Genomic DNA, 144,179 nt, shown 5'->3' with positions numbered 1-144,179 from the left:
GGTCTTGTTTATCACTGTTTCCCCGGTACCTGGCACTATTCTGGCACATAGTTTGTTTTTTTAATATCTTTGGATGAATACATTTTGAAAATGAGAGAAAACAGCAGTCACATCGGGCTGTGAGTCACTGATATCGAAACTTCCCTTTAAGAAAGAAGAGACCTAAGGAGAAGGTTAAAGGTCCACTCACTCCTCATGATTCCACCAGTGATTAAAAGCCAGTAGTTTCATTATTTTGTTCTGTTCTGAGGTTTCCAGAACTTAATTCTGCCTTGTAAATTGAGGTCAGAAAACAGGTAGAGAATTGACATCCTCTGGGCTGTTTCCCCATTCCGGAGACTACGGTCGCCATCAGCACCGTCTTAATGAATCTCCACTCTATTAAATTGTTATTTGGTCCGGAAGCAGGTCATTTGCAGCCCCTCTGTCGCAGAACAGAAGACAGGCTGCAGAAAAGAACAGGAAAGCACAGATGAGGCGGAATGAGATGAAGACGTACTGTCTAACTAACTGTGGACCCTCATTTAATTAACTCCTCCTTTCTCAGATGACAGGCTCACATTGTCAGGGAGGCTGTAGATGGCGGAAACTTTCTGCGTGGGACCGGCCAGAGCTGGACGTTGATAGGAAACCCCAGGGATGGTGCATTTGTTTGGAGAACTGGATGTCTTGCGGCTGGGACCTTGGAGAATGTAAGTTGCTTCAGTCAACTCAGTCCAGGTGGGAGCTAATTTACCTCCTCTCCGTCACCCAATCATTGTGTTAGCTCCCCATCATGTTTCAATACCTCCTCTAAACTGATCTCCCTGCCTTTAGCTTCCGACCTCCATGGCGCCTGGCAATCTAAGAAGAATAATTATTTAATGAGTTTCAACTATACCCAGACATTTTAAGCGCATTACATGAATTAATTTGTTTAATCCTCGCAACAACCCTATGGGGTAGATAGGATTATCATCTTCATTTTGCAGAGGAGGAAACAGGTTTAGGGAAAGGAAGTGGTTTGCCCAGGAGCCCACATACTACTCACAGCAAGATCCCAGCCCAGGGCAGCCTGATTCCAAAGACAATGCCATTCACCTTGATGTCCTGCCTCTAGCCAACCCACACAGGCTCTCTCTAAAGTCCACATCTGGCCATATCCCTTTTATTAGCCTTCTGTGATTCTCTGCTGCCTAGTTAGTGAAGTCCAGGTCCATATCCTAGTAAGTTTCTGAACTGGACTTAAATCTAAGAACCCATCCTATCCCTGAATCCCTGACTCTCTCCCCAGGGTACCCATCACTCCATTCCCTCTAACTGCTTACTCTGTTCCAGGTATGCTATTTTCCTTCATATCTCAGCACCTTTGCATATGCTATTCCTCTGCTTGGAATGTCCCTGCCTTCTTTCCCACCTAGAGAATACTGAATTACCCTCTGAAGCCCCAAAGGTGGGCCCTCTGTAAAGCTCTGTTTGACTGGGAAGAAATTCATTCCCCTTTCTTTGGCTCCCACAGCACGTTTGCCAAGCTCTTAACAGAGCACTTAAGAGTTTTGTAACGTCGTCGCTCATATGACTTGCTCAAGAATAGAAAGAGTAGTTTGTCTTGATGTTCAGAGTGACTATTCCAGTATTTCTCAACAGGCGGCAATTTTGTCTCACCTCCGGGGGCCATTTGGCAATGTCTGGAGAAATTTTTGTTGTCACCATTGGGGGAGAGGGAGTGCTACCAGCATCTGGTCGGTAGTCAGGGATGCTGTTAAACATCCAACAATGCACAGATAGTCCCACGCATCACAAAGAATTATGCAGACCAAAATGGTAATATTCTGAGACTGAGAAATCTGGTTTCTCCCAAAGCCTGGCTACAAACAAGTAAATTGACTGGTACGTCCATCAGAGCGAATCTAGCTAAGAACCTCCATTGCAGTGGGTGTTTGTGTTAGAGGACCCAGGCTCTGCCCAACTGGAAAATTCAGACAGAATCCAAGATTTTAAACTCTGCAGTAGAAAAGTCTGAGATATATATGTTCTGCAGTCTTTTGCTGATCTGGGCTTTTGGAGATCATCACTATGTGATTTAGACAGGGTAACACGTTAGGCAGAAAATATAAAGGAGCTCCACTCAGAAGAGAGACTACATTTTTTTCAGGAGTTATTTTGGGGAGGAAAAAGGGGAGAATTATTAGAGATATAGGAATGGCTGAGGAGTGTGACCTGGTGGCTGTATTCCAGAGTGTATCAGAGAGTGCTTTAGATGGGAAGTGTGAACTCATGCTTGTATCTAAAGGAAATAAAGGCTGTGTTGTGTTGAGATGTTCTGAGCAGAATATTGAGACAACCCTGGCCCAAAACAGGAAGACTGTGGTTAATAATGAGTGGTCAGGGCCCAACAGAAGAGATTTAGGAATATTTCCTGAGTAAACAAGTAAACTAACAATAATTATGCAAGAATCTTTCCTAAGTGGCTATAGATAACTCATTACCCAGACTAGGACACTCTTGAAAATAAAGAGAGATCCTGTGCATAACTAACAAGGATTAACTGATTTACAACAGACATAAATTGAGACTGTCCTAGTCAAACTGGAATTTATGACAATCCTATGTAAATATTCAGTTTTATTTATTCTATTTAGGCCACAGGTAGCATATGCATACGTACTGACATTTCTTCTTCCTGAACCTGTAGCAGACATTACTAATCGATTACAGCACTCCATCCCTCTAAAGTAGTGTGTGATCTTGAAATCATCCTCAGTAGAGCATCCTCACCCTTCTCTACACATTGACAGGTATTGGCACAAAAGATCAGATCCCTGCTGTGGGAAAGCACCCTACATTTTTCACTCTACTCACTTCCACCCTGTCTTTACTCTCCCACCACTCCTTTCCTTACTGGAGTTCTCATTCTTAGGCACCTACAATTCTATCTTTTCAGATTCTCATAGGAAGGCCAGGTCCTAGATACAGTGGTCCTTTCAGACATTACTTGCAGAGTTATTTGAATATCTTGCTGCTTAAAAAAAATGCTATATAATGCCTTATCAATTTGGTATCTAGGGTCAATTAGGCATGAATATTAAATATGTCTTTCAGTGAATGGTTAATAAAATGAAACCCTCAGATGGACTTCTGCTTGTGGGAAGTTGTAAGGTTTGATTAATGTGGTCATTTGTCCAAGGTGAAATTCTGGTTTCTATCTTGGCAAATACGTAAGAGACTTTTAACATGCTTGACTTGTAGTTACTAAACTGAGTGGGATGAACCAAGAACAGTAACTGATGGGCTGAAGGCTATAAGCAGTTAAGAGACCCATCTCTCTCTATGAATATTCATGTCTAACCATTGAGAACATGATGGGGCCAGGCCAGGGGGTGGGATAGGGAGCTTTTCAAGGGTGACATAACTTCGATTATTTCAACCATAATGGAGATCAGTTACCTGGAAACAACTGACTCAAGGTATCTATTTTGTTTAGTAAAATACTAGTGCCAGTTGCAAAAGATTGATTTTTAATTCCATAATCTTTCCTGTAAGTTGCTATCTTGAAAACCCTCTGTGATGTGTGTCCACTAAAATCTAACCTCAGGCTTCAAACTCAAGCCTTAATTGAATCTCTATCAATTTCATCGGGTTTATATCATTCAACAATAAACATAGTATTTGATACTATCCAGGGTTATTCATTGTAAATTAAATATTCATTGCAAACTAAAATACCATTACAAGTGTAAAACATTTAACTCCATTTCTCAGATTGATGGCCTATGAATTGGATCTGGGCTGCAGATATGTTTTATATTTTATTTGGCCTATACAATATTTTAGAAATTATATTTCAGTATTTCCGAATTCTAAAAAATTTATAGATCGGGAGTTTTACATTTCTTAAAAGCACATTTTAAAACTAAAATCCTACTCTGAAAAAAACAGAAAATCTAGCAACACTGGGTGTCTATTCCTAGGAAGATACTGGATATTTTTCAGCTGTATCTAACCACACTTGTTTATTACATTTCCTTTCTGGCCCCTCGAGGTATTTTAGTTTTCAACTCCTGGTTTAGCTTAATAAGTCAATCACAAAGGAATCAACCATGAAATTGAAGATGTAGTCACCCAAGAGTATATTTTAATTTAAATTTAACATTAGCCAAGGCTTCAGGCTAACGATTAACATTATCCAGCTGTTTCAACACAGACACAGAACTTCAGAACAAGTTCTATTCATTCAACCAAAGAAGTTTGTAAGTTTATAGCTGCCTTGGTCTTCTGGACTTTAAGAGATCTTTACAAATCCTGTCCAAGTTACGGTAGCAGGGTCAGAGGAAAGCTACAAGTGACTCGCTCAAGGTCCATGGTTTTACATCATGGTCAGGACTAGAACTCAAGAGCTGGGCAATTTTATTTTTTCAAGAGAGAAACAAATTCCAATCCACTGCCTTGAAAAGTGGGTCACTCCATTGCTGATAGATTTGGAAAATTCTATCTGGGAAGATTTTGCTTCAGGCCGCTGCTACATCGTATCTCCTGATTTCAGCTCTTCTGAGATCATTATGGTGGCAAGAAAAAAAGGTCTGAAAGATACTTCTGTCCTGTGGACATTTATCCTGACTACCTGGCCTAAATAATGATCATCTGTGTGGTTTGGGTTCAATCTGGAGGTCAGTCTTCAGTGTAACACCACGAGATCATTACAGTGAAATTCAAGGGCTTGGAGGAGGCTCTCATGGCCACACTGATCCAATTTGTGTTTGACAAAATGCTGAATGGGACAGTTAAGCCCCAGAATGAGCGAATCAAATTGAGAAAGATCTCACTAGGCTGGAACATTAGGCACAAGCCAAAAGATAAGCATTAACATGCATAAATACTGTTTTAAAAAAATCAATTGCTCAAGTAAAGAATGGAGAGGGTCAGACTTGGCTGTGGTTTCCATGAGAAAGATCCAGGGTATCATAAATGCTCATGTGAGCCAAAAATGATGCAACACCATAAAAAGACACTAATGGGGAAAATTCTTCTGATTAATAAAAAACAGAACTCCAAGTCAAGCTGATCAAAGCAATTTGGAGAATCTATTGGATCACACAGCTAAAAGTCCAGGAGTGAACTATGAATATTAGTCATTTTTCAATGTGTAACAAACAACTTCCAAATCTCAGTGGCTTTCAACAACAAATCTTTATTTTTCTTCCCCATGAGTCCATGGGGCAGCTTTTTAGCAGATACAAGTTGGACTAGACTTAGGACCTCTGGTTGGTTCTGACTACTCCGTGGGTCTCCACCCTGGGGCAGTGGCAGGATCATCTCAGGGCTGACCACAGGAGCTTAAAAGGGGGTGTGGAAATTCCAGTGCTTCAGGGTCTCTGCTTCAAACTGACAACCATCACTCCTGCCCACATTCTCTTGGCCAAAACCAGTCATGTGACTAGCTCAACATCTGTAGAGTTGTGAAATTGAATCCATATTGCTTATTATGAGGTGTTCTAGTTGGATGCATGATAAAAGGCATGGAATGTGTAATTCTAATGCAGAGAAAGTGATTCAATCTCCCACATTCTGACTTCAGTGTGTTTCGGATTCAGAAATTCAAATGATGCTAACAGGAATTACAGCTTTTATCCCTCTGCCTTCCACTGAATACTGAAACCACTTCCATCCATCCATGTCTGCATTAACATGACTTTACTATTTCTCTGTCTTCATCAACATAACTTTTCTGTTCTGGAAAACTCTTACCCAGCAAGATAAAAGTTGCAAATAACATTATTATTCATTCAAGGACCATCATGAGAGACCCATGCATTCTTCAACAGAAAGCACTAAACAATAGTTTATCCCCAAGGCCCTTTGAATCCCTCATCTCAAATTTCTCATCCTGCTGTGCCTTTCAGTCCTAAACTATGATATCACAGTCCTTACTGATTCTAACAAAGTCCCCACCCTTACAGACTCAGCTTAAATCAACTTCAGAATCTCAATAAATATCTCAACTTGGTCCTCACTTCTCTGTGATGCTACTAAGAGTCTATTAAGGTAGTGCTCTTCCTTGGAGTGATAAAAATCAACTCAGCTCCGTCTTATCAGCAAATTGTTTTGGTGGTATTTATTCAATAACCTGATTCTCAAGATACCACCATAAACCTGCAAAAATGGCCATCAGTCTCCTTTAGGTTTGTTATAAAAGCTGAGCAACCCTAAATGAAAAGACAAAGACTGTTTCTTGGTAGCTACAGAAAAAGTCCTAGGTAAGACTTTGTCCCAGGTCAAATCACAAGCCCAACCATAAAGGAGTCAGGCCCAGGGGGTTTGTTGTGCTCTGATTGGTTATGCCTGAATCCCTTGGCTACTGCTGGAAGTGAGAACAGAGGAGTAAACCCTTTCTGAATCACATGGATTGAGAGCAGGGGACATGTGGTCCCCCAGACAATAATCGAGCATTTGATAACAGAAGGAAGGAGAATGGATGTTGAGTGGACAAAAATGACAGGTATTCACTTCACTATCTGTCAATGGATATTACGGGGTTCCACACAAAAGGAGAAAAGCTTTATTGCACTGCTTCATACTGATCTTTACAAACTTTTGTGAATCCAGAAGAAAGAGTGATAATGATGCAGGAAAAATGGATGTGGGGCGTGAGGAGGGCCTTGTCCCAGGCTTCAGTTGAGCCCCTGGGACGTGCCCCGCCAAGTGTTGGTTCCTTGGCTTTGCACAAGAAAGAACTCAAGAGTGAGCCATAGTTGAGTAAAGGTAGATTTATTCAGAGACATACACTGAAAGGCAAGAGAAAGGCCACAAGGGGCTGGGTGCTCAGATTAAAAGTAGATACACACTCCACAGACAGAGTGTGGGCCCTCTCTGAAGAGGGAGAGAGCGAGGGCAGTGCCTGTGTTGTCAGTTTTTATGGGTTTGGTAGCTTCATATGCTAATATGTGGAAGGACCAGTCTAACTAGCCTGGAGAAGGGGCTTGGGTTCCCCGGAAGTTGGCCATCTCCCACCCTTTGACCTTTTGTGGCTAGTCTTGGGGCTGCCATGGTGCCTGTGGGCGTGTTATTCACCATGCTAATATATTACAATAGGTGTATAATGAAGCTCAAGATCTGCTAGAAGTCAAATCTCCCACCGACTTGAGCCTCAAGGCCTCCTGGGGGTTGAATCTTCCACTATTTTGATGTTAATTACTGTAGCATTCCTTGAATGGCTGTGCCCTGCCCCCTTCCTGTCTCAATAAAAGTCACGGGATGGGCACTCATTTAATGGTGAAGCCTGCATAGTTTATCCAGAACAAGGAGAAGCCCAGAGGGTCTGTCATGCATAAAAGTGAATACACCTGATTCATACCTGATTCCATTCAAAATTGGGCTTTCTTATGGACTGAATGTATGTATCCTCCCCAAACTCCTATGTTGAAGCTGTGACTCCCAGCGTGGCTGTACGTGGCATAAGGAAGTAATCAAGGTTAAATGAGGTCATCAAGGTGGAGCTCTGATACAATAGGACTAGTGCCTTTATAGGAAGAGACACCAGAGCTCGCTTGCTCGCTCGCTCTTTCTCTCTCTCTCTTTCTCCCCCCCCACCTCCACCCCCCCCCCCCCCCCGCTCTCTTTCTCTCTGTATATACACCAAGGAAAGGCCACGTGAGGACACAGCAAGAAGGCAGGTCTCCGCAAGCCAGGAAGAGAGTTCTCACCAGAATTGAAAATCACTGGAACTTTGATCTTGGGCTTCTTGCCTCCAGAAATGCGAGAAAGTAAATTTCTGTTGTTCAGGCCACCCAGCCTAGCGGCCTGAGCTGACTGATGCAGGCCTCGGGTTCATTTGCTACACAGTGTTCTTTTATTTCAGTGAGTAGCTGACAAGTCTCCACCAGACCCTGACCACAGCAAAAGCCCCACGCCAAGTCCTGGGTTGGGTGCTATGGCGACATCACTAAACGGGCCCTGACCTTAAGGGCTGTTAAGAAAAATTATCCAACGGGTAGACCTAGGGTCAAAAAACATAGCATGTGCTCTCCATACCATGTCAGCGCCCTGTTTAACAGTTCTGCTCACTCAAGATTTATTTAATTCCCTTAGAGGATGTATCTGTATTGGTTCTGCTATTTATTCTTTGATTGGAGACCAACTATGAAGCTACATGGTCCGCTTGTAGGCTCCTGTGCAACTGAAAAGACAGCCCTAGAGGTTACAGTTTTCTTGTCCTGTAGGGGACAGGTTCCTCGGTTTTGTCTCTAACCTGGCAGTCTTATTCTAACATTCTCCTTTTCAAAATGCCCGTAGAGACCCAGTTCTTCAAAGTGCTCTTTGAGTAAGTTCTACCTTTTGACTGATTCCTTTGTTGAAGAGAGAGATACGCTCCAGACATGCGTTCAGTTTACATTCGCATGAAAAGTCAGGTTGGTGACTTTTCAAAAATCATTCTTGGATTGAGCCTTGTAGGTGAGGAGAGAGACACCAAACACGTGGGGGCTGGGAAGGGTATGAAGCGGAGAAAACCGCAGTGTGCTGTGGGGCCAGGCAACAGGAGGGTTTAACCTCGTCGACAGGATCGGGAATGGTGTCCCTGGAAAAGGGGCATTTCCTGATGCACAAGTGGGAATTAGTCACGTGAAGGGAAGCAAGTTGGGGCCTGCTGCAAAGGCCCAAGGTTCTGGGTGAAGAAGAGGAGGTGGGAAGTATCCGTGGGTTGAAGACGTAAGGAGCACGTTTTTCTCCAGAGAGGTCTGATAGAATTCCTGGCCTCCTGGGGGCATCAGAATCCCCAAACAGAGCATGGAAGGGGTGCTCAGGCCCCTGTTGTCTCTGATAAGACTTGCACATGCCTTTGGCCTCTACGTAAGCTGTCAAATTCTTAATGGAAAACACAGGTCCCGCTGCTTGCAGAGCGAAAGCCAATACAGACAGAAAGCACATGTTGGTAGAAAGGGAAGTTTGCTCCTGTCCAAAGGCCAACTCCCTCCAGCCCACCCCACGCTGATCAGTGGGTCAGAGCTTCTAAAGGGGAGTTTCACAGCCTAAATGTCCATCAACAGATGACTGGATAAAGAAATGTGGTATGTTTATACAATGGAATACTACTCAGCCATAAAAACCGACAACATAACGCCACTTGCAGCAGCATGGATGTCCCCGGAGAATGTCATTCTAAGTGAAGTAAGCCAGAAAGAGAAAGAAAAATACCATATGAGATTGCTCATATGTGGAATCTAAAAAACAAACAAACAAACAAACAAAACATAAATACAAAACAGAAACAGACTCATAGACATAGAATACAAACTTGTGGTTGCCAAGGGGGCGGGGAGTGGAAAAAGACAGACTGGGATTTCAAAATGTAGAAAAGATAAGCAAGATTATACTGTATAGCACAGGGAAATATATACAAGACCTTGTGGTAGCTCACAGCGAAAAAAAATGTGACAATGAATATATGCATGTTCATGTATAACTGAAAAATTGTGCTCTACACTGGAATTTGACACAACATTATAAAATGACTATTACTATTTCTCAATAAAAAATGTTAAAAAAAATAAGATAGAGGGGAGTTTCAGGGGTGTACAGGTGGAGGTAGGGGGCTACACACGGAACGGCACAGTCAGCTTTGACAGTCCTCCTGAAATCAGTCCTGCGGTGGTTCTGATCAGTGTCATATTGATTGTTTTAAGTATAGTTAATCTCGAGTTCCAGGGTCGGTTTGCTCCCATTTCTTTGAGGCCAGTTCTTGGAACTGTGGCAGCTTCTGTCATGGCTACAGGCTGGTCATCACGCAGTTACCGTCTTCCACCTGGTGGGGGTTTAGCATCTACAGGACAGCTCAAAGGAGATGGCTCAGAATATTACCTAGAGCCCTTGAGGAGGAACTAAAGGTCCTGGACTAAATGAGCATTCTTTTGTTTTGCTTGACTATTTCCCTTTGTTTCTGTATTTTCTTATTTCTCTGATTAAACGTATTCTTTGACTAAAGTTTTTCTACAGACAAGAGGTGGGCGGAGGACATGGTTGGAGGGGAGGTCCTGTCTTGGGAAGGCCCCATGGGATCCTGCTCCATTTCAAAATGACTCCCACCGAAGAAAAAGCACAAAGGCTCATCCTTGGGACTCACAGCTCAGCTCCAGAGAAAAGGGTCTCCTTCTCCCCACCCACAGTGGGAACCAGGAGGGCAGGTGGCAAGCAACCTGCCACAAGCCCAGCAGAAAGACAGCTCTCCCCAGCCTGTGTCACACAGAAGCCTGATTAAATCCAGTCCACGTAAGGGAGCAGCTGCCACGTGGGCTGGCGCTGATCCCATCTCTGCTTTGCAGATGAGGGGGTTAAGATAATGAGCCCAAACCACTTCTCATTTGGTTGCGAATTTCAGAAAACAGGGAGGAAATAAAATGCCAGGGCTGGTGTTGCCAGGATATTAAGCCACTCGGAAGAAAACAAAGTAATCAGAATACAGTAGGAGGAGGTGGCTTTCCATAGAGGCTCCTGCAACTTCTGGGGCACAGGGAGGCCTTTGGCGGGGAGTTTTGACCTGGAAGATTGTAGGGGGAAGTGCTTTGTTTAGCTTGCAACCAATCTAGGCAAAGCCAGCCACCTAAAGAAGTATGTGGGGTTTTTTTTAATTTTAATTCTTATTTTTTATTGAAGTATAGTCGATTTACAGTGTTAGTTTCAGGTGTACAGCAAAGCGATTCAGATTGATTGACTGATTTATATACTCATTACATCTCATTATGAGAAACAGAATGTAGTTCCCTGTGCTATACAGCAGGTCCTCGTTGTCTATTTTACATGCAGTAACGTGTATCTGTTTGGATTTTTGACGCTGATCAAGAGTGCTGACTTCAGACACACACAGGCCTGGGTGTGTATCCTGGCTCTGTCACTGGTATCTCTGTGACGTTACACACACAGATGTAATTTCTCCATCTGTATTAGGGGATACCAGTCCTTACCTCACGGGGCTACTCCCAGCATGCAGTGCGTGAATGCATACAAAATGCTCAGTCCAAGGTCTGGCACACGGTCAGCGTCATCTGTTATTATTACAACTCTAGTAATTATTGTCATGAGCATCATCGACAAGGCCTGTCTGTAATTTCTCACTATTATAAAGATTTGGTTTCAAAGACTAGTCTTTTTTCTAACACAAGTTTTATCTTCAACGAGTTTTTCAGAGAAGGGGAACTTTTTGCTTTGTCTTTTTTTTTTCAGTGGGGGGGTGGGAGTTACATTTATTTACATTTATTTATTATTTATTTATTTATTTATATTTGAAGGAGGTACTGGGGATTGAACCCAGGACCTTGTACATGCTGAGCATACGCTCTACCACTCAGCTATACCCTCCCCCCTTCTTTAACCAGTTTTAAAGAGCATGTCTGTGTCTTAGGAAAAAACGCAAGGCATTTCAATGCCTGCCATTCAACCTGGAGGACCAGGTGGGTTTAAAATAAAGAGATGGGAGTTTGCCTGGGTCCTTCCTGGTTTTAGCACAGGAAGTCCCATATCACGGGAAACCCTGTCACATCTGGGACAACCAGGGCAGTCGGTAACCTTAATTGTCAGACTGATTCAGATCACACAGTAAGTCACAGAACCAGGAGGACATAACCCCCAGCCTCCCGACACACCCAGCCTAGACGTACCCCCAACAGGAGCCACCACACCTGATCCTAGGGTGGAGTGTGGAGGAACCCAGGCTGAGAGAAGGTCGCGTTTAGAAGCTTTAGTGCATAGCTTTTTTGCCCTTGGGACTACAAATCGAAGCCAAGAGTGGGCTAAATGAGGTCTACCAGTTGTCAGTTTACAATCCTGATCTAGACCATGTTTTCCTCCCCTTTGGCCTGTGCACATGCTGGTCCCTCTGCTCGGTACATAGTTTCCTACCTTTGCCTCTTCAGACAGTGAACTTTTACTCACCTTAAGTAGCAGAGGCAGTTGGCCCATGACACCACATACTCCTAGTTTTCTTGCCACTTTTTGGAAGGTCCCAGGACTCTGTCCTTGGACTTCTATTTTCTATCTATTTTTATTTCCTTGTGCATTCATCATCACGTCTTTAAACAGTATCCTTAAGCTAATGTCCTCCCCAAATTTTACTACCAGCCTAGAACTCTCTCTTGTACTTCTGGCCCATGTATTCAACTATTTATTCAATATTAGTTCTAGATGGCTAACAGGCATTTCAGATTTAACACATCCAAAACTGGACTTTTGAGTGTGCACCCTTAAATCTGTCCCTTCCCAGTCTCAGCAAAGGCTGACCAGAACTGAAGCCCTCCTTTGGTCCCTCCTTTCTGTCATACCCCATGTAAATCCTTCAGTACAGCCCCTTTTGAGACAGAAGGGAAGGGGGCAGGGCACAGCCATTAAAAGAATGACACAGCAATTAGCACCAATTCAACTCCCAGTAGAGCTTGAGCTTCAGTATACTCTCACTGAAATACAATAGCTGCTGAATGGCGCTCCCACAGGTGCCAGGACAGTTTCAAGGCTGACCATAAAAGGTCAAAGGGTGAGTGGTGGCCCAGTTCCTGGTAATCCCAGCCCCTTCCCCAAAGTTGGAATAATCTTCCTACTTGTTGGCATATGAAGTTACTGTTACGGAAATGACAGGCCAGCCAAGAAACAAGCACCACTCGGAGGGTTGGAGTACTCAGATGTATGACGCCGGCGGGCTCAGAGGGGCTTTTGCTCCGAAGCTCTGAGCACCTCCAAGACGTGCACATGAGGTTTTATGGGGTTAATTACAAGTATGGGGCTATTAGCCAATAAGGTTCAAACAACAAAAAGCAAGGAATCAGTACATTGGAGCTTATCAATTTGGAACAGATCACGTTACTGACACTTGTTGAGCTTGGGTTTACGAGTTAGCTTGTTAGCCCAGTAAACTGACACTAAACTTTAGGTTTACGAGTTAGCCCGGCAGAACTTATATCAGTAAACCGACACTTATCACACTTAGATTTGTGACTGAGCTCGTTAGCCCAGCTGGGCTTTTCCTTCACATTACCAAGCCCATAAAAACCAACAACCTCCACACCTCGTGGCCACTGTCCCTTCTGAGTGAGAAAGACCACACTCCGTCTATGGAGTGTGTACCTACTTTTATTTTGAACTAAGCACCCTACCCCCACACCTTGTGGCCTTTCTCTCGCCTTCTGAAACAGCCTGAGCTCTGTCTATGGAGTATGTATCTCTCTGAATAAATCTACCTTTACTCAACTGTGGTTCGCTCTGAATTCTTTCCTGCAAGAAGCCAAGGACCCTCACTTGGCGGGGCACATCCCAGGGACTCAACCGAGACCTGGGACACAGCCATCCTCTCGCCCCACATTTTCCTGTATCACTTTGGCTCCTCCTTTATGCTACTATCCCCAGAATCCCACCTCTTCTGTACTCTCCCCTGCTACCACCTTGGTCCAAAGCCATCATTTATTACCCGTATTAGAACCATAGCATCTGCGCTGGTCCCCCAGCTTCTACTCCTCACGATGACAACGTCAGTGAGTCTGCCCTCCTCGGCAGTCCACGTCTGGCCTCAGCTCCAACTGGCTACTTCGCTCTCCCTTTCACGTTCCCTTTGCATAAGCTGTTTTCCTAGCCGAATGGTTTTCTCTCAGATAGTCATATGGCTCATTCCCATTCCCCACTCACACCTTTAATTCAATGTAACCTTCACAATAAGGCTTTGAAAATTCAAATTTTGCGACTGCCACCCTACCCACCCCCCCGACCCCCATAACATTTCTATCCTTTTCACTTGCTTTATTTCCTCCTTAGCGTTTATAATCATCTAACCTTTAACATACTTTAGTTTTCTTGCTTTGGGACTATCTCACTTTCCTCACGAGCCCTTAGAGGATGAAGCTTTGTGGGGTTGTTTTTTTTAATTTCTGTATTTCCAGAATCTAAAACAATGCCTGACACACAGTAAGAGCACAGTAAGTATTTGTTGACTGAATCAATCAGACAACTAAGAAGACATTAGGTAAAAGAGCCGAAGGACTGGCTGTCCTTTAGGAACAACTATGGAAATCTGAATAAATTGGAATAAATACATTTCTGCCTAACCATAATAAGACAAAAGAAAAATGACAAGCTAAGGGAAGAATACTTTTACACCATCTATAACAGAGGAAGGATCCATTTCTTTCACTGAATAAGTGCTCTTTCAAAGAAATAAAAACTGACCTATATCCTAGTGAAAAAATCAACAAGGGACAACAAACAGTTCACAGGAGGGGGAAGAAAAAAAGTCAAATGGCCCATTAACATATGAAAAGATGCCTAATCTCTCTCATAATTAAAGAAATGCAAATGAAAACTACAAGGAGGCCTTAATATTTGCCTGACAGCCTAGAAAATATTAAGAGATGTGTAATATACAGTGTTAGTGAGAGCTTGACCACATGGTGAATGTGAACGAAAATACTGCAACCATATCAGTAAACAAAGAATGCTGAAACCAAGTCATCAGCGGCTGCCGCCACCCGCCAGCGAGGACAGGCCTGCAGCCCGGCCTCTGCAGTCACTCACAATGGTGCCCTCAGGGACTCAGAATAAGAAAGGACAGGATACTGGCCATAGGTAGCGAGGTGCTTGTCAAAGGAATGAATTCAGTGAGCCCAAATGTTTGCTTCCTCCCACACAAAGAAAAGCACTAAATTCTTGAACTTGAGATGCCTGGTTTTCTTTAGCTAACAAGCAATCTTTTATTGTTCCAACTACGTGGTCTTTGTTTTAAAGCTCCCATATATCCTAGCTCCTCCCCTACCTCTTCAGAGCCGTCCCTCACAGCCATCTGAGGGGTTGTCAGCCCCGCTCGAGTCCTCCTGCCAAATAAAACGTTAACTCTCAACTTTTAGGCTGCACATTTATTTCAGTCGACACGAGTGTGTTAACCAAGGCACACTCTGGGAATGCAAGTTAGCCCCAACAGTACAGTATGTAAGACACCAATGCTATGATCTACTAGGAAGTTACTCCACACTTCTCCTAGCAGAAAAGCACAAGAAAGTTCATAGTGACACTGTTCATAAAAGAGAAAGATTGGAAACAACCTAAATATTCATCAACAGAAGTGCTGTTAAATTTTTAAAGCGGGTCAAGACTGGCTCGTTTTATAGATGACAGTATATACCGATTTAGGGGGGAAAAAGATACTAAGGCAGATCTGCATTATTTATTTGGAAATAGTAAGTGAAAGATGCAATATACAGAATAGCGTGCTTGGTCTTATCCCTTTTATGTTTAAAAAAAAGATAGATTGACATACATATGCTTGTACGTGCATAAAAAATTTGTAAAAAATACATAAAAAACTAAAAACACTGGTTGTCTGTGGGAAGAGTAATGGGAGATCTGAGGTGGGGGGTCGATTTCATTATTATATTTTCAAAATATTTTAATTTTTTTGTATTCATATTTTTAATACAAGTTTGTTTAAAACTAAACAAAAAACACCATTTCCCCAAAATATACACTGAGTATTTTAAGTTCTACATCCTAGGACCAGGAGGAAGTCGTTAGATCACAGGCTCCCCACTCCCTCACCCCAAATGGGAATTTTGCTGCTTCTTAATATCTAACCATAATGTATGGATCAGAATGAGAGTGGTCCTCTTACATCATTCAATGTGGGCGGTGGTGCCTCCCGGCCCACCAACTACACAGAGAATTGCATTATGATGGCGTTCTCCCCCTCCCCAGGCTCTGTCCTCTGCATAGGCTTTTGGAGATAGAAAAATGGAGAGCTTTTAGCCTTGACTTTGAAATAAAGCTTAAAAACCCTGTAACCACCTGGAAAAGTGGGCAGGCAGAAACTTCAGGTCCAAGAGCATCCTGCTCTTTAGACTTGGGGATGAGATGCTTTACACAATCACAGCTTCTAATTAGAATGTGTTTCAAATAAGGGCAAGACCATGTGAAACAAAACAAAAAAAGTCATCCTTCTCACTTCAGTATGGAAAAATCCAAGATTACATGTTAAGATAATGTCTTTTCTTTTGCTTCCTTATGTTTATGATAATGCTTATCCATTTGAGAACATTTTATGCCTCATCTAGAGCTTAAAGCTTTCTTGCAAAAATCAGGTTTCTATCTATGGGTCATTGGCTAAAATTTCAACTTTCAGAAGCACTGGGGGAAAAAAATGATAATGGCAAACAGACACAGAAATAGAAGTGGTAGAAATAGTAGAAGTGAAAGTAGAGAAATAATAGTAGTAGATGTAGTAGAAATAATAAAAGTAGCAGATTCAAAAGAGGTTAACGAAGCCGTGACAAAGATTCTCTCACTGACCCAACCTGACGGAGGCTCTGCTCGATTCCTTTTCACCTAGGACTGACTTTGGGACTCCCACGTTTGTCTCTGCATTGTCAGATTTGAGTGAGACTCCTGCTAAGTTGGTCTACTGAGAATCCTCCATCTTTCATATCTGATCCCCCTCAGTATCTAATCAGGTACCTCATCCCCTACCACCGCCCAGGTGATGTCTGATCACCCCACCTTCCGCAAGAATCTCGTCAGGCCGGTTTAGCCAGAATCCTGCTTACCCTTCATGTTTCCTCTTAGTAATTTTCCATCCATTGACCTTGGTAGTAGCATCCCTGATCCTTTGGTAGTAAAATCCTGCTTTCCCTGCTGTATTCAGAGTTGAGTCCAATCTCTCTCCCCCACTGCAAGACCCCATTACAGGAGTCCCTACACCTAATCTGATGGCCCTCCTTGAATACAGTCTGCCTTACTGTCTTCAACAAGTATCCTGAATAATGATTTCTTTAACAGTGCATATAGTAAAAGTAATAGTAGAAGTAAAAGTGATAGTGAAATTGGTAATACTAGTAACAATAGTAGTAGTTAGAGGAGGTGGAGGAGGAAGAAGAGATATAATAGAAATAGTAATAGTAATGGCAGTGACTCCTCCTGACATGGGAGGCAGTATAAAATATAGTTGTCCCTTGTTGCCTACAGGGGATTGGTTCCAGGAGCACCCACAGTTATCAAATCCCTTATATAAAATGGCATGATACGTTCATTTGTGTCCTATTTTAGATTCCACATATAAGTGATATCATTTGATATTTGTCTTTATCTGACTTACTTCACTTAGTATAATAATCTCTAGGTCCATCCATGTTGCTGCAAATGGCATTGTTTCATTCTTTTTATGGCTGAGTAGTATTCCATTGTGTACTGTAAATCAACTATACTTCAGTAAAAATGAATAAATAAAATAAAATACATACAACGGCGCAATACAACGACTCCAGTTGGCCCTCTATCTGCTGTTGGTTGAATCGACAGATGCAAAACCCGAGGATACGGAGGGCTGACTATAGTGGTAAAAAGCTTAAAATTTGAAGTCACACAGACCTGAGTTCATGTGCACTGACCCAAACGTGCACTGACCAGTAGTGTGATCTGAATTTGCAAAGCCAAATATTCCTCATCTATACAATTAGCATAATAGAAGTGCCCATGGCACTAGCTATCTTGAAGATAAATACATAAGATTACATGTGTAAAGCTCTTAGAACAGCACCTATTACCTAGTTCATGGTTGGTAAAAGTTAGCCACTGCTGTCATTCTCCTTGATATCACTGCTGTTGCAATCTGGCTAAAACCAATACCCCAAAGCCAGGCTCAGGTTCTGTATCAATCTGTCCTTATCTGCTGCTGGAGCACTGTTCTGTGCCACGACCCTTGCCTGTCCCCTCTCCCACCCAGCCTCACTGGTCCAGCCACATTGGCCATCTGTGGCTTCTCAACCACAACAAGCTCCTCCTGGACATTCAAGGCTGGTGCTTCTTCTGTATGGGAGGCACTTCATGAACCTTGTCACTTGGCCAACTCGTCCTCATCCTCTGGATCCCAGGATAAAGGTCACCTCTTCAAATGCCATGACTATGTGCTCTCACAGTTCACCATACTTCTCCCCTGTTGCATTTATCATCAGTGTAGTTAACTATTTGTAGGATTATTTGACTAATATCTGACTTTCCCTTTAGACCACTGCTCTGTGTGGGTAGGGACAATGTGTGTCATGCTCCCTGCTCTACTGCCACCATCTAATGCAGTGCCAGCCACATACTCAGCACTCACTATTTAAAAATAATTGTTCAACAGGTGGATATGTATCAAGATACATACCATTATCTTCATTCCATAGATAGGAAAATTTAGAAGGTTCAGTAACTTGCCTTTGGTTGCCAGGTAGTGAGTAAATGGTAGAGCTGGAATTTGAACCTAGTTCTATTTGGCTCCAAAGCCATTCTCCTCATCGTGCCTTCTATCTCTTCCTAACAGTAGAAGACTATTATCGGGGGAGAGTATTTTAAGATAAAGAGAACCAACAGGGCTTTGTGAAGCTGCGGGTTATTTTCCTTCATCATTGCAAAAGAGACTATGTATGAATCACTCCTGCCCTATCCCTGGCTTGAGGCATTTGTGATCGAAACTGAGGGAGTATGAAGGAATAAAGTAGAAGATAATGAATAATGAAGGAGATAAATCATCAAATACTTTGAGAGGCCAAGAGACAGGGATTCAAGACTTTGATTGTGAATATTTTATTTAACATGCCTGAGCTGGTTGGGAAGATTAAATTAGAAAATAAGTATAAAGACGTAGCTCAAGCTGGGAGGTCAGAAACAGTAGCTGTCATTATTGATGTCAATTTTAAGTTAGCAATAACACGTGTTGAAGACAGAGAATGACATGATCTTCTAGTAGCGTTTCAAATTCATGATGTGGTTTAAGGAAATCGTAATTACTAGATAGATGGATGTCTGAATAGATGGATGGATGGATGGGTAAATAGAAGGATGGATAGATGGGAGAATGGATCAGAGGATGGATGGATGGAGAGAGAATGTATTAGTCTGCTCAGGCTGCCATAACAGTACCACAGACTGGGTGGCTTAACCAAGAGAAATTTATTTTCTCACAATTCTATAGACTAGAAATCTGCGCTACGGGTATCAGCAGGGCTGGTTTCTCCTGAGGCCTCTCTCCTTGACTTGTTGATGGCTGTCTTCACCCTATATAATCACATGATCTCCCTCCCCTCTGTGTACATCTGTGTACTAATCTCCTCTTTTAAGAACATCAGTCGAATTGGATTAGGGCCCACCCTCATAACCTCATTGTAAGTTAAGTATCTCTTTAAAGACCCTATCTCCTAAGTAAGGTCACGTTCTGAAGAATGAAGAGTTAGGACTTAAACATACGAATTTTAGGCGTACAAAATCCAGCCCATCACAGAGAGAAAGAAGGATAAATAGATAAATAGAAATGATAGATGGATGGAGAGAGAGATATGTAATAGACTAGACCTGTATCTTACATAAGGGCAGCTACCATCCTTCTTAGATTAGGTGAAGTGGTCCTATGATTTGCTCTCACAGCATGCCAAACTTTTCCTTGTTGCATTTATAATGATTGTTAACTCTTTGTATGGTTATTTGATTACTGTCTTTTTCCTTAGACCATGAGCTTCATGAGGGCAGGAACGTGAATGTCTGCTCCTTGTTATCTCCTTACCTTTAAGCACTATTATTTTATGTTTAACCTTCTACTTACTCTCTAGGTATTCTTTTCCATGCCTTTGTTTTTCTTGAAACAACTGCACACATGGCTATTTAAATTAATTAAAATTAAGTAAAATTTAAAATTCAGTTCTTTGTTTGCTCTATTCACATTTCAAGGGCTCAGTAGCCACATGTAGCTACTGGTAAATGGATCAGACAGCATACATACACAACATCTCCATCATTGCAGAAGGTTCTATCGGACTCTCCAGAACAGACCATTTCAGGACACTGTAGGTTTTCTAATAGTTAAATCCTCATCTGAGATATTCCCAACACTGATGTACATGGAAGTATTGCTTCTCTCAATGTTCAGAATCACCCAGCAAGTTCCATTTGAACCAAAGGAAGGCATTATGTATTCCCAGGGGAGCCACCAAGCCTCATTTCCCTACACACATGGCTTTGGATGGTTTTGGATGGTCACACAGTGTAACCTCATTGGGGCTCCTGGAATCCCCAAAGCCCAGCCTCTGCCTCCACAGTCATCCTCCTCTTCTCCATTGATCCTCTCCATGGCTGGATGTTGCATCCATATGGGGGTAGAGAGGCTGAGAGAGGAAAGGGAGAGAAAAGGAGGCTGGGTAGTGGTGCTGCTGATAAAGCCTCCTGATTCCCCAAATGTAGCAGTGCTGAGTGAGCAGGGACAAACAGCTCCTTTGAAGCTGGACATCCCCAGTTTAATTAGTTGCCAGCGGAGTGCAGTGACTTGACTGGCTTAAGTTCAGGATATTTCTGGGCAGCCAAAACTCAATTAGTGGATGTTAACTGCTCCGAAGTTACAAGACAGGCTTGGAAATTCCACTGAAGCTCAAATTGCACTTGGGTGGAATCTCCAGTTGTCAGGCTTGAGGATTCAAAAGGCAAAACAATAGGAAGAGCCAGAATCAGGAGGAAAAGTCAAAGCGAAGAGAAATGAAGACAATACAAGGCAGAATCCATTCAGTCAGAAGAAATGGCTCCCAAAAGTAGTCCTTGGGGATTAAAAACTAGGATTTACTTCTTCAACAAGCAGTTATTAAGCAGCAGAAGATGTGCTGTGTTAAGCACTCTGGAGAATATAGAGGACAGAGCTCCTGTGTTTTGATCAGACAGATCTGACTTAAAATCCTAGCCCTTCCACTCTCCAGCTGCTGGGCAGCACGTGTGAAGTCATGCAGCCTCACGGAACTCCCAAGTTTGATGTGCGCACCTCAGAGCACCATCTCGAAGAATCAGTGAGAGAAGGTCAGAGATGTGGAGCACCTCGCATGCGCCGGAAGATGCCAGGGTCCTCACTGAAGATAAGGATGTGAATGGGCTTGCCCAGGAAGTGTGAAGAGAAAGGAGGGGCAGGGGCTCAACTCAAGCCCCCAAGAAACATTAGCATTCCTTGGAGAGGACGGTGGCAGATGAGAAGGCAAAGGATACTGGAGGAGCCAGAATGATCACAGAAGGACCAGGAAAGGGTAGAATTCCCGGGGCTAGTGAAGGAGAATGTTTCAAGATGCTCCCCAGAGATAATAAAAAAAACAAAGACTGAAAATGTCCAGTTATAACCATGCACAGCCATGAAAAGCGAGGTGATGCTAAAGCAGGTGTCACAGATGTTGGTGATATGTTGCTTCAAGGGAAGAATCATCTTACAAAGCGTTTGTATATTTATAGATAAAAGCTGCCGATCGAGTAAGTATTTATTTAGCTTGTTCATTTAACAAATATTCACTGAGTTTCTACTTCATTCCACTGTTCAAAATGCTAGGGATATGGAGGGTGGGGGATGAGACCAGCCTCTCACGGTGTTTATATCCTACTGTGCATGTGTGTATGTGAGACACACACACACACACACACACACCCCTGTACCTCTGATTGGAAATGAGATATATTTGATGGATGGTAAAATTGGATAAAATCACATTTATGCATGTGCATATTGCCTATATTCTAACATATGGCAGGCTATGTACCAAACACCAATGATAATTCATGCAAGTGTGGGACAATGGCTGAGGGGTTAAGCGCTCAAGTTTTAGGGTCAGGCAAACTGAGTTCACTTTATTTTTGCCGTCTACTAGCTGCCTAGCTAAGCAAGCCACTTGACTCCACTCAAATTGTTTTCTCTTCTCTAAAATGGAGATAATAACAGTCCTGCCTCCCAGAGTTATGGCGAGAATACGGATGATATAGTGCAAAAATATGCCAAACTCAGTGTCTGGCATACATAGTAAGTATGCAATACCTCTCAGCCGTTACTTTTTAGTAATTGTTTAGCTGGCCTGGATTTTATGATTTTTTCTATAATACGGTTGTATTCCTTCTCTAATTAGAAAACGTAATAGAAGATGTTTAAAATCAACATTTTTAGTGGAGAGAGCAAGGAGGGGCCAAGTTGCCTGGAGACTAAATATCTGAAGGGGAGAAAAGGAAAGTCATACTGTATCACAACCAGATTGGGTCAAATATCGTCACTCTGCAAGTTTCTAGATTTAAAAGTCAATGAAATGCTTTGCTGGACACCTGAAACTAATATTGTAAATCAACTACACGTCAATAAAAAAAAAATAAAAGTTTTTAAAGTCAGTGAAAGAAGGAAAAATGTCAACAAAAGAATCTGCCAATGAAAAAATCTGGTAACAATCTTAAACCTTTTCAGTTTTTCCAATAAATGAAACCCAGTAATAACAAAATGTCTTAGCCACTGAGCCGTGTGGCCACAAGTGTAGTAGCATAATAGGTCATTGAATTAGTTCATTTCAAATAGCCCTTGGATGGTGGTCATGCCAATTTCCCTCCTCACGCAGGAATCTTCTCTAAGACAGCTCTGAAGGATGGGAATTGAGTTGCTGGTGGAGCTACTTTTTATTCAGCAATGATTATTTCCAGGCACTGAGCCCTCACCTATTCATCGGACGGCAGGCATCCTAAGTGATCTTTCTGAAGCCTGAATCAGGTCTCCCCACCCGCACCCCCATGTCTTCCCATCACATTTGGACTACAACCCAGCTCCTTTCCCTAGCTTGCAAAGAAAGGCACCGTGACTGCTTCTCTGGACGAATCTCCTTCCAGGCTCCCCTGATCTAGTACACTCCACCCTCTGGCTGTCTTCCAGGCTTCAGCTCATTTCCTACTGAAGCTCATATACCAGCTCTTCCCTGGAACGCTTCCCTCCTAGGTCAGCACACAGGCACTCTTCATTACCATCCAGGTCTCAAATATTCAAAACGCCCCATCTTTCTCCTTCCTTGACACTTGATCTAAAATAAGACCCTTCCCCTGATCACCCTCTGCCACATTTCTCCTGCTCTATGTCTTCATGGCCCTAATTATGACCAGGGGTTATCTTACATTTCAAGTCAGTTTCCCTAGAAGCAGAGCCTGGGGATTCTTGTGTAACTGACTGGCTTCCTAAGGGGAGGCACTTGGGAGAAACTTGTAAGAGAGTCCGGAAGGCAGGAGACGACGTGGGAAAAGCTGAGCAAAAAAGTGTAGTTGCCTCAGCCCTCAGGGAGCTCTGGAGCAGGAAATGAACCGCTGAATTTGTCCTGCCTTGAGGCAAAAGGAGCTGTCTTTTTGTAGCCCCGTATCAGTCAGTCAGAGACTGAGAGCTGCCCGGGGGTCTGGGGGAGCCTATGAACTTTGAGGCAATCCCAGTTCCACAATGGGAAGCCTTTGCTCAGGATTGTAGGTGTGAGCTGGAGGGCTGGCAGCAAGGCTGGGAACAGCACACCGGCTGCACTGGCGACTTGATGTTCATTCATTATTTTAATTGACTCGTATCTGTCTACCCTCCTGGACTTTAAGCTCCAAGAGGGCAAGGACAGTATCCACTTTGTTCACTGTGTGTGACTCCGTGAAGACATTATAGGCACTCAGTAAAAACTGGTTACATGTCCAAAGAATTCATTAATAAGTTAAGACACTCACTCACTCTTACCTAGCTGATCGTTACAATCACCCTGGGAGGCTGGACGTTTAAGTTTGAGCTCTTTCCAGGCTCAGCTCCAAGCTTGTCCTCCCACTTGAAAGCCAGTTAACCAAACAGCCTGGATAGAAAGAAATCATGAGGGCGAACTTCACTCTAGCTTCGACCTTGAGCCTTTCCCCCTATTCCCTATTACTTCCCATGCCCCTCACACATGGGTTTCCTTTTGTTTTTCAAAGTATTTATTCACAGCATCTCTAAACATGAGACCAAAGAATCACGAAGAATCAGTGTGCCACCCCTGCACTGTTTTCCTCAATGCTTCATTTTGCTTCCACGCACGTTACGAATATTTTAAAAGGAAACTCTGGTCATCATGAGTACACCTGATGAGGGCTTCTGGGTAGATGCTAACCGTATGACTTAGCATGCATCAAGGTTACACAGCGTTTTCATACTCAAAGCTAAGTGGAATAAACTGTCTAGCCCACAGGAATATTTGAGAATGCAGTCTCCATTCATTGCTTAGGGACTTGTCAGATGAGTGAAGAAGAATTCTCTAAGACCTCACCTCTTCTACGAGTGACTTGTGCACCTGTAGAGTGTCACCACCTGGGAGCTTGTTAGAAATGCAGACTCTCCAGCCTCAGCCCAGACCTGCTAAATCAGAACCTGTACCTTAAGCAGGTCTCCAGGTGATGTGCCTGCACATCGGAGTTAGAGAAGCATCACCTTAAGACAACGGCAGGTGCCCCTTCTTACTGTCCTTCCTTTGGTGAAGCTGATTCTTTTAGAACATCCCTGTTAATTCCCTCGATTCCACCTGCTGAGACATGGAAGACCATAATAGGGACCCAGCTCTCTTCTCTGGTCTGTAAAATTTAAAAAAAAAAAAAAAAGGTTGGAATCTTTAAATTGAGATACTTATCTTGGATCCAGATTTTTAGAAAGGGGTAGCAGAAAGAATGTCTTCTTCTGGAATGGTGACCATCGTCAGAGTCACCACCTCGACCTGATCTCCTTTCAGAGAGAGAAACTTCTCGGGCATGCAGACTGACTCTGACTTGGTCTTTGCCAGATAATCCAGAGGCCCTCCAGTGGCCAGCTGGCCAGGGGCAAACTGTAGATCAGAAAGAAAGGGGTGGCTGGCTGCCACTGAGGGACTAAAGGGTTATCAGTGTCGGTACTTCGAAATCCAGGAAGAGCGTCTAAACGGCAGGGACTACAGATTTTAAAGTTTCCCTACCACAGGGATGCTGCTTCAGCATCCTGGACCAAAGCCCTGGAATCTGAATTTTTAAACATTTCCACAGTCAGATTAGGAAGCAATGAATTTGGTAATTACTGTAAAATGGAACTTTCCAAACTTGATGATTTTTTTCCAATCACACAGAACACTTATTTTAAAATGCTAACCCCCAGGCTCCTCTCCTGGGGAATCTAGTTTAGGGGGACCCAAGAATCTGAAAACCCCGAACCAAGTCTTACTCCCTGCAGCAGAAAAGGCTCTAAATTTCACCATCAGCTCCTCTGTGCTCCTTGATTTTGTTGCCCCGAAGTCCTGCAAGAGTTAATTTCTTCCTCTGAACAACGGGTATATAAAACTATCCACTTCAGATTTATTTACAAAACAGAAGCAGACTCATGGACATAGAAAACAAGTTTACGGTTCCCAGGGGGAGGGAAGGATAAATTGGGGCTTTGGGATTTGTAGATACTGACTATATATGTAAATAGATATACATTATATGTAAATTATATACAGTATCTACATTATATGTAGTTACTGACTATATATGTAAAATAGATAAACAGCAAGGTCCTACTGTATAGCACAGAGGACTATATTCAATATCTTGTAGAAACCTACAATGAAAAAGAATATGAAAAGGAATATATGTATGTATGTGTATGACTGAAACATTAAGCTGTATACCAGATATTGACACAACACTGTAAACTGACTATACTTCAATAAAAAATGTTTAAATTTAAAAAAAACTATGCATTTCAAAAGGCTGGTGTTAATCTACGTGGATGTGGTTGGTAATTCTATCAAGTGCTGTGCACAGGTATAAGGAATTCCAATTTTCAACTGGCTTCACTGCAATGTCTCCTTACTTATATCTGGGAACAACTGCATAATCTGCAGGGTCCAGTGTAGAAGGGAAACACGGGGCTCCTCGTTAAAAATGTAATAAGAATGTGAAGATGGTGACAGCAGAGCACTAAATCAAGCATGGGGCCCTTCTGAGGGTGCACAGGTCACATACTCATGAGCTGGCCCTGCTTGTTGTATGAACTGACTGGAAATCAGTCCTGCCAAGGAAACTGGGTTAGTGACAGGAAGAGACAATGACAAGAGTCATGTGAGCCTCGCATGTGAGAAGCACTTAACAGGTTTACAAAGCTCCTGCATATACAATGGCTTGTGAATTTCAAACTGGCTTGGTTATCAGTTCACCTGGGAGATTGTTCAAAACCCACATTCCCGGGCTTCTCTCCTAAAGATGTCTAACTAGCAGTCCTGGGAGGAGCACCAGCAATCTGTATTTTTAACAAACTACTTTAACAGGTCTTTACGGTCAAGAAAGTGCTGGAGTACTTTTAGGAAACTATCCGATTCTCACACAAACCTGTGGAGTGATGTACGCAGGCATCTTTAGTGATTCACAATTTTTAAAGGTTACCCTCCTTTCATAGTTATTATTAAATATGGGCTATATTCCCCGTGTTGTACAATATATCCTTGTAGCTTATTATTTTTTTTGAAGCAGAGCTGATTTACAGTGTTGCTGACCATCTATTTTGTTTTATTTTTTTAGCAGCTGTGAAATGATTTATATTTCTTTTATTAACGCATGGTTTACAATGTTGTGTTAATTTCTGGTGTACAGCATAGTGATTTAGTTATATATATATGTGTATATATATGTGTGTGTGTGTGTGTGTGTGTATATATTCCTTTTCATGTTCTTTTTCATTATAGGTTACTGTAAGATATTGCATATAGTTCCCTGTGCTCTACAGTAGGACCTTGTTGTTCATCTATTTTATATACAGTAGTTTGTATCTGCTAATCTCAAACTCCCAATTTATCCCTTGCCCCCTCCGTTTCCCCCTTGGTTACCATGTTTGTCTTGTATGTCTGTGAGTCTATTTCTGTTTTGTAAATAAGTTCATTTGTGTCAATTTTTAAAACTTCCACGTATGAGTGATATCATATGGTATTTTTCTTTTTCTTTCTGGCTTAATTCACTTAGTAGGACAATCTCCATGACCACCTATTTTTAAATTGCAGCCCATACCCTGGCTCTCTCAATCCCCCTGACTCACAACCATTAATTTTCCTATGTCACTGACTCTTCAAAGGTACTAAATAATTTAACCCATTTATTATGTTTGTCCATGACCCGGCCACTAGAATGCAAGCTCTATGAGGACAAGAATTTTCGTCTCGTATCCGTCACAACGTCTGGAACGCCTAGCACAGTGCCCAGCCCAGAACAGATGCCCAATAAATGTTTGCTGAATAAATGAGCATGTTCATCCACTCAACAAACTGGTATGTCCCGGACCCTGGACCCGACACTAACAATGCAAAAACGAACGAGCCTCCCTCTCTGCCCCTCGGGAAGCCCACAGTCCACTGTAAGCAAGGGACCAAGGCACAAATAAGTAAAGCTGGGAAGGGAGGGGTCAGCCTAGGAGAGGTGGGTGCAAGACGTGTGCAGGGTGTGCACAAGGCACGCACGTGCAGCGGCACACATGAGGGAAGGGCAGACTCAGCCCAGGGGCCAGGGAAAGCTTCAGAGGGCAGCTGGCGCTGGAGCTGGGCTGGAGGATGACTGGAATTTTGACAAAGGGAATCTGTAGAGGAGGTGAGCCCTCTCCAGACAGAGGGATCAGCAAGTCTAAAGCACATCAAATTCAAATTGTGTTCAGGAGGACAGCAAGCAGCGGGACAAAGGATGTGAGGCTGTGTGTGTGTGTGTGTGTGTGTGTGTGTGTGTGTGCATGCGCGCACGCACACATGTGTAAGGAATAAGAAAGGCAAGGCTGTACTGGAAAAAAAAAGATGCCCTGGGGTTGGATGGACTGGGGTTAAAATTCCAGCTCAGCTCTCCCCACATGGGCTGGGTCCCATATTGCCCTGTCCAACAGCTCTCTACCCCCACAAGACTATCTCCTCCATTCTCTGCCTTCTCAGGTTTCTTTACCCTCAGATCCTCCCCCTATTTTGTAAGGCAATTTAGCCTTGGACCATTCTTCATATTCATAAACATAAAAAAATACCTCTGTTGAAATCAACTGTCGACTATTCCAAGACTGGGTCTCTACGCAGCACCAAATACCAGACAGAAGCGTTAACACTTCAGACACCCCCTTTTCTCTTCCACACCAGTCTTTCTTGCACCTTTCCTATGACATACACAGCCACCCATCCTCATCCCCCAGAAGGCTCATGGGTGACAGTCCCTTTGGGTTTGTAGGGTTCCAAATACTGTTATTATCGGTTACACCTAGTTATTTCACTCAGTCTTCATGCAGCCCCACAAGGTAGAGATTATTACCCCATTTTTTCAGAAGAGGAAACTGAAGCCCAAGGTCACCTGGTACACAATGGCAAGAGCTGGAACCAAAGCTCAGGTCTTGAGTCCAAGGATAAAACAGTTCTTACCCCACATCAATGAGAAACAGAACAGGACAAGGCCTGTCTTATAATCAAGAGATTAAAGGCTGATATTTCAAGGAGATTGAAGATTCCAAAACACAGCAGAGGGAGGTTCTGCCCCCTCTCCTTTCCCTGCGCCCATATTAAATATTAATTCCCTCTGTCTTTGCAAATAGAAAAGTTGACTAAGACACACATCATAAAAAATGCAAGGGAAAGTTTCATTCTAATTTCAGCTTTTGTATCGGAAATGCATTCGGGTGACATTCCTTCCTGTCGCTGGGGTTGAACATTTGATCCCCTTTGCCCTTGGTCAGTGTTTTCTGGAAGAACATGGGTGTCCTTGGAGCAGCAAGAGATCCAGGACACAGTGCCATCAGGCGTCTGACAACCCCAGCTCCAGGCATCAACAAACACTGTCCTTTAAATATTTTTAGGAGGCAAGAGGACCTAAGAAGGAGTCCTTCCTGTCTGACAGTTATCTAAATCTCAGGAGAAAGGCCAGGAGGAGCGGCTGGGGCAGGAGGGTTCAAGGGACCCAGCAGGACGAAGGAAGGCCATTGACTGCAGCTTCCTGAAGGGACTTTTTTTTCAGGCCTGAATTCCATCATCTCTGTTGGGTTTCACAAAATAAGTTTTCCTGTTTTTTTTTTTTCCCTTGAAAGGATATGTATTCACGGCAGGAAATTTCAAAGATGTGAGCGTGCAAAAAGGAGATAAAAGTTAACTCTAATCCAAGAAACGCCTGAGAATGATAAACACCCAAGTTACAGTAGTGTTTACCCCTAAAGGGAAGGAATGGAGTGTAATAGGAAAGTCATGCTATACAGGAATCTTCAATTGTTTTGGTAACGTTTTATTTTGGGGGCTAAGTATTGGATACGTGGATATCAGTTACACTTTTTGTTTAATATTTTTTTCAGTATGTCTGAAATAATGCAGAATACATTTTTAAGGCATCTGTTACATTCATCAATTGAAAATTCAGTGCCCAGCACAGCCCCTGCTACATGGTAAATACCTACCAAATATTTCCTGAATGAATGAGTGAGTGAGAACAGTGTGTTGCCTCTGACCTTGAGTGTCCCCTCATCTAGAAATTAGGGCTGGCAGTGTCTATTCTTGAAGTTACGAGAGGGGGTTAAATCCTACCACTTAGAAGCACCATCTTGATAAATATTCATCCAAGATTTTAACTTTTTGAAAACATGGATTTTTTTAACTGTTTTTAAAAACAGGATCATGCAGTATATACTGCTCTGTAATCAGACACAATCTTTGCTCATCCTTTAAATTCTTTTCCTCATTACTTTAGTGGGTGCATATTATCCCATCATCTGAGTGAATCTCCTTTGACTTTTATAAGAGTCAACATCCTTAGCTGTTGAGAAGGACTGGATGGTGTTAGAATGACTCCAAGAGTCAGAAAGGAGGATTAGTTATACTCCTCCAAGATTGATTCCAATGTAAATTCGTCTGAGTTAGGGAACACTGACAAGGCTGGGGACCCCTCCTTTTTTAGCTTTCTAGGGAAGTTCAGTCTCAGACATCCCCTGTCTTGGCTTCCACTTAACTGCAGAATAAATTGCAAATTTCTAGGACCTCTCACAGTCTGGCCACCCAACAGCCACTGCTTCTTTTCCCCCCGGACACACCATCAACCAGCCACATGGTCACGTCCAACACTGGTTCACACCCAGCTCCTTCCTGGCCCAGGTTGATTGCACACACCACCGCCTCCACCCAGAGCACTTTGTCCCCAGCTTCTTCTCATTCTTTGGTCTCAGCTGAAGGTCACTTCCTCAGAGGGGCTTTCCTGAACCCTGAATTCGAAGCAGGTTCCCTCTCATCCCCTCTGACATTATTCTGTCCTTTCCCTTCACAGCCTTTGCTCTACTGCAGTAATCAAATAATTGATCTGCACATTTATTTGTCCAATGCTTGCCCTCCTTACTGAGGACTCTAAGCTCCATGAGGACAGGAAAGAACTGCCTCTATTCTTTGTCTTTTGGTTTTTTTTTTTTAATTGAAGTATAGTTTACAATGTTGTGTCGTGATTTATAATGCTGTGTTAGTTTATGGTGTACAACATAGTGATTTGGTTATACAAATTATATATACATTCCTTTTCATTCTAGGTAATTACATGATACTGAATGTAGGTCCCCGTGCTCTACAATAGGACCTCGTGCATCTGTCTTGGTCATTGTTGAGTACACGTTTCTGGCACGGCCCCTGCTGCCCGCGGGTACCTAATAAATCTTGAATGAAAAAAACACATCACTTGACTGTGTATTACTGACCTCTAGGCTTCAATCTCCCCTCATCTACAAAATAGGGCTGGCAATATCTGCCCTGCAAATTATTCTGAGAGTAAATGCACCCATTAACATAGCGTGTCTCATTGGGCAGAGTTAACGATGAGAAATGGTTCTCCCCAGCCTGGTCGTTTTGCACCTCAAACACTCCTGGTCTTAGTCCTTAAAGAGGGGTACCAGCTACTCTACTAAAAATCTGGTTTCTTCGCTCTTTTGAAGGCAGGTACATATGAGAACACTGGAATATTCATTTTAATATAATCCCTTTGAACCTTCAAATGCATAGGATAGAAAGCAGGATGACACACACAATTTTACCTTTTCCTCTAGCTAAACTGCTATTTACAAAGGTCGGATGCTCTCGGTTAGTTCGGAAAACCTTTCGAAGGCTTAGGCGGCTAATTACAGCTGCTCTGGGCCTGTGGAACCTGCACCACACTCAGAGACCAATAGCTGTGACCACTCAGGGAGGGAGTAAGTGTCGCTCAGGCATGCCAGGCTGAATGCCAGTGACCCCAGCCACCGATGTTTCTATCAGTCGGTGCCCCCACTCTCACGGCCCATGTGCAACAGTTTATACCAGTGGAGGGGACGGTATATACTTCATCCATTCAGTCCTCAAATAGCTAATAGCTGTGGATCACCCGCTATATGCCAAGCTGTGTACCAGATGCTAAGAAAGGATACAGCTGTGAACAAGGCAGGTAAGATCTCTGCTCTCAAAGAGCTTACATCTTCATGACAGGAAACCAAAGACGGACAAATGAAAGAAGAAAATGAAGAAAAAGCTCATACAGAGATGAGTGCTCTCTCAGATAAGTAAAAACGGAGTGAGGTAAGAGAATGAGAGGCTGGCTATTTGATATTGGTTGAGAAGGTAAAATTTAATCTGAGATCTGAACAGCAAGAAGAAATCAGCTACACAAAAGTCTTAAGGAAGAGCATTGGAGGAAGAAGGAATGGGTAGTGCAAAGGCCCTGGGGTAGGAACTTCAGATTTTTGGAACCTTAGCAAGTGAATGGAGGAGGAAATAGAAACAGTCAGGATGTAGAGATTGACCTTGTAAGCGGTGGTAACATTTTCATTTTATACTAAGGGGCATGAGAAGCCACTGGATAGTTTAGCAAGGGAGTAATATGATTTGAGTTATGTTTTTGAAAAAAAAAAAACTTTGGCCACTGTGTGAAGGTTATATTACAGGGGCAGGTGTACAAGTAATGAGACCACTCAGGAGACTGTTGCAATAATCTAAATGAAAAGTATATGGCTTAGGGAAAGACGTCACAGACAATTCCTGTCCACAATGGGCTTACAGTCAGTTAAGGTAAACTTTTAAACCCACAGAGGAAGGACATTAATCCTAAAGTTTAACAACAAAATTAAATTATCAGTTAATTTGGACAGGGAAGTTCAAACCTCCTGTCTTTCCTGTTGGAAGCAGTGGTATACAAATAATCTTCCTTTTCTTCCCACCCTAAATCATCAGTTCTATTACCCTGTGGCCACAGCAACTGATGGGATGGGGGATCTTAGCAGCCTTAATCCAATAACTCAAAATGTTAGGTAAAGAATCTAAAACACATCAAAGATCAGTTATCAACATTTGGATGAAAGAAACTGAGACTCACCCCTAAAAGTATCAGAAAAGGAACATTTAAAATATATGTGTATATATACATATATGTGTATGTGTATATATATGCATATATATGTATGAGAGAGAGAGAAATAGGGGCTCCCTTTTCACCACATCCTCACCAACACTTGTTATTTCTTCTCTTTTTGATAACAGACATTCTGACAAGTGTGAGGTGATGTCTAATCGTGATTTTAATTGGCTGATGATTAGTGATACTGAGGTTTTCGTGTGTGTGTGCCTCTTGGCCATTTGTATGTCTTCTTTGGAAAAATGTCTGTTTGGTTCCTCTGCCCATTTTTTAATCAAATTGTCTGGTTTTTCTGATATTGGGTTGTATGCATTTTTTATATATTCTGGATTTAACCCATTATCAGATATATGGTTTTCAAACATCTTCTCCCTCGTCCACTGTTGGTGGGAATGTAATATGGAAATGGTATGAAAGTTCCTCAAAAAATTAAAAATAGAACTACCATATAATCCAGCAATTCCATTTCTGGGTATTTATCTGAAGAAAAGAAAGACACTTATTCAAAAAGACATATGCACCCCTATGATCACTGTGGCATTGTTTTCAATAGCTAAGATATGCAAGCAACTGAAGTGTCCATCAATAGATAAATGGAAAAATAAGATGTGAGATACACACACACACACACACACACACACACACACACACACACTGGAATATTACTCAGGCATAAAAAGAACGAATCTTGCCATTTGTGACAATATGAATGGACCTAGAGGGTATCATGCCAAGGGAAGTTAAGTCAGACAGAGAAAGACAAACACGATATGATTTCACATATATGTGGAAGCTAGAAAATAAAGCAAATAAACATAAAAGAGAAACAGACTCGTTGATGCAGGGAACAAACGGGTGGTCTCCACAGGGGAAGGAGGCGGGGAGATGGGCAAAACAGATCAAGGAGGACTAAGAGGCAAACATTTCCAGCTATAAAATAAATACGTCACGGGGATGTAACGTACAGCATTAGGAATACAATGAATAGTGCTGTCATAACTTTCAGTGACGAGAGATGGTCACTAGCTTTATGGTGATGACATCTTGTAATGTAAATGAATGTTTAATCACAACGCCATACACCTGAAACTAATATCATATTCAATGTCCACTATAGTTCAATTAAATATATACATATTCGAGTGAGTGGAGCCATGCTCTAAAATGAATGCGGTGTCTCTCAAATGCCTGGGTTCGGTAAACCCTTTTACCAATTTCTCAGATGTCTGAATTGAGACACTGTTCTGCTTGCCTCTAGGAGAAAAATTCTGAGACATTAGAATCAGAGAGGGAGGGAGAAGGAGGGGGGGAAGCTAAACAGACTCCTCTGCTCTTGTCCCTATTCTGACCATATGAAAAGGCCATTATCATTTATCACAAAACCAGGGATCTCATGTCTCAGTCACAGCAAGAAGCAACTCACGAATCTGCCCCACAGGAAATTTATTATAAATCAATATTAAGCTAAGACTTGGAATCGATTCAAGGTAAGCCCTTCAAATAGTCTCATGTGCTTCCCAACCTCAGAGCAAAGTCCCCGTACGGGAGCTAGTCTAAAATTTAAACACACACACACACACACACACACACCACACACATACTCCTTCAGCTCCAAGATAGGATCTCTCAGATAAGGTTCTCAAATTTAATACAAGTTTTCAAGTTTGAGGAACCTTTTTATCTTAAATGAAACATCTTGACAAGCAAAGAAAGCAATCACGTCTGGATGCCCGTCAACTGTGATTTCTCCCCGTATATGTGTGGTGTGCCTGCAGGAGCACGACCTTCTGAAGAGGAAGATGTCAGACTTAGCTGCCTCATCTCCCCACCTTATCCTCTGCCACTGTTGCTTCTCTCTCTCCACATAATAGTCCTCTCCCACCAACCAAGGACAGATCAAAGGGAAATTCAAGTTCCCCGCACTCTGGGAAGGCCTTTCTTCTTTGCAACCCTACAGAAAAAAAAAAAATTACTCTTACTCTGTTCCCCGAGGAGAATGTTTAAGTTGAAAGCCTGACTGAGTCTCAGGGACATGGAGGAGCCGCTAAACCACTGACCTTTGGCGGGGACCAACTTTAATTTCATATACCTGCTTACAGAATGTTGCAGGAGCAGGAGAGAGAGGCACCAGAGAGGAGAGAGTAGGATGCCAATTCAAAAACCGACTCTATACTGACGCATTTGAGCTTGGGCTGTTACTCAAGGACGCATGACTTAAAACCAACTTGACTAACTCACACCAGCTCTACACACAGAAAATATTCATTGAGAAAAACACATACGCTCTTTATTGACTGAGCTCTTCCTATTCATTTATGTGTCTATTTTTTCTCCCCTCCCACCCACTTAGAATGTCAGCTCCCAAAGGGTGGGGGCTTTGTCTGTTTTCTTCACTGCTACAGTCATGGTACCTGGCATACACTAAGCACTTAGTAAATTCTTTTTGAATGAAGAGAGGCAGAGAAAAATCTAGAAAGAAATCAACCAAGAATTACTAGTGATTACTCAGGGGAGAGAGATTATGGGATGGTTACAATGTATTCTTTATCCTTTCTATCTTTTCTGACTTTTCTGAGTAAATAATATTTTTCTAATTAGAATGGAATGGAATGGAGATAACTCAAGATATCACCAAACCTGACATTACCTAGCCAGCAGTGGGCAAGTTCACACTCGTTAATAATGCATCCGCTTGAACTAATGTTATGTGAATAGCAATGAGGTCAGACATTCCTGTTTTTTCATTTAGTCATTCATTTGACAAACATTTATCGTGGGGACCATGCATCATTCCTTGACCAAGGCAATAAAGAAATTGTTTAAGGATTATTTTTGAAATTTCAGAAAAAGTAAAATCATGACTCTGCCACAGAAGTGAAAATGTGTTAGAGAACTTAGTTAAATCAAAACTACAATGAGGTATCACTTCACACCTGTCAGAAGGGCCATCATTAGAAAGTCTGCAAATAATAAATGCTAAAGAACATGTGGAAAAAGGGAACTCCTCCTACACTGTTGGTGGGAATGCAGTTTGGTGCAGCCACTATGGAGAACAGTATGGAGGTTCCTTAAAAAACTAAAAATGTTGTTACCATACGATCCAGCAATCCCACCCCTGGGCATTTATCTGGAGGAAACTCTAATTCAAAAAGATACATGCACCCCAATGTTCATAGCAGCACTATTTGTAATAGTTGAGACATGGAAGCAGCCTAAATGTCCATCAGCAGATGACTGGATAAAAAAAATATGGTATATACATATAGTGGAATACTACTCAGCCATAAAAAGAATGAAATAATCCCATTTTCAGCATCATGGATGGACCTAGAGACTATCACATTAAGTGAAGTAAGTCAGACAGAGAAAAACAAGTATCATATAATATGTGGAATGATACAAATGAACTTATTTACAAGCCAGAAATAGACTCACGATATGGAAAACAATTTTATGGTTACCAAAGGGGAAAAGAGAGGAGGAGGATAAATTAGGAATTTGGGATTAACATATACACACTACTATATATAAAACAGATAAACAACAAAGACCTACTGTATAGCACAGGGAACTATATTCAATACCTTGTAATAACCTGTAATGGGAAAGAATCTGAAAAAGAATATATATATACACATATATACTGTACACCTGAAGTTAAGACAACACTGTAAATCAACTATACTTCAATAACAAAAGAAAGAACTTAGTTGTCATTAATGAGGGAACCGGTAGTATATAACTATCCGTTCAAAGGAGAATGCAAAGGCTTAGCACATGCATAGGTCAGAAACTGGAAATGAATATGCAAATGGAGACAAAACCAGCCCCTTCCACAGTTTGGGAACCTCCACTGTACAGATTTGAACCTTCCTGATACAGAATTTTGCATGTCTGCTGGCAGGAATGATTTTGCATTGCTACCCATTAGCCACAACTTACAGAGTCATCAGAGAACTCAAGGACAGTGAAAGCCTAGAATTCGATAACCAGGAAGAATGCCCTCCAGGCAAAGGGAAACTTTCCACTTTTCCTTACGCTACAAAGATGATTAAGATATTGTCCCTGACTTCTTATGCGGCATCTGGGGAAACTGACATCAACAAAGGACAGAAGGAGAATAAATCTTGACGCTGCTTCTCTTCTGTTTACAAGTCCCCTGCGAAAGAAACTCCTGTACAAGAACTGAACACCATCCCAAGAACTGGGAAAAGGCTGAACTTTGTTTTCAAAGTGCATTTTAAACTTTTTCTGCATTAACAATTTCATTACAAATACACCAATAAACCAATATACAGTTGCTGTAAAAATAAAATGCAAACCCTTAGGAGATACACATTAAAAAAAAGAAAACAGAGTCCTTGACTGCTTTCCTTCTATTGATTCCATTTTCTCACCCATTGGAAATGCTACTAAAAAATAATGTCCACAAGTGATGTGCATTGTGTGCTAAAGGGAAATACCAGGAGTAAAAGCCCTTTATTCAGTGGGGTCATCTTAATGAAAATTTTGGATATGTAAAGTAGGCCAGAGATTAGCTTATTGTAGGGGAAGGAAGAGCACCAAAATGCTCTGCCTTTAAGTCACAAGAAGGTTAAGAGTTCAAGGCTGACAAAAGCGTGTGTGTGTGTGTGTGTGTGTGTGTGTGTGTGTGTGTGTGTGTGTGTGTGGCGGGGGGCATCTAGGGAGGCAGGGCAAGAAAAGTGTAGAAAGTGAAATCCTCAGCTAAGACATGGCCAGTGAGAAACTCTGGGTGCCAGGAAACATTTGATGAGTTCCTGGGATCATGACACCTAACATTTCATTCTCAATTTATTGTCTATTCTGTTCCATGATGTAATCTTCCCCTATGAGCAAAAAATCTTCTGTTAAATAAATATCTGCTCGACAGGACAGACTGTGTCAGCGGTAGTTTGAAGACCATGTCAGTACAGGTCAGGGGGAATGCAGAGAAGAGAGAAATTGCAGAAGGTGGTAAGAAGCAAAAGGTCAGAAACTCAACAAAGGCAGAGACTCAGGGCAAGTGACGATCAGGAAAGAGTACATCCCCCCCTACTCCAGGTTCTGCCACGAATTCCTGGAGATACAGGGCACAGATAGTAGGTTTCTTGCCTTCGCTTAGCTTGGAGCTCTATACACTTGATAGGAATATTAAAAGAGAGTATTAAAGTCGTCTCAAAAAGCTGGAGCAAAAATGAGAGCTTGGAGGGCTTCCTGGAGGAAGTGACATTTAAACTGACCCTGAAAGTGGAGGCTCTCACCAGACAAAAGTGGATAAGCAGGAAGAGGAGAGAGAACCGCGTATGCAAAAGCAGGAAGACATAAAAGGCCAAAGGCTGTCTGGGAGAACAAAGAGCTGGCTGGCGTTATTAGAGCTCAGCCTGTGTAGGACTGGTGGTATATGATATTGAACAGTACCCAGACCTCTTGGGCTAATGTTGATGTTAATCTTAAAAGACAAATTCAGTACAGAAAACAAAAGAATTGTGGTGGAAAACGGGTGGTTGGACAAGGATTTGAAATCCCCAAAATCTAACACTCACTCCACCACTAACTTAAGCCATCAGCCTTCCTTCATCTGTGGTAGAGACAGTGAAAACTTACAAGGGTGTGTTTATCCCCTCAAAACACTGTCTGGATACAAAGGATTGCGATCAGGGAAGACGTCCTCTTTCTCTGAGCAAGGATGTAGGACAAGCCTGTGAATGGAAGAGCATTTCTCTAAAAAGGCCCAGAACAAGTAAAATGACTGAGTTTAATTCCTCAGTGTTGGAACTGAATCAAGGCAAAATGAACAAAACTATACGTTCTAAAAAAGCTCCAAAAGTATTGCCTGATGTAAACAAGCAAGGCCTAATTTTTAACAAATTTGGCCCAGTAGGGTTTTTCCCTTGTCCTTTGCTGGCATAGTGATGTGGAACATACAATTCTGAACCACTAGCTCAGTTGTCTCCACTTCCTAATTGTTGTTGATTCTACCTGTTTCTCTCCGATTCTCTTCTCAACCTCTGTTCCCATGTAAGGTAACAGAGGATAAAAGCGCTCACCTGGTGTTTCTCACCTGGTACGTTACACAGTAGGGTAATTCTCTTCTAAGCCATGCCTCCTAAAGATACTTCCAAGTGTTTTTACTGCCACTAGGTCATGTGAGGGTATAAAACATTAAGTGTGGGCACCAGAGGCGTGAGTTTAACAGAAACAGTCTTATAGAAGGTGAAATGGACAGACATGTGGCCACGCTGATGAACAGACACGCTTTTAACCATTCTCTCCCATAGTGTGAGATGCTTGGGGCCTAAGAGCCAGGTTTGGCTCCACACACTTGTCTAAACCCACATGCTCCCTGAAGCCGTAACAGTCCAACCCCCAGAATTCATTCACCTGCTTTGAAAGAACCCGGGGCCTCAGATGAGGTCCTTCAGACGATCTTTAGATACTTAAGTCCTGCTTCCACGATGGGGACATCAAAGTCCTCAACAAGTGGGTTTTGGATGTATGTCAAGAGGTTTTCTAGACCTAGAGATGGGAGTTGGACTTACTAGCAAGTCTTATGATACATCTGGTACAGCATCTCAAATGCTTTTGTAGGTAAGACCTAAACAATCTTTACAGGGCAGTGTCTATCATAGCATCACCACCATCAAATGCTAATTAAGCAATTCTGATCAGCTGAGTGTTAAGAGAGATAACCAACAGCAAAAATACAACTAATTCCCTAGAGGAGATACAGGATGCAAAATACATAAAAAAGATAAACAATATCGTGCATCAAGGACCTCCAAGTGGTGTGGACAGCAATGCCTCTGAAGGTCAGGTTTATTAGCTAAAAGTTCAGAACAAGGACTGCACCATTTTGTTCAGCGGTATCTCCCCAGAAGCTATGTATGGGTAAATGGTGACGTGATGGTGAGGATGATGATGATAAGGATGATGATGATGGTGGTGGCAATGATCTTGAACATGATTAAAAAAAAATCGAGGCTCATGCTAATTTTTTCTTTCAGCCAGAGCACAAGAGTGTTTAGGGAATGTAAGCACCAGCCTGGTGGTCAGCATGTGGTAGGGGAGCAGTAAGTACATTTTATACTTTTTTATAAAATATAAAAAAAGGATGAGGACCAGACTAGAGACCTCCCCAGATGCCATTTGGACTTGATCGTATAGGCACCTGAAAGCTTTATGATGGAGAATTTTAAAAGATACAGGTGTGTTTTAGAAAATGCAGAAATAAATTACATTATTTTTAACAATGAAATGTGAAAATATCAAGGGGAAAATGGCCTAACAGGGGCTGATACATGTATACTTTGGAATCCTATGCAGTAGTTAAACAAAATGAAGTCAATCTCTATGTAAGAATTTGTAAAGATCTCCAAGTCATATTGTTGAGAGCAAAAGAGTATGTTGCCAAATAATATTAAGCTGGGATGCTAATACACACACATATTTCTACATATGTTGGCAATGACAAGGAATGACGTCTGGAAGTTCCCATACCAAACTGTGCATATGAGGAGTCTGGAGAGAGGAACACAGCTTGGGAGATAAGAAGGTTGTCAGAGGGAATTCACACGCACCCTCCATGTCTTTTGATAAGGAGAATGTATTCACGTATCATTTGTGTAAATAAAAAGTAATCTTTTTTTAAAGAAACTTGTTTGCACAGAGGAGAGAATAGAAGCTGGAAACACAACGGGAGGACACTGCAGTTGTCTGGGTTTGAGGCAATAGGTAGCAATATCAGTGAAGAAACCAACAAGGAAAATTACACAGTACGAATCAACAGAAATTAGTGGAGAGCCAGAAAAACGGTGAAGTCGGTCTCCAAGAGAGAAGCCACAGACGTGGAGCAGAAAGAGAATGAGAGAGTTAGTTCAGTTTTACGCTCACGCGTAGTGACACCAAAGCTCTGAGAACAGCTGGCATCCAAAACTCTGCTTCTTGCTTGTGGATTGCTTTCTCTAGCATAATAATGACCAAATTAAATCACTTAATTTTGTCAATTAATTAATTACTTGGCCTACTATTTTAACAGCTTTATAGAACAACCACAAAGAACCCTCCCCAACAAACAGTTGATTTGATATTGAGTAGCTACAGCTCCAGTCTTGTTTGATAAGGAACAGCCGCATTGAGACCAGAGGGTATTATTATTTTATCAGTGGATTGAATGTGAGGCACTAAATGGTTTGCTACTGATCTGGGGAAGTTATTTTTATGCCACAAAAGAGGGTGGTTGTTCAAGCCCCTGGCAACTTGGATTTAAGCGTTTTTGATTAGTACAGAGACAAAATGCATAGTTCATTTACGTCCAAGCGAATAGCATTTATAATGTCCTGACCTTATCAAGGCCTATATATAGTCCCTTTTCTTTTCCTTCTGACAGTAGATCCATAAAAACACAGTTACTGAATAAAGTTTAATATTAATACTGTTGGAAGCTGCCTATTGGCAATACCTAATATATATATATTAAATATACATATATATTTCAGCTAATATACGACACAAGAGAATTAACCTATTGAAGCATAAGTTCTTAATCTTGGAGGCAAGTGAGGGTATGGTGGTCCATAGATTGGCTTCAAGGGGTCTGAGTACATTCTGAAATGTTATGCAAACTTCTCTGAAATTTTGCCTTGTTAACTTGTTAGGGAGCAAGAGCCCATGGTTTAAATAGGTTCTTAAAAAATGCTTTAAAATGCTACAGTATTTCCTTTACAAAATATGTCATCCTAGCTAATTGAATCATTCTAAGTGGATAGGGGATTTCTGATTTGGATAATATTAAATTGAAGTTCTTCATAGTAAGTCAATCCTTTAAGGGAATTATGATGTGAACTAATAGCTTTAAAAAAAATCATAGTCGGTAATGAGCCAACATTTCTCAGAAACAGTATCTAAGGAGAGGAGTTTACAGAAACACTGTCTAAGAAGAAAAGTTTCCAGGAGAAAAAGGTTTCATCTGGTTGAGAAAATGCTGGGACACTTTTGGAAGCAGAAAGCACTTGAACTGTCCATTTTAGAATAGATGGGGATTTGTAGGAAAAGGATGGGAGAGCAAGTTCTAAGTTAGAATAAGTGTCGACCAAAGTCATGGATGCAGGAAAAGGCAAGATGTCTTCAATGGCTGAAACTTAGGGAAATACGGAAAAAGTAGGAGATACGACAAGAAATGTAGCCTTGGACATAACCAAGAAGGCTGGACTGTATTCAAAAGGAAACACAAAAAATGCAGAGCTACTTGGTGTTTCTAATCAATGGAATAACATAAAAAAAGTAGATCTATCTAGGGTGAAGGCGGAAGACATTTGGAGGAAGGAGGACCATTATCTGTAGATAGTTAGGATGGAGAGGATTAGCCCCAAAGGCCAGCTGGAACAAATGAACAACCACCTAGGCTTACAAAGTAGCTTGTAGTTTGCCAAGGGCAATTACTCTACGGTGAAAATTTCTGTCCAAAATTATAGCTTTTTTCAAAGCTTAGTTGGCATTTACACACATACAAAGACACAAACTGTTAGCAATTGCTATACGAAGTCCTAGGGTGATGCTTCTGAAATGATCCTTTCCCCAGTAAAATGTCCTTTGTGTGTGTCTGGGGGTGGGGACAGTATCAGTCCATAAAGCTACTGTCTCAGCAAATGCCAGAGGACAGGAATGAATCCCCTCCTGAACCCGCTGGCCCTGGGTTATAATCTTAACTCCCTACCGCCCTCACCAACATGGGACACCAATGAATGTTGCCATTGGAGGTGTCAACCCCACTAGCCCTGTCTAACTTTACCACCCACCCCTTCTGGGTATCAACTGAATAATTAATTACATCACACACTCAGGCTGATCAATGAATAAATGGCCAGAAGACCAGAGGCCATTTTGAATAGAAAAATTTACTTTCTCTAGAAACCACAGCAATAAAGCACTGGAAGAAGCTCAGGTCCCTCCATCACCCAACCAACAGAACCCAGGCTTCTGAGATCAGTATCTTGCATACAACTGTTAATAACAACTTTAACAGGAAGAGAAGGAATCACAACATGGGAAGCTGATGGTGTGCAGAGATTCATCCAAACTGCAGTGGACATGCATAGTCCTCCGTTATTACAAGTGTTCTTTGGTAGAAAACAATAAATCTCCTTTTGTTTAAGTCATTGCTGGTTGGAACTGTTACTTTTTGCTTTTGGCAAACCCAAGAGAGAAAAATGCTCATTCACAAAGACGAGAAGAGAAGAAATGGGCCAAATATCAAGATCTCAACCTAACTGTATCGGTTAACAGCTGGGCAGGAGTTATCTTATCATTGAGTAGAAATCTCATTTTGGAACCAGTTTGGTAGACAGTGATTTTGTGAAGCCATGATACAACATGAGACTTCCACATAATAATATTTCTTCCTGGATAGAATATTACTTTTGAACAAGGTGCTTCAGAGTCCAAGTGTCATTTCTAAAATTATCTTGTCCCTCTGTGATAAGGAAAATTTTTTCACTGAAGATTCTTTGTTTAAATTTCATTTTGTTTGATAATTATGCCAGGTATAAAAGTCCTTTATTATTTAAGAATCATGGTCAATGAGATGGGTAAGGATGCAGGTAAGTAGACAGATAAGTTATATATGTTACATAGATAGATAGATAGATAGATAGGTAGATAGATAGATAGATAGATAGATAGATAGATAGATAGATAGAGTTTTTCACCAGTGTCATATATAAGACAAAAGAAAACTTGCATTTGGCTGAATAATGACCCCCTCCAAAGATTCCCATGCCCTAATCCCCAGAATCTGTGAACATGTTAAAGGTAAAACATGGCAAAAGGGATTTTGCAGATGTGATTAAACCAAGGACACTGAGATAGGAAGATTATCCTGGATTATCTGGCTGAGCCCAATGTAAGTACAATGGGTCTTATAAGAGGGAGGCAGGAGGTCAGAGACCAAGAAGGAGATGTGATGATGGAATTAGAGGTTGGAGTAATGCACTTAGAAGACGGATGAAGGAGCCACAAGCCAAAGAATGTGATGACTTCTCAAAGCTGGAAAAGACAAGGAAAAAGGTTCTCCCCTAAAACCTCCAAAAGGAATGTAGCCCTGCCAACACCTTGGTTTTAGGACTTCTGACCTCCAGAACTACAGGATAATAAATGTATGCTACTCTGAGCCAATAGTTTATGATAATTTATTACAGCAGCAATAGGAAACTAATACAACATGATAACCGGAGTCACTAAATTTCTTGGAAGAAGCTCAGGTCTCTTTATCATGCAACCAACAGAACACAGGGCTCTCAATTTCTCCCCAGAGGAAACAATAAAAGAGTTGGAAATGGCCCCCACTTTTTTGCTGCAATCCCCCAAAGGCACCTGAAGGATCTGAACTGAAGGTGATGAAGGACCTCATCTTGCTGTCCAGAGCAGCCCTTGGCATTCAACAACCATGACATCAGTGACTGATGGAATCCTTCAACTGGCTTCAGTCTCCCCATATTTCATATTTTTATCCCATGATGATCAGAAGAATAACAATATGGCCTGACCCAGAGGGTAAGTGGTCTCAAAGCAAAGAGGGGAGAGCTTTGCCCAAGATGAATCAAGCCCGAGATCGCATGGAAGGAAGATCTGACAGAGGAAGGCACTGCAGGGAGAGAGGAATGCTGTCTTTGCGTGGGGCTCCTGAGAGCACTAACCTTGACGGTGGCCTCCCTGCAGGTCATTTCTTTGGAAGGTGACTGTAGGGAGCTGGAATTAGTCCAGGGAAGAGGAGCAAGGGGAAAGGAAAAGCAATACAAAGATGCATTATCTGGTGGCCCCTGCTGTGGGTGCTCAATCTGCAGATGCTAATGAAATGCATCTGGACCTCTCTGCCTGGGGCATTTATCAGCTCAGACACATTGTTCAAGGTGGTCCCATGACCATTAAACAAACACACACACACACACACACACACACACACACCCCTCCTGGGTCCAACCTGAATGCCAATTGGTTCCTACAGGCCACCACGGTGTCAGAGAAGCCAGAGATACACCATGAGGTCCAGGGTGGGGACTGACCAGTTGAAAACTGTTGACATCTGCTTTCAACTAGTTACTATAACAGCATCTGGAGTAAGAGGTGAGACTCACAGGGTTTGCAATGATCCACAAGAGGGATGGCAATGACAAAGCCCAAATAATGTATTGAAAAGGAAGATCCATTTGGAAATAATAAAAGAAGAAAAACAAGAAGGAGGAGGAGGAGGAGAAAAAGGATGCAAACCAGCCCACGTCGTATGGTCACTACCATTTGTTATCAAAGGTGACCAGAGCTCCTGGTCAGCAATTTCCAAATCCCAACGCCTGGCACAAGGCGGGAAGCCATATAGTAGGTCCTCAGCAAAAGTTTGTAAAATTGAATTATTTCCATTGCCCTCTCCCCCTGTAGCAGTTTCCAAGGGCGGCCATAATAAATTATCTCAAACTCAGTGGCTGAAATCAGCAGAAATTTATTGCCTCACAGTTCTGGAGGCCAGAAGTTTGAAATCAATTTTGCTGAGCCAAACCCAAGGCGTTGGCAGGGCTATGCTCTCTCTGGAGGCTCTAGGCAAGAGTCTTTCTTTATCTCTTTGACCGTCTGGTAGCTCCTGGCCTTCCTCAGTTTGTGGCGACATGGCTACAGTTTCTGTCTCCATCGTCACCGGGCCTTCTTCCCCGTATGTCTCTGTATTTCTCCTCTTCTTATAAGGACACACATCATTAGATTTAGGCCCACCTTAAATCTGGGATAACCTCCTCTCAAGATCCTTAACCAGCTGCATCCTTAAATGCCTTGTTTCCAAATACAGTCACATTCTGAAGTTCCAGGTGGACATGAATTTGGGGGAGATGCTATTCAACCCTTAGTCTTTAACATGAAGGAATCTGGGCTCAGTTTGCGGTCTCAAAGTGAAGGCTGGGATCAGGAAAACCAGAGATGATCCAGGAAGAAGCATCTAAACTAGATGACAGGCAGAAGAGGGAAAATAAACAAGAGGAGGGTTTCATGAAGCATTGCAGAGAAGGAAAATTAAAAATGATCCTGACCCTGACCTCTAAGCCTGAGTGAATAAGAAAGTGAAGAGGGGAACATGTGCATTTCAGTGGACAACCATGCACTGTCAAGAGTGCACCTTCCAAGTTATCTGATTCTATAGGAGCTGCTTCACAACTCTGTAAGTTGTAGATAACTGATAGTAATACAAATAATTCTGTATAGAAATGCAAATGAACTATGTCCAGTAGAGAGACTCCCCGTTCCCTCATCTCCAGGAAAAAGCCAATTTTTATCCATTTGCACATTCGATTCAACCTCCCTTTACAGCTCATAAATTTGTGCTTCTTTGAACGGTTTACTGGCTGTTTTCCTCACTTAACTGAGTTAAATAAAATCCTTAACATGTGTGTTTTAGTTTGCTAAGGCTGCCATAACAAATTACCACAAACTGAGTGGCTTAAGACATCAGAAATTTATTCTATAGCTCTGGAGGGTAGAAGTCTGAAATCAAGGTGTCTGCAGGGCCACACTCCCTCTGAAAGCTTCCTTGCTTCTCCCTAGCTTCTTGCAGTTGCTGGCAACCCTTGGTTTGTAGATACATCATGCTAATTCTCCACCTCTGTCTATGCACAGCATTCTCCCTGTGAGTCTCTCTTGGAATTTCCCTCTTCTAGGGCAGTCATTGGATTCAGGACCTACCCTAATTCAGTATGACCTCATTTGAATTTGATTGATAATATCTGAAAAGACCTTATCCCCAAAGAAGGTCACATTCACAGATGTGAAGGGGGGACACCATTCAACCTAGAACAGATGGGTTTAGTTTGTATTACTATGGAAGTCATGGCTTTACCTCTTTTGGAAAATTATCCTGTAAGAGTGGTGATGCCATTAAAAGTCAGCAGGAGATAATGGATTGGGTTGGGAGAGGTCGAAGAGGTGTTGAATATATTGAATTGGCCTAAAAGTGGGGCTGGAGGTCAGAGGAGAAGGAAAGACTAGATGGAGAAGAGGAGTAGGAAACTCAGTGCAGAAGCTCTGTTCTATCTAACATGCTCCTTTAACAGATGGGAAAACTGAGGCCCAGAGAGGGGAAACTCTCCCAAGGACACAGAACAGGCAATGTTCTGTGCAGAATGCAAAAAGCAACCCAGACTTTCTGACTTTCAGCCCAAGATCCACCTGCTGGTTGGGAAAGTTTTCAGTAATTTCAGCATTTGGACAGAGACCTTTGGACCATTAACTTTCCCTGCACAGCTTTCACGTATCAATCACATCTTCAGCATCCCCATGAATGCACACACATATATATACATACAAGAAAAAGTTCCACCCCTGTTGTGGCACAAAACCTAATTATGAAATCTCTTATTAAAAAAGCTGAATTTGAATCAAAATTCAACCATAGATAATTGGCTTACATACCTCTCTGATTACACCATTGTGTAATCTTTTGGCTGCAAGGAAATGTCTAAACTGTAGACAACCCTACAGCTATTAGTACAATAAAACAGATTCCAAGACAATGATTTCAGTACTTGATAATGGCCCAGGTACAGAGGATCTCTGAGTTCTTAGAATTTACAAAAGCTGAAGCAATTGGGAAAATGGAAAGCATCACAGTCCCAAAATTGAGTTTTTTAAAATTATGGTACTGACACCATGAGCCTGGAAATCTCACAATCAAGCATCATTTTCTTGTCTAAACCCACAGTGAAATTCCAGCTCCCAAGAGTTTATAATCACCAAATCATAAAATGTAGCTTAATTCCCACTTTCTTTTATTCCATACCTTTGAATGGACTAGTCGCACAGCCATGTTTCTTTACCAGCAAAAAAGAGACTTGAGAAAATGTAATCTTTTTTTTTCCATGAACTTTCTCAAAACTTTGGTACTTCAGAGAGGTATCTCGCCTATTCTGCAGGAAAACTGAAATTTGTATCGAGGAGGAGAGGAGATCAAGAAGGTGGAGTAGGAGGGTGCTCACCTGTCCAGCCTGGTCACCCCCCACCCCCAAAAACACATCTAAAATACATTTACGTGTGGAACAATTCTCACTGAAAACAAATGAGACCATCAGAAAAACTCTTCTACCACCAAGGCTGTTAAGAAAGATCCACAGAGAGTTGGGTAGGAAGGGAAAAGAAGCAATCGGGTTGGGACCTGTGCCCATATGAGAGGACTTGGAGAAGACGAGGATATCACAGGCTTGGAGATGCTCCCTAGGAAGTGAGTGGTTCAAACCACACATTGGGCACCCCAGCCCCGGGGTCCAACACCAGGAAGACAAGTCCCTTTAGTTGGCTTGTAAACCCCTGGGACTCACAGGAAGGCTATAAGAAACCTAGATTACATTTGTAAGGAGCACACACACACACTTGCTTACTCCTGGGAACAAGGCAGAGGAAGCAGATTCAAACTGCCCAGGGCTCTAGCCAGTTTCCTGAAACCGCCCCAGTGTCCTGGGGGGAGCCGAGTGCCCCCTTGGGCTCTCTGAACTCTGGTGCAGCTCCCCATTAGGGCCAGGCAGCCATTGCCAGGGACAGTATGCACTCTGGGGGGTACAGAGGTGGCTCACATCCAGCGATGCCTGTGAACAGGTCAACGTGGTCACTGCTGGCGCTTGTAGAGGCGCGTAGGGCACTGTCTCAAGCTCTGACTGGAGTGCCAGGACTGTCCCAGTCCACATTCCAGCCCACATTCAGCACCCTCACTGGCTCCTCTGGCTCCAGCACTGCTCCCCTCTGGGAAGAGGGAGAAAGTGCACTCAGAGGGAACAGAACCAGTTCTGCCCCAATCCTCAGGGCTTCTGCTCTGCACCTTGGGATCTGTCCCCACCCCACAGAAGGCAGTGGGAACCACGGAACACAAGTGAAGCTCTGAGTCACAAATGGCTCTGGCTCTGGCCCCTCCATCTCCAGCCCCACTGGAGAGATGATAAAAAATTAAAATTCACCAAATTCCCAGGGCTTTGGGGAATTATATGACAACTCTTGTTAGCTGGGACTGAACCCCAGTTCAAATGGCTTAAGCAAGAGAGAGAAAGAAAATTCACTTTGAAGGGGAGACAGTACAACAAAGGCAGGTGGAAATGCTGAGCAAGCAGCAGACTTAGGATGCTGACGGGGCACATCTGGGGGGTACTTAGCCCAGTCTCGGGTGGAGGAATACTTCCCAACTTGAATCTCGGGGAACGGAAGTTAATCAGGTCACGAGTAGTGGGAAGAGTGTTCTGGACTGAAGGAACAACTTAGCCACGCATAAAGCACAGCCATGAGTGTTTGTGTACGTGTGTGTGCATGCACGTGTGTGTGCATGCACATGTGTGTGCGTGCAAGTGTGCACACGTGTGTGTGTTTATGATAGAGTGTGGGCCATCAGATAAGCAGTTCAGTATTACCAGTGAGTAAGGATCAGGTGGGAGATGAGGCTGGACAGGTGAGCAGGGACCACCTCATGCAAAAAAGTTTCCATGCCAAGCTAAGATACATGAATTGATTTCATTGCTTCCTTTTACACTGTGCAAAAGGGAGAAAAATTCCTCCTCTAGCAGACCTCAAGCCAATCGGGCGCGGAGAGGAAAAAAAGCCGCTGTCACTCATCCTTCCTTTCCTATGCTTACAGCTCCCACAACTTCCCTTCGCTTTCACTCTACTTTTCTTTTACTGCATCCTCCATTCAGCAGGTAAGTGCATTCTTTATACACTTTATTGGATTTTCCTTTCAAGCCGCAAAATGCCTGCTTGTGGCAACAAGTCAAAAATCAGAGGTTTACAAAGAAAAAGGCAACCATTTCTCCCTTCTCACTCAATCCCTGCCACACTTCTACCAAAGAAACAGGGCTAGATTTGGTGGGTGAGATTCTATACTCTTCTCCACTTTCACACAACCATATGTAAATGTAGGTAGTCACATACGTGAAGTTTTTTTGTTTTTTAAAAGAATTGGATCATACTATTCTTATTGTAGCATGTAACTTGCTCAGGTGAAAATATAGAGATGTAATTAATTCTTATAAAAGCTATATGTCATTATATACAATGATCAATCCTGGCTGTTAATTCAATCGTTTCTATCAGTGGATCACACTGAATTTGCTTCTGCCTTTTTTTTAGCCATTCTTAACAATATTGCAATAAACATGATGACACATTGATCTTCATGTACGGGGACATTTCTTTCCATAGGATAGATTCCTTAAAGTTGGATTTGTGGGCAAAGGGGTATTCATAGAGCTGATATTAACAGATACGGCCAGATTAATTCCCTAAAAGATTATAGTATTATATTTGTATTGTGGTATTATATCTATTTTTAAAATGAGGAGTCAACCAGAAGACATCACTGTTCATCCAGCAGGTTGGCAAGTACTGGCCAAGGTAAGGGGGTAAGGGTTAATGCGTTTGAGGGTCTTGGAAGAAATGATAAACTACCTGAATGGTGGAGGTTCCTTGGGTCTTCCCTGTGGGGCCTGGATGCTTAAGAATTGGACTAGAGAACCTGGTTTGAAACAAGTCACCTGGCTACTCAAGAAGGCCACTTCCTATGCGTGAGGAATTACAGAGAAAGTGGTCCTTAAACGATTTCAGCTCAAGGCCATTCCCTGTCCCCTGTCCCCTGTCCTTCTCCTAGTCCCTGAATAAACCATAAACTCTCCCATCTCCAGATCTTTGCTCAAGCATCCTCCTCTCCCTAGGTTGCCATTCTCCTCCCAACCTAATATGCTCGTGTCAACCCCTTACTCTTAGTTCAAGATCAATTTCAACTTCCACCTTTTCCAAGGAGCCGCCAAATGTCTCCATTGCAATTAATCTCTTCCTCCACCATTTGCTTGAACAAGATCAACCACTGCTGTCACCATTTGTGATGTGCCAGGCGTCATGCTATATGCACTTTATGTAAGCATGACCATATTTACTCCCAGTAACTTTATTAGGTAGTTCATTGTAATGTCGTATTTTGAAAGCAAGGAAACTGCAGCTCAGAAAGGTGACGTCACCAGCCCGAGGATATTCAGACAGTGAGTGTTGGAACTGGGCTTTTTGGTCTAACCGACTTCAAAGCCCAGACTCTAGTCACCACCCAGTGCCGCATGACGAAAGAAGGATTTCACTGAACAAGCTTCTGCTTTGAAGGCAGACCGGCTGGCTCACTGCTTTGTAAACACTGCCTGCTACAGATGAATCTGTCTTCTCTATCTTCGAAGCAATCTTGCCTCACCAATGAATCTTATGAATGGAGCAAATCTGTCAAATCCTACAGCAAATGGCATGAAGTGTGATGTTACCAGAATTCAAGCTTTCTGCTGCTAATTTTTCACTGGGTTACAAGCTTTAATTTAACTGTCAGACCCTGGGTCTTTTGCCAGCGCTAATGCGGGACTGTGGCAGTGATGGTAATTATTCCCAGACTCTGGAACCTCCTTCATTTACCTTCTGGTCGCAAATACTCAGCAGCTTCAAGCTAATTTCCTTTCTTATTTTCCTCATTAGTTTGCAAACTCCCACTGCCAATGAAAACAACCAACCCATCTGATAAAAACGTCAACTTGGAGTGTTCAAAATATTAAAACCATCAAATCACAATTGTGTTTTTACAAGGCAGTCTAAATCTGTCACACATGTGGAAACCACTTTCCAAAGACAGACTATATAGGTCAAACGTGGTTGGTAATTTTTTTTCAGCCCACAAAAACCAACTCCACCATGGCGAGTTCTTTTAGATACTGTCTTGCTGTCTTGAAAATCAACTTCCAATCTACTCTGGACAAATCTAATTAAAATGCTAGTGTCAAATGTCCTTGCTTCAAATGAAGACTGCAGGTTTTCTGCTCACAATGAAATTAACAGGAGAATTACCCGAAAGAAGATACAAGGATTTGACTTTCTGTTTATATCTCACTCTCCCCACCGTTTAACAATGCAGAATCTCAGAGGCTGAACACTCTGATTCAAACTGCTAGGTAGCAACTAAAGTTGTGGATGGGAATAAAAGCACCAAAGATAATTGAAAAGCAGAGAAGGAAGGTGATTGACCTCAGGAGGGGCTGAGTTGCAAAAGGAGACAGACTAAACTGCAAATGGATAATTGTAAATGGGACTTCAAGGGGGAAAAAAATCCTCCCAAATGGAACTCTTTCCAAATAGACATTGGCATGTTTGCAATGCTGTTTAAAGAAAAGGAGCCATTCGGAGGGGACTTTATTTTCCACTGAGCCCAACTCAAGAGGCTCAAGTCAAGAGAACTTGGATGTGTGTCTTTTGGAAGCTCACCCTCTCATGATAAATGGAGAAAAGAGTTGGTATAAGATGGAGGAAGAAGAGGCAGAGTCATGTCTGGGAAAATACTCATGCACACACACACACACACACACACACACACACACACACACACACACAAAAACAGACGCACTGTGTGTATTGTTTTTGTGTGTGTACCAAAGACACTGAAAAAGAGAGAGACAAAGAAAGCTAGACAGGCAGACAGAAGCAGAGACAATGGCACAGACAGACAGAAGTATAAATTAGGAGAGAAACAGACAGAAGCTGAGCTAAAGACAGAGAGACAGACAAGAGACAGAAATAAAGACAGAGAGAGACAGACAGAGGCCAGAGACAAAAGCAGCAAAAGCATGTATTTGTGAAAGACAACTGCATATCTGCATAGTAAGGACACTAGTGTTATTCTACATGTTTTATTTGAGTTTGAATATAGCTTAGCAGCTAGAAATAAAGACATCAAGGGGTCACATGAGACCATTAAACATTCAATGAAATGGGCAAGAGAGGTTTCCAAACTGTCCAAGAGCACTTCCTGGAAAGGAGGTCAGAATTCCTTGTCACTACAGTAAGACTGAAATCCTTTTGCTTTTTAAAATTGCCAAAGTATTAACAGTCTGAAAATCAACACTGTGTTGGTACTTATTTTTACTGAAAAACATATACAAGTATTAACAGCTGCATTCGTGGGTGCTTACTCTGAGCCAGGCATTTTTTTTAAGTACCTAGATGGATTAACCTACTTCATCTTCATCAAAACTGAATGAAGTATGTCTCACTATTATCATCTTCATTTTGCACAGGAGGAAACGGAGTCACAGAAGGGTTAAATAACATGCCCAAAGTGACACAGCTGGCAGCCTTGACAATTTGATGACTATGTGCCCTGGTGTGTTCCTCGCTGGGTTGATCCTGTGTGGAACTCTCTGCGCTTCCTGGACTTGGGTGACTGTTTCCTTTCCCAAGTTAGGGAACTTTTCAGTTATTAGCTCTTCAAAAATTTTCTCAGGTCCTTTCTCTCTCTCTTCACTTTCTAGGACCCCCATAATGTGAATATCAGTGCACTTCATGTTGTCCCAGAGTTCTCTTAAACTATCCTCATTTCTTCATTCTTTTTTTTCTGTTCTGCAGTAGTGATTTCCACTAATCCGTCTTCTAGCTCACTGATCAGTTCTTCTACCTCACTTAGTCTATTCTTGGTTCCCTCTAGTGTGTTATTCACTTCAGTGCTAGCAGCCTTGGAACCAGGATATAATCAAGGCAGACCTGGCCTCAAAGTCTGCTCTCTTAATCACTGCCCAACACTCACCCTCCCTGCTGTGTTCTACTGTGCATTTATGGGTTTCTAGATATTCCACAAAAATAGAGCACTATGAAAATTTCCAGAGCAATAAAATATGCTATGATAAAAAATATCTTTTAGGCGAATTGCCCAGTTAGTGCTGGGTTAAACCAAGTTTAATTTTCTTTATGGTATAACTTCTTGTCTACCCTATCTTAATGCACATTGTAATTCTCCAAGAGGGTCATTTGAATCTTCTTTCAAATATGCTTAATTCCGGAAGTTTTTTTTCACAGATTCACCTAATGATATAGAATTGGTGAGAAATTCTGATCTAGATGCTTTTTAGGTCTCTCCCAACTCCAAGACTCCTACACTAACTCTGTGGTTCTTTACTTAGTAACTATGAATAAAGATCATTTTTTTAAAATAAAAAAAGGATAAAAAATCCTTTTAAAATCAGAAAATGTCAGCCATATTCTTTAACTAGCTCAACAACTATTTATTGAATAACTACCTTGTACCAAGAACCCATTCCCTATACTGGCTAATACATGAAGCTCACTTTTGGGTGTGGGAAGAGTGGTTCAGGAACAGTCAATAAACAAAGGCCAAATAAACAATATCATCAGGGTAAGAGAATGTAATAATTCAGAGTAAAGGGCAGAGAGAGAGAAAGAGGTAAGAGTTGCTTTTTCAGCTAGACATGTTAGGGAAAGTGACACTTGAGGAGGTAACATTTGGGCAGCGTTCCAAATAAAATTAGGGAACAATCACGTAACCATTCAAGAGAGTGTCCAAGGCAAGGGGAAGAGCAGATGCAAAGGCCCCAACGTTGATATTTTTATCTTGGAGGATGTGCAAGGGGCCGATAGGACTGGAGGACTGTGATGGGGGAAAGTGGCGAGAGAGGTTTAGAGAGGGGCCAGGAGCCACGTGGTCATGCAGAACCCTGCAGACCATAGGAAGAACCTGGGTCTTTTGCTCTTACCACATGGTTGCTTAAGGGGCAAAGGAAAGAAAAGAAGACCTTGCTCTACCAGGTAATGAAGCCTTGAGAGCCAGCTGCTCCTAGGACGAAGGACAGATCATGCTGATCTCAAAACAGTGTCTCAGAAAAGAGTAGCAGAGGAATCTAATCATTAATGCATCTGAAAAGGAAAAGTTGTAAAGGGGGCTACTTTGGGCAGAGCTGGAATATGGTGCCATGGAAAGGTAGGGCAGAGCAGGGTGGGGACAGCACTGAGATCCCATGGACCCGGTTTCATAGCCCACGTCATCCATTACATGAAATGTAAGGAGCACATGCGTGTGCATGCATATGCAAATAGAGTTTTGGATACTGAGTTTAAAAATGCTTCCTTTTATTTAATTATAAATATTTTCAAACACAAAGAAATCCATAGGTTTTCCCTATGTCCTCACTTCTCACTCACTTCTCTACCTTGGCTCTACCCAACACCCTCCATGGAAACTTCTCGTGCCAGTACTACCAGTGACCTCCATGTTGTCAAACCCAAAGCCCATATGTTGGTCTTTACTTCCCTCATTTTCTCATCAGCACTTGTCGAGGCCTGCATGGGCAGCTGGGTTCTGTCTGTTTCTAGAACATTTGGTTATCCTCCTGTGTCCCTCACCATGCCTTTAACATCCATTCTTCCTTTACAGGACTCAAAAGGGCAGAGTTGCTTGGGATTCAGTCCTGGCCCCCTTCGAGTTCTTTCCCTTCTCTTCATTTTCCATGCTAGATTCCCAGTTAATCCAAACGATCTCGCAGTGGGACTCAACGAGACAATTTGACCATTATGTCTGCCTGTTTACTGGCTGGAATATGAAAAGAAAGGGAGTCTCTGTGTCGCCTGAAGGAGGAAGCAGTGTGTGGTCTTAGGCAGGTGCCAGTGAAGAGTGGGACGACAGGAATAACAAAGGATATTTAACCACTGTGTTGCTTATCACAGTATGACCATAAAGTTTTTGAGTATTTACTGACAAACTGCTTGCAAGGATTCTGCAACATGGGCAGTTGCAATGAAAAACAAGAGATGTATTCTTGGCCTCAGGTTTCAAAGCATCCAGAATTATTAATAATTTCTCAGCTGCCCCCAGCAAGAAAACACCAACAAATTTTTAATTCAAAAATTATTAATTAGGAATAACCTTTAAGTAGAGGCAGCCTCCCTGGCCTTGGTTTTATTTTATACTCTAAATTCAAGGCCCTGGAAATGTAATAAACCCCCAGTTTCAATATCATTCAAAAACCAATATTTTTTTCTCTAATTACTGCAGGCTAAAGCTTTCTTCATTTATATGCATTATTTGAGAATTTTATCTGGAACACATGAATATCAAAGAAAGCCTTCGAGCTTTTTTAGAACTCATTCCTTTCCACTGTTAAAAACAATGACAAGTTCCTGTATGGGAAAGTTTTGAGCTGTTTTATTAACTGTCTATTTTAATATAAAAAAATAGATAAATGATTACATATGAAGACAGATGGATGCATAGATAGATAGAAACACAAACAACTCTGTCAAAACACAAGAGAAAAAAAAACATAAAACCATTACTTCATTTAATCTTCATAGCAATTCTATATGGAATATGTAGTTTTTATTGTCATTTTACAGAAGCAATTGTTGCTGAGGGCTTTTGAGTAATTTACCCCAGGTTACTCAGCTTGAGAATGGAGGAGCTATAGTGATGATGATGATGATGATGATGATGATGATGATGATGATGATGATGATGATGATGATAGCAACACATTAACAATCATCTTTTTAAAAAATCTCTTATGTGCTAGGCATCCTAGTTGGCATTTTACATGTCTTATGTCACTTGAGCACCACAACAAAGTTTAATTATCCCTATTTCAAGTATGGAAACTGAGACTCAAAGCAGTCAAGTAGCATGGCCAAAGACGTACAGTTATTAAGTGCTGGCATCGCAATTAGGACCCAGGTCCACCTGTTATCAGTGGCCAAGTTCTTTCCATTGTACCACATTTTGTCTCGACTGGTTTGGCCTTTCGGAATTTTATTTCATATTTGGGTCAAAGGCTGTCAACCTCGTCTCTGCAGACTTCAGAAGTCTGTTGGAAAGTTTATGAATCTATTTTTGTGTTGTTCTTCTTTGTGTGGATTGCTTATGGAAGTCAAAGATACAGAGCATCAAAAAGGCTCAGCTCAGAAATATCTCCTGGGTATTATATTTTGAGATTTGAGTAAATAAGAGCCTCTTTTAAAATGTAAATACCACCTGAAAATGTTAAGCCTATTAGAAAGTCACACCTTAGTTTTAACAGTTAGATAATCCAATTTATACTTGAGTAGCATATGGAATGGGTATTGTAACTGTGGCAAAATGGATCGTTTTCTTCTTTTCCTTTAGTCTGGGACATTGCAAAGGAGAAAAAGGAAGAAAATAGCTTGGTAGGCTTTTTTTTTTTTAAATAAGGCTTTTCATTTTAGCATAGTTTGGGATTTACAGAAAAATGTGAAGATAGCACAGAGTCCCCATATGCCCCACTTCCAGGTCTCCCAGGTCCCCCAATGTTAACACCTTACATTCATATGGTGCATTTGTCAGTTAGCGAACCAAGATTGGTACATTATCGTTAACTAGAGCCCATAGTTTATTCTTATTCCTTTAGTTTTTAACTCAATGTCCTTTCTCTGTCCTAGGGTTCCATCCAGGGTACCACATGACATGTAGTATCGTCATATGCCTAGGCTCTCTGGGCTGTGACAGTTTCTCAGACTCGTCTTGGTGACCTTGACAGTCTGAAGAGTACTGATCAAGTGTTTTATAGAAAGTCCCTCCACTGAGATCTGTCTGATGTTTATCTCATGATTAGAGCTGGAGGTACGGGTTTACAGGAGGAAGACCGCAGAGGGAAAGTGCCGTAGTACCAACGGTAGGTGCTCCAGATGACTTGTGACTGCTGCTGTGAACCTTGATCACCTGGTTGGGTAGTGTTTTTCAGGTTTCTCCATTGTAAAGCCAGTCTTATTGCCCTTTTCCATATTAGATTCTTTGGAAGGAAGTCAGGATGTGGAGCCTGCTCTTAAAGAATGAGGTCTGAGAGGGGAGGGTATAGCCCAAGTGGTAGAGCACATGCTTAGCATGCACGAGGTCCTGGGTTCAATCCCCAGTACCGCCTCTAAAAACAACTGAATCTAATTATCTCCCCCACAAAATAAAAAAAAAAATTTATTTTTTTTAAATTACAAAAAAAAAAAAGAGTTAGGTGTGAGGCTCCCCTCCTTGAAAAGGGAGTATCTCTATATATTATTTGGAATTCTTCTCCCAGGGAGATTTGTCTCTTCTCTTCCCTCCCCTCCCCTCCTCCTTCTTTCCTTCCTTTCTTTCTTTCTTTCTTTTTCTGTCAGCATGGACTATTGGCTATTTATTTTGTTTACTTTGGGTTACAATCCAATACAATTTATTATTTTGTTGCTCAGATTGTTCCAGCTTTGGCCATTGGGTGTTTTTTCAGTTGACTTCTGCATATCTTTAACATACCCTCATCATTGTGGGGTTTTTTTTTTAAAGCATTTTCTTACTTTCTGGCACCCCAAGCTGTTCCAGGCTGATCTTGTGTATTTTTTGCCCAATCACAGAATCAGCCATTTCTCCGAGGAGCTCTGGTACATTTTACTAGAGCTTAGAGTTTAGTGGAGAAAGTATGAGACACTAAGATATGGGCTCTAAGGACTGCTTGTTGCTACCGAGATGTTGCGTCTAGGTCCTCTCAACTAACAGAAAAGGAATGTTAAGTATATATACTAACTGTATACACAGACACGTTTATCTATAAATACCTCTATATGTCACCATCTACATGTGTATTAAGTTAAATATGAGTTCATGCTAATGCCTGGGTATACTTTTTAGAATACGAACACCCCAAACCCAACCCAGATTCAACCTAGACTGAATTAGAATCAATTAAATTTGACTCCAGGAAGGTAGAGGACGGTGTCTTGTCTGGGCTCAGGTAATTTTCTGAAAGCCCCTCAGGTGACTGGAAGATGCCACTAGCCGTGAGAATCCCTGCAGAAACAAAATAGTGAATAGGAAGGCAATGTGGATTTTTTTCTGGGAAACTACACATTAAAATTAGTAATAGATGGAAGAATTATTTTCCTAACACCTCCTACCTTTATCTTCCCAGAGTCTTTTTTTTAACTTTTCAATTTGATTCAGTATTCATTTATGAAACCCAGACACAGCAACAGTGATATCTTTATGTGAGAGGAAGTGGGGTCGTCCGAATCTCGGAAAGAACCAAGATGGAAGAAAAGAGCCACATGAATGAAACCCAAAAACAAAGAATAGAGGCATCGTTTTACTTATAAACCGAAGGAAACTGAGAATTATCTGAACACAAACAGAGAGTGGGGCACCTTCGATGTACAAACTGTTGTGGGATGTACCAACTGTTGTGGGATGTACCTATGTTAAGACAGTGTCATGATAGCAATATTCACCATTAAAAATAACATCAAATGGAGAATAATCTGTGTAGTATAGTAAACAAACAAACAAGAAACAAACAACCCTGTGGTCTTTGTCTCTGGTTCCTGGCACAGAGCTTCAGAAACCCTTGAAATTTCATGAGTGATGGGCGTGTCCTTGTATGCTATTGAGGTGACATGTCAGAGCTGCTAGATAGTTTCACGATGGGGACCGGTCACCAGAAAAGCCAACCACATGATTAAGGGTCGAAACTTTCAGCTCCCTGACCTTCGGGGATGGGAAGAGACCAGGAATTTGAGTTCAATCACATAGTCAATGATTGGATCAATCATGATTCTGTAATGAAACTTTGGTAGAAACTCTGAACAGCATACAAGACTTCATTCATTAATATGTAGCTCACATAAACTGTGATGAAATCTTTAACTTCAAGTTCCTAAAAGATATCCCAAACCAGACTGTATAGAACAAAACTAACACACTTAAGTCATAAACCAACTCTGAAAGTAAATTAGCAAAATATTCTAAAATGAAGTGGAACAAACATTCAAAGCCTGACCCCCAAAAAGACATTTTAAGACAAATGTAGAATTTTGAGTATCAGGTGTGATAACAACATCATAGTTCTGCTGTATCTGTTACTGCTGTATATTACTTATAGGTGAAATGTTATAGTTATCTTATTTGCTTTAACTTATTACAGAAAAAAAAACTGGGAAGAGTAGCTGAATGAAGAGTGGCAAATATTAATAATGGTTAGAGCTGGGTGATTCGTACCTGGCGGTTCTTTATACAGTGGTTCTATTTTTGTGTATGTCCAAAATTTTCCAATAAAAAGAAACAATAATGATTATTCACAGATACATTCAACTAACCCTTACTGGGCCCCACCCTGTGCCAGTTCCTAGAATTAGGGATCCAAAGATGAGTCGCCCATGGATTCTAACTTCAAGGACTTCACACTGGAGTACAGGAGTCCAAGGACTGAAGAGGCAATCACCATACAGGGGCATGCTACCACTGGGAGGACGTTGGCAAGTTATTCATTCCTTCTGATGGCCCGCTTACGGCTGTCCTTCCTCTCACAAAGAATTTCAGCCATGAGGCACCTGCCATTCTTGGAAATGCTGTCTGAAATCCAAAGGTTGGCAAGACTTGGAGGCCAAGTATGGACCAAGGCAGTGAGTGGTGGGCAAGCCAACATTCCCCACTGTGAGTCCTCATAGTTCTGGGCTGTCACTCAAAGGAGGAGCAGCTTCTCCAAATGACATTTGGAGAACATCAAGCCTTTCTGGCAGCTGGTGGGTGGGCAAACTGGGTGGGTAATTGACCATTAGATGGATTGGATAAACCATCAACAACACTTCTCAGCTGATCAAGTTGAAATGATTCACTGTAAATCAGCCAAGTGAAAGGCTCTGACACTCTCCATGGTGGAAAACTCGCATTCGCTCAGTGCACTTAACTGTGTTCCTTAATAAAAGCCATCATTTCCTAAATACCTAGGATGTACCCTGCTTTGTGTGGTGTACTGTGTACATGTGATCTCATTTGGTGCTCATTACAGACTTGCAAGTATTTTAACACATAAGAAAACTGAGACTCAGAGAAATGAAGTAAATTGTCCATGGTCAAACAGCCTTTACAGTTGGTTTTGTTTTGGTTTTAATCAATCAAGAAATTTGTAAAATCCAAACAAAACGCACATTGGTGTTCAGCCTGTAGTTCCCAGTTTGAGACTTATACTCTACTCCATGCTTCTATCAAATATACCTCTTACTAAAGCCTTTCTTTTTTCCCCCAGCTAAAAAGTTAAATGACTTCCAGAGCATTGAGTTCTAGAGCATGGAATGCAAGCCAGTTTCACTCTATTCTTCCCATGGTATAGAATGACCAACTTATACTTCGAAATACACATTCCTTGGGCCATGGGAACTCTTTTTTCTCTTCTTCTAAGGACACTAATCCTTATACAAGTCAGGCTTCACCCATATGACCTCATTTAGCTTTATTTACTTCCTTAGAGGCCCCATCTCCAAATGCATTATATCAGGGGTTAAGACTTTTTAACATATGAATTTGGGAGGGACACAATCACTCAGTTTTTAGTACTCTACAAATGTGAGTTGTCACAGCTGAGCCTGGCAAGGATGCAAACCCATGCGAAATACTGGGACACGTAAAATGTCCACATAGTATGCAAATTCTGCATCTGGTCACAGATATGGATACAGAGAAGCCAGACCATCACCCGTTTCAGGTCCAGGAAGTAAATCAAACATTTGCATCTGGGACAGAAAACTCTGCTTCTCGATTTGTTTGTGAAAACTGCCTCTCATGAATAAGAGATCAAACTAGAAACTTGTATCAAGCCTGATGCACCCTGAGCTGGACCAGCCAGAAAGGAATATGGTGAGTTATAAATCCTCTAAGAGAAAAGAGAAATCTGCACAACTCCTTGAGCTAAACCATGACAATGAAAGAAGAAACTTCATCAACCAAGAGCCCAAAGGACATGCTACCCAAGGCTGTTCTACCAACAGGACTGGAGCATCCCATTAAGTTCAACAACCCAACAACCACTTCACCAAACAGATTTCTGAAATGGCCAATTTACTTGACTAAATCAAGACCGACTCGCCACTCAGCTATAGTAGCTGATCACATGGTATAGACAAAGGGCTGTGTAGACCTGGGTTCGAATTCCACCTGCATCTCTTACAAATCACCTATAAAATCCATTTTGGAGATAGATGTGACCCACATGAATCTACTTTCCAGATCTGTAAAATGACAATAATACATTTCCCATAGGGTCCATCGGAGAAAATATGTGTTGAGTGCCTACTACATGCCAGACACTGTGCTAAACTTAGTGAAGCAAGTATTATTTTTACCCCATGTTACAGAGAAGGAGAGTCAGGGAGAAGTGAAGTAACCTGCTTGACCAAGTGCACACCGCTAGTGAGAGGTGGCTCAGAGAGTTTGTGACATTTAGCTGTTTCCAGGCACAAGGGAGGCTATCAAAAAAAATGCTTCCTCCTCACCTATGTTGTTCTAACACTAATAAACTTTGAGTTTAGGCAGTTGAGACCCCTTTAAAATGTAAATATTTTAAACAGGACAAATAGCACATCAAACCATATCAGCCATGAAATCCAATTAGCTTAGCAACTTGTTTTCCAAACTTCCCCCAAGACCAAAAAAAAAAAAAAAAAAATCACTTGAGACTTGATGTCTTTCCCCTCTTCCCAGGACCCTGCTCTGGAGATTCTGAAGCAGTACACTGAGCTGGGGGACTGGAATTTTCATTCCTAACAAGCAGGTTATTCTGATGCTTGAAGAAGCTAGGGAAACCACATGTTCACCTGAGCCCCCAGGTAGAAGAGACCTGTGGGAATTTATATGGCCATTCAAATCACACCCTAGAATCTTACCACAGAAAAGATGGGAGACACTACATAATCCCCTTCTTTCATTTTACTGATGGGGAAACTGAGTCCTAGACAGGAGAAGTGATTTTTTTTTCAAGGTCACACAGCCTTGGTATGGCAGATTTGGAATCTGAACCAACATTTCCTGACTCCCCAAGGCACTTACCTTTATTCTAACATCTTCAGGAAAAGCAAGTATTGCTTGAGGTGAGAAGTACAGAGAGCAGCAACTGAGAACACTGGGAGATATCCAAGAAGGATAAGTTTGGATGGAACACTTGTGTGAATGGCCCTGAGCAGCCCAGGAGGAGACAAGAGAGGCAGAAAAGGGGGGAATGAAACAATTGCTTCTGGTGTGTTTTGTAAGACCTGGTTGTCTCATATTCATTCATATTTATAGTCTCCCTCCCTCTGTCTCCTCCACCGTAGCCTTTCATCTTTTTCATTCTTTTTGCTCTCCTGCACTTTCTGCACCTTTTTCAGATACATTCCCAGCAAACAACAAAGATATATATATATATATACATATATATATATATATATATATCTTTGTGTGTGTGTGTGTATGTATGTATATATGTATGTGTGTATATGTGTGTGTGTGTGTGTGTGTATATATGTAGTGTACAGAAAGCTCAGATTTTGTATTCAATGCCTGAAAAGGGTCAGAGTTTTCTTTCTCTCAGTGACCCCTCTATTCAGAAAAAAAAAAAAAAAGGTCTCCTTCCCAGCAGTGGCTCCCCTCATTCTCCTCTTAGTCCAGATTCATTTTCTTAGTCTTCCTCCAGACAACATTTGAGAAAAGCCAGGCCCTAGTTGGAGCCAGTCTGAACCACTTGATATACAGCCTGCGTGTAAGACTTGTGAAACCCAATCCACGTCTGTCAAACCGATCTCCACGGGGGCCTCCTTGATCTGGGGCATACATAGCTTGGAATCAACAAGGGAAGTGTACATTGGAGAGGCTGAAGTTAAAGTAGAATGCCTTGGTTTCTTTGACTTATTCAGGGCATGTGGGCAAAATCATTTCCAGACTTTAGAAAAAGCAGCAGAAAAACCAATGGATTCTACCAGCCTTGGGATGGGGGGAGTAGGCAGCTGAATTCCCACCTGGTGACTGGATGGCAGCCAAAGGCACAGGAGAGCCAAGATGTCCTTCTCTGGAAGCTGCAGCTCTGCTGACCCTGAAGGCAACTGTCTAACCAACAGGCACCCCACCGAGAGCCCTCTAATCTCCTGGCCTGGAGGTTTCCCAAGTCTGAACAGATCTCAGTTCCCACTGGGATGCTCAAATCTGAAGATGTAAGGAATAGGACCTGCAAGCAATTGATTTTCTATTTTTTTAAAGTCTACTTCCTAGAACAGCCTTCTGCAAATAGTTTTATCCCTAATAAGCATTATCAGAACAAAGGCAGAGGACTTTCTCTTTCCACTGGAGGAAGATGGACGAATATACATTAAGCTCTGGTGTTGAAAAAAAAAAACAGAAATCCTTAGGTTCAGACCCTGGCTCTGTCATTTGCCAGCTATGCGGTCAGGAGGAAGTTACTTAAGCTCCCTGAGCTAAAATGTCTTCATCTGCAAGATGGGAATGACGCTAATAAGACCTATTGCAGAGGGAGGCTGAGAGGGTTAAATGAGGTGATAAATGTATAAAGCATTTAGAACAGTGGCTAGAACTTAATATGTGAGTTTTATCCATTACTATAGGTATGTCTGACTTGGCTGAATAATTAAAATCTGTGCCATTACTTTACAGTCAGGAACATAAATCCAAAGATCCAAACCACAGACTGTGAGTAGTAAAGATTCTTAGCTAGCCATCCTCCAACTCGAAAGCCATGGCCATAAAATGCATCTAAATTAAATTACCAAGAACATAACCCAAACATGTCTAATGCCATTTCTATACAACTTTGATTTTTAAGGATTTCTACATGTAGTGGCAGATTTACCCTCTTCATAATATGGACTGAAGTTCCTATTAAAATGAGTTTTTATTCCCCAAGAATGTGCTGAAGTGGCTGAGGACAGACCCTTCCTGGAGATTAACCAAGAAGTGATACATGACATTTAGCTAACCACCAATTACTTAAGTAACAGACTCAGACTGATCCAGGTTAGAGTTCTGTTTCTGAGTCTTACTCCTCGGCAAATAATCTGGGGTAATTACCGAAACTTTCTGAGTCCTGGTCTCTTTCTCTACAATGGAGACAATGACAATCATAGTATCTCTTCATGGTTTTTATGGGGACTGACTAAGAGGAGTTACAGGCACTCCAGAAAATGCCCTCGTTCTTCCCCTTCTCCTGCAGCCTCCCGGGCTCTCTCTGGACTGTTTCATATTCTGCTTGTTGGTGAGATTCATAGGAGAAGGTGCTATGTCTGTGTTGTCATCACTGTATCCTCAGTGCGTAGCACATGTGTGACACATGACAGGTACTCAGTAAATACCTGTAGACCAAATGAAGGGTTGAACAGGCATCAGCTTTCTAAAGAAGTCTTCACCTGTTGCTTCTTCTTACCTCCCTCCTGACTCCATTCCCCTGACTTCCTGAGGTTGTAGCCATCTAAACAATATCCTGACAGTAGATATTTTGGGATGAAGATGCTGAGTCCTTTCCATCATTCCAACTATCATTATTCCTGTGCTACTAATAGCTTTGTGGATTTTTCCCCCCAAGGGATGAATGGCAGCTCTTGGCTGAGAACATCTTCTGAAGTGACCCTGATGGTATGAAGTTATTTTAAACCTGTAATATCTCACCTAGTTAGCAGGCAAAGATGAGCTCCGTGGGCCCTCCCAGAACTACACAATAGGCTGGCTGTTCAAGGAGCACTAACTGATGAGCCTCTCTTCCTTCCCAGAATGCAGCGGACAAGCTCAACGAGAAAAGGTGACAGTGTTCAGATGGAATGCGAATGATTCGTTCAGACTTGGCCCTGGAAGCCCGTGTCAGTGGACCCGGAGACTGAGGCAAAGTCAGAAAGGAAGCAATTTGTCTTTATCAACTTCCCTGTTCCACCTTGCCCTGTAGCTTCAGACTTTATTACTCCCTCAAATGTCCTGGGCTCCCCAACATTGCAACTTTCTTTCACTCCTTATATCTCACTCCCACAGTGCCTCGGCCTTCATTTTGTGAATACGATTTTTAAAATCCACATTGACATGTGAGTTAATGAACTAATGACCTAGCTACACAGAATAATAAATTGCTGTCTTTGATATTTCCCGATGGATGACCACTGCATTTGTGTTTATTTTTCCTCGTCATTCTATCCCCAGAAATTAGCATAGTGCCAGACATCTAGTAGGCTCTAAATGAACATTTATTTATAAAATAATAGAATAGTCTGTGAATAGAAGGGCTTAAATTAGTTTTGACTTCAGTTAGGTTTGACTGCAACAGAAACTTAAAATCGGCGGTTAAGGCTCAATCGTATTTACCTCTCTCTCACATAAACATCCAGAGGTTGACAGGTCAAGGCTGACATGGGGGTTCTGCTTCATAAGGAAACAGAGCCAAATATTTAAAACAAACTAGGAAAAGGCCAGTACTTTTAGAAGCTGTAGGCACTATATAATTACATACCACACTAAACAAAGTATAGGCCTTCTAGTCAGACAGGATCCAATCTAGGCCCCCAAATTTACTATGTGTATGAACTTGGGCAAGTGCCTGTTATTTTTTCTGGATGTATTTTCTCAGCTGTATGAAGGAGGAGGAGAAGGAGAAGAGGAGGAGGAGGAAGAGGAAGAGGAAGAAGAAGAAGGAGGAGGAGGAGGAGGAGGAGGGAGGAGAGGGAGGGGGAGGGAAGGAATATAAGAGCAACAATTCATGGTGAACATAGAAACATCAAAAGCCGGGAAAACCAACCAAATAACCTACGGGTTTGGGGAGGGGCTCTCCTTAATCTTTTCATCACTTCTACAAAAACCAACCTCATAAGATTGTATTGAGTTTACATGCCATGCACAAGATCTGGCACACAGTAGGTGACCAACGTATTTCAGTTTCTCAACTCTTTCATTCCTCAAGAGTCGTGATATTTATTAGTTATATCTTCAGATTTAAATCCCAAATGTACTCATTTTCTTCTCCGGAGTATGACTTCTTGATCTTCTATAATACCTTTAAATGAATGTAGGATGTTTCTAATTCCTGCGCACTTAGCAGTGAAGAGTTATTTTAATATCATGTTTTAATTATTAAATCTCGGGAGTAGGCAGTTCATTTGGAGTCCATAAATCCTGATGCTCGAAATAATTAACACTTTTTAGTCCCATATGCCTGGGTTTCCTAATCTGTAATATGGGGGGGAAATACGTCAACCAGGTTCAGAACTCCTGAGCTACATTAAATTAGTCATCGTCAGTGGGGGGCGGGGGGAATAGAAATGTGAATCAGAAATATTTTGAGAGATTCTTTCATTTCATTATTTTTATTGACGACAACCCTCCAAGAAAAGTCCTTCTTTCTCCAGTTATAATCTGGACATTATGATCTATTTACAGGTCTTCAGCATCCAGGAAATCTCTTTCATTTCCCTGGAAATTCTTTTTGTCTCTCTCCTAAATTGGAGCCTCTGTTTCCTAAATTCCATGTTTCTTTTTTTTTTTTAATTGAAGGGTAACTAATCTATTAAAAGCTATATACATTTAACATATACAACTTGATGAGTTCGGGGACAAGATATACACTTGTCAAATCACCACCATCATCAAGACCATAAACATATCCATCACTTCCAAAAGTTCCCTCTCATCCCTTTATTATATTATTCTTCTTGTTGTTGTTATTTGTGAGAACACTTAACAAAGATCTACCCTCTTAGCAAATTTTAAGTGTACAATACAGTATTGTTAGCTATAGTATAGTGTGTTAGCTGTATGCAGATCTCCAGAACTTATCTCGCATAGTTGAAAATCTGAACCCCTTCATATCCTCATATTCCCTCTCCTCTAACCCCTGGCAATTACCCTCTACTCTCTGCTTCTATGAGTTTGGCTATTTTAGATTCCACATATAAATGAAATCATACACTATTTGTTTTTCAGTGTTTGGCTTACTTCATTTAGCTTAATGTCTTCAAGCTTTATCCATGTTGTTGCAAATGGCAAGGTTTCCTTCTTTTTTAAGGTTGAATAATAATCCATTGCATTTATATGCCACATTTAAAAAAATCCATCTATATCCATCAATGGACATTTAGATTGTCTCCATGTCTTGGCAATTGTGAATAATAGTGCAATGAACATAGGAGCACAGACATCTCTTCAAGACACTGATTTTGTTTCCTTTGCGTAAAGACCCAGAAGTTGAATTCCACATCTTCTTTTTACTTGGGTTACTCCTTTGTTTTAGGAGAGCACATTCTCAGTAGTTTCCAAGAAAGAAGTCTTCAAAGATCAATGTAATGAGACCTTGTCTGTCTGAAGATTTCTTTTTTCCGTTATCAAACTTGATGGATCACTTGGCTGAGTGTAAAATTTTAGATTGGAGATATTTTCCCCTCAAAATTCCAAAAGCACCTTTCCATTGTCTCCTAGATTCCAGTGTTTAGACTGCAGTGTTACTTTTGAAAAGCTCAATGCCATTCCAATTTCACATTTTTGGGGGCATTTTTTAAATCTTGGGAATCTTTTATGTACATCTTTTTATCATTGCTGTTCTGAAAACTCACAGTGAGGTGACTTAGTGTGTAGAATTTTTCTTCACATTATGTGGACACCAAGGATCCTTTTCTTTTGACAATTCAGGTTATGGAGGTCTGATTGTTGACTAATTTCTTTCTCTCCATTTTATCTGTTCTCTTTTCTTGGTCTGCAATATTTCTATCTTCTCTTCTTTTCTATCTTTTTATTATTCATAAAATTTTGAGTGATTGCCTTAACTTTATCTTTAAATTCTTATATTAAAACTTGGTAAATATCTTTCCATTTTTTTAATTTCCAAAATTTCTTTCTTGTTCTTTTCTGTATCTTTCCTATAGTATCCTGTTCCTGTTTCATAATTTATCTCTCTGAGGGTATTAATTGTTGCTTTTGTAGTCTGAGCACTATCTCTTTCTTTTGCATTCTTTTTCTTTATTTAGGTAATTGACTTTTATATTAGAGTCTTTCCTTAAGTGTCTATCTGAAGATTTTATTTTCTTATGAATTAAGTATGAACTTGGATTTTATTCAATAATGAGATACTGAAATGCTAACTGATGATGATGGTCGTACTATGTTTACAGACAGAACTTGTCAATTTTTGAACTTCACTCTAGGATTTAGGGCCTAACTATTTCTCTTGGATAGCCCTAAATACCAGTATGACTATAGATATTACCTCTTCAGGTAGCCAATTTTCCCAGAGATGAGTTCATTGTCCTTCTTGGTGGTCTAGGTTTGGCTGACAACATTCTGGGGGCCAAGAGGAAAGAGAACTGCGAGTTTCACCATTTAGTATCTAGATATTTTCCCAATGTCTTTTTTTCAGTACAGCATCTTACATCAACTTCATTTGAATCTGATATACTAATCTAGAAACCCTCTGGCTATATCTTCCTAGAGAACAAACTTGCAATCTTCTTCCAAGGAGGAAGAGGTGTAGCAAAATGATTTCTATGTTTGTGGTGAGGGAGGAGATCCAATGGTTTAACTTCTCCCATAAAACTTCTAACCAGTCTTCCTGTTTTCAATCCTTTCTCACAACCTTTTAAAATCTTTCTGGGCTTCTGTACAGCAAATATGCTTGCTTCCTATTAGCCTCTTCCTGCAGGTACCTAGCTTTCATCTTTCTCAATCTGCTAGGAAGTTATCCTTTGCTTATCTTTTTCTCAGCATTCAAACACATGTTGGCATTTCTTGTCTACTATTATGTCCACTTGGGTTCTCTTTGTAGTTTTTTTTAAACTTTTTATCATTTTACTATTGTTTTAGAGGATTTCAGGAGGATACACGTAAAAGAATGCATTCAAAACACTATACTGAACTCAAGTTTCCTGACAATCATTTCAAAATAACAGGCATCACTATCATCTACTGGAGATTCAGAACCAAAGGAAGACTAAGAAGACCCAATACTAGACTCCAATATACCATGAAAAAAACATACCAGAAAGTATGTATATAATAACAAAAACAAAGACTTGGCACAATAATTTACTACTTAACATATGCATTTCAAACCAATTATCTCCTTTACTATTTACAGAATCTCTAAAAGACATATTTTCGTTTCATCACCACTTTACATGTAAGTTAAATGAGGCTCATAAATACTAAATGACTGCTCAGGATATCACACTCAGTAAAAGGTGGGAGTCGACTACAGACTTCCTAACTCCTAATACTGGGCTATTTCCACAACATCACCTAGTAGGGAATTTCCTAAAGTAAAAAACACAAATCCCCAGCTTGAGGAAGGCACGGTGTGACCTTTGGGGTTAAATATTCTTTGGGTCTCTTTACTGAAGCCAAAAACTGTCCCCAAGGGTTCTTGTTGGTGTTCTCCATGGGTCCAAGCATCATTCCTGATCTAGAACCCTGGACTGTAGAATTCATCCCTGAACATCTGTTCTTTTAATCTCTGTGCTTCAACTCAAGAGTAAACCTGTGGTCCAGTTGACTTTCATACTTATTTCATCCCCTCTCTACTTTACACCCATGTTACTGGAGGCTGGAAGGTGTTGCAGGAAGAGACAAGGAACCCTAATCTCAACTCTGTCATTAACTAAATGACACTGAAGAGGTTTTTAGTTCTCATTCTCCTCATCTTTAATGGAGAGGGGACGGGAGGAAGGGAAATGGGTTAAATAACTTCTGAGATTTTGTCCAGCCACAAGTATGTGTGTTTCAACCACTTAATAATTGAGTTGCCACTGCAATAAATTAAGTGTCAAAGAAGTCACATGCACCTTATTATATGCATAATGACTCTCTTTCAGGTCATCAACAGGTGTCCTTCTCAAAATAAGTGAGGAAATCCAGAAGCACGAAGGATTTATTTTCGTCCAAGTAATATTAGGAGTCAGACCCATCAAATAAATCGTGATAGACCAAAATGCCCAAGGCAAAGAAGACAGACCCCTTTCTCTCTGTTACCATGGAACCCCATACGCTATAAGCTTTATAGAGCCTTGTCTTGTTCTCCAGTGCCTATCAGAGTTCTTGGTATATCGTTAGGGCCTAATTAATATTATCACTCTTTGATGAACTCTATTAATACTTTATCTCACTGGGTTTTAATTTTTTCCAAGTCTTCTTCTTATATTAGCTGTGACTTCCTCAAGGAGAGTCTGTACTAGTATTTTTGTAAGTTGAATGCCTAACATAGTAGCTGCCACGTTACAGACGCTCAATAAACGCTTGCTGAAATAACGTATGGATCAATGTATTCATTGTCTTAGAGAAGATCACCACTCTCCATCATGTTAACATTTTACACCTGAAGTGTCGATCACAAAATGCCCTGGACGTGGTCCTCTTTAGCTAGTGACTTTTTCTAGCTGGTTACAAGATTATTGTCATTAATGCCCAGTACAGTTAGTTGATCTCATTAGAAATCATTGAGCATCTGTCTTGTATAACCTAGAATCTGTCACTTCCCTAAGAACATGCTACAAATGGAGTCTTGAATGAGGCTCCAATTATCTTCCTCCTTTCAGGATCACTATAGGGAATAGCAGATTGGCTTCTAGCACACTTACCCTGAAATCCATGTTGTCTCACATCTGAGCAGGATACGAAAAATGTATTTTGTGTTTGGTTGACACTGGTACCGACACCAAACATTTCACTTTCTTTTAACTTTACCGAAAAGTATTTTCTCCCACTCACTTATAAAAATGAGATGCAAAAGGTACCATCCAAAACGGAAAAAGAAAAAATTACTTAAAGGATAGACTGGGTTTTCCATTTAAGAAAAAAAAATGATTATGAAAGATCTAATATGTTCTCATCATGAAAAAAAAATCAGGCATTACAAATTTCATGAAAGTATTTCAACTTCCTGTTTTGAAAGATATTTTCACTAGGTATAGAATTTAAGGTTGATGGATTTTTTTTTCCTTTGATACTTTGAAGTTGTTCCACTGTCTTCCTGCATTGTGTCTAAGAAATTAGCTGTCATGCTTTTTTCACTGTCCCTCTGTACATGATGTATGTTTTTTCTCTGGCTGCTTTAAGATTTTCTTTTCATCACATCTTTAAGCAATTTGATATGACATATCTTGGATAATTTTTCTTATGCTTGCAATTTATTGAGCTCGTTGGATCTACAGGTTTATACTATACATCAAATTTAAAATTTTTCAACCATTATTTCCTCAAATATTTTTTCTGCCCACTCATTCTTCTACACTACAATTACAAATATAATTAGCTCCTTAAAGTTTTCCCACAATCACTCATGCTGTTTATTTTTTCCCAATGTTTTTCCTATGTGCCTTTCACTTTGGGTAGCTTCTATCACTCCATCTTCAGGTTCACTAATCTTTTCTTCTGCAATATTTAATTTGCTATTAACACTACCCAGTGTATTTTTTTTTAAACTTCGGACATTATAGTATTATTTCTAGAAATTCAATTTGTTTTTTTAATGTATCTTCTGTTATCTTTAATAAACATAAGGGTAGGGAGTACTAACTGTGTTGCCTACGACAGAGATTAACCAATGCAGCCCTTTACAAAAACAAACCAGGTGCCCAAAGGAAAAGAAGGACACACAGCACCTCCAATGAGCAACTTGCTTAAGGAGCTTTCAGATTTCTGCTGGGACACTTCTCCTGTTGACATCATTACAACTTAGGCAAGGAGTGGTGTTTCCTCTCATGTCATAGCCTTTCTTAAAGATAAGAATTGCTTGGAGTGTTTGCTGAAACAGATTCCTAGGCTCCAGCCCAGTCTTCCTGAATCAGAATTTCCTGGGGAAGAAATCTAGTAATCTCTAGACTTAACAAGTACCCCATTATCATAGAAGTTTGAGAAACAGTATGTATGGATTTGCAAGACTGGGCATCTCTAAACTGCTTCTTTCATAGAACTTGACCAGCAACTAGGATTTTCTGACAAAATAAATAGGGTTGGAGACTGCATTACAACTACATAGTCTAGAAAGATTTCCTATGTCCATAATTACCTAAACTAAAAAGAATGTTTCTCTTTTCAATCACGCTTTTAATTTTAAAAGCTGTGCTTAATGAAAGCACAAGTGCCAATTACTTTTGCTAATAGAGTGGACTGTTGACATTTATCTTTCTTGATTCTAACAATTTATGAGCGGCCCTGAACATCTATCATTTGAAGTGATACATTTGTGATGTGAAGGAACAACTGAAAGAACATTATGTAAGTTGCAATTCGTGAGTGGACCTAGCTGACCACCAAACACTGCTGTCTATTAGTCATCAAAGATGCAGTAATTCCTGTGAGTTAAAAATAAAAAGTTACTTTGTACTCCCCTAAAAATCCCTTCTCCCAAGAAATCCAAATACTAATGCTGGTCTAGAAGGAAACAATGTGAAGAAGACTAAGGAAATAATAACTTATTTGTTTGGTGTGAAAAAATGACATGGTGGAATTTAAAAATCTGGGTCATTTACAAATTAACACCTAGGGTGATATTTCCTGGAAAAAAAAAAGAGTCTATGGGAACTACATTTTTAAATATTATAGAATGAGAAACTTCTAGGTGTAACTAGGCAATTTTAAAAAAATCATTTCCTAATGATTTTTTTTATTTTTTGAGGTTAATTTTTGCTTTATTTTTAAACATTTTTTATTGATTTATAATCATTTTACAATGTTGTGTCAAATTCCAGTGTAGAGCACAATTTTTCAGTTATACATGAACATTCTTCAAAATGACACCTGCACCCCAATGTTCATAGCAGCACTATTTACAATAGCCATGACATGGAAACAGCCTAAACATCTATCAACAGATGACTGGATACAGAAGATGTGGTATATTTATATAATGGAATACTATTCAGCCATAAAAACAGACAACATAACGCCATTTGCAGCAACATGGATGTTCCTGGAGAATGTCATTCTAAGTGAAGTAAGCCAGAAATTTTTGCTTTTATTTGCCAGTGTAACTTAACTACGGTGGCTTGCAAATTTTTTTGACCTAAAAATTACACTTTACATCACAACCCGACAAACAAACAAATATATAATATATGTATATAACTGAAACCAAAGTTTTGCCAAAAATGTCTACCCTGAGTTTTCTTGTTTTTAAGACTTCTTGTTTTTGTTTTTGGTTTTGGTTTTTGAGGTTTTGGTTTACAACAAAATTGACAGGAAGGTACAGAAATGTCCCATATAGCTCCTCTCCATACACATACACAGTTGTTATTTTTATTTACTGGAGTGGCATTTTTTTCAACTAAGAATGAACGTACTTTGAAGCATCATAATCACTGAAGTCCACAGTTCACCTTAGACTGGACAAAAGTATAATGATATAGATATCCATTGTTGTAATGTCATACAAAGTATTTTCACTGCTCTAAAAAACTTCTCTACTCCAGAATGGTACATGGAATCTCTTTCTTTTTTCCCTTGAAAAGAGGTTCAAAGCCTTCATGTCTATAAGACCACTCATGGCCCACTCACGCATGGACCGGACAGGGTCTAGGTTGCAATTTCCCCCACTAAATACTGCAGCTTTTCTTCCAATATTGAGCCCTGTCCCACTGGTCCTGCCTAGCAGCCAGGTGGAGATGCAGGGTCCTAATGATTTCAAATCACTGCTTCATTTAACCCTTTTTTCTCTTAGATTTCAGGAGGACATTTTCTTCAACTGAACCAGTGTTTCTGCACATCAAGACTAAAGTCATAGCTACAGTCCTTCTACATCTTTCCCAGGTGTCCAAAACTTCTTTCTTCTGCCAGAGGCTTTAATTTTCCTACCAAGAACATCTGTAGAATGCCAGTGATGTTCAAAACTCTTCCTAACCAGTGAAATTTCTCCTGGACTTCCAGGTCATTAAACACTGACCCTTATAAAGGCATGTGTCCCAAGTCCTATCTATATACATCTGAACTCTGCCTTGACCTCCCCATGTGATCCCTTTATGCATACCATGTACTTCCTTCAGGACTGTGAGTAATAAACTTCTTTATTCCAGTTTCTCTTGTGGTCTGTTGTTGAGCCACAGCTCACCATCCTGCACCCTGTGCTACACCTGCAAGCATGAATTTGACAGACTGATAACATAAGCTGTAAAACATTGATGCTATAGTTGATGTTCCTAGACCTAGCTGTTTGTTGGCCCCTCTAGGAAGCTGGAGGACTCTGAATCACATTCTCAGTGGTATTCATACTGCACAGCCTCTTCCCAGCTTATTGCTCAGAAAAGAACAGTTTTCTCTGTGTACCTCATCTTTAGAGGTGCATCTCATTGTTTTCCATTGGAAATCAAAAGAAGATCCTGAGATATAAACTCTGGTACAAATAGTCATTTAAGTTTGTTGATTTAGCTCCTGCATTTTAAGACTCTTAATTTCTCACTAACTCTGTCTGTGTTAATACAATTTACAGCCATTTTAAAAACAAAACTATTATCTCTAGCAGGTAGATTAATAGACACCAAATCATTTAGTCTGGCACTTATGCAAATGCTTTTGTCTTCCTCTGGACAGGGTGGTCAGGAGGGCGGGTGATGAGAGAGCCTGTTTTTGTAATTCGAGTGACTCCATAGGTCATCTTAGTTCTCAAATCTGACTCACAAATTTAAAAATCAAAATCATAAATCATCCAAATCCTGGGCAATAGTTTTGCTCATTATACAAAGGTGGTTTTATAGCATGATGATAATTGGCCAGTATCCAGAACCTCATGATGGGTTCCTTTGGAAAATATACAGGGAAAGATGATCTCTTTGCAGTCAAAACACCATCTGACAATTCCACTCTGGCTGACCACGGCTTCCAACATCATCCTACTCTGGTTGTAATAAAGATACAGATGCTGACTTCATTCAGCAACCTCCCACTATCTTTACTTGCATTTTTAAGATGAAAAAAAAAGTGGATTTACAGCATACTTTCAGCAATCTCAATGATATCAACCGCCTGGTTTGCATTGTTCTTTCATTAAAGAATGAAAGGGATGGAGAGAGAGCTGCAGATTTGGAGCTAGAGTACCTGCATCCACAACCTGCCTGTAAATGCTTATTAACTGTGTGACCTTAAGCAAAGTGATTAACCTTTTAAAATTGAAATGCCCCTGCTAGGTGCCACATCCCATCCATCAGCAACTCCTGTCCTTCTTAATGTCTCCAACATATGTCTCGACTCTGTTTCCTTTTTCCCATCTCCACAATCACCACACTAGTGCAGCCCTCCATTGTCTCTTTATTGAATTCTTTTAGTGGCTTCCAACCTGGTCTCCCAGCTTCCTCTCCTGAACGTCTAAGATCTCATTTCCACATAGAGTCGTCTTATGATTCTGTACCCAATTCCAATGGGTAGAGGCATTTCACCACCACACCACCAAGCAATTCTCCAACACCAGCTGGGTGTCCTACAATTCAACTCAATTCTGACACTATCTACCTGAATATGGTATCAGATTCTGCAGGTTAAGGGCTCAGTCCTTTAAGACTGACCCTCCCACATCCTGCCCCAGAAGTCAATTGCAAGTCCAGGTTGCCACCTGGGCTTCTGACCAACTGGCTATAACTGGCAGTCCCCACAGCCCCCCTCCATGGGTTCAACTAGTTTGCTAGAGCAGCTCACAGAACTCAGAGAAACGTTTTACTTACTAGATTATTTATTTGTTAGAAAAGAATATAACTCAGGAATAGCCAGATGGAACAGATGTGTAGGACAAGGTACATGGAAAGGAGCACAGAGCTTTCATGCACTCTCTAACGAGGGGTGTTTGTTTAAGCCACTGAGTTTTGCGGTAACTTACTACCCAGCTGTGGAAAGCTAATACCAATAGCAAAGTGCCTGGTATGGAGCAGGTCTGCAGTAAATACTACTGAATGAATGAATATCCACTTTTGTTTTTAAATGCTTCACGGAGGGAGAGGATATTTAGATGTGGCAAAGAAGGAAACTATGAGGAGAATGAGCATGGGAAAGGGAAGATGAAAAATGAATGGTAGAAACCAAATACGGACAAATGTTTCATGCTTATTCCAAAGGTGAGCCCTGCCCTAACATCTCAGCATGTATAATCCATGATTTATTTACCCAAATGCCTGGGGCTGCTTGAAGAAGGAATTGATGAGGAAGTCGACCTGGGAAGATGGATTTGACTCCCTGTAAATTAAAGAGGGTTGTATTCAGAAGAACTCAGCAGAAGAAAATTCAAGAATCTTAATCGAGGGTAGGGGAAAAAAAAAGCAAATTTCGAAATTCAAACAAAGCAGACCCCTTAACTCAAGCAAGCCTCAGTATACTTTGAAACCCTCGAGTCAATACATGAAGCAGAAGCGCCTCAGAGGCTTTTTTGTCAGTTTGTTTGTTTTGCTTTGCTTCTTCCTCTTCCCCAGAGGAGTGGAAACCTATTATCCACACCTTAATTACAGCAGCGAGCAGTACCTCCTAAGACTTACCAAGCTGCTCACAGAGGGCTCACAGGGTCCCAGCCTGTGTGAGAAGAAAGAAAACTGCAGCAAGGTTGGGAAACATTGATTTTTCTCCCTGGCTCTGTCATCCGGGCCTGTGAGACCAACAAGTCCCTCCACTTCTGGATCCCAGCGAGTGGTCAAAGGGGAGCAGTAATTCAAGTTATCCATCTTTCCTCGGGAATTAGTGCGAGGGTCACATACACACAGAGAGAAGTGTCTACAGCTATGCAAATGGGCAACTTACTAAAAGCCGGTCACACTGAGCCATCAGTAAACTGTTTACTGGCAGAGATCTTGTCGTCTTTCTTTGTCTTCTGCACAGCAGTCAATAAAGAGCTCCAGACCCAAGACATAATCAATCTTTAGAGGCTACTGTTGAAGGACTCACTCCGCCAGCACTCCCAGGGACCCAGCACATTAGGAAGACGCAGAGCAGCTATCGTCTGACCAGCAGGGCACCAGGGTCCCATATGCTGGTTTCCAGACTAGATTAATGTAAGCTGCTGCGGCTGACTTTGGTTATCTGCACAGCAAATATTACCGAGCACCTTCTTAATGTCTGGCTGTAGACATTAGGTAAAGAGTGGCCAGTGAAACAAGTCCCTCATCTTCATGGAGGTTGCAATGTCCTCTAAAGGCAAGCTCTGCCTACTGCACGGCTCCCCAGCTTCACCCCACCTACACACACCTCTGAGTCTTCCAATCATACTACTTTGTTAAGATCCCTCCTTCATGAGGACTCCCCTCAATGTCACGGCTGGAATACCTATGCACTCAAACCGAGGCAGGAACTCATCATGAGGTGTCCTGTGATACGTACTTCCCTTCTCTACTTCAAGCAGCTTTAGGGCAAAGATGGCACCTTGATGTTCTTGGCATCACACACGACTTTGGACAATGTCTCGCTCAAAGGCAATGACTGCCCTTCAGTATTAGTGGTTCTCAAACACATGTGTCTCATATAATTTGCTTTTAAGATAGATAGATAGACAGACAGACATATCTATATCTACATTTATAGACATCTATAGATATATAGGCCTATATATATCTATACATCTATAGATATAAAGTTTATGAATACCTTCAGTTTAAAATCAAATTACAGCATATTTAAGGTTAGCCTTACAATCATAGTATCCTGACTCAAGTCATTTTGAGCACTCTTTTGAATGGGAGAGAAAGAGATGGAGCTATCACTTAGGAACTAGTAACTATGCGTCCATATGAGTCTGTCATAGACACAATCTTTACCCATGATTTGAATTGTCTAATCAAATAAATAAAATGAACAGATATGGAGAACTGATTTTTCAAGGCATTTAAAGAAGATTTTATAAGCAATATATATGTATATATATAATATATATAATAAAGTGCATAGAGAGTAAAAATCTCTCTCCCTCTAAACTGACTGCCCATAGCTAACCACGCCATTAATAAGTTTGTGCATGGCCCTCTAGATTTTCTCTATACCCCTATATGCATTGTTATATTCCAACGTGGAGTCATACTTTAAAGTCCTACCCTAGTCTACACAAAGCAGACAGTCTCCCATTGTATGGATGCACTGTCATTAATTATGCTAATCCTCTTTTGTTGGACATTTACGTTGTTTCCATTTTTTATTAATACAAACAAGGCTGCAAGGAACATTCTTATATGCACAGCTTTGTGCAACAACATGACAATTTTGGAAGGACAGATTCCTTAAGATGTCATTCGGCAGTTTCTATATTTGAAATGCATCTCCCTTTTGCCTTGACAAGGCCACTTTTTGGCTAATCTTTAACAGATTGTCATGTCCTCAGTACTGTGCCATGCTCCCTCCCCACAACCCCTATTCTTCCACAATAGCTTTAAAAGCTCTGGAGAACAAGAAGAAAGGTGTTTAGGTGATACTGTGAAGGGGCACGGTGATGTCTAGAGTGTCAAATGACCCAAGAGGCTGAGCAGTCATTGAATCCACCAAGGACAGAGAATCAAAGCGCAATGATCATATTTATCAGCCCAATATATGCAGCTTCTCTAGGGATTCAGATCGAAGGAAGCTTCAGTAGTTTGAAAGATTGGAACCTGCTTGCCTAAAGGTCAAAAATTGACCTATAAATAGTATAAGACCAGGTCATCTGTTATTTGTCCACTGTTCATCATCTTTATCTCAGACCCAGACAGTGACACTTGTGGATCTGTTCCACAATATTCTCCAAGCCTTCTGAACTACATTCTTCTTACAGATTCCAAGTGGACAGTAAAAATGGGGAAAGAATGCTGACAGACAAATTTTTCATCTCCTTTCATGCAAAGGCCTCCAAGTTGGGTAAAGTATTCAAAGAACTTTCCCAGTTTCTCCATCCGTGCTGCAAATGCAGGAAACTTCACACTTCAGGACAGATCTGGGTTCATTAAACTACTCTCTTTAGTGATTCTATAAAATACAATGGAGGTCTTCTGTGAGGCTGGGATATCCTTGGAACACCACTTGGTTAAGCCCATGAGAAGGAATGATCACCCACAAAAATGTCATCAGCTTTCAGTGTGAAGCGACAGATAAAGCAGGCTCCTCTACCATCAGAGGCTGCTGACCTACAGAGAGAATCAAGACAGGGATTTACATAGTTGAAATCCTTGCTACAGTATAAAGCCACCAGTGGGCTCTAGCTCAATGGTTATAGACTGAGTGCTTTCAAAACTGCTCACATGATGTTGAATCAGTTCAAGGAAGAGTCTTTAGTTTCCAAGCATGGATGATCCGAATCAAAATAGAGAAATAGACAAATCCCACCCTCACCTCCTAACCGCTCACTGGAGTGACTCCAAGCAGCAGCTCATATGGGAAAATAATATGACTCATCAAACTACCGGGGCTTAAAAAAACAACAATCTGAGAGTCTAAAATGTAAAATTTACCCATAATATGAAATTGACTCATAATCATCTTTCCCACCACCGCTACCAAGATGTAGTCTATTCTATTGTGCGTATGAAGTGGATAAAGCATTAACTTTCATCCACTGCAGCCAAGGGGGAGGTTTAATTGTGTTACACAGGAAGTGACACAGTGGGGGATCTTTTTCAGCTTGGATACGTTGAAAATCATCTTTTCTACCTGCAAGGAATAGAAATGAAAATCCCTCCTCCTCCCACCAAAGCTCAAACAGAATACAGAGGCAGCAGTAGGTGAGACACAGGATATTCCATAGAAATAGAGAGGTTATTTCTGGATAATTGGCAGCAGACATGTTGCAGAGCACATGGGAGGAAGGATCTCCATAGCAACACAGTTGATGATGGCTCCATATTTAAACTAAATGTTGAGCTCTTTACACTTTCAGAGACTGAGGATTTCCTGTAATTTTGGGTAATACGTTCTCTAACTCAGGGAAGCAAGCATTCCAGCAGAGGTCCACATAAAGCAAGAAGAACATGAGATGTGCAGGAAATAATTCACAGATTTTAGAGGTTTTATAAAAGAAAGCAAAATCCAGATCAAATGAGAATAGAGTCACTGACTAAAGCTTTCAGCAGTTCCTAGTGAGGACCAAGTGGACGTTAGTTACAAGCCCTATTGTACAGCATTTTTAGTTTACTATATATAATTATGTTTGTGTTGAGTGTACAGAAGAATTATACGTATTACTCTGTATCACCACTTATTTACTCTTGATGAATACATTTTTGCCTTTATAGAGTTTTGTGTTATAGAGGGATAAGACCCCATCTCATTCAAAGTTGAGTGTCTGTGGTAGGCTCAGGTTGATCGTACCCCTGGAAGAATTCTTTTTGGGACAAAGCTTCGACCATCTGTGAGAGTGGACAACCCTCTCCTTTTACCACAACAATATCCTTGTTCTTGGTATTTATTTTGATCTACTATCCTCTGTTTGAAAAGATGGTCATGGAATTGAGGAATAATAGTCATCTTGAGGCCCCACGTAGCTCACACTCGAATTCATTTCCCTTTCAAGACTGGAAACACTAAACTGGCTATTGGTGCCTCCAGGAACCCATTGTAATGGCTCATGTGACACCCAGTGGCACTGTCTGCCCTCTTTCCCACTGGCCATGTCACCTCCACTAATCCATGCTTGGTTAAGGACCCAAAAAAGTGAAGTGTCTTTTAGGGCATAGTTTTAAACTTTTACTAGTCTCCAAAGTACTAATAGTTTAACAAGAGAAGAAAGCCATTAGCCAAAGAAATTCAGACATCAGTAAGCTGCCAGGGGGTCTTTTCAATCAACATAAAAGGATATTAGAGGCATCCAGAGCATTACATGGCAATAGTTTTAAAAATCTAATCCTGTTCTTATGCTTAATTTTCTACCTATTGATAAGGCACTGCAAACTACCCCTAACACAAGAAAGAAAATTCTTCAAGCCTTCATTATTTTTTGTATTATTTGACCCAGAATTTCCACTTCTGGTAATTCATCCTAAGTCATCTAAAATACGAAAGAGTTTTTAGCAATGTTCATCACAGTGTCATTTTAATAGCCAAAAACTGGAAATAATCTAAATGTCCAGCAATAGGAGAATGATTAAGTAAATTATGATACATTCTTTTGTGATGAAATAATATCTTAAAATATTAATCTTTGTGCTTTCTTTTCTGTACTCCATTATACATGACCCTTCTTCTAGTTAATCAGAGGCATTCAACAATCATGGGATTGTTATGGTAAGAATGGAAAGAAAGAAAACAGGCCATATCCAGTCTTTTTCACTTGTAAAATGAGCCTTTATCATCACGAAGAATGGCCTTTGGGGAAAGCTGACTGATGAAGTTTATGCAACAAGAACTGGCTGGAAAGAAAAGGGTAGGCAATTATACCTCCCATTCCTCTTCCCAGTTGGGCCAAGAGCTAGGGTATGATCTTGGAGGGTGGATGCTGCCTAAGACTAAGGAAGTGAGGAACGGACCTCAGAGGACCACATGAACATAAGTGAGCATCAAGAAACAGGCCCAACATTCCAATCAGAGGAAGCCTGTACTGGGGCTGATGCTGAGAACCCAGTGAGCCGCCCTCACTGCTGTCAATCAGGGCTTTCCAGCAATGGCTACCTACAGGTCTCTAATGGTATTCTGGCAAAAGAATAACCACCCATGCCCTGAGCCTTTGAAGATCTCCAAACTACCCTCTGCGGACTGATGCCTTTCAGGACACTCATGAGCCCCTCAACTGTCGGATCCTCTATAGACAGAGAGCAATGGGAAGATACCAAGGAAAGCTCCAGCACTAACACTTGAGTGGGCCTGGAGGGTGGTGAGATCCATCAACCCCTTCACACATACCCGGTAATAATAACAACAACTTTCAATTACTGCCTGCCAAGCACAATTTATATGTGTTACATTCCATCTTCACAACACCCTTCCTATGAGGTAGAGACTGGTTTTAGTCCATTTGACAGACGGAGAAACTCAAGCAAGAGATGTTCAGTCTCTTGCCCATGACCACATACCTAGTAAGTGGCAGATTTGGGATTCAAACCTGGATAGCATGGCCCTGGGGCCTAGGAACCTAATGAGGATGCTGTGCTGCTTCCTAGGAGCTGCCATTAAAAATGATGTTTTTACCAAGTTTATAACAACACTGAGGAAGCTTGTGTGATTATCTTAAGCGACCTGATCAGAATTCACAATGTACTTACAGTGTTACATATATAGAAAACACAAACATCCAGATGTAAATAATAGCCAACTATGGACAATAGGAGGATTATGGGTGATCTAGGTTTCTTTTTTATTTTTCTGTGTTGCAAATTTTCTCTATAATGAGCATGTGTTATATTTAAACTCTAGGGAGAGACTCACTTTTAGTACTTCTTGAACTTCTCAAGCAAGCACGTATGTACACACACACACACACACACATGCGTGCATTTTTTAGTTATAAACTCTGGTTCTTTGAAGAAATTGTATATTTTGGCAATGATGAGAGAAGCTGCAAAGCGTATTTCTAACTCGAGTAGTTCAAAAGTGCTGTAACAGTCTGCAGAAAAGCAGAGAATAGCAATTATGCTAAATTTATCCTCTCCATTACTTTGATAGGAAAGACAGGGTCACAGATAATGGAGATGAGATCAGCAAGAGTTGTCACATCTGCGCAGTCCTGACATCCTTCTACATTCTTATGGCTTGGGGTGGTCTTGATATACCAACATTCCCAGATCGAAGGGAAGGAATTCAACACCAGATTTTCCATTTTCACTCTTTATACAATGTCTTTTGATAAATGCACATACTTGGTTTTCACTTGGTTAAATTTGTCAATCATGTTCTTTGTGGATTGTGCTCTCTGTGTCTCGTTTAAGAAATCCTGCCACATCTTGAGTTCGTAGAAACAGCCGCAAATCTATTCTTTTCTAAAAAGCTTTCTAGTTTTCCCATGTGCATTTAGGTGTTTAATATACTTGGAACTCATGTTTGTGTATAGTGTGAGGTAGGGGTCCAATTACATGTCTTTCCATTTGGTAACAAATGTCTCAGCAACATTAATTGAACCATGTACCTTTCTCCACTGATATAAAATACCACTTCTATCCTGTGGGCTCTCTATTCTGTTCCACTGGCCTTTTTGTCTATAGCTATGCCAGTACCACACCAATGTCATTACTGCAGAGTTATAACAAATCTTGAGATATGAGAGTAGCACTAAAACTTGAAAAGCAGTGCCATGCTAAGAACTGGGGAGAGAATTCAGTTTGGAACCTCCAGTCTCCAAAAAATAAACAAACAACCAAAACACTCCCAAAACAAAACTGGTAGGTAGTTGTGCCCCATTGTTAAGAGTTGGTTTGCCTTGTCTTTGTTTATTTGTCATTTTTACCCCATCCCATCCCTGCCACACGAATGTGCAACCAATATGGATTCATGCATTTATCATGTACCAGATTCCCTGGTTTAAAAATAGGAGACAGTATGAGAGAGCTGAAGATAAATAGCTTTCCTGGGTAAAATCACAGAATTAAGTTACTATTAGGGCTTCTAGCTGGCACTGTCCAAGACAGGAGGGAATTCCTGGCAGCGTTAACATCTCAATGTTCAGAATTCTGATATATTGGATGAGACTAATTTAGGCATGTGGAAGAATTAGTTTACCACCAGTATCACCGAGAATGCCAAGCCACCCTCGAGGCTGGCATGCTCTGATTTTGGCATTGGAGAAGATAAAATATCACCCTGGATCATCTTCATGCTGCTGGTCATCCAGCAGTACGACGTGCCTCTGCTTCTAATTGACAGAGCCAGGGATGGTCTGTTAGTGGAAGAAATGGCCAACCAAAGAAGTAATTTTTTTCAAACATGTACACTCACCTCTGAGTTGCATTAAAATAAGGCTTGGGTGAACAGTGAACAAACAATATTTTGTATACCCCCCTGTTGGTGATATTCTTGGGTATATTTGACTTCCATATGCTAACACCAAGGTCACTCCTAATTCCATGTTCTATGAATATTAAAAACATTTCCCCTTATCAGAGTTTTCCCCTACATGCCCAAGAGGCATTGCGTAACAGCAGCAGCAGGTAAATTAAGTTCGTGGAGACTCACAGGGCAATGAGCTGAGAATAAGGAGGCCATATATGAACTCGCTGTGCCTTGCTCAACTCTTCCTTTGGAGTATTTGAGTTTTTCCTTAGTTTTAGTCTGGAGAATTTTCTGGAAAGAGCTGGTTTGGCCTTAAAAACAACTGGTTCCAATTTTTTTTTAAATCAGATAGGCTAAGCCTTTGCACACTCAAATGTACTCATCACAGCCTGTCTTATTCTAGACGAAATATTCATATCTGAGAGAATTTAGTATGGTCATTCAATTATTCATACCAAATAGGAGTATGAAACAGATTTATTCACTAATGAGCTGGCCTGGGCCTCTCTCCAGAAAACTTGCCCATGGAGGTGATGTTCACAGCCCCAGAGCATCCATCACACCTACTACTTCTCCTGCTAGCCATCTGGTCTACAGAGAAAAGGGTAAGAGTGTTCTAAGAAACATCTAGGCAAATTGGTCCTTTGCCTGCTCACTCTGCTGATTTCCATCATTACATTCTATCAACTTAGCAAGTGCCAAGCTTCAATCAAAGCTTTAATTTTCAGAAAGTAGGAAATCTTGTTACAATAACAGTATTAACAGCAGCAACAACAACAATAATAATGATTGATACATATCTATGTTCCTTCCCCTGGTAATTTATCCAGTTCATGGATTCGTGTTGTTGACTTCCATATCTGTACTTCTAACCATGACTTTTCCCGGGAGCTCCAAACATGACTGACAGCTCCCTACATGATAACTCTATTTAGATGTCAAACAAGCATCCCTATTTTAACATCCAAAATCAAGTATTTTCTTTCCCCTGAAAACCTGTGACTCCCTTAGTCTTCTTCATCTGGGTAAATTATACCATCAACAAAATCTTCAGGGTCAAAAGTCTAGAAGTCACTCTTTCTTTTTTTTTTTTAATTGAAGTATATAGTTGATTTATAATGTTATGTTAGTTTCTGGTGTACAGCATCGTGATTCAGTCATACATATATACATATTCTTTTTCATTATATGTTATTACAAGATATTAAATATAGTTCCTCATGTTATATCATAGAACATTATTGTTTATCTGTTTTATATATAGTAGTTTGTATTTGCCAATCCCAAACTCCTAATTCATCCCTCCCCATCCCTTTCCCCTTTGGTAACCATAAGTTTGTTTCAGAAGTAACTCTTGATTCCTCTGTTTTCTTCACTCCTCTCATCAGTGAGCTCTGTGGACTCTTCCTCCAAAACATATTAGGAATCACCCCACTTCTCTCTATTTCCTCTCCTTCCACCCAAGCCCAGGTTGCCATCATTTCTAGCTTGGATCATTAGCAATAAGTACTCAACTGGTCTTTGCCTTACTCTTATGATCCTATCATAGTCTTCACAGAGCAGCCGGGACAATCTATTTCAAACAGAAGTCACATAACTTATATGCTCTTACTCTTATCTTAAAACATCCAATGGTTTTCAGTCACAACTAGAATAAAATCTCAAACCCTTACTCTGGCCTACAAGGTCTTCCATCAAGTACTCTTCACCTTCCTCTCTGCACTTACCCTTTTCCTGCCAACTCAACAGGCTCCCACCCCACTTGCTCGCTCTATGTCTCTCAAATACTCTAGGCTCGGCCTCATCTCAATGCTTTTGTTCTTGCTGTTCCCTCTGCCTGGCATGTTCTTCCTTCAGACCACCTAACTAGCTTCCGGTCCTTCGGGTTTCATCTCGAAGGGTATCTTCTGAGAAAGACTTTCTCTCACTGCTTGTGCAAGTCAGGATCTAACCAGGAAAGCAGAAACCTTTCTATGTATATAAAATAGAGGGAATTTAATATAGATAATGAGTTATATATGTGATGGATAACCTCTGACGCCCAAAAAAGAATGACAAGCCCAAAATTTGCAACAAGAGGGAAACTAAGTCCACCCAAGCCTGGAAAGTCAAAAGAAGGAACTGGTATTACTGTGGAGCCCATGAGCCAGGGTCACCAAGTGGAAGCTGGAAGAAGCTTTAGACCCTTAGCTTTAGACCAGAAGCTAGAGTCACAAAAGAAATGCAACCGCTACTAGCGACTGAGTCACCACAGAGAGAGGGGGGAAATACCCTGATTTCCCCACTTCTCCACCCTCTAATCTCATATCCATGCCTCCACAAAACCATCTGATGTCTCCACCCTCTAATCTCCTACTGGTGCCTCCACAGTCTGAACCCATCTGGAAGCCGGTGCACCCACGAGTTTGGGAAACACATCCTACCCTGACCATACTGATCACAACAGGTGAGTAGAAGAGATAGATCTGAGGTCAAACATCCCAAGACCAGTGCACATCCCATTTCATCTTACTATCTCTCCTCTCCCATTCAATTTTGATCACCTTATCTTGTTTATTTCCATAGCACTCATTATTATCTAAACTTATCTTGATTAGTTGTTTATTCATTTTCCCAAATTAGACTGTAAGCATCATGGTCCTGGTCTGTGTAATATGTCTCTGGTACCTTGGACAGTGCCTGACTCACACAAAGCATTCGTTAAGTATTTATTGGAAATCTACCTCATGCGGGATTACTTGTTCCAAGCATTGTGCTGAGGGCTTTACATGAACTAGCTCACTAAATCCTTACCGCAAACTCACAATCATTTTATATATGAGGAATCTGGGGCTTAGTGAAGCATTATGTCTTGGATGGATTCCAGCATCCAATAGGCTGTCAATAATGTAAACTGCAAAGCCTACATATGGATAATCCATCAATGTGACATTGTGCCAACTTAAAAATTCAGTTTTGCTAATAAATGATTATTTCATCTGACACCTTCACTGAGCAGCGCTGAATAAAGTAGATGGCACTGCTCCTCACTTCTATCTCTTCCAAAGAGAGAGTGAAAGGAAACATTCCTGAGTCACTGTCAATTTGGTACAGGGCACAAAGCACCTGACCTCTGCCTACTGATCCTCAGACAACAAAGGGCTTATTCTAGGAGTTACAATAGCACCTTCATTTTAAGCTGGACACTGGACAATATAAAATACCATGTCTGATAGCTACCCTTGAAATATAACTCTTGGTGTTATCTCTTGGTGAAATATGCTTACCTGAGAAGAAAAAAACAACAGACATCTAAGCTCTCTCTGTATGACTTCAGAAAGAATCAAACAGGAATCACAGAGCTGCATTCAATTCGGGGCCAAGTGTTTTACTCATGGCATTTGGCCATGGAGCATCCATCCTTCGGGAAGGATGAGAAAAGGATCCCAGCTAGGCTCCACTTGGGAAAACACCAGCATCCCTGCCCCAACCCAGCTCCATGTTGGTGCCTGTGGTGTGTGAATCATGGCTACACAGGCTGTCTCAGGGGAGAAGCCAAGATTCTGTCTTGAGATTTCAAATCAGCTCTTCATCTTGAAAGAATGTCAGCTGTTCACTTTGCAAACACAACCAGACAGGAACAGTTGCAGAACTCTGGCTCCGTTAAACCATGACTCAGACAAGATAATTAAATCTTCAAAGACAAAGATATAGGGGAAAGGTTCCATCATTTTGCCTTTGTGCTAAATCTAGACTTTATTTTTAAGTCATAGAATTTTTTTTAGGCTTTACATTAAATCAATAAAGAAAGACTGGCCCAAAGTTTGGATACAGTCATAATGGATTCCTTGGAAACCTATGAAATAGCCTCTGCAATTGGCTGGGATGCCTGCCATGTTCAGATGAAATGACAAGGGTTTCAGCCAAGGTCCTCCAGCCATAATGAGCTGACTGACTATCCATCACTGATTAGACTCCACAGGGTCATACAGGAGGAAACGTGGTTCTCTCTTTGAGTGTGGAAATCTCCAGGTCCTATGATTGGTGTTTTAGATTAACTCTCATAAGACACAAGAGCCCATATATTACTTTTAGTTACTTATCTTCTACTCTTTCCAAGTATTTGAGATGGCTTACAGACATATGCACAGTACAGCCATGTAAGGAATATTAAGAGAAAAAAAAGTCAAGGTGAATATACTGTGGTACAACATAATAAAATACTCTACAGCCAGTAAAAACGATAATGCAGCTCTCTGGGTTTTGGTATGCAATACTATGGAAGTTTCACTGTCAAGTGAAGAGAAGAAGGTGCAGAACAGCAAGTGTCCTGTGCAATTATTTGGTTCATAAAAAGGGAGTGAAGGGAGTGAAAAATACATGGAGACTACTTTTGAAAGGCTAGACAAATTCTTTACAGTGGTTGCCTCTGGGGAAGAAAACTGGAGACATTTTGCACAACTTTTTAGTTGTTTTTTTTTAATTATAGGCATTTATCACAAATAAAATAAAGAAATAAAAATGTTGATATTAAACCCCTTCTAAATCAAGGAAAAGTAAATAAAGCACTTGCAGTAGATACTTCTGGGGCCCCACTCAGATCTCCTTTCCCAGGCCAGTGCTCCCAGAGCTGCTAGGAGTGTTGGCGCTAATGGCTCACAGTTGATCCCTGCTGGTTGCCTCGCCTCAAGGTGGGATCAGCTCTGGGATACCATGCCTGCTCCAGAGCTCCCCCTGCGATCAGACTGGTGCTGGACTCCAGCTGGGACCCATCCTTGATGAGCTCTTTCCCCTACCTTTTACACTCCCCGCTTGCACAAATCTCTGATTTGGATTTATTTGTAGGGAATCTAGCCAAAGACAGTATTACAGAGGTAAAAGCTAGGTTGTACAAAATATCGAGACTACACAATCTTGTATATGCTGTCTCCCCACTACAGTCAACGAGGATTTTTTTCTTTGCAAGTAAAAATGCCCCTACCCTTAAAAACCTTTCATGATTTTTCCATTGTTCTCCAGATAAAGACAGAATTCTTTAACAAGTTTCACAAGAGCCCCCACATAGTCTGGTGGTCTCTGCATATCCCCCCCAAGTTCATCTTTCACACAGTTTTCCTTACCTTTTCCACACCTGCCACATTGGCCTAATTCCAAGCTGCTTCTACTCCCCATGTCCTCTTCTGCTGGAGGACATTTGCACATGAGTGTGTTATTCTCTGGAATGTTCTTCCCTCCAGTATTGGTGTGATAAACTTCTACTTCTTCAGATATTCCCTCAAACATTACTTTGACCAGAACAAATCTTCCTGTTCCAAGTTCTCATAATCCTATAGACTTGTTTTCTATAGCACATGTCAAAATGGCAATTATGAGACTTACTTGTATAATTCTTTTATTAGCAGCTACTTGAATATTATAAGCCCCTATAGGAGAAGCTCTTACCTAGTTTTGCTCACTCCAGTATCTCTAGTGCCTAGGACAATGTTTTCCACACTGCAAGTGCTCAATAAATGTTTGCTGAATAAATAGATCTCGGTTAATGAACATAACCAGCTGTAATTCAATGCTAAATTTCACTGTGGCCTGCTTAAAAGTCAAACAAAGAAGGGAAAACAAACAGTTCTTTAATTTTCAGTATCTATAGACAAAATAAAATAAAACAAATCAATTATTCATAAGACAGCTCATCGCTGGTACTGAAACCAAACAAAATGTTTTACACTATGAGCTCATTGAACAATGATTTTAATGGACGCATCATCAAAACCATCCACACAATAGTTGAATTTAAGCTAGTTGTTTCCTTCACTCACTCAGAACATATTGATTAAGTACCTGTTAGGTTCCAGGCACTGGGGGAAGCAAAACAATGGTAAATATGAAGATATAAACTTCTTGCTCTCATGGAGCCTAGCTTTCTCATGAAAGATTCAGACAAAAGACAACAAAGGAAAGGAATAAATGTAAGCACAGTGAAGCTTAAAAGACAATGATAGAAGATTTATTCAAGACCAGGGGGCTGATTGACTTCAGATCGGAAGGTTGACCAGGCTTGCCCTAGGCAAAGAGAGGACAGAAGGGTGTTCCAAGCAGAAGGCACAACACGTGAAACTGCTCCATGGGAGAAAGTTGTTACGGTGCGTTTGAGCCACTGTGGCTAAAATGGCGGCTGGGGGTGGAATCTGGTGAAGGGGCTGAGGATACAGACAAGAGTCAGACAATGGAGCAATTTGTCTTAAGACCAATGAGAAGCTCCTGAAGAATTTCCAGCAAGTGGGTGACACAATCAGACTTTCATTTTGAAAAGATCATTTGGCACGTAAGTGAGGACAGACTGTAGGGGACCCACAGAAAATACAGGAAGACTCCTGGGCAGGAGGTTGAGGTGAGGTATTATAATAATCTGGATGATAAATAATAATGGCATTTTCCCTATGGTGTTGACACTCCTATGGAAGGAAAGGAACATATCTGATGTAGGTGGATATCACAGAACCAAAACAACTCTCCCCAAAGGACAGAAGAGTGTGTGCCAGGTACACAGTTCTCAGATAAATTGGTTTCAATAAAGTCTAAATTTTAGAGAATCTGAAAACTGGGTTAGTAATACTTCACCAACATGTCTCACAATTGAGTTTTTGAGGAAGCCTAGAATTCAAATTTAAACTATCTACTGATAACTGAGATATTGACATCCACAGAGCCAACAGCGACATGCATAGGTTCTCAGGGAGCTGGAAATAAACAGTGAACATACTTCTATAAAAAAGTCAAAGATCCTACTGTATCTATTGTGTATATTTATATAAGTATAAAGTTATGGATGTATATGCAGAAGTAACTATATATAGCTATTCCAAAATGTGAAGATTAATTTTTTGGGTACCTTTGTAAATTGCTCAGTTAAAAGAAACATCTTGAGGTACTGTTACAGAGTAACAGATAAGTCAGGTAGAACTAATGGCGTTCACTGTCAAAGGGACCTTTCCAACTACGTCTATTCTTCGTACAATATTACACAAACAAGTTATTATTCCCGTTCAGGTGTACCTCACCTTACATGGGCAGGAAGTTTTAACATTACCCTTCTTTTTTTTTTTTTTAGCAAGGGACATTATATGGGAAACATTAGCCTGATCAGTTGGTTAAGATCAAGGGTTTAAAAGGGCACGTCTGTGTGTTCAATTCCTGTGTGAGCCAATTAGCTCCAAATCAGAAGATAGGATTTTAAGCTCAAAGGAATTTCAGAGGTAATCTTGTACAAACATAAAATTTTACAGATGAGAAAACTGAGACCCAAGGGGATGAATTCTCTAAGTACCAAGCAGTCCAGTGACAGAGTTGCTTCTAAAACCTAGCAAAACCAGGCCACTTGACCCCCCCCAACCCCTCCAAAATCATTATACAACAGTGCTCTTGCATGAATATAAATTAGTTCTCTTATTCTGATTAACCATCTGACAAATGTGTTTCATGTTTATGGTTTATTTGAAAATACTCAGATAGTACAGAATAAGAAAAAGATTTTTACTGGAAACATAGTAGGTGGGTAATATATTCAAAGGAAAGGAGGAGAAATCAATCTCAGGGAAGTGTTAGAACTAGGGCATCACAAGAAATCTCAGCAGTAGATGTCCCAGAATTGGTTCCCTAGAAATTACCACTGGCTTTTCCATTTCTGTATCTCAGACCAAAATTAAAATTTCCAACAGAGGATGCTGCTTCCAACTATAATGGTCTAGTTTGTATCAGATCAAAAGTTCCAACAAGAATAACTTAAAAAGCTGGAAATTTTTTTAAATGTTTGAAGTCTCTGAAAAGCTACCAAGGTGGCCAGGATGTGAAGAAAGCCCGATATTCAGTACCAAGTTTCCCCCTTGAAATATTTGCCAATTTGGAAGCAACTTAAAGGTGACAGCTAGGCAGAAAGTAATGACTAAAAGGCTAAAAAGATGAGCAGCTCTTTCAGAAGTCTCAGGGGGCTGGGTTAGAGTAAAATTCATGGCTGCCAAAGTAGCCATAATCATGGAGGCCAAGGTCATGGAGAAGATGGAAGTGAGTTTCACATCTGGCTTCTGCAGTTCCCTTTGAGGCGTTTATAAATTTGTAACCAGTGGCTGAAAAGCCAAAGAGAAAGCACAAACTAAAATCCTGGGAAGCTAAGCAGAGTTTGTAGCAGTTTCACAATGATGGTGAGATAAAAATTGGAGTTCAGGACTAGCCAAAAACAAGAGGCTCCGGTAAACATCAAAAGGCTTTGACTGAGGGCCCTGAAGTGTTCCACCCTAGAATTAAGGTCAAAATGAACATAGACCATCTCTTACAAAGACGAATCCAGCTTCCTATCAGATCAAATCTCATAGTCTACTTTAACTGCTTTCCCAAATCAAAAGTATGCCCTTTCTAGAAGATGAACGACATCATCCAGAACTTCTACAATGTTTCATACATTTAGCCGGCATTGAATAAAAACTCCCCAGGCGTGTCAAGAGATGAGACAAAAAGAGGGGAAACACAGGGTGTTAGGTTATCAGATAGAGATTTTAAAATAACTTTCATATATTCAAGAAAATAGATCGCAAAATTGAGAATTTAAACAAAGAATTGTCATCTACATCCAAAAAAAAAAACCAAATGGAAGTGCTAGAGCCCAAATAAAATGATGCGAAATGCATTTCTAAAAGCATAAAAGATACATGAGACTTCTTGAAAAGCTCTAACACTTGTGTAATTGGATGCCTAATATGGGAGGTGAGAAAGACTGGTCGGAAGTGGGAGAAGCAGTTTTTGAAGAGAATTTTCCAAAACTGACTCGATATCAAAACAGTTTCAAGAAACTCTATGAACCCCTAGCAGGGATCATAATTCTTTATTTATATAAACCTAGACACATCAAAGTAAAACTTCTAACATCCAATGGCAATAATAAAGAATTAAAAGCAGTCAGAGGAAAAAGAAGAATTTACCTTCAAAAGAGCAATTATAAGAATTATAGATGACTTCTTGGCAGTAACAATGGAAGCCAGGAGACAATGGAATAATACCTTTAAAGTATTAAAAACAAATTTTCCTTGATGAAATTCTGTTTGGACATTCTTTGACCAAATGCCCAGCCCTGTGGAAGGTTGAGCATTATAGAATAAAAATTTCCCAAAGGAAACAGGGCTGTAACATACAGAAGGGATGGGGAAGAGATATGCAAGTCAAACAGAAACAAGAATTATCTACACACTGATTTGATCCTCATGACAGATTTCTGTGGGAGACAGAGAAATAGTTTACCCAAGGTCATACAATGAGCTGTCAAAAATGGAGCTCAAATCCACATCTAATTTCCAATCCCAATCCCCTACCTTTAACCTATATTCCCTGCAGAACATCTTGTAAAGAAGGAAGGAAGCTGGCAGTCAGGTCATCGGAGTCAAACCAGCAGTCCTGGGATGGTAGATGTCACAGCTTAATCACCTGCCTATCCAGAAAGGGGGATCTTTTTAGCATTCCAGTGAAAAGAGCAATCTTTCTTAGAGATAAAAATCAACATTTCACGAGAGAGCTAGAAGTGATTCACTCATAGGTAAAATGCATAGTTTATCTATTTTCTAGCTAATGTGCCAAATTATGCTTCTAATCAGGGATCTGACTCAAGGCAAGGGACTCATGACTGTCCTGTTTATAAACAAAACAAAGACAGCACACACATCAACAGAAGAGGCCAAGTAAATTAAATTCACTCCCATGAGAGAATAATGATAATAAATAGTGCAGCCACAAAGAGCCCATTCATCCAATTTGGTTGATATTTCATCTTAACACACAAAGGAATGGATAGAGCTATGCAGCTGATGAAGCTGCTTAAATACTTGATATTTGGGGGAATTATACCCATGGTGACAGGAAATAAATGCCCAGCTCAGGATTTCTCCTGGAACTTTGCCAATATTCACTCTTCTTTAATGATTAACAAGTCACCGAGGGGTTATATTCCCAACCTTCCAAATCAGATTTAATGAACATACATTACAAGAGGACAGCACTTCAGAAAAATTATACAGGCCCTTCAGAATAAACTCTGATCCTACTTGTCTGCCAGAAGTGACTCATTTAGTTTCTGAGTGGTGTTTTCTTATGTTGAGCATCCATTTCCCTATCCAAAAACACTCTCGTCAGATCAGTCTTAGACACTGCCTATTAAAATGTTAAGCTTCACCTGATAAAATATAATTATAGCATTCCTGACATTTTTATATAGCGCACACATGCTTCAAGCCAATTTTGCTGGAGTTAAGATTTCTCCTTCAAATGTGCGAATGCATGCTGAAGCTGTGAGGAAATATCATTATGTCAAACTCGAATATAGTTGAGAACATGGGTCCAAAATAAATAAGAAAACCAAACCAGAACATGTATAAAATGAATACAAATGGGTAAAAATGATGGCAAAGGCCAACAAAAGACTTACAGAGCTCATCAAATCATGTGATTAAATAAAGATTAAAATGGTATCCAAAAACTAGGATCTTAAAGAATTATTAATCAATAATTTTTCAGTTTATTGGGCAGTGGTTTGTCACCTGGAGAGCTTTTAAAATTGCCAATATCCAGACCCCATTCCAGACCATTCGAGTCAAGAATTTCTGAAGGTGGAACCCAGGTATCATTACTTTTGAAAAGCTCTGCTCCCAGTTAACCTAATATGTGACATTGACCAACAACCACAGCATAGTCACTACTTGCGAGTGGTAAGACGGTTGCGTCAGCTTGTTTATACATTTCCTTTCAGTCTGAATTTGAACCTAGCCATAACACCAGTAATAATGTCCTTTAGGTAAAGTGGGGTATGGTATAAAAAAATGTCCACAAGTTCTTCAATACTCCTCCATTAGAAGGATAAGGTCTAATTCCCCTCCTCTTGAGTGTGGGCTAGACTTCAAGCTTAGATCATAAAAGACATGGCAGCTTCCTGCTTGACCTCTTGGATCACTCACTCTGGGGGAAGCCAGCTGCCATGCCGTAAGGACACTCAAGCTACCCTATAAAGAGGCCCACATAGCAAGTGACTGAAGCCCCCTGCCAAAAGCCATGTGTGAGCCATCTTGAAAATGGATTCCCCCAACCCAGTCCTCAGCCAACATCTTGACTTCAATCTCATAAATACCGTGAGTCAGATGCTCCTGGATTCCTGACCCACAGAAATTGTGAGATAAGTGTTCAGTGTTTTAAGCTAACTTTGGGGTTAATTCATTACACAGAAATAGATAACTGATACAGGAGGTCAGTCTTCAAATACGTACACTACATAATTAGCTATGTCACCAAGGCATAGCTTTATACCTAACATGTGGTAGACATTCAATAAATATTTGTGGAATAAATGAATGAAAATTGATTGATCATCCTTCACTTTTGAACAATAGGAATGTTTTCCCTTCTTGAGTGCACTCCAGAATATGAGAGGCCTTTATCTATCTTGCAATAATCACCAAGATTTCAGTCTGCACAGAGTCTAAAGCTCAAAAGAATTAAGGTTCCAAATGAGCAGAAATGTATTCCGTTACTAGAAACAGCATATACTGCGTCCTGCTTCAGCTCACCAGAAAATGCCTTTTTGTTATTTTTGCCCCTTTGGGAAATCTTCAATGCTGTGAATGTCTTGGCTTTTTACTCTGTAAATCAATGTGACTTTTCTTGCTTCTAAAAATTCTTAATCCAACATTAAACAATACAATTTTCCTAAATAACTAATTAATTGTCCACATTGTGTCACTAAGGCTGCCTTCCTCCCCTCACCCATTGTAATCAGCATCTCTCTTCCCATCAAGTCCTTGAGGGGTATTATTACTCTCATCCATTGCTCAAGAGGCATATGCCTTTTCAGTTACCCACTCCTGGGATGGAGTTGTTTGTTTTCTTCTTTCCTGTGTGGGAAGCAGACGAGTGCTCCAAAGCTATGGTTCCTGACTCCTATGAAAATCGCTTGGTAAACTCACTAAAAATATAGTTACCTGGGCCCTACTTCCAGAGATCCTAATGTTGCAAAATCAGGGAGGGGACCTAAATCCGTTTTTTTTGTTTGTTTGTTTCTTTTTTTCTTAAGACTCAAGTTATTGAAGAAACTATTGCATTTAAAAGCCCTTGTAGTTTTGTTATTTTAAAAGGGATGCACTCACCAAAAAGACTACTTCCTATTTTTGGCTAATGTTAACATAGCTTGCATGGGTACAGTTTTTCTTTCCTTAACCCCTTTCCTGGGGCCTGAACGTTCCAAAGAAAATTTAACAAACGAGGGGCAGAGCATATCTGCTAATGTAACTCAAGGTGGATTTAAAAAAAAAAAAAAGACAGAAATTCTTTTAATATAATAATGCAAAGCACTCAAGCCGGGGACAGACCATTATGACAATTTAATGGTCCAGGACTGTCGCTGCTCTACCCATGTGGTCCAAAGTCACCATCGACCTTGAACCCAGACTCACATCCCTGCACTCATCTGGGGGAACCGAATGTGGCTGAGTGACAAAACACAGAATAGAAGAGGCAGGATGGTGAGGGGAGCAGAAGGAGGGGGATAAGATCCTGAAGAAGAAAGAGCTAAAAGCTAGGAATTAAGTTCTATAGTAACCATGAAGATAAAGCACTTTAACCAATATGAGAAGATTCATCCCTGTTGAAATGCTGGTGACACACTGGGTAGAAAGGAGGAGCCACTTCCCACGCACACCAGTTGTCAGTGGCCTCTGTATAGTCTGAAATAGGACTTGACCCAAAAAAAGGTTTTTGTGGTTTGTTTTTTTTTTACAGTCTTCTGGACTATATATGTGTAACTGGTAAATACTGAGACTGTTTAACAATGGACTGTATTATCACTCCCTTCCTCTCTTAAAGTTTAGTTATGAGGTCTTAACACTCTATAGCACTAAGAGCCATGAATTATCTACCATTATTAAAGGCAAGTAACAGTTTCTATAAATTCAAATAGGAGAAAGGACTGAGGATATTCATAACTTACTAGTTTCAAACTGAAAATAGAGTTACCATATGATCCAGCAATCCCACTCCTCGGCATATATCCGAAGAAAACGCTAACTCAGTAAGATAATGCACCCCAATGTTCATAGCAGCACTATTTACAATAGCCAAGACATGGAACAGTCTCAATGTCCACTGACAAATGATTGGACAACGAAGATGTGGTATATATATACACAATGGAATTACGACTCAGCCATAATAATGAATGAAATCATACCATTTGCAGCAACATGGATGGGCCTAGAGATTACCATACGCAGTGAAGTAAGTCAGACAGAGAAAGACAAATATTCTATGATATCACTGATATGTGGAATCTAAAAATGATACAAATGAACTTATTTACAAAACAGAAAGCAACTCACAGACATAGAAAACAAATTTATGGTTACCAAAGGGGAAAGGTGGCAGAGGAGGAATAAATTAAGAGTTTGGCCTTAGCAGCTACAAGCTACTATATATAAAACAAACAAACAACAAGGACCCACTGTATAGCACAAGGAGCTATATTCAATATCTTATAACAACCTACAATGGAAAAGAATATGAAAAAGAGTGTATATACATATAACCGAATCACTTTGCTGTACACCAGACACTAACACAACATTGTAAATCAACTATCCTTCAATTTAAAAAATTAAATGAATAAATACATAAAAATAACTTACTATTTTCAACCTGATAACTGTTTCCAGGAGCAACAATTTGCTTCTGAACTGGCCAAGAGACATCAGATCAGCTGTCTCAGCCCACAAGCATGTGTTCCCAACCTGCACACACCCGAGAAATTCCACCCATATAAAAGTTAATTATGCCAACAGCGTGTTCTTCTAAATTCACATTTGTCCCAGGCAAGGGAAGGCGGAGGGGTTGTTTTCAAGGAGGATTCAGGCTGTGTGCACTTGAGGGAGGGTAACAAGCTTTCCCCTTGCATGGCGGCCGGTAGGGCGCCCCCACAGCCCACGTGGTTTCCCTCCCCACTGACTGCTGGCAGGAAACTGATGACTCTAATATGACTGGCACACAGACATGCAGCCTCCCCTCCAGGAGGCAGATCAAGTTGACTTTTAAGAAATATGCTTGCTGTCTCCGACTGCTGCGTTTGTTTTGCTGGCAGGCTCACAGAATGCCGAGGCTCCTAGAGAGTCCTGCCCGCAGGCGTGCCTGTCCAAGCTAAGAGGAGCACACTTCCACCCACGATGGGCTGCTCTCTCGGCTTCTCCCCTCCTCTGCCCTCTGCCCAGAATCAGCCTTGGTGCTGCCTCCTCTGGGAGTCCACCGGGCTCCGGGCCCCTCCTGTGGAGTCGAAGAATTGGGAAACGGGAGGAGATTTCACTCTCCTTCAAAAATCAACAGCAAATATCTTCAATTTCAGAAGTTTTCAAACTTTGTTTTTTAATCTGCAGGGATGGGAAGGAGTCTTCTAAGGTGAAGGAAATGTTCCATATCCTGACTGGGGTTGTGAAGGAAAAGCCCAGCTGGGCTAACAAGCTAAGTCACAAATCTAAGTGCAACAAGTGTCGGATTACTGATCTGAGTTCTGCTGGGCTAACTCATAAATCTGAAGTTTAGTGTCAGTCTATTGGGCTAACGAGCTCAGTCACAAATCTAAGTGTGATAAGTGTCGGTTTACTGATATAAGTTCTGCCGGGCTAACTTGTAAATCTAAAGTTTAGTGTCAGTTTACTGGGCTAACAAGCTAACTCGTAAATCCAAGCTCAACAAGTGTCAGTAACGTGATCTGTTCCAAATTGATAAGCTCCAGTGTACTGATTCCTTGCTTTTTGTTGTTTGAACCTTATTGGCTAATAGCCCCATACTTGTAATTAACCCTATAAAACCTCATGTGCACGTCTTGGAGGTGCTCAGAGCTTCGGAGCAGAAGCCCCTCTGAGCCCGCCGGCGTAATAAATCTGAGTACTCCAACCCTCCGAGTGGTGCTTGTTTCTTGGCTGGCCTGTCATTTCCGTAACAGGGTCATGTGTATATGGGAATATGGGTTTGTCAAAATCTGTAGAGTGGACACTACGTGTATACTTGACTGTATATAACTTCTACTTCAATAAAGCTAACTTTTAAAAAATGCAGGACTTCAGCCCAATAAAGAAAATAGATTTTTTTTTTAATGAATCATTTGGGTTCCAGTTCTGGGTAAACTGGGGAAAACATAGCCCACCTTGTCTCTCCCACAGAATACAAGGAAAAACCTTGCAAAGAATACATGGGACAGCATCTGATGACTTCAGAAAGGAAACTGTAGCAGGCTGATTGGAAAAAAAAGAGAGAGAGAGAGAGAGAGAGACAAATAAAAAGAGGAAAGAAAAATCAGAACTCGAAGCAAGATCAGTCCAGCAGTGAATTTCCGGGATTTTTTTTTTCCCATCAGTATCCCCAGCCTGGACCCAAAAGTATGCAAAAACCCAGAATTAAGCACTGGGGTACAGACAGTCAGAGCTCCAAGAGAACCCTCATTCTAACCTAAGACACAGAAAGGGCGCATCTAGGGGGTGCAAGGAGGGAAGTAATTCCCCATTTTTGTGCTTATTCCATTCTCTTCTGCCCCAGCCTGCAATCAGTCCTCAGATAGCAGTGGCAGCAGTGATGGTAGCAGCCTCTGGGCAAGTACCTAAAACTCTACTGGAGGTAAGAGCATCTCCATTGATCTTTACTATCTCCCTCCTCCACCTCTTGGCCCTAGAATCAGACACAGTCATGAGGAGTGAATAGAAGAGGGGACAGTAAAGTTTCAGATTTCCAGAACAGAAAGGGGAGAAGGGGGCCAAGGGAGCCAGGAAGTGTTCGGGAAATAGATCACAGAGAGGAGAATTTGTAAGATCGTTTGCCTCTCTGGATCCCACAAAGCTAGGCCAGGTGCTGAGAGCCTCCCCTTTGTTTCCCAAGGGCAGTGCCCTGAAAGGCTCAAGTTGTGTGGTTTTTCCCAATTCAGGCAGGCTTTCTGCTGGTACATTGTCCGTGGGAGCACATGCAAGGACCCAGCCACAAGGGGGCAGGGTTACAGGGGGTATTGAAGGTGTCTGTGGGTCTATTTGGGCGGGGGTGTGGGGGTCCCCATATGACATCCCCAGCAGCTCATGAACAGGCTTCCTGATGGCACCAGCATCCCTTTAATGCTTTCTGATCTCTGGTCGCTATGCTCTCCGCCTCTCCCCACCCCTCAGTCCTGCAGCTCACCTCGGTATTCTGGATGGGGCAAGACAGGAAGCCCTCTCTAGGGCAACATCTCACGTGGCCAAGGAAGCCAGACTCTCACTCACTCCCTCTCACTTCCCCCTACTGGAGAATTCGTGGACTGAAGGGGAGGTCTTCTGGGCAATAAGTTGTGTCACCAGGAAACAGAGGGTGATGTGTAAGGTGGAAATGTCCTTATCCCTTCAAGGTGTCTATTTCTGGGTTTTTTGCTCCAATGATGTCCTGGAACTTCTCAATGGACTCCCAGATTCTTATAAAGGTGCCCTAGTCCACAGGTGATTGTCAGAATCAATGTTCTCTTGGAATGACGCAGGAAACTCCTATCCCACCATCTTGCTTTCATCATACCTTAGATCTCAAATTGTCCATAATTAAAAGCTTTTTTTTTAAGGAATGAAAAGAAATCCCTCAAGTTAAAACAGAGCTAGGAGGCTACAGATACACTCTTGCATTCCTCTCGCTCCAGTAGTCCTCTCTAGGCTAACGCCTACCAACCCCAGCCCTCTGAAGTACAACTTAATTTACATGGTTAAGGAAAAGGGGATGGAAACCTCTCTTGCTCGACAGGTGAAAGCCTGATTCTGACACCAAGACTGGTCCTGTTTGGCCCTCCCGCCTCGAGGACAACCAATGTTTTGCAAACACTCTCCCCCTGAGGGTTTCACATCAGTCTTCACTGAGTACAAGGAGCATTTGTTGAAACAAGTGAGAGTCAAGAGTTCCTCATCACGTTATTCTGAGAGATGGGGGTGGGTTTCCTTTTTGTTGTGCCTGCCCTGGGGGAGGGAAGGACCTGTTGTTGTCCCTACTCTATTACCCCTCATAACCTATAGGTGAACAGTTTATCCGCCTCCATAGCGTCACAGGTCAAGTAAGGCCATGATGGAGGTTTAGGCTCTACTAACAGGGAACAGAGGGTTTTCTGGGGCCAAATCAGCTGTCTGAGTAAAGGTGTAACCAGTTCAGCTTAGATATCTCGTTGGTCCTACGAGAACCCACTTGAGAAATGAAATCCACCTGCCACCCTGCTCCACTTCAGTTAAGTCCCCTCACACGGAAATAGCTCAAAATTCCACATCAGAAGCGATCACGGAGGCCCCCCAGAGTCTGCTGATTTTCCCCGGTGCCCGTTTACAGCCGCTCCTTCATGAGCATCAGACAGTGGCCTCCTGTCACTGCTGACACGGATGCCCCCAGCGGAACTGGGGACATTTTTCCTTGCTATCGCGCAGTAATTCTCACTCTGAGGCTGACTGCAGCTTTCTTCTTCAATCTGCACTGTAAATATGGTTGCCTGGACTCGATAATGAGCTGTTTAGGGGAGGCCACCATCCCCTGGGGGGCGAATCTGTCAGTCTGCTTGAGTCCAGCTGGGATGGGAAGGTGTTTACTAGAACAACGTCACAGGGTGGTTGACAGGGACTTCAAAGAGGACCGCCATCCAAAGAATCCGAGTAAATGAGAGACCTGCGGCACCGCTGCTCTGCGTCCGGGCGCTCCGTCTACCCACACGAAGGGCGCAGCCGGGCACTGCACTGAGAGTGGGCTTCGCCTTCTCCCATTCCCCCAACCTTCCCACTGGGGTCAGAACGACAAGGAAGGCTTATCTGCTGGTCTCCAAGAAGGAGCTGCATGGGCACACACGAAGTTCTAAGTTGGTGATTTGATTTAAGAAACACTCCAGCCCTCATCCACACCTTTGAGAGAAAATGTTGCAAATGGTCCCAGGGGAAGCAGAACCAGAGTTGCTTATCGCTGTTGTCTTCTCTGCCTGTTTGTGTTCTTTGGTTTGGTGCCGTGTCATCACTGCGGGGACTCAGTCATCACTGCGTCAGCCTCCTATGTTAATGCACCCACTGCTCTAACCAAGTAATTTGCCTGCCTGATCTCTTCCCTGCCCGCCTTTCCCCTCTCATGACCTACCTCTCCTTTCACTTGCTTTATTCCTGCCTTCTGTTTCACTTCACCTCCAGATCTTCACACATGCTGTTCTACTCACTGGGAACACTGTTCCCTCCTTCCATCTGGCTAACTCCCAGCCATCCTTCATGTCTCTGCATAGATACCACATCTGCAGGGAGGTCTCCTCGACCCTTCAGTCTGATTTAGTCTCCCTGTTATACGTTCTCATAACTCCAGACATTTTTCCCTTCCTAGAATGTAGCATCATGGTAACCACATGGTCAGGTATGTGACCTTTTCTTTTCCAGGCCTCTCTTTCATTAGCTTGTAAACTACTTACGGGCAGAAACCACATCTGCCTTGCTCCTTACTAGAGACTCAGTGCCTAGCACATTGTAAGCATTTAATAAGTAATTGCTGAGTGCACTTGGTGGAAATGGGAAAGAGAGAAAGGCATAGGGAGATAGCCGTAGAAGCAGAGGCATTTCAGCATGATGCTAAGTGATGAGAAGGGTTTCAAACAAACCGTGCAGTGAGCCTGATGATTAAAACAATCAATTTATTATAGACTCTCCCTACCCTTCACTCTTTCTCACCGCCACTAAACATGTAAGAGCTTCCTCATATGTGATCTCCTCGGGTTCCTCCAGTCCACTGGATTGGCTGAACAGGCACTGACCTCCTCCTCATCTTATCGTTAAGGTGACTGAGGTTCAGCAGGTTTCCATGGCCTGTTCAAGGTCATTCAGCTCATAAAAGACCACACCTATGCTTGAACCCAGAGTCAGGGAGGGCACCTACCTCCACAGCACAAATTAGCACCCTTCTCCTGGCCCCGTCTCCATCTTATTTCCGGAGGAAGACGTTCAGTAACTATTCTTTATCACTTCTCCACCTGCTTCTTGGGAAGAGAGATTTTTGCCACTCAAGGAGATGTTAAAATTAGGAGGAGCGACTTGATTTGCAGGTGCTGTAAATAAAGATGAGACTGTTCTGGTCCCAAAGGCGATTTAACTTTAATTGCAGCCAGAACAGATCCCGGAGTGAGAGGTGACTCAGACATCATGCTTCAGGTCGGTGGGGGTGGTGGGTGCTGGGAATGACAAAGTATAATAAAGTTTATTTTTTCCCTTCTGCTCTGCAAATAATGCCATTAAAAGCTGGTTTGCCCCTGATGACGTAAAATGATAGCGTTCCAAAGTGCAAGGGGGCTCTCATACCAGGGCACGGAGGTAGCCATCAGAGAAAAAAGCAGATGTTCACAAGATCAGCCAAAACACTTTGGAGCCCTCACTGAGTCACCTGCAGCTGTGATGTTTCCAAGAATGCAGGCCAGGGAAGCTGATATATCATGATGCAAAACATTTTTGTTGAGCGCTTACTCTGTGCCAGACATGTCCAGGCATGAGGGAGAGAGCACGGAGCAAAGTGAAAGCCCTGTCTTCATGGAATCCGCCTACTTCTTCCAGGACGACGGAATTCGGGCAGCTGTGCACTGCAGAACTCTAGGGGAGCCGTGGGAATGGGTCCCCTGGATGAGTCGTGCCCAACTGGCTCGACTGTACACACCAGCTCTGAGTCCCATCCGCTGCTCCGTCCTTGCCAAGCCACCATCACTTCCCAGTAGGAAAGGTTGCTGTACCTGCCTGACTTATCTCTCTGATCCTACCCCTGCCCCAGTACTCTTTTCTCAGCACAGCAGATCCCATTCACACCTCTGCTCGGACCCTCCCGGCGCTCCAGCTTACTCTGAGCAAAGCCAACTTCTCACCACCTCTCTGACTTCATCTTCAGCTCCCCTCCCCCTTGTGCTCCTCTTCCAGCCACCCCACCTCCTCTCCAGTCCCTGAATATGCCAGCGTCCTCCTGCTTCCGTCGGGGACCTTTCCCTGCTTCCCCCTGCCTAGAGTGCTCCTTCCCTAGACATCAGCAAGCGTCCCTCACCTTACTCAAGTGTTTGGTCAAATGTCATTTTTCAGTGATGCCATCCTGAATCACCCTGCTGAAAACTGCACACAGTCATCCCCGCCCCTTCCCCCTACTGTGTTGCTCTATTGCTTTTTTCTTAGCACGTGTCACCTCCTTACACATCATATGACTTTCATCTGACTTTACTGTTATTTGGTTCCCCTGCCTCTGCCCCACTGGGATGTCAGCTCCATGCAGGCAGGGAATTGTGTCGGTTTTGGTTCCCTGATGTGTTCCGGGGGTTTACAGGAGTGCCTGGTGTCTAGTAGGTGCTTAGCAAAGATTAGTTGAATTAACGGATGAATTGTAACTGGGGATGAATGATAACAGACAACAAACAAGTAAGTAGACAAATATGTATGGATACACATAACACACATACAGGCAACACATATATGTACGTGTGTGTGTGGTCATTCATGGCTAGGGAGAGACACAACAAACAAGTAAACGTGAATATATACACACATATTATAATACATTATATGTTATATTATATGTGTGTATATTCATTCAGAGCTGGGGAAACAGAAAACAAACAGGCACATATTTAAACATATGTATATGTATATCCACATATGCACACCAAGAAGCAAACATATATACGTGCACATACAGACACATATACATCAATGTTTGCCTGTTTGCTGTCTGTCTCCCCAGCTATAATTCACCCACTAATTCGACAAATCTTTGCTGAGCACATCTTTGCTATGTGTGTGTGTATGTATCTATGCATTTACACACACACATAATAATGGTAGGTCCAAAGAAGTCCAACATCAGGGGCTTCTGTCCTCAGAAATCATGGCTGTCTTCTATCCTGTTCAGTTCCCAGCAGGGTTTGGTCAAAGTCTCCACTGCACCCTCAGACCCTCTCATCCTCTGGAGCCCTCACTACACTCTTCTCCTAATGTAATGGGTCCGTGTGGTCTGCTGACCCTCTGGCCCTCCAGGTGGACTGTATCAGCCATCAGGGAACAAGGCAATGAAGAAGCAGAGCAAATGCTAGACTCTCACCCACCGTCCTCCAAGAACATCTCAGCACAGCAGGGACCACGTATCAGACCAGCCAAGCAGTCTTTCCTGAGAGCTTGCTCTCTGCCTGACACTCGGCTACAAAGCTACCTGGCTTGAGTCCCTTGATCCTCAAAGCCACCTTAGAAGATGGGGATTGTTATTATCACCCCCACTTTATAGATGAATAAACTGAGGTTCAGCGTGTCTCAGCACCAGGTAACACAGCAATTTAAGGCCAGAGCTGAGACTCAAGACTCCAGTCTGACTCCAAAGGCTCTAAACCTTTCCTATTCCAAGTCTGGTCCATGCACCAGCACCATCTACATCACCTGAGAACCTGTGAGAAATACAGAATCCTGGACCCATCCAGACCCACTGAATCAGAATCTGCATTTTAATGGGATCCTTGGGTAACCCGACTGCATTACAGTTTAAGATCTCAACTGCACTGAACACTGATATCACTTGGAGAGCTTTAAATGCCCAGGCTAACCCCCTCCTCCAGACCCATTAAATCAGATGCTCTGGGGTAGAATCTAGACATTAGTCATTTTTAAAGCTCCCCAGGTGATTCTAATGCCTAAAAAAAGTTGCTCTAAACCAATTTATCAAAAATTCCTTTATCAAAACAATCACATCAGCCTCATAGCTGCAAGAATCATCAGGCACCTAAGAACCTGCACATTTAACAAAAACACATTTTTAAGACTTTACAAGTTTGAGAAGCACAGGCCTAAACAGCTCAGTTTCTGTGAGCTGAGTTTTGAAATATATTTTATTGTAAAATATAAGATGTACACAGAAAATTGTACAAAGGCACAGTACAGAAGATTGGATAAAGAAGATACAGTATATACATACAATGGAATACTACTCAGCCATAAAAAGAAGAAAATAATGCTATTTGCAGCAACATGGATGGTCCTAGAGATCATCATACTAAGTGAAGTAAGCCAGAAACAGAATGAGAAATATCATATGAAACAAATTATAGGGGGAATCTAAAGAAAGAAACAAATGAACTTAGCTACAAAACAGAAACAGACTCACAGACATAAAAAACAAACTTATCATTACCAAAGGAGGAAAGAAGGGATAAATTGGGAGTTTGGGATTAGCAGATACAAATTATTATATATTTTAAGTATATAAACATCAATGTCCTACTGTATAGCACAATGAACTATATTCAATACCTTGTAATAGCCTATAATGAAAAAGAATATGAAAAGGAATATATATATATGTATATGTGTATATGTGTGTGTGTGTGTGTGTATATATATATGAATCACTGTGCTATCTATATACCAGAAACTAGCACAACGTTGCAAATTGCCTATACTTCAATTAAAAAAAACAAACTTCTAAAGTGAATAAGTTTGTAACAATACCACCCAGGTGAAGAAGTAGAACATGGAGAACATCCCCAGAGCAACCTGAGTCCCTCTCCTGTCACAACGCCTCTGTCTCCCTCATCTTACCTTTTAACCACTATCTTAACCACAATCTTAACGTTTATGGTGATCACTTATTTGCTTGTCTTTACAGCCTTCCTTCCTTCGCATGCAGACCTAAGCAATATATCACTTTTATCTGTTTTCCATTTGATATGAATGGGCTCATACCATGTGTTCTCTTCTGTGTATTGTCTCTTTACTCAACATCACGTATGTCAGAATCATTCATAACACAGTTCATTCATTTCAATTTCTGCATAAAATTCTAATGTATAAATAGACCGTGTTATAAAAACACACCATTCTCCTGATGGATATTTAACCCTGTTCACCATTTGGGCTGTTTCAACAAGGCTGTCCTGACCATTCATCATGCACAGATGCAGGCAACTCTCCCGGGTAAATATTTAGGACTCATTTACTAGTTATTGAATCTGTATATTACCAGTTCTTGTGCCAAATGCTCCCACCAAAATTTCCTGTGGTTCCAAATGCCTGTCCATTTGGTGGTGACCCATTATCTAGCTCTGCATAACCACGTACAGATGACAAAAAGTATTAGGTGGCAGCTTTCTCTGTCTTGAAGTCAAAACCCTGTTCTCCCCGAGCCCTGTGAGGAAGAGATGAGTGCTGAGCAGTGGAAATTACAGGAACTGTTTACTGATGAACTTGCTCTAGGTTAAGCCTGGATGGTAATCATTTCCTCTAGGTTTCCACCGCCGACTTCATAAATGGAGAGCATTTATCACAGGCAGAGGCGTGTGGAATGACAAGGCGCTTGTGCTGTAATGATGTTCCTTCCTGTTGATCACAGAGAAGATGATCAATCCGGGCAGGTGCACTGGAGGAGGGCCTCTTGCAGAACGTTTGCCAACAAAGAGAGTGGATCAGACCAGCTGCTCACAGGTCTGACTGGTGGCTGGCAACCCTGTTTGCATGAGTCTGATTACCTGCTCACATAACCACTGCTCCTGTTCAAACCCTGACAAGTCAAAGCATCCTTCCTTTTTGACTCATTCAATCTATAGCTATTGAGAGCTTCTAAGCACTAGAGATTCAACACTGAACAGGCAGATAGGGTCCTGCCTTCAAGGATCTTACATTCTACTAAGGAAATAGATGAAGCCACAGGGCATCCGTTGACTAGTGTTTACTGAGCACCTATATTGTGCCAGCTGCTCCAGATTCAGAGATCAGCAAGACATGGTCCCTATAATCTAGTTTAGCTGAGTTCTAGGCACCATGCTATCAAAGCTGTGGTAGGTGTAAGTACAAAGTATCTAGCAGAGTTCAAACAGAAACATCTAGATCAGATTCTGGAGGCAGATATGCCATTCTATTCACAAGGATGCTGTTAAGTCTGACTACATCCCTGTGATAGAATGTGGGCTTTTTCTAGGGTGAAGATACCAGTCTAACCACAGTGTAACTTACAGTTTCCTGAAAAAAAAGAAAAAGAGGAAAGAAAAGAAAAGAAAAGAAAAGAAAAGAAAAGAAAAGAAAAAAAGAAAGAAAGAAAGAAAGAAAGAAAGAAAGAAAGAAAGAAAGAAAGAAAGAAAGAAAGAAAGAAAGAAAGAAAGAAACCTGGCAGCTATAGAATACACTATGTGCATTTAATTAAATGTTCCACACTGAAAAAAAAAATACATAACTCTCTCGAGTAGGAGAGCAGAAGCCTGAGGGAAGGGGACACAGAACCCACGAGTTTTGATGGTAACTTTGGTGGGGAGAGTATTGGCAGCACACAGTGTACAAACGCTTTTATGGTGAGAAAGCCTGATCAGCCCAGAAAAGGTTGTCATGTGTGATTCCCAGCAGACAGAGAGCAAATGAAGGTGCTATACTGTCTTGAACTTCTGTCCCAGAACATCAAAACAATAGAAAGTGTTTATTAAACCTGCTCACATATGTTACCTCATCTAATCCCCACAATGACTCAGACAGGTAGGCATTAGAACCCCTAGTTCACAAATAAGGAGAGTGAGGCCAGGAGAGGTTATTTGCCCAATGTCACACAGTCAGTAACTTGCAAACCCACAATCTGAACCCAGCTCTGCTTGTCTCTGGACCCCATTAGCACTGTCTCTAATAGCTGCTGCTGAGTGAGATATGTAACATGGACGTTCATTCAAGCATTCCTTTGACCTTTTTTCCCAAAGACCGAAGCTGTCTCCGGTCTTGCTTGGCTGGTCCCAATCTAGTTCACCAAAAATGTCACCTCCAATGACCCACATTGTATTCTTTGTATGACCTGGACCCCAGGGATGAAGAATACATGCACCTGCACACACTCACATGCCTGTGTCCATGTGTATTGGTGAGGTGAGTATGAAGCTGCACGTTGACCCGCAGGAGGGGACCAACCTAGGACAGCACTTGCGGCCACACCCAGGTTCCTCCTGTAACATTATTTTCTTGACATTTGTTTCCTTTCAGACAACTCGCTTTTTAGATTTAAATAACTTCAGGAAAAGATTAAATCACTACCATAAATATTACCAGTATCAACTACCATCCATTCTAGTAAAAGCAAAAATTTTAAAAACAATGAAGACAGAACAGCATTGAATTATTTTCAGATACCGCTGCCTTCTAGAGACTAAGAGCCTATGTCTTGTTCTCACTTTATTAAAAAGAAAGATTCACAAGTGTTGGAAAGGTGTAAAATCAGACTAACACCACACTGAGACTCTTCACTGGATAATGGGGATGAAAGCAAATTGGAATAGAAATAAATTTTCACTATGTGATTTAATAGATGAGCCTCTGATCTTCATAAACACTACAATCTTCACAAACACTGCAGAAGGTGGTTACTACCCGCATTTTATAGATGAGAAAACTAAGGTATAAATTTAGTAATGGTATCAAGATGGTAAGGTGACTTAAGCAGCAGATCTTGTATCTAAGCCAAGGTCTCTCTGGCTTCGGAGACATTAGAAGGTCTGAAGGAGAACCTCCGGGATACGCAGCTGCCGGCAGGGTTATAAAGCAGAACATCCACTTTGGAAAATAGTCTGACTCTTCGCTAAGGCTACACAAATGTACACCCTAGGACCCAGCAGCGGACCACAAGAGGGATGAGTGCACGTGTCCACACAAAGACTTGTACACAAATGTTCCTAGGGGCAAAATTCAAAATAGACACAAATTGCCAATGATTTAAATGTCTGTCCAAAGGTAAATGGACAAACAAATGGAATCCTACTCAGTAACAACAAGGAATCAACTACTGATACAGCCAACAAAAGGGATGAATTTCAAAAACATGATGCTGAATGGGAAAGAAAAATTCTTACACAGGAGAGTATATGCTGTAGCAGTTCATTTATATAAGTTTCAAGGATAGTCTGAACTCATCTAGTGATTGAAGTCAGACAGGAATTAGCTCTGGGGAGGGGAACTGACAGGAAAAGGGTAAAGAGGAAGTTTCTGGGGCAAAGGAAAGATACTCTATCTTGATCTGAAGGTAAAATTGTATCTATCTGGTGCTTGTACCTGTATGTGCGTATATGTGTAAAAATTAACCACGTTACCCACGTAAGATCTGTGTATTTTATTTAACATGAGTTAGACGTCAATAAAGTACCAGGGAAAAGTCTGTAGATCTATATGTAAGCAAACATGCCTCCAATTAGAATTCTCAAGTAAGCTGACAAGCTTTTTCAGAATTCCCCTGCATACTTGAATCAAAGAAGACCCAGCTGTGGTTGGGTGGCTGTCATTGCTTTAAATCGTAGTCATGGGCCTCTTTCTTAATTACACCTCTCCTCCCAAGGCATTTTAATACCCTTGAGGTCAGAGAGTCGCTCTGATCTTTCTATCTTCAATGTGTCTACCGTTGAGTCTTACACACCACAGCTCTCAAGAAATAGTTGCTGGAGTGAATTTTCATGTGTTCAATATGCTATTTAAAGGGTTGTGTCATGATAGTTTAATACAGTTAAAGTCAAATTTAAAGTTAACAAATGCAGCTCGAGTCTCATTCATTTTCCAAGCCAACCTCCCCCACCAGAGGACTACCATTCAGCCACGACAGTTGGAGGGAAAAGAAGGAGCCTTTGAAAGGAGGACAAGTCAAGCTGCATCTGAACAGTCCTCTAGCTTTGAGTGAAGAGCTCCTAAAGAAGGAATTAATTAAAGTTCGGTTTGTAATTATTGTACCATGGAAGATGGAGACAGAAAAGCAAGAGTTGAGTTTTATTATTAATGACAAGCCCTATGGCAATAAAGGGAAAGTAATGATGCTATGCTGGCCACTGTCGGTGTAACTATGGTTTCAGATGCTATGATCCCCAAAGAAGAAAAAACAACCAACCCAATAAAATATTGGACCTTGAGCTTCTAAGAAGTGGTCTCAGGCGTGATTAAGCTTATACAAAATAACCCCAGCTCTCCAGTCATGACCTTGGGGTACACAGGCAGGTGGGAAGAACGGATTCTGATGGGAGGAGTCTGGGAGGGATGCTTCTGATGAGCCAGCCTTGGATGGGACCACAGGGTGCTCCTCTTACTTTCACAGATAATTCATTAAATTCCAAGTTGGTTCTTGATGTTGGTTCTCCCTTTGTGGGAAGACATCTGAAGATGGGAGCCTTGCAGTAGTCAAAGCCATGGTTCAATACTGTTCTCATCCATCTGAAGGAAGAATACTCAGACCACTGCAGTACCCTGTCCTGGGACCAAGAGTGAAGACTGAGGTGGCGGTGCTGACCTGGGACCAAGGGTGAAGACTGAGGTGGGGATGGAAAGCAGGTGCCAGAGTGTTCCTTTTTGGTTATGTCTTCTTTAACCCTTATATCCTATGTATATATGTCTATTTTCCTTTTTAATGAGCCTAGTGTCAGAGTCAAGTTAATAATGGCTATAATTTATTGAATATGTACTATGTGCCAGGTCTTGCACCAAGAAATTGCACTATCCTATGTCATCTTTATAAGACAGATATTATTACCATTTCATAGGTAGGAAAACTGGGGCACTGATTATTTTATTTACAAAGGTTACATGGCCAGTAAGTTATAGAGCTGAGATATGAACCCACTTTGCCTGACTCCAAAGCCCAAATCAGTTTGGAAAGACTGAAATCTCTCTGATTACTGAAGGAACCAATGGGGATTTCTATTATACAGAAATTCAAGGAAAGCCCATTAAAGACCAAACCATGACCTTTCCTTAATCACTCAAAAATAAAAGATGACAATAGTTCCTGGGGTGAGTGTTATTGTCAGAGAACACAGCTAAAGGGAGCCATCTCACCGACTTGTCACACCATTTTAAAAAGTTAAGCTTTTCAAAAGGAATACACACACAGACACACACACACACACACACATATAACGGAATCACTATGCTGTATACCAGAAATTAACACACTGTATACCAAGTATATTTCAATTAAAAAATAATAATAAAGTTAAGCTTCTCAGAATCCACTGGACATCCAAAGGAAGACAATGCTTATGGCATCTTTAGAGTCCATCGTTCAGGTTTCAGAGCATCTGTGGCAGATCACTGTAACATCCTCCCGTGGAATTACAGAAAGAATAAGAATTGCTCTGATTTTCTGGCTTGTACTGAGCACTAGTCTATATGAGGCCAGGAAAAAAAAAAAATCACAGAGTGAACCTATACCTTCTCCCCTTACATGGAAATAAATGAAACTCTCCGCACTACAAAGATTCTCCTCGTCTTCCTGGGGAGTTTGACAGTACCTGCCACACTCATTTCATTACATATCTTGCAGGTGTTCCACAAGGATAACCACTCGGAACACCTCGGGTTAACATGATGCTGATTTTTCTCTTTTTCCCAGTGCTTCTGGCCACCTGAGCTAACGGTGATTCTGCTCTTGTCATAGCCTCTTTGGCGTCAACCTAATCTCTCCATCTTGCAATTGACTAAGAACTACCCTGTATGAAAACTCCTGCCTAAAAGACGAAGGGAAAATACATGTCAAATGTGCTCATTGCCTACGAGATCAGAATTTGCACTTGTTCTTAGCAGAAAATTCAGTGAAATACAAGATGAAGCACAGGGCAAAAAAGCCATCTGCTATGGACTGAATATTTATGTCCCCAAATGCATATGTTGAGGTCTAATCCCCAAAGTGATGGTATTTGGAGGAGGGGACTTTGATAGGTAATTAAGTTTAAATGAGCTCATGGTGGGGGTACAGGGCGGCAGGCCATGATGGGATTTGTGGCCCGACGGGAGGATGAAGAGCCCAGAGACCTCCCTGCCTTGTGAGGACACAGTGAGAAGGTTGTCTGTGAACCAAGAAGGGGGCCCTCACCATACACTGGATCTGCCAGCACCGTGACCTTGGACTTTCGGCCTCCAGATGTGTGAGAAACGTTTGTTGTTCAAGCCACCCGATCTATGGTATCTTTGTTATAGCAGCCTGAACTAAGACAGCATCGTATAAGAAAAGTAGTGATCACTGCAGAATATAAAATTTCAGAGTCAGTGGTCAGGTCTCAAAACCCCAATAGTCTTCACCCACCTCCCTTTCTGAAGGTCCACCACTAAGAACGTATTTAGCGTAAGAAGAACAAAAATGCGTATTAATTGAACTTATACATGCCAGATGTTCCTCCAAGTCTCAAAACAACTCAGCACAGGGTACCTTTTTTTTTCCCATATTCTTTTTCATTATAGGTTATTATGAAATATTGAATATAGTTCCCTGTGCTATACAGTAGGACCTTGTTGTTTATACATTTCACACACAGTAGTTAGTATCTACAAATCCCAAACTCCCAATCCATCCCTCCACCCCTCCTTTCCCCCTGATAATCATGAATTTGTTTTCTATGTCTGTGAATCTGTTTCTATTTTGTATATAAGTTCATTTGTGTCATATTTTTTAGATTCCACATATAAGTGATATCACATGGTATTTTTCTTTCTCTTTCTGGCTGACTTCACTTAGAATGACATTCTCCAGGTTCATCCATGTTGCTGCAAAGGGCATTATTATTCTTTTCTATGGCTGAGTAGTATTCCACTATACACACCACAACTACTTTATCCAGTCATCTGTCTATTGATTAGGTTGGCTCTATGTCTTGGCTGTTGTAAATAGTGCTGCTATGAACACTGGGGTGCATGTATGTTTTTGAATTATGGTTTCCTACAGATATATGTCCATGAGTAGGATTGCTGGATCATATGGTAAGTCTGTTTTTAGTCTTTTGAGGAATCTCCATACTGTTTTCCATAATGGCTGCATCAAACTATGTTCCCACCAACGGTGTAGGAGGGTTCCCTTTTCTGCACACTCTCCCCAGCATTTACTGTTTGCAGACTTTTTAATGATGGCCATTCTGACTGGTGTGAGGTGATACCTCATTGTAGTTTTGATTTGCATTTATCTGATAATTAGCAATATTGAGCCTTTTTTCATATGCCTATTGGCCATTTGTAGGTCTTCAATGGAGAATTGCTTGTTTAGGTCTTCTGCCCATTTCTGAATTGGGTTGTTTGTGGGATTTTTTGTCATTGAGTTGTATGAGCTGTTTGTACATTCTGAAAATTAAGCACAAAGGGTACTTGTAATTCCCATTTTGCATATGAGGAAGTTACAACGGTGATCTGATTTGCTCAAAGTTACATAGCTAATAAACAGATGAACAAGGAGTTTACTGAATGGTTCCTATAAACAAGCAGTTCTTACTGGGATGTGTACTATTAAAGTGCTGTCAGTAATGTTCACCTTAATATAAAAGTCCAATCTTTTTTAAGAACAAAAAATGAGATCCCACAAGATGGCGCAGGAGAATTGAGGGTGGGAATAAAAACCATCTGCACACACAACTTCCCCGGGACTCTGAATGAATGGCCTCATAGTAGCAGAGAGTGAAATGCAGGCATCTAAAGCATGGCCTTACCACACACCCATTAGGATGGCTACCATCAAAAATGAAACAGAAAATACCAAGTGTAGGCGAGGATGTGGAGAAACTGGAACCCTTGTGCACTGCTGGTGGCACTGTGGAAAACAGTATGCTGCTTTCTCAAAAATTAAAAAAAGAATTACCATATAATTCAGCAATTCTCCTCCTGAGTATATATACCTAAAAAAACTGAGAGCAGAATGTCACAGAGGTATCTGTACACCATGTTCATAGAAACATTAGTCACAATAGCCAAAAGGCAGAAACAAACCAAATCTCCATAAATGGATGAATGGATAAACCAAATATGGTATATACCAAGCAATGGAATATTAACCTTAAAAAGGAAGGAAATTCTGACACAGGCTACAATAGGGATGAAACTTGAGGACATGAAACAAGTAGTTACAAAAAGACAAAAAAAATGCATGGTTCCATTTATATGAGGTTCTTAGCATTACCAAAATCATAAAGACAAAATACTTTTTGTATTGTGACTGCCAGGAGCTGGGGGAAGGGGAAAATAGGGAGTAATTATTCAACAGGTACAGAGTTTCAGTTTTATAAGATGAAAAGGGTTCTGGAGATGGACGGTGGTGGTGGCTGCGCAACAATATGAATGTACTTCATACCACTGTACACTTATAAGTGTGAACGCCAATTTTGTGTTATGTGTATTTTGCTCCAATTAAAGAAATTCAGGAAAAGAACTGGTTTTGATTTCAACCAAAGAACTCTCCCTAGGTGGACCAGGTGGGACCATCTACTTCTGACTCCAGTCCTTTGCACTAAGGCTGTCCCCCAATAAATAAAACATGAAGTCAACCATGACTCTTTCCCTCAGTTATCAGCTCTACTTCCCACAGGTTTTTCAATCGTTTTCCACTCTAAGTTATCCCACCTACTTAATTCAGACCCTTGATTCTTGTGTGGCTCCCACCTCATGTCTCATGTTTCGTTTCCTCCGAACCATCTTCCCAACCGTAGCCAGAATGATCTTTACAAAGACCTAGATCAATCCGTCCTCTCCTTTACATCACTATCCCTTCCCTGACTACTATCTATAGGATAAAATCCAAGTGTCTCGTCCTAATATGAAAAGTACATTTTCACTCTGCCTCTGTTTTCAAATTCGTTTCACAGCAGCTCTGTCCTCTCATCATATATTTTAGAGATCCCAGGATGCTTATAGGTCTCTCCAGTAGAACAGGTGTTTCAGGTCTCTGTCATTCCACACACACATTGTTTTCACTTGTCCAGAAACTTCATCTTCTTTTCACTTGGAGAATTCCTATTCCTTCTTATACTGCAGTGCAAATGGAACCTCCTCCAGAAATCCTGTCCTGCCAAAGCTAATCATTCCCTTCTCTGTGCTCTCTCCATACTAGTATCAACTTAGAAAGCACTTAATATAATGCTCAGTGCATCTTAAAGCATTTTATAAGCTGATGGCATTTTTATTATTATTATTTTGTAGAGTGTTGTAACTTACTTGTTTACAAGTCCACCTCTACTGAAAGACTATGAGCTTTTTTTAAACGGTGACTCAGCATTGTTTAACTCCATCCGTCCATCTTAGCACAAAACTCAGCACAGAGTACGCACAGCAAGAACAGAAGGCTCAGGACAGCTCTTCACTCAATCTCTTCTTCCACATCCTCAAGAGAAGGAACCAGTAATCTCATAGTAGTTCAGGTTCCGGGACAACGACTGAGCCCTGGTTACCAGGAGACAGGGCCAATCTGGGCCTGGTCCATCCAAGCAACCAAATTCTAACAGAGCAGCAGGTCAGGCCGTCTTGAGCCTATTTTTTAAAAAATCCTCATACACATCCTAGGACATGTCCAGCACTAGTCTGACTGCTATGTAGCATCTGGGGGTTTAGAAGTTAATAGAGTTCCCAATAGATTCTTACATAAAGCCGCATACTTTAGCCCACTTTACCAGTGAATTTTAAAATAATGGCTCTCCGTAGAGTCTTAGCCAAACAGTGAAATGGTGCCTTGTTTCCTGTTTGCAATCATTTTATGTGAATGTTTCCACTCCAGAAATCTTGTGAAGAGGAACTTTTACAGTATGAGGAAGAGTTTCCCAGAATGCCTGGCAGTAATGCTTTTATTTTATGTGTTCTCACAGTACCTTGGCCCCATCATTGGTTCTGAGATTAGAAACCCAATGAATGTCTATTAATTTGCATTTACCGGAAAGCAGACTGTTAGTGGACCCTGGGCAGCGGTAAAACCCTCCCGCGAGGACTGCACGTTTTGAAGACTCCTATGTACTTTCTACATAGCAGGAGAACAAGGATCCAATTTCTATCCAAGCAAACTTCACTGCCTAGCCCTGAAGCTTCTGACTCATATCTAAAGCAGATTTCCGAGGTCTAATTCTTAAGTGAGATTAATAATGTATCAGGAACATAAAGACAACAGAAGCATAAACTTAACGGCAAACACATAATCAATGTTTCATAATGTTTTTAGAATAGGAGACTATGTAAGACTTGCTCTCTATTATTTCTTTCCCAGACCTCATAAATAAACAATGACTCTTTTCTCCCCCACGTTCAGCTGATTTATAGGCAGATCTTTAAGTAAAGTGCTTCCATTCATTACTAACGCATTGCATAATGCTCAGTAAGAAGTGACTATAGCTGGACCATGATCGTTTAACATATTAATAAAGCATCAGTGTCACTTAAAGCAACAACCTCCACACTTTACAAAAACAGTATCTGGATCAGAAACAAAAAGAAGCGTGAGAGACCAATATCCAAAGTATAGAGGCCCCAGCAATCCTCATTAGTCACAAGGGAACCAGCAGGAAACAAGGAAGCACCAGTCACGAGAACAGCCTGGGAACAACCATGCCCCGATTTCTCCCAGCGGCAGGAGGAATCAGCTTTGTTTTCCCACCGCAAAATCCAGAATCAGCAGCACAGCCTGGGTATAGAACCTTCCTGGAGAAGGCTAGCGCAGGCAGGCTATGACTTCAAGCCTGACACAATGACCCATTGTGCAGTCTTATGGGAAATTAGACGGGAGCTCTTTGCTGAGAACAGAATTAACCCTTGTCGTTTAATATTTCATGCCGTCCTGGCAGCTCCCTGACAAGAACAAGTGGCGACAGCTGAAATGAGGCTTACTCACCCTGAGTGGGGTTTAATGACAAGGACGGCAGAGCAGCGTGTATCCCAAAACCTATCAGACCTGCAGTCGTTAGTGAAGTATCACTGTATTTGTCATGCACTGGAAAAAAATTAATGGTCATACTTTCTGTGTTTGGAAACACAGGAAAAACAGCTCTTGTCCCAGCTCAAAATGGAACATAAATAAAAAGGGGAAAATGACTTTTTTTTTCCCCTAGAGGGCAGAGTCTAGTAAGAGGGAGAAAGTGAATTACTTTAGGGAGGATGTGCTTTTTTTAAGGGAGGATGGCTAGTTTCCTCCGGTTTTTGATCTCTGTAGTCTTGCTTCCTTTGCTTTTCTCCACCAAAAGAACATCTGTTTTGTGAGCTGGGCTCTGCCAGCCCTTCCTCCTCATTTTTCAGATGATGAACTGCCTCTGGATTGTGATTTATGAATCTCAGAGATCCCATGGTGAGCTTGTCTGGCTGGAGAACTCAGCACTTCTGTTTCAGTTGGCAAAATTTCTGGACATGCAAGGCTCTAGGTAACGTGCAATCAAGTGAATTCCAGTGGGATGGGAGACAGGGTGGGGAGGGAAATGCACACTGAAAGACGTAAATTGTGTCAGAAACGGCAGGCTGACCACCAAAGATTGGTTCTTCCTTGGCCAAGTACACAATTATTGCTGGAAAGTATCTGCCTATTTATCCCAGCATCCCTTGCAGCTAGATGGGGTCATGTGACTTGTTCTCAGCAACTGAATGTGAGAAGTGACGTGCATTGCCTCCAGAACAAAGTGGGTAAAGAAGCAGGTATGCCTTCTTCACCCTCTTTTTTCCCCATCAGCCAACAGAAGAGAGGATTCTGAGGCCCAAGAAGAGGGTAGAGCTACAAGATGGAAGGAGCCTGAGGCCCTGAGTGACTTCATGGAACTGTCCATTTATAAAGTTCATGAAAAATGAGCAAGAAATAAATTTTTCGTGAGCGAGGCCACTGAGATTTCAAGGACTATCAGTTACAGCTGCTAATATTAGCACACAAATCAAAGCACTTTGGCATAAAAGAGGTGAAAACTGGAAGACATGATAATGATCCTGGTTTGGCCGTGGTAATTCAGAGACACCTCATGCTCTTCACACTCCTCAAATCATCACCTTCTTTTCCTTCTTGGTCTCAGGACACTGCTTCATCATTTCTAACAAATCCTGCATATAGCTAACCGAGTCTCCTTCACCTCATCTTCAGCAGTCTTCATTGGTGCCTTCAAAATCCCAGCTGAACTACATGACCCTTCATCCATATTATTATCCCAGTTACCCTCTAGATCTCAGTTCACCATCACTTCTTCAGGGAACCCCTCCCTGACCACCTAGATAAAGTCAGACGCCAGCATTTTACGCTTTCACAGCACTAGGTTTTCCTAGTTTGCACTTATCACAAAAGTGATTTTATTTTTATTTGTGTGATTATTTGACTAATTTCCATCTCCTCAACTAGGCTCTAAATGAAGACAGAACTATGTCTAGGTTTTGATCACCATTCTATCACTAGAGCCTGATATATTTAGCACTCATTAAGTACTAATAAAATGGATAAATCATACTAAAAATTATCGAGTACTTACTATATTCCAAGCACTTCATGTTTTCTCATTTAATCCCTCCTCCAAACCCTGTAACCTCATTTTAGATACCAACAAACCGAGTTCTGAGAAGTTGAATACAATACCCAAGGTCATACAGCTTACAAAGAGTAGAACTGGAATTTAAACCCAAATCTGCCTGAGTGAAGACTCCTCTCTGTGTATGTGTAGACATATTTTTAAATCATACCTCTCAATAATATTCAATTTTTGAATAATTCATATATGTCATTTTATAAGTTTAATAAAACTCCCTTTGTGTGTTTTTGGTTCTATTGAGGTACAATTTGCTTACAATGAAATGCAAAGATCTTAACATATTAAGTTTTAGCAATGGCACACACCATGTGACCAACATCTCTAGCAGGATATGGAATATTTAAATATCACTCCATAAAGCTCCCTTGTGCCCCCTCACTTTCCTCTCCCCGAGAAGCAACAACTGTTCTGTGGTCCCTGTTTTAGAACTTTGTAGAAATAGAATCATTCAGTATTTTCGTGTGGTTGCAGGGATCAGTCATTCACTCCTTTGTGTTGCTGAGTAGTAGGATACTGGATGGACATACCTTATTTTGTTTATCTAGTCACCTGCTGATGGACATTTGGGTTGTTCCCATTGGGGGTCCATGATTAACACAGATTCTATGGAATTATTGTACATGCCTTTTTGTCAACATATTTTCTCATTTCTCGCAGGTAAAATCTAGAAATGGAATTGCCAAGCCATAGGCTAGGTATATGTTTAACTTTTTAGGAAACTGTCAAACTTTTGATGAAGTGTACATACCTTCTTACCCTCACACCAGCTGTGTAACAGAATTTCAGTTGCTTCACATTTTCACCAACATTTGGGTTTGTTAATCATTCTGGAGGGTACAGTGGTATCTCACTGTGATTTTGGCTTGCATTTAACTGATGATTTATAATGCTTAGAATCTTTTTCTATGCTTGATGGCCATTTGTGTATCTTCCTTTGTGTAGTTTCTGTTAAGTCTTGTGCTCAATTTTATTTGGCTTCTTTTAGTAAACAAGAAAGAAGGAAGGAAAGAAGGGTAACCGAGCAGGACCCCATGGGGCCTTCCTGGGGGCAGACCCCTCTCCCAGTCCTCTGCTTCAGCTCCTCTCTGAAGCACCTACATATTCATGTCTGATGCACATTTCCTGCGTTGTTTTACAGAAGTGAAAACTCCCACCAAATGGAAGATGTTGACTACTTGACGACCATGAGCACATGGTCCCCAGGCATTCTGGAGCCTAAGGATTAATGTTAAGCCTTGTGACACTGCTCTGTTATCTCACCATCAGCGAATCAGAGAATTGTGCATAAGCTAATCAGAGACCCTTGGGCTCTTCTCCCTCACCTTGCCTTTAAAAATGCTTTATTGAAACCCATTAAGGAGTTCAGGATTTTTAAGCACTAGCTGTCCTGAACTCCTTGCTTGGCACCCTGCAATAAACACTGCACTTCCCTTCACCACAAGCCAGCATCAGTAGATCGGCTTTACTGCCTGTGGGTGAGCAGACCCAAGTCTGGTTCAGTAACAAAAGGAAGGAAGGAAGGTACGTTGGTTCTTTCAGCAAGCAACTCCACCGGAATCTCCAGTGACTTCCCACAGAACTGAGATCTAGATCAGATTCAAAATTCCAAGTTCAGTATTATATCCCGGTCCCACCAAGGAGCTCCTTTCTTGCTGGAGAGAAATAGAAAGCTCCCTGGGTTTCTCTGAACGCCAGAAGCAAGGGAGTGATACACACGTGCATGCCCGATGGATAAAGACAACACCCCTGTCTTTAAGGCAAGAGCATCGCAATTAATGGAGCACAACCCAGAGGGAAGGTATTATTACGCCTACCCACGCAAAGATGCTTCCAAAGTAGGCAAAGGCATCAGCATCTACAGACAAAATTCCTTGATGGGCCAGTGACACATCCCAGGACAAGGAATTCCAGCAAGATGTCTCATAAGGTACCATCCACCTCCACGGGGAAACTCTAGATCTAGCAGCTCCTTAAGCTTCTTAACCACCATGCTCAGCCTGTACTGAAATGACACCATTACCCATTTAGGAAAGGAATCCTTAGCTGTCAGAGGCTTTTAATTCTACCATGAAACTCAGAAGTGCCACCCTTTCCTAAAAGGGAGCAAATTGTGAATGCTTAGCCATTTGAGGGCTCAATTACCACATCTGCCCCCACAATTAGGAGATGACACCCACTAATTGGGTAATTGTGTACCTAAGTGTCTGATTTGTGTGCAATTTTGTGGGCAAATTGAAGGCATGATATATGCAAATCAACCTGCACATGAAATTGTTGTTCCATTAAACCTGTCACTGCATGTCAATCACAAGGACAGCCAATCATAGCCACCTCTTTCAGAGTGAATCCTTTTAGCTCAAGTGTTTCTTAATATTTGAGTCTCACTAATGATATAAAATAATAATGGATAGCTTATATGACACCTAGTCGTCAATTTGTATCATGTCACCTTCCTGACAGTGAGAGCCACCCAAGCTGTGGATTCTTAGAAATGGTTAATTCTGCCTTCCTCAGAAGGGATGTCGGCTCTTATTGCTGAAGAAGGAGGAATCAGTCCCCAAGAAAAGGATGCCTAGGAAAGGGTTAAGCACATCCAAAATGTTCAAAGGTTCTGTTTATGGTTCTGCACAGCTACCATACGCCAGGTGCTATGCTAAGCATTTGACACACATCATCCCATTTAATCCTAGAACAGCCTTATGAAGTAGGTACTATTATTGTTAGCTTCATTTTACAGGTGAGGAAACTGAGACACAGAGATATTAAGAGACTTGCTCAAGGTCACAGAGCAACCAAGTGGCAGAGCCAGGATTTGAAGCCACCTCCTACCCCCAATCCATCATTAGGTTGTATGAGTTCCATGTCCTTAATTTCTTTCAAACAAGTTATATTTTCCATCTCCACTGCCACTAGCCTAGCTCTGGCCACCATCATCCACCAGTCATTTTCAAGTTGACCTGCCCTCTCCCATACTGCAGCCAGGGTGATCTTGCTATAATGCAAGGCTGAACATGCCACTCCTCTTGTGATGCTACTGCCCCTACGATGACGTTCAGACTCCTTTACACAGCAAACAGATCATGCCATGGATCTTCCCACAGCACCTTGGAGAAGTCGTGGAACTCTACTCTTCAACCAGGCTGTGATCCCTGCACACCACTGGAACTGGTCTTGCCAATGTCCCCAGGGACTCCAGGAGGCCAACACAGTCATCACCCTCACCGCACTCATTGGGCTTTTTCTCCACTTTGATTCCTAGGTACCACATCTGGGTTCCCCCTTCCTCCCTGGCTTTCCTTCTCACCATCCCAGGATCCAGTTTTTGAATCTCTTTTTTTCTCTATTTACACTTATTCACTCCATGAGTCCATCCAGCACCATGGCTTTAAACCCCATCTATGCAATAGACTTTAAAGTGTGATTCTCCCACTTAACTTCAGTCCTCAACTTAGGACTCAAATTTCCAATTACCCAGTTAAGTCTCTCCTTGGGTGTCTAACAGGCATCTCAAACTTAACATGACCAAAACGACTGACCCCATCACTACCCCCAAACCTGTTCCTCCTGCCGCTGTCCTGCTCAGGAAATGGCAGCTACATCATTCCAGCTGTTCAAGAGTCATCTTTGCCTCCTCTCCTGCTCTTGAGTCCCACATAAAATACATCAGTTGGTCCTGTTGGTTCTACCTTCAAAATAAACATCTGACATCTGACCACTCTTCACGACTTCTACCACAAGTCCTGTGGTCCAAGCCACCATCGGTTCTCACCTGCGGTACTGATGTAACTTTTGTCTCTTGGCTTCCACTCCTCATAATCCATCTATTCTCAGTACTCCAGAGAAATCTCCTCACAACAGACACCTGGTCACTCCCCCTGCTCAGCATCCTCCTTCCCTTACCCCGATAGCTCCTGTTCATACTTAGAAGAATCCTACATCCTCTCCAGCCACAGTTCTTTCCTTCCACTCTCTCCACCTGCACACAAAATCATAATTATACTTTAGCCAACCTCCTCACCGTGCATGTTTTATATCCTTCTTAGTTACTCTAATGTAACTTCATCCTACAATGCTGCAGATTTCTCTTTGGGTCAATATTACTCATTAAATGATAATAACCACAGTTCTGACTTACTGAGTGCTTTGTGTGTGTGCAAACCACTTCTCTCACTTGGTCGGCTGCATTCTAGAACTTAGAAAAACTCAGCCATATCTAGAATTTCTCCCCTGGGCTCAGCATGACGCTCAGGTTTATCCTCCTTTGGCTAAATGTGACGTCTGTGGTCAGCACTGGGTTCACAGTGACTAAAAGCAGCCCCAGCCACGGCTGTATTTGATTTCATCTCACATGGCACTGCTATATTCCAGACTCCTGGAGAGTTACCGGCCCCACCACGTGACCTTTAGCAGAGACCAAAGCCCAGTGCCCAGGTGGTGATAAACAGATGCTCTTTCACTGATGCTCCTTGCTGCTCTGCATTCTGATTTCGAGCCAAGTCACTCAGGCTAGAATGCGGCTTCCACACTGACTCAAATTCATTCGAAAGGACGAGGCAAGTCTGTTCCCTCATGTGGACCTCTCTCCCTTCAGTTGTGGGATTAGGATGTGTGCCAAGCTCCTCTTTACTAACAGAACCTCTTCTTTACAATCTGAACTCGGATTTTGTCCAGAGTGGCTGACAAACATCTTTCCCAGTTCTCATTCTGTCCAATGAGATGGAAGTAGAAGTCTAGTGGGTGGGGCTTCTGGAAAAGCCATTGTTTTTCTGATAAAAATGGAAGAGACTCAGTAACTCTTGCCCTTCTCTGTTCCTCCAGACTAGAAGGAGGACACAATGCATAGACATAGAATAGCCATCTTGTGTCCATTTTGACAAAGATACATGCAAAGAATGGCTGGTGAAGAACAAAAAAAAAACAGAAGGAGCTACACCAGCACTGGACTTCATCACCAAACTTCTCATTCTGTGAGGAAAACACACCTTTTCCTTATGTAAACCACTATATTTTTTAAGGTACTGTTTCAGGAAGCTGAATACAAGTATTATCTGATTTTTATGATTCCTATCCCTCTTAACCATCTATTTCTCTGAAACATCTTATCAGGCTAAGAATAGGAAGATAATGTCATCTTCCTCAATGAGCATGCCACTCCCACACATCAGGCAAGTCTGGCTTTGCACTGATGTCCCCAAGTCCCTCATTCAACAGATATTTACCAAGTTCCTACTGTGTGCAGGCACTGGTAAAGGACTGAGTATGTAGGAATGAACACAGTTCCCCAGGGGACCCTCACCTCAGTTCTTATGTGAATCTAGATGCCAACATAGTCTTTATTCATCTGCTCTGGAGCCCATTTTACATCACACATTCTTCGTCCTCCTCCTCCTCCCTTCACTGTAAACACCTCTCTAGACCTGTAAAGTTCAGGCCAGCCTTCTTTCGAACACGGTTCAGGTTTTTCACGCAGTCTTTCGTACTCTTCCAAAGTTGAAGGAGAGGATCAGGCTAATTGTGATTCTCTTACAGTAACTGGTTGTCAAGAGGTCAGATTAAATGATTTCTGAAGCTCCCTGAGGATCTAAAAGTCTGAGTTCTGCCTCATTCTCTCTCTTCTCCAACATTCCTTCACCTTCCACCCATGGACATACTCCCCATTAAGAAAAAATCTTGGGCAAGATAGAAATGCCACACTGACTTTGAATCCATATATGAGACCAAGATTAGCTTGGTCACTTTGTTTGCCTTCACTGACAGTCAAGCCCTTTTTTTACATAAGTAAAGGAAGAAATCAATCAATTCCCAAGAGAACAGAAGATAAATGTCATTTTTGAGCAAGGATAACAATTTGAGGAATCCTGAATAACTGAAACAAAATGCAGCACTGGTGCTTTTGTCTTTATAAAAACAAAGATTTCTTTTCTCTCTCTCTCTCTCTCTGCCTGCCCTCCCAGAAAAAAAAAAAAAAAAAAGGACATATCCACACCACAGAAATTATTCTATGAATTGTATCTCTGACAGCCTGGAGATGCCTAAGTGTGAAATATCAGCCAAGAAATCATTTCAATCAAGTCCCTGTGTTGGGCACAGATGCTCTTAGGAAGTGGAGACAGATAAGCCGCTGGCTTGATAGGTTTCTCTCTTCCCCCAAGGAGGTCTTTCAGGAAGAAACCATGGAATTTCCTCAAGCAACTGCACTCACTACAACAGGATTTATCAACCTCAGCATTATTGACATTTGGGGCTGCGAGACAGGAGGGAAGGAGGCAGAGCACAACTTTTAAAAGAACAACGCAGCAATTGAGGATAGGACATAAACTGGTTGGAACCAATTTGGCCCAAGATGGCGGAAGATTCAACTTGCAGTAGAACTTGAGCCTCATTATGGGCTCACTGTAATATATTACCATGCTAAATGACACTCCCACAGGCACCAGGGCCATAAAGGCTAAAAGTAGGCAGTGGCCAATTCTTGGAAATCCCCACCTCTTCCCCGAAACAGTGGGAATAACCCTCCCACATGTTGGCATATGAAATTACCCAGTGCATAAAAACTAACAGCCCCACACGCTGAGGCCACCTCTCCTGCCCTCTGAGATGGCCTGCATTCTGCTTATGGAGTGTGTACTCCCTGAATAAATCTACTTGCACTTCACTATGGAATGAGTATCTCCTAGGGCTGCTCTCCCTTCTGAGACGGACTGTATTCTGCCTACGGAATGTGTATCTTTCTAAATGAACTTGCTTTCACTTTACTATGGCTTGCCCTTGAATTCTTCTCTGCGAGAGACAAAGACCTATTCTCCAGCATCAGCTGGACAACTGTTGTGGGGGCAGCGCTGTGCATTGTGGGATGATTAGCAGCGTCCCTGGTCTCCGCCCACTAGATGCCAGCAGCAACCTCATGCCACAATCACCTAGGTATAACAAATGTAAACATCTCCAGACATGGCCAGATATCCCCAAGGGAGAAAATGGCCCCCGGTGAGAACCACTGCACCACAGTCGGCAGACTTCAACCGTACTGATTTTACTTGGGAGTGAAATTGGAGTGTGTCAACTTAAAGAAAAACACACAACATAAGAGTCATGAGCGCAAGTTTCATTCAGGGTCTTATTGAGGACTATAGCCCAAGAGACAGCTACTCAGGCAGCTCTGAGGAATCTGCTCCAAAGACACAGAGGAGAAGCCAGCTTATATATGGCTTTTGACTAAGGAATACATGCAGTCGAGCATACACCTTGGTAAAGGATCACTGCTGATCACAAAGAACAGGTATCTCAAGTTAATGCTCTTGGTGCTTTCCTAGGTATGAGAAGACATAAGTGTCTGGGGAGTGGACAGGGTCATTGAAATTCTTCCTGAGGGGTGCATCTACTTATCTAAGGGCTTGTTTATCCAAAGCACAGAGCACCTCAACTTGCTTTTCATCCTGAATTCCTTTCAGGGTGCACTGTCAATGGGCAACTCAGAGCTGGGTGGTGAGCAATGCTCTTTGTCTTAGCCATCCTAATTTTTCTGTGTCCACAAATGTTAGGTCCCATGCACTCCTGAATCACATTTCACCTGCCCCTGTTCACAGGGATAACTGGTCACCTTGCAGAGGAAACTCAATGCAAGCCATGCCACTCATAGAAAAATAACGGATGTGCAATTTCATCACGAGAGACAAAAATGCATGCATTTGCATTTATCATTTGAATTAAAAACAACTCCTTAAGACAGAAACCATCCATGCTGCTTCTCTTACGCTGCACTTTTCTGACTAGTTCATGGTGGTTCCCCCTCCATCTTCTTAGCCAACTCCATTTTTCTTACCCATACCTAATAAGTTCCTCAAGTCACAGACTCAGGATCTCATTTTCTCTGTATATATATCCATGGCTTTAAATACCACCTCTATCCTGATGACTCCATAGTATTGTGGCTGAATTCCAGGCTTGTATACCCAACTATCTACTTGACATCTTCCCTTGAATGTCTCCCAACATCTCACACTAAAATCTAAGAAAAGTTTCTTGCTGTTTCTCCCTCAAATTTTCATATCCAGTCTTCCCCCATTTAAGAAAATGCCACCAACATCCTCAAAGTTATCCAACTCAGAAACCTAAGAACCACTCTTAAGCGTCTCTCCCTCCTTTCACTCCACCCCATGTAATTAGCAGTGCATCCTAAATTCACTCTCCTTCTCTCTCTCTCTCTCTGCTGCTACTACTGCCCAAGACTTGGAGCCACCCAAGTGTTTAACTACTAAAAGTATTGTCTACATTATTGTAGAGGTAAAAGGTATGCCTTGGAATTGTGCAATGATCAACTTACAGGGCCATAAACATCAGCTCTGATTCCCTCGCCCAAGGTACTATCATCTCTCACCAGAATAAATGCATCAAGTTCCTAACGGGTCTCCCTCCTTCTACTCTGACTGTAACAATCCATTCTCCACCCAACAACCAAGAGTAATCTTTTCAAAAATGAACATCAAGTCATATTACTCTCCAACTTAAAACCCCTCAAGAGTTTTCCACTGCTCTTCATATAAAGTCCAAATTCTTTTCTATAAATCCAGAGTTTCCCTGATCTGGATCCTCAAAATCTCTCCAGTTTTATTTCTTGACTTCTTGGCTCTATCTGAACACATTTTCTTTCAGTTCCGCAAATAAAATAAATTCTGTCCTGCCCCAGGGTCTTTGCACATACTGCCCTCATTACCAGGAATACTCCTCCAAATCCCCGTTCTCGATAGTCTTCACATGACTGAATCCTTCTCATTTCTCAGTCTCAGTTTAAGTTGACCTGACCCACCATTATATTAAGTACTTCTCCTTCTTTGTCCTTTACCACACCATTTCCCTCAGAATACTCTGTACATTTTAGCCATATGATATTGTCTGTTTTGTTCATGACTGCATTCCCAGCACTTAGGACAGGACCAGGGTCATACTGGCACTCGATAAATGCTTCTTAAGTTAAATGAATCCCTGAATCCCATCATTAGGAGATAACCATTGTTAATACTTTGCTATACGCCATTTCTAAACCTTAATCATATTTAACTTTAATAATCTTGTTTCTCCATTAACTCTAGGACTAAGGATCTAGTAAAATAATAATACATGGACACTTGAAAAGTATATATGATTCAGGTATCAGTTCAAATGTCATCTCCATAAAGAGGACCCACCAGCCACAGCCATCAAAGGAGATCTACCCTCGGTCACTACCACATCATCTTGCTTTAGTCTCTTCATGCCACTATCACCAGTTGAATCATCTTTTATTTATGTTTGCTCACCTGTCTTCCCTGACTAGGCTGTAAGCTCGGTGAAGGCAGGGACCAAGTTCATTTTGTTTAATGCTGACTGTTCAGTGCCTTAACATGTTTGTTGAATCACGAATGGAAGTCTGCTATTTCTCTGCCCAGAAAGTGCTCTGAGCCAGACGCAAACCGTCAGGTGCACCTAAGGAGGAGCGCATTGACTGGGCTGCATCTCAAGGCCGCCACCAGCCGCACAGAGGCACTGACACATTAAAGACGGGCTCTGCCCAAAGCCGTCCTGTGCGCTTGGCTCCAGCCCTTGCAGAATGCCGGGGGACAGTTTCACTGATACAGGATGAAGGCTTGGCCTTTCCGTTTTGAAAATGGGGCTCCATGTCTCATCTCTCTAGGACAGCAGCTTTGGCTTCCTCTGTTTGCTAATCAGAATGACAGCAAACTTCAGCCAGAGTCAGTGTGTTGACGCTGTGGGGCCACAACCACGTGACTAACCAATGAAGACGCTGCCAAGGGAGCAGCCAAGCAAGACAAAGAGGCCAGGTCTGTCTGTCTTGAATCAGAGGTAAGGCAGGGAGACGGAAGAGAGTCCAGGAAATGCATATATCGAAAATACAGTATGTTCAAGAATCTTCTTTTTGTTATGCTAATCCTTGGTGGTATGGCTCATTTCACCAGCCTAACTAGAAGGAAAAAAAAATGCTTCACTATCTGATGCTACAAACCAGATGTCACCGACTGGTGACTCCTGGGCCAAGGTCAGCACATAGATATGTTCTATTCGGCCTGCACAGCATCTTTTAAAAAGTTCAATGACTCACCAAAATTTCTAAATTGGAATCTTTTATATTGGAAAAAAAAAAAAAAACCTCATGCTTGGCTTCTCTTGAAAAGTTAGGTCTGGCAACTGCGAACCCATGTTCCCATATGCCAACATCCACTGGACCTGAAGAGGCACAGTGAGCTTTGGACAAAGTATGTGTCTCCAGGTCCTTCATTTCTTTCCTGACCCCCTTTGCTTATTCATAACACCTTCTGGCCCCTGAGGGCATTTGAATTTGTGATCTCTGCTTCTCAAAGAGGAAAATCCCTTATTCCTCTCTCCTCAGATTTCCAAAGGAGAAAGAGTATCTACCAACATGTCCACCCTCTTGGGGAGGGCCAAGAGTTTTAACCTCTAACTCTGCCCTTTCCTTGCTTCTCCCTCCAGGGTGAGGGCAACTAGTCTGGTGAGATTCCCGGGGATTTGCCTCCTAGTGAGTGGACTCAGTTTGCCTCAAAAGCCGGAAAGGGGCTCTACCCACTCTCGTATTCAATAGATCTCTGAGGTAGCAAAGCCAGGATTCCTCTGTGCTTCCTAGCAGTCAGCACCTCCTGGAGTCCTCTCTGGTCCCTCCTGGGAAAATCTCAAGATATTAAAGCAGGCGGTGACCCTCCATTGAGCTGACTGAGTGAAAATATTCAAAAATCTACTTTGCTGCCCAATGCTATCAGTGGATGGTCCAAGACCTAGATTGGGGAAGGTAGCAAAAGACATCAGACCCACGCTGCATTCTCCAGTCTGCTTTTCCCAGGAAACACCATGCTTCAGAACTTGCTGGAGCCTTGGTAACACTTCATTTCTCCATCAAGAGCCCTGTGAGTGCTCCCTTCTCGTTAGAACCAGGATAGCAGCTGGAGGCAGTAATCAGAATCCTAGCCTCTAAAATGCCTCAGAATAGAGTCCTTAGAAAGGTCTGGAGGTTTCCTAAGCCACAAATAAATATGGCCTGTCTTCCTGAAGCATTTACTTTACTCAAAGCTTTGGGGGAGGGTGTTTTGAATTTCTGAGCTCTTAAAAGGTTTTATCATAAGCATATCCAAGCACAGTTATCAAATATATTATGTTTCCAGGTTGATCAATCTCATGGAGTTTTTCCCATTTGAAATTATGAAGCATATAACTTTTATATGCAAGGAAGCAACTGGATAATTAGGTGCTTTTAGTTATTAGAGTATAATCAAAATCTAAATCTAATTAAAGTAAACAAGGTCTAAGGGGGAACAAAGATTATGATAATGTCATAGGGTTTCTAGGTGGTCAGTGGTGATCCAAAGGAGTTGATGAGCTTGAGAAAGGATTTCCCTGAGTCTGAGGATCCCTGCACACGTAGATTTTTAATGAGGTTTTCACTATATGCACCAGTTTTTCCACCATTTAATTATATAGAAAATCCACAGCTCTTTCACAAGTCAGGTGCTTGCCGAAAATTTGCTCAGCATTTGATTTCCTCAACTTACATCTGTTTCCTCCAATAGTGAGCAACTGATAACATAAATATACCAAAACTTATTTGTTGTCTGTTTGATTGATTTTAGTGTCAGTCTTCCTGTACCTTTTTATAGAATAGTAACTAACACATTATATTGTCAACTGGGAACATGGTTTAGAAACCAGAAGCTTGAAGACTAAGCATGAAATCCATGAACACAAGCCCAATGATGAGGGAAATTTAAAACAGCCTGGAATCATCTCTTTCCACAAGGGACTGACAGCAAAAACAAACGTAATCCTCCCCATCAAAACTCAACTGGTAGTAGGTTACAATTATAAACTTAGACAATATGGACGATAGCCTATAGCATTTGCCTACTTAAAATGAGGGCTGTAGATGAACACCCATGATGTCCAGGTTTGGGTCTCTAAATACCATTCCCTGCTGCAAGGAATATAGGTTTTCTTGGCAGAATAGCTGACTTGAGATCTGGGACATAAAATGCACAAGATGAGCCTGGAATATTTTATGCCAGAAAGAAAGCAAGCTACCAGAATTTAATGGGGTCAAGTCAAGAGGATCCAGAGGCTAGCCCAGCCTGAAGGGACTCCTATTGATCCAAGATGCTTTATTCACACAGAAGGATACTATTGTACCAGTTATTTATCCATTGCCTCTGGGCTCTCTGTCCACCCTTCGACACTTGTATGTGTTCCTAATTGGAACTCTGCACACCAAATTTCGCAGATTCCTTGGAGGGACTGATGTCCTGTTAGGATCCACTGACAAGAGATTCCAGAGGAGGAAGGGAAAGAGAATGTCTCTTTGTTTCACTTCTCCTAGCAGCATCATTCCAGCAGCAGTGGTTGGCTCCAATCTCCAGCTTCTTTCAACACTCCCAACACAAGCTCTTCAGCCCTTCCTCGGAGCTGCCAGATTCCGGTAATCCCACATCTTCCTTTTCATCTCCTCAAGGATGAAACCAGATCTGTAACCCATGGATGAATGAAAAAACATCCACTAATGATTTGGCCATTTTATTTGTCTTTGTTTTCTCTAATGATAACGATATTGTCTCATAAGTCGTTAATTATAATATGTTAATTTATATCATTCTCGATTATGAAATAACTGAAAGGAAATTTTCCACATTTGTTTACATGTTATTATATATATATATATTTTTAATCAAACATGATAACCCATGGAAGGACAAAAGTTTGCATTTGGGCATATAAGGCTTAATTTTTATAACTGCACATCTTGAAGACATCTGCTATGACTGAATTATTCAGCAGTAACACTTTGTCCTAAAGCAGCTTCATGTTCTCATTGTTCAGCGGAATGATTAAAAGCAACATCACTTTTAATACTAGATTTTAATAAAACTAGGAGACACCTTGAAAGCTTATTCGATTACACAGCTATCTACTGAGGGAAGATACTGGTTAGAGCTTCCAAGCTTAGGATTAAATTGTTAATGTTTCTTCCAGGAGATTAGAAACATTAAGATAAGGTAAAGTCTGGAAAGAATGAATTAATTCCTTGCTCAATGTCAAGCAAGGGTTTATAGAGTCGTTTTGTTTAGCTGTTTCTTTTCAAGCCTGAGTACTTTCAGCAACAACTGCAAGGCCAAACGAGGGACACCTTCAGCACCTGTGAGACGCCGTCACAATGGAAGTGACACTGACATGGAGATTATGAGCTGTCTGTGACTCATAGTTCATGGATAAATGAAAAAAATCACAGCTTTGGTGGTCTGAAAAAGCAACAGCCACTCTCTTCACTGCAAAAGTCCTGTAATGAGTACTTCCTGGGACAGTCCTTTGGTTCAGACCTTTCCATGGGCTATGTGACCCAAGCAACGTGACTTCTCCACTAGAGGGTACACTTGTCAAAATTGCCACCAGAGCCAGGCTGCACTGTTTCACTTCTCTGGCAGCTTCCACGGGCTTCTCGCCTCTCTGGCCAACCTGACGTGCCCACCCATCAGTAAACAAACCATTCTGTTTCTGTCCACACCTCCTGAACTGTCAGGTCCAGGCAGAGAAGAGTTAGGGCTTGGGCACTAAACATTTCTCCAGTCTCAGATCTCTTCAAATCAGCTAATTCAACAAGACAGTGGTCTTTAAGATTCATAAAATTGATCATAAAAATTTTCGAAGTCTTCACATTGTACTTTAAACAAAATCCAGGTCTCTGACCCTGATCCCAATTGAGTCTCATCTCACTCTCCGTGATTCAGCGTAGCCTCCTCTTTGTTCCTGGGAGAGACGAACTCTTTCCCTACATAGATTCTTAACACAGCTTCTTCCTCTGTTCAGAAGTCTCTCCCCAAATACTTTGCAGTCTTCTTTCTTCTCATCCATCAAATCCTTAAAAAAATCCATGTCCTCATATCCCCTGACCACCCTATCAAAAGTGTCCTGTGCTATGTTCTATCATAGCATCATGTATTTTTCCAGAACACGACTCAAAAGTTTATAATTATACATCTAGGAAGTTATTTAATGAATGTCCATCTTCCCTGCTAAAATGGTAAGCTCTATGAGAGTAGGAACCTCTACCTAGGGGTTGGCAAACTTTTCCGTAAAGGACAAGCAACAAATATATTAGGCTTCATGGACATGCAACCTCTATCACAACCACTCTGCTGTCATAGAGGGAAGACACTTACAGATAATTTGTAAGTTAATAAACATAGCTGTGTTCTAATAAAACTTATTTATGAGATTTACAGGGTTTAGCGCACTGGCCATAGTTTTCTGACCCCTTGTCTAGTCCACTGTTATACCCTCGGTGTCTTGTACAACACCTACCACACAGAAAGTGAACCAATGAACTAATGAATGCTTAGACAAACATTTGGATGAGCTTGGGCTTCCGAGTTGGAATTATTCTCCATATTGGGCTCCAAGTCCTTTCTCTAGTCAACTGCTCTCCTTTCTCTTCTTCAGCATTTCCCAGCCTGACTTTTCACTTACTGTTTGACAAGTTGCTCTCCCTCCTTGAGCTTCACTAAATCTAATCTCGGAACTACTCTTCTGCTGTTCAGTAATGTCTATGATTCATCGTTCATTGACTTGGACTGAACATGAACATTTTGCCCTCATCACTTCTGCTCCACTGTACTCAGCAGTTAGCCACAGAACATGTTTCCAGGAAACAGAAAAGAAAAGAAGGAAGGATTGTGAATTCTGTATACGAAAATTGGTACTTCCCTTTTGGCCAGCAATTTGCCAGAATCTATTAAAATTGTAAATGGGCGTCGGTTTCAGCCCAGTCAGTTATGGGACTTTCCCCAAAACTCCCTTGTACCTGTATCATGAGTCTAGAATCTGACATAGGGTCAAGAGAGAAGGTAGACCTCCTCTGTGACTGGCCAACTGTCCACACAGACTACCGGTGGTATCCCCATTGTTCTGCCCTCAGTTAACCTCTGTTCTCTGCAGCCTCTAAGACAGGCTTATCTAGAACCTGTAAGACTGGTTGTAGACCTTTGCGGTAGGCAGCTTCTACCATGGCCGCAAAGGTCCTCACCTCCCAGTACTCATGTCCTGGTATAATCTCCTCCCCTTGAGTGTACCTTAGACCTAGTGACTAGCTTGAATGAACAGAAAATGGCCATAGTGATGGGATGTCACTTCCAAGATTCCATTACAAAAGACTGTGACTTGTATCTTGTTAGCACTCTCTCTCCGGCTCTTCTGATGCACTCTGACACAGCTAGCCGCCATGCTGGGAGCTGCCCTATGGAAGAGCCCATCCAGCAAGGAACACAGGGTAGCTTCTGGCCAACAGTCAGTGAAGTTAAAGCCCTCAGTCCAGCAACACACAAGGAACTCAATCCTGCCAACAGTCACAAGAGCAATCTTGCAAATGGGTCTTCTCCCAGCTGAGCCCTGAAGGACTCCAGCTCCAGCCAACACCTTGATGGCAGTCATGTCACAGCACTGAGCCAAAGGACCCTGGTAAGCCACACCCAAATTCCTGACCTATAAAAACTGAAATATAATAAGTGTTCGTTGGGTTTTAAATCTTTCCCAAGCTGTTTATTTGTCTTCTGCTTTTGCACCAAACCTCCACTCATTCGTTCTTTCATTCATTCATACAGATGTTTACTGCACCCATAAAGTACAAAACATAGGAACCACCGTGTCTCACTCCATCTGTGTGCTTTTGCTCTGACATTCCTTTTTCTCTGATCTGAGCCCTCTTATATTCACACGTTATGCTAAATGTTCCCTGTTTTAAGCCACTGTGTTTGGGGAACTTTGTTATGCAAATAACTATTACATCCTCTCTACTGAGATGCCAGCCAGGCACACTTGTCTGGGGTCTTGTTGCCTGTTATTGTAACACTGCTTTTCAAGCAGGTAAATAACCCACACAAAGTCATCTCAGTTTCATTCCTCATTGCTGAGATCAGAATTTCAAAAAATTTTCTTTTTTAACTTATTGTTTGTGGTGAGGGAGGCGGAGGAGAATTCTAGATTTTCAAGATCCTCTTCTAAGCTTCTGTGCTCTAAGAAGTCTGGAAGATACTGTGTCCTACAGGTCCCCCTTGGAGATTTGTGGTATATAGACGCAGACTGAAGACTCTTATAAGTCTCCCAGGAAAGGAACCAGCTTGTTTGTTTAGCCAAAAACGTCTAAAATTCATTTAAACATAGAGCCTTCTCGTTCCTTTACCCATTAACCTCCTGTGAAATGCGCTTTTAGACCAAAACAACGTCCGGGTTCCTGAACCTGCCATACTGTGTCACCACTCCACACCTTTTCTCATTATGTTCTCTTGAGCCTGAGATGTCCTTCTCCTACAAGTGAGCCCCAGGTTACAAGTTAAAACCCAGAAAACCCCGGGTTTCAGTTAAAAGCTCCTCCATGACCTCAGTCACGCCTGGAAAGGTGAAGCCCGAGCCTCCTCCAGGCCGACTCCAGGCTGCCAGTACGACTCTGTGGTGGTACTGCTCGTCCTTGATTAAGGCACGTGCTGGCAGGCCTGCCTCACTTCACAGCCCAGGGGCCACGTGGGGCCGGACTGTGCCTTGGTCCGTCTCCCAGCCTCCAGCCCGGCCTTGCCAGGATGCTGAGAACGTTACTCAGCTGATTTCAGCTGGTCCCCACAGCCAATACGATGATCGTCTCCAGCCCGGTGGAGAACTCTGAGGCCAGTAAGTGGTGGCGCTAAGTCTCTAACCCAGTGTATTGACAGCCAAGATTGGCATGCCTGTCCACCAAGCTGTTCACTGTGAGGGCTGGGGACAAAATGGAAAACAAAACAAAAAACTATGATTTAAAAACAAAGGGACCATCTTGGGAGGGAAAACCTCATCGGCTTTGATGTTAGAATTGAGAGCCCCCGAGCCCCCTTCAGGCCTCTAAGTTTGGAAACATAGTGCTGACTTCTGAGAGTTTACAGCCGCTTTCTAAGCTTTTCCACCTTCAACCTAATCCCAAGCAGAAAAGGAACCGGCGTCATCGGTTCTGAAGGTGCCTTGGTGCACGTCCCAGGGCGGCGACGGTCACGGCCCACACAGCACATCCCTCTAATGCTGTCTGACTTGGGGCCAGGGGTTTGTCCATCAGCCTCAGCGCCTCATTGGCCCTCTTCGCCTCCTTTGTCAAAGCCATCTGACAGCCATAGCAGCCGGGAGATTCTCTTTCTCTTTGGATTTGTCTCCTTCATGCTTCGCATCCCCCGCGGTGCCCTCACTGACTGTCCGCTCTGTTCGGCCCGTCAGCCTTGCTCTAAAATGGGTTTTATTTCTTGTGTTTGTCTCATCTGGGGTTCTCGTTATACGAGTCTCTCTTGCTGGCACTTAAGAGTTTATCGTATTTCCCATTTGGCCGCCCTCACTGCCATCATCCATCTTACTCCTGCAAATAGCACCCTCCTCCGCCTTCCCCACTCCTGGTCTCTCTCCTCCAGTTCACCCTTCATGGCTGTCTTGTTCCGAGTACGTGTCATTTACTTCGGGTCTTTTGAGCAAGGCATAGTTTTTTCTTCTCATTTTATTTGGGATTTTTTGTTCCCACTCCCCACCCCTCCCTCCCATACCCCAGACAATTTGCTTCATTCTGAGACAGGAAGGGGGCAGGGCACAGCCATTCAAGGAATGCTACAGTAATTAACATCAAAATGGTGGACGATTCAATCCTCAGGAGGCCTTGAGGCTCAAGACGGTGGGAGCCTTGACTTCTAGCAGATCTTGAGCTTCATTATACACCCATTGTCATATATCAACATGGTGAATAACACGCCCACAGGCACCATGGCAGTCCCTAAGGCTAGCCGCAAAAGGTCAAAGAGTGGGAAATGGCCAACTTCCTGGGAACCCCAGCCCCTTCACCAGACTAGTTAGACTGGTCCTTCCACTTACTAGCATATGAAGCCACTGAGCCCATAAAAACTGGCAACACGGTGCCTGGTGCCTCGCAGCCCCCCGCTGCCCCCCGCTGCCCTCTCTCTCCCTCACTGGAGACGGCCCGCACTCTGTCTGTGGAGTGTGTACCTACTTTAAATCTGAGCACCCAACCCAGACACCTCGTGGCCTTTCTCTTGTCTTTCAATGTATCTCTCTGAATAAATCTACCTTCACTCAACTGTGGCTCGCTCTTAAATTCTTTCCCGTGCAAAGCCAAGGACCCACACTTGGCGGGGCACATCCCAGGGGCTCAACCGAAGCCTGGGACACGGCCCTCCTCACACCCCACATCCGTGTTCCCTGCATCAATTCTTTTCCTTTCTTCCCCCTTTTCCCAAAGATCCCAAAGATCTCAGTCCCAGTGCTCATGGAGACAAGTTTGCTAAATGTCTTTTCTACTCCCTGTGTCTGCTGTTCTCCTTGAATCACAATGAGCCTGATTAGGAAGGCTAACCATGCCCCTGAGCCTGCACTAGCATCTGTCTCAGAGAGAAGACTGTCTCCAGTTTATCTCCTAAAACCTCACCCAGTTGGGACAAGAAAATGGAAGCAGCCTCCCAGGAAACAGCACTCACAAGGAGGGGTCACCCACATCCCTGCTCAGTGGGAACTGTGCTTCCAAGACAGAAAAAAAAAAAAAAAGAACCCAAGATCTCTTTTGCCAAAGCTCTCAGACTGTCTCCATCCTTCTACGTGGTGAGGTTCCTTTAGAGCACGTGGGGGAGACCCGAGGCTGATTAAGGACGAAGACTGCAGAGCAGGGACCTTAAGGAAGCAGGAGCAGAGCTCTGTGCCTAGAGGACAGAACGGGCTGGGGCAGGAAAGAATGGTCTCCACACTGAGGTGGCAGCGATCTCTTACCCTCGGGCTGATGGCCGCTTCTCCTGAAACAGCTAGAAGAATAGAAAAAGCACCTGGGGGAGGGCGAGTGTAGCCCAGTGGTAGAGCGTGTGCTTAGCATGAACGAGGTCCTGGGTTCAATCACCAGTAGCTCCATTAAATATATATATTTATATAGATAAATAAACCTAATTAGTCCCCCTTCAAAAATACATACATACATACATACATACATACATAAATAAATAAATAAATAAATAAATGCAAGTGAAAATATTAAAAAAAAGAAAAGGCATCTGGGTTAGGGCCTCAGCCTTCTGCTTGGAATGCTGGCTGTACCAGTAACTGCTGCTTAATCTCACCAACCTCCAGGATTCTCACATGTAAAATGGGAAGGATGATAAATGACGGAAGGAAATGAGGTCATGTTATAAAGCAGAGTGTCTGGAACATCGAGGTATAATAACACGAAAAACCAGTTTGCTTCTCCAGGAACATGTCAAAAAAAAGAACAGCAACATAATAACAGTAATGACAATAACAACACCTACTGGGCACGTCCAGCCAGTGTTTTAAGCACTTGACATGGTTCAACTCATTTCAACACTCCTCCTGGGTGGGTACTTCCTACAGCTCCATTTCACAGATGAGGAAACCGGGGCACAGAGCAAGTGCAATAGCTCACCCAAGGTGACACAGCTGGTATGTGACTGCATCAGGATGCAGTAGGCTGTCTGAGTTAAGGGCCATCACTCTTAGGCACTCTGTTACTGTGCCTTCATCCACTCTCTGGCCAGAGGTGGCCCTCGATTTGGCAAGGCGTTGGGCAAAAATTGGGAAGCTGCCACTTTTGTCTTTTTTATATCACTTGATGCAAAATGTTCTGCCATTGTCTGAAGGTTTCTCTCTATCACAGGCACGCTGGTAACAATTATAAGCCTATTAATAAATTCTTATTAACTCATTATGGGATTTTTTTTTTAAACCATACTGTTTAAATTAACCACATCAACCATTACTCCTTTTTAGTCCCTGAATTCCATTTGCTGGCTAAAATGGTAAGTCATGGAATCAGGGCAATAAATAATGCTACTTATTGGCTGGGATTTCTCTCAGTCTGAGGGATCAGTATCATTCAGTCTTGAAGTCACACTGTGCATGGTGTAAGCGTTTACATGGAGTCTACTGGCTGTTATTTGTTCTCAATAAGTATTTTTCAACATCCAAGTTCACATGTCCTATAGATAAAGTTCTTCCAAACAGAGCACTTCCTCCCATACGACCCAAGGTTCTTTGGTTGCAAGTGACATAAACGGAACTAGAACCAGAACTAACTTAAGCCAAAAAGCCAAGGACTGAAAGACTTACCGCACCACATATTAGTGAGGACGTGGCCCAACCAGAACCTTTATAATAAACGGTACATCACTACTGAAAGCAAAAAGATGGTTTGGCAGTTTCTTAAAAAGTTAAGCATCCACGTACCATATAATCCAGTCTTTCCACTTCTAGGTATTTACTCAAGAGAAATGAAAGCATATGTCCATACAAAGACTTACACCGAAATATTCATAGCATGGTCATTCTTCATAGTCAAAAACTGAAAGAAAAAAAAAAACACCATGAATGTCCATAAATAGATAAATGGATAAACAATGGGATACTTACTCAGCGAAAAAAAAAATGAACTATGGATACATGTGACAACATAAAAGAATCCCAAATATTATGCTGAGCAAAAAGACCCCTCCCCTCTCCCCAAAAAAGAGTACATTCTGTATGATTCCATTAACATAAAATACTAGAAAATAAGAACGAATCCGTAGTGACAAAAAGCGAATCAGTGGTTGCCTGGGGTAGAGGTTAAAGGAAAGGATTACAAAGAGGCCTGAGGACAATCTGGGTGTGATGGATATGTTCATTATCTTGATTGCAGTGATGGCTTGATGCATATATATGTTTAATCAAATAGTGCAATTTAAACATGTACAGGTTATTATATTTCAATGATACATCATTATAGCTGGGGGAAAAAAGCAAAGAAGAGAGTATTGGCTTATAGAACCATACGCTTTATATCAAAGAACAGATAAAAATTCACTAAGTAAAACCATATATTCTAAAACCCATGTGATACTTTCTCTCTCTTTTGTCATCTTTGACCTAGGGCCTCACGTGGGAAAGAGCCTCCTTTTGTGTCTGGGTGTCCCTGCAAGGTGGCCTCCTTCCAACCTACTGCACACAATGAGAGACTTGGTGGCTGACAGCTCTGGGATACCCTCTTAAGAGTTCAATTTATCAAAGACGAAGCATCTTCTCTCTCCCAGCTCCAGTTTGAAAAGGCCCAAAGAAGGACTCTGAATGGTCAGCTCTTGTCACATCATCCCTGAGACCAATCACAGGAGCCAGGGGGAGAAGCAATATGACTGGCTCAGTTTGGGACATCACTCACCTCTGGTATCACCCATTGGGTCTGTTCCAGAAGGTATCAAGGCTCGGACACAGCCACAAAAGGTAATCATTGTAAGCCAATGATTTTCCAATTTTTGTCTATTCTGCCCTTGCTAAAAGAGCCAACATATAAGTATTTAAATTCATGCATTTTTTTTGGCTGGGACATTGTGCTGTACACCAGAAACTGACACATTGTAATTGACTGTACTTCAATTTTTTTTAATTTAAAAATAAAATTAAATATAATGATCTTTTTAAAATTCATGCATTTTTTATTGTTTCATTTGCACAAACTTGTATGAATTAAACAGAAATGTCTTCACCTACAATTACTGACTGGTCCAAATTTTTGTGTCACCTCCTCACCTGAGTCTGCCTACTCTCCCCATAAAGCGAACTATCACTTGATAAATCCTCACTTTACTTTCTTAACCTCCATGTCTCATCTCTGAATTCTTCCAGCAACAAGACAAGAACCTAACCGCCGGCAACAAAATCTCCCTCTGCCTCCCGCCTCCCTCTTGTAAGGACATAATGACTGCATTTAGGGTACTCCTAGGTAATTCGGGATGATCTCTACTTCAAGATTCTTAATTTAATCACATTTGCAACGGCTCTTTTGCCATGTAAGGTAACATGGTTATATTTGGGGGCCGTTACTCATCCTACCACAGAGGAATTTCTAAACCTTCCTCTGAACCTCTGCAGAAAGAAGACTGGCTGTGATGCAGAACTGTATTGATCTGCTCTATGACATCTACAGTGTGGAGAAAAGCAAGCCCGGTGCTTTACTACACCCAGCTGAAAAGATCTCCTGGAGCAATTCCCAGAGGACAGATAGATCTGTGCTTTAAGAGCACCACAGAACTCCAGCGATGGAATCAGAAAATCCTAGCCCTGAAAGAGCCCTCAAAGATCAGCTAACCCCACCATTCCACATGAGAAATGAGGAAAGTGAGGCTCAGAGTAGGGAAAAGCAGGTTCCTTTAGGGCACACGGAAGGTTTGAGGAGGATTTGAGGAAAGAAGCCAATCCCAGGCTGTCTCCATGACCTCACACCGCATCTCCACTGGAACGTATGGGAGCTATATAAGGTGTCTCCCCACACCGGGAGCTCCATGAGGACATAAAGGAGGTTTATGTTTCAGGCTTGCGTCATGCAGTTAAGTTACAGCAAACTTTCACAGCAAAAAAAAAAAAAAAAAAAAGAAAGAAAAGAAAAAATTTCAAAGTAAGTATTTTAGACTTTATGGGCCACATGCTCCTTTTGGTACAACCACTCAACTCTGCTACAATTGTCCCCATTTTATGGACTGGAAACTGAGCCTCAGGGAGGTGGTAACTTGCCAAAGGACACATCACAGGTGGGTTGGGAATCCAGACCCCCTCAGTTCACCTTCCCTATATTTTAACCTCTGGGCTGGTGGGCCTCCCCCTGGCTGCCATTAGAATCATTTGATGTTACCCAACGTCAGACCACTTAAGTCAGATTTTCTGGGGCTGTGTGCTGAGCACCCATGTGTTTTTTCATTCCCCCTGCAATACTAAAATGTAGCCAGGATTGAGGACCACTGCCCTGAGTTATAACATTGAATTGTGAATTTAACTTTGTGTTATCACTTTTGTAGTGATGAATAGGATGAAGATGAGGATGATGGGGAGGAAGGAAGGAAGGGAGGGGAACCAAGGTCAAGACACTGGTAGCATACTAGAATACCTGCTTTTTAAAAAATCAATATACAAGGTGGGTAGAGTGCATGCTTAGCATGCACACAGTCCTGGGCTCAATCCCCGGTACCTCCATTAAAAAAAAAATTACCTTTCCCCAAAATAAATAAAATTCTTTTTAAAAAATCAAAATAAATAAATAAATAAATATAATGAAGGGGAAAAAATAAAGGATATGATAAAACAAGAAAAAAAACTTTAAAAAAATCAATATACAAAAGCCTTAACATGCACCAAACCCATCAAATGGAGAAGACATAATTTGCATTACAAAAGGAATTCTCACTTGTATGTAAAGATTCACTGCAGGACTCTTTTTTTTAATGATCAAGTGCATCTCCATAAATGGCTTGAGAGAGTCTGGGAGGCAGGGGGCAGAGGTTTTAAATGTGAAAATGTCTGGTGCCACTGTGGGTTGATGATTAAGGAGAAATGAAAATCAAGAACATCTCAAATTATGGTGTGGAAATGAGAAAATGTGTCTTACCCACCCAGATCTGGGACACGGCCTCCGTCAGCATTGCTAGCGACACCTGTATGCTCGTGACTACGAAAGAAACAGGCAGCACAGGGAGGGTAGAATTAAAACCTGCCCAACGGGCCTCCAACATTTACCTTTAGGCCTGAAATCCTCACCCTTTTCATAAGAAGACATTTTCCCTCCCACACCCCAAGAATGGAATAAATTGCTTCCAGAAAAATCCACCCTGGTTCTTGGGAGGGGTGGAATGAAATGGGAAATATGAAAATGTACCGTTTCAAATCACTGAACCTAAATAGATTAGATGTGGCTCCCGTCAGGGATGAATTAATGCCTCAGGCCATTAAAATTCTTGTCATTTTTGTCAGTCTTTTATGACTTCTGATTTCACATTTAAGCAGGCAGGGGGTAGAAAGAGGCTAATTGAAGGCCAGGAATAGCCAGAGACAAAGCCAAACTCTTAGCATGGCAAGAGTTAGCAAAAAGAAGTACAGGATGCCCAGTGAAATTTGAATTTCAGATAAAGGACGAATAATTCTTTAGTATAAGGATGTTGCAAATACTGCATGAGACATATTTATATTACAAAATTATTCACTGTCTCTCTAAAATTCAAATGTAACTGGAGATCTTGCATCTTATCTGGCATCTTGTATCTTAATCCCTCTCCAACGCAGACCTAAATAATTCCTTGGCCCCAGAATAAAGGCACATTGTGAGTTTATGTTCATTTGATTGCAGTGACTACACCACTGCGGAGAAGTCAACTGTGAGCCCATTAGCACCATGTCATAATAAAAAAAAAAGTTACATTTCCTCAAATCCCATGTGTTAAGGGATAACAGCCAACCTTTGAGGTGCTTCCTCTGTGGTGGTGAATTTAGGGCAGAAACAAGTGGTATATTCAATCAATCGCCTTACTCCAAAAGGCGTGTGTGAATGCAGCAAAAGACCCCCTTTATAGGGCAGTAATAGGCAGTCCTAGAATCTTTTAGAACATGCGCCCCACAGCTTTCTTTCCTCTGTATATCTCATTCTTGCATGGCCCCACGGTATGAACACGGTAGTCCCTTGGGCCAAATCTCTTGTCAACCCAACCTCCTCAGGGCAACTGGGTGCTGGGGATAATGGGGGCTCTCAGGTCTCAAGACGCCAGCCTGGCTTGGTGTTACAGCTGGGTCCCTTGCCATGACTCTGAAAGAGGGAAAGTCTTCACTCATCTTGGCATAGCTCACATAAATCTCAAGTGGGTCCCTGTTTTCCAGCTGCAAGACGGGGCTAACAGTATGGTGGATTAAAGGATCAGAGTATGTGGAAGGCACACAGCAGATGCTCAATACGTGTTGGCCCTTAAGCACGTGATTGGGGTAAGGGAGCTTGAACAACTAGCTCTACAATGTCCCCCCACAAACCGCCATCGGGACTGCCCCATGCCAAGTGGTACCATTTCCCCCAGTGGTCCTTCCTAAAAGAGAAGCTAGGCTCTCCCTTTAGTCTCTATCCAAGGTACGAAGAGATGGGCCTGTCCGTAACTCTGCCACGTTCCAGGGTCCTTGCTGAGGCCTCTACTTTACAGACACTCGCTTTACAGACAAACCGAGACCAGTGGACACTGACTGTAAATGTCAACTTTGCATAGAAGAAAATCTGAGGGGAAAATGTCACGGTGTAGCATTTTTCTCTGCAGTGCATGAGCTGCTCACTGTCTTGTCTTGCTGAAACACAAAGAGCCAGCTTCTGAAAGTGATTGTTTCTTTTATGAAGAGTAAGAAATACTTCTTGTGACGGATATTCATCCTTGGGAGCAGCTCAGCATCCAAACTATCCCTCCCATTTCATCAATTCATTCATTCAACTTACAT

The sequence above is a fragment of the Vicugna pacos genome, chromosome 18, assembly GCF_048564905.1.
Source record: "Vicugna pacos chromosome 18, VicPac4, whole genome shotgun sequence".
In the NCBI taxonomy this organism is placed as follows: Eukaryota; Metazoa; Chordata; class Mammalia; order Artiodactyla; family Camelidae; genus Vicugna; species Vicugna pacos.
This window is presented reverse-complemented; position numbering follows the sequence as displayed.